General features: G+C 40.0%; 5 protein-coding genes and 2 pseudogenes across 5 annotated transcripts; 4 read left to right on the forward strand and 3 right to left on the reverse strand.

Annotated features, from left to right (window-relative positions):
- Positions 1-17,064: 17,064 nt before the first annotated feature.
- LOC132662550 (olfactory receptor 5G9) lies at positions 17,065-43,751 on the forward strand. The gene is given in 2 exon segments (XM_078434066.2): positions 17,065-17,984; positions 42,792-43,751. A coding segment is annotated over 1 exon segment (945 nt). The 5' UTR covers positions 17,065-17,984; positions 42,792-42,806.
- On the reverse strand, positions 18,371-31,375 carry LOC132660698 (olfactory receptor 5G3-like; annotated as a pseudogene).
- A 14,542-nt stretch (positions 43,752-58,293) lies between the features above and the next one.
- Positions 58,294-59,236, forward strand: LOC132662549 (olfactory receptor 5G9-like; annotated as a pseudogene).
- Positions 59,237-83,423: 24,187 nt separating this feature from the next.
- LOC132662548 (olfactory receptor 9G19-like) lies at positions 83,424-84,359 on the forward strand. Its single transcript, XM_060608004.1, has one exon. The coding sequence runs from the start codon at positions 83,424-83,426 to the stop codon at positions 84,357-84,359; it is 936 nt and encodes a 311-aa protein (XP_060463987.1).
- Positions 84,360-90,217: 5,858 nt separating this feature from the next.
- Positions 90,218-91,171, forward strand: LOC132662547 (olfactory receptor 9G4). Its single transcript, XM_060608003.2, has one exon. The coding sequence runs from the start codon at positions 90,233-90,235 to the stop codon at positions 91,169-91,171; it is 939 nt and encodes a 312-aa protein (XP_060463986.1). The 5' UTR covers positions 90,218-90,232.
- A 6,185-nt stretch (positions 91,172-97,356) lies between these two features.
- Positions 97,357-98,292, reverse strand: LOC132662546 (olfactory receptor 9G19-like). The gene has a single exon (XM_060608001.2). The coding sequence runs from the start codon at positions 98,290-98,292 to the stop codon at positions 97,357-97,359; it is 936 nt and encodes a 311-aa protein (XP_060463984.2).
- Positions 98,293-110,700: 12,408 nt separating this feature from the next.
- OR9G1 (olfactory receptor family 9 subfamily G member 1) lies at positions 110,701-111,618 on the reverse strand. Its single transcript, XM_060608000.2, has one exon. It carries the CDS (start codon positions 111,616-111,618, stop codon positions 110,701-110,703), a length of 918 nt encoding a protein of 305 aa, XP_060463983.2.
- Positions 111,619-119,577: the final 7,959 nt, after the last annotated feature.

Raw genomic sequence — 119,577 nt, forward strand, 5'->3', positions numbered from 1 at the left:
AGGTCTCTCCAATGTACTAAGTAAGTAGTTTATTTGCAAAAGACAAATGTCCTATCCAAAATAAAATGTAAACTCCAGCCTTTGGATAATTTGAGCTTGAATATTTCAATGTTACCAACAAAATTTCCCAATTAAGCACAACGACCAAAGTCACAAAATGTTGCTACCTAATAATGAAAAACCGTAAATGATCTTACTGTTGCTCATGACAAGCATTATAAACATTCTTAATAATTGCTGCTCAGAATCCAACTGTCATACTTGTGCTTTCTGTTCGGTATGAGGACCAAAAAATGCCTAACTAGCTGGAATTATTAAAGCCTGTAATTTGGAACTCTACTCAAGGAGTTGGAAAAAGTTGCACATGAGCAATTTGGGTCCCTTTCTCATGGGGACAAATGCAAACATTGACTTACACTAAAGAATTAGTGTTCCGACACATGATTTAATGGGGGCGTGACCAGGCAGAGCTGAGGAAGGAAGGAGGGAGGCTGCTCTAAGCCACGGTGGGGGGCTTCTAGCCAGAGGGGTGCAGTCACCAGAGTCCCAAACTAGGGTTCTTAAAAGTTACACAGCTACTAACCAACCATGTATGTGATCATGAGCTTGCCTCTTCTTAGAGAGAATCTCCTTTATTGATAAAGGATGAATGTATTTGAGGTTTTAAAAATACAATGTATGTTAAAATGATCAGAACGAGGCCTGGCACCGGTCAGCTCTCAGGAGTCACTGTATTAGCTTCCTGACTGTTCTCTTGCTTCCTCTCCTCTTCTATTAGCACCTTTGAACTTGATGTCCTACCTACCGGGAATCTCCCAGATGTTTGCACTAAAGGTACCTATTCATCATTCCAGTCACCTTCTATCCACTCCAATTTAGGCACAGAATCCATGTGCCTTCCCCACCCCACCCCCCGCCCCGCCCCACCACCATTGCCTAGATTCCCTAACCAGTAACCTGTTTTCTTTCCTTCATAATCTTTACACCATCTGAAATTATCTTATTTACTGGTCATCTCATCTCACTGGAAAATAAGTTTTAATACAGAAGGCTGGAAGAGTGCTTCCCAAAGCAATGAGTGCATTTAAGTATGTCTTTGTCATTTACAAAGTGGAAGGAGAATGGGAAAATGACACCGGGTCCTTGAGAGCAGATTTTTGACAGACTTGTCCACTGTTCTATCTCGCGCCCAGAGCTGGTGCTGGATAAATACTTTTCTTGAAGGACTGCTGTTTTCCTCTTGAAGCCACCCACCACATCACACAGTGGTCCTGCAGAGGGTGCGTGGTCGGGGTCTGGCTGGAATTTCCAAGGTCAAAGCCTCCAGCGGTATCCAGTGGAGTAATATTTGGAGAAGGATGTCTGATGCCCACTTCAGAGATAACTGAATCCAATCCAACACATAACTGTGGACAGCCGGTACTGTAGTTACCAGGTGCTGCGGTCACATGGAATATGGGCATGCCATTGTTCTGCCCCCAAGGAGTTGACAATTTCATAAAGAAGACGAGACTAATATAAAAGATAAAATTAAGATGGTCCAGGGCTGTCAAAAATGGTGGGAGCAAGGTGGGTGCCACTGGGCCCCTATGCAGGAGCTGCCCCAGTCAGGATGCAGGAGGGGGAGTCATATGGGATGATGGGGGGGTTGGGGAGTTGGGAAAGGGAGGATGGGTAACAGCAGCATGAGGAAAGTGGCTGGGGAAGTCGCAGAGTGGGGGGTGAGGTGAGAGATTTGGGAGAAAAAGTGGGGCGTTGGTGGGAGAGGGGCAATGGGGAACCGACAAGGAGGGGTTCAGGGGTATGGGTCTCGCTTGAGAGGCGCCTCAATTGAGAAAAGGAGTTGGAAAAGCTGGAGGCAAATGATGCAGCGGCAGTGAATCCGCTTCCTTCTTACTGCGCATCTACGACTCACGATTCACGACCTTCCCATTTGAGGGCATGTCTTTCTACCCGGAGTGCAGACGTGTACTTGGGTGAGTTCCTGCTGGAGAATGGCTTCCCCACCAGCCCTACTACCTGGCCCAGAACCTGTTGTGTCTATGGATGAGCTGGAAGGAAAGGCGTCCCCTCCGACCTCCCCACATGCCCTTTGCCATAGATTATTGGGAAGTTCAGGCAATAATAATTATAATACTAACGTTTATTTAGCACTTACTGTGTTTCAGTCATTTACACATACCCTCACCAATAAATTGATACTATTATCTTCATTTTATAGGAGGGGAAACGAAATCACAGAGAAGTTAAGCAACTTGCCCAAGGTCACACGGTTGGGGGTAGTGGAGGCAGAACTTGAACCCAGGAGTCTATCTTTGTAGCCAAGTGCAGCTTAGGCCCTGGCCCAAAGAAGGCATCCCACTGCTCTGCCAGGACAAATGTCTTTGGGATTCCTCCTTCATCCTCATGTTCTTTTTCTGTTTTACCTCTTGGAGGTGGTGTTTGTTCGTTTTCATGGTCCTTGGCTAAGAACCCACCAGAGGAGGCGTGGCCCCTGTTTTAGGGGGTTCTGCACCAACCTTTCTGCAGGCTCGGCCTACAGGCAGATGGCTCCTGAGAAGAATCCCAGGAGATAGTATAGAACCAGGGGAACCAGCACCCAAGGAATTCTCCTGCTCTACTTTTTATTCATTTACTTTCTATTTATTTATTTATAAAATTTTCAAATGCATAAGGGACTACTATAATGAACCTTCATGTAACAATCGTTCGTCCTCCAAAATTATTTTTTAAGTTTGTTTATTTTGAGAGAGGGAGACAGAGGGAGTGAGGGAGACAGAGGGAGTGAGGGAGAGAGAGAGAGAGAGAGAGAGAGAGAGAGAGAGGAGAAGAGAGAGAGGGACACACAGAATCTGAAGCAGGCTCCAGACTCTGAGCTGTCAGTACACAGCCTGATGTGAGGCTTAAACTCATGAGCCGTGAGATCATGACCTGAGCCAAAGTTGGACGCTTAACTGACTGAGCCACCCAGGCACCCCATGCTCTCACCGATTGTTAATGGAAATCTGAAGTGTTACTTCAACCTAGAAAGAATCTGACAGTATCTTTTTAAAACAAAGAAAATATCTTTAGTTCAGAATTTCAGACTTGCAAATTGATCTATGGAAATAAAAGTTCCAGTCTAATACGCCATATAGTTAAAGATATTTATTGCAGCGTTGTTTAGGAAGACCGAGAAAGTGAATATTTCTCAATAGGGCTGTATTGTCGTAATTCCAAAATCTGTATCTATGGCTACATAACAAATTTCTACAAATTTAAGGGCTTAAGAACACAATTATTTTATTACACTTTTAGGGGTCAGAAATGTGGACACTGCTTAACTGTATCCTCTGAGATGCTACAATAAGGGTGTCAACCGGGACTGGGAACTCATCTGGAGACTCAGCTAGGGATGGATCACATCTAAGCTCCCCAATGTTATTGGCAGATGTCATCTCCTTGCAGTAGTAAGACTGAGATTCCTGCCTTCCTCTTGGCCATCAGCCAGAGGTTGCTTCCAGCTTTTAAAGGCTATCCACAGTCTTTTCTGTGTGGCCTTCTCCACAATTCCTCTCATAACATGGCAGTGACTTCTTCAAAGCCAAGAAGCCATATACAGTTAATCAGTATATATAACATATTACATATACCATATGAAACAACATATATTTTTATGCCCAAATCACACTGCTACTTTAAGAGTCAGTCTCTCCCTGAAGTTTTACCAGTTTAGCACATGTTTACTGCCAACTTCTACCCCTGGAGGTAATTCCTTTTTCCACTGAATACCCACAGGGCTTTCTTTGTAGCAATAAATATTTTATACTATTTACCACTTCCTATCTAAATTATTTACTTACCTCTAAGATGCTCACTATCTTTTATAAGGTAGCTAAACTACATTGCATTTCTATGACCTTTCAACATCTGATATAGAGCCTCAGACACAGTAGGTATTCTATAAATATTAATGAATACATGGTGATAAAATATAATAATATGGACAGCTTTCTAACTGGAATACATGATCTCATTGACCTTTAACAAAATAATCCCCATTTTCAAATTATGAAAAACCAGTAATATCTATTTTCATGTTATGTGACTCAGAGAAGTTTTGAACAGGTTTATTCAAGCCACGTAACTAAGTGATGGAACCGGGGTTTTAATTTCAATTCCAGAGACTGCACTCTTAGTTTAGATGTACACACATTTCATATTAAGCAGCCTGGACTATGAGAAGAGGAACAAAGTCCATGCAAATACCCTAAAACAGCTAGTGGGTGAAAACTTATGAACCTCATGGACTCTCAGGAGATCATTTGGGGTCATTAGCTGTTTTAAACAATCTTTTCACCAGTTCATAATGTTCTTCCATAAGGCCCAGCATGACCATCTTGGGCAAGTGGCTTCAGTTGCTGAAAAGCAGGGGGTCCATCCCTTAGGAGGAGTCCCCACTTTGACTCAACCCTGAAGGTTAAGAAATTCAAATTATAAATTTAAATTTTACAAGTTACATGAATTTCTTTTTTTGTTTAATTTTTTTAACGTTTATTTATTATTAAGAGACAGAGCATGAACAGGGGAGGGGCAGAAAGAGAGGGAGACACAGAATCAGAAGCAGGCTCCAGGCTCTGAGCTATCAGCACAGAGCCCAACATGGGGTTCGAACTCACAAACCGTGAGACCATGACCCGAGCCGAATTAGGATGCTTAACCGACTGAGCCACCCAGGCACTCCAATAAGTTACATGAATTTCAAAGTTACTTGAACATTCCATGTCTCAGTTTTTCTCTCTATTATAATGTTACTAAATAGTAAAATAATGTTAATAATAGTCCCTAGTAGTTCCTAAATCATAGGCTGTTGTGAGGATAGAATTAGTTCAATAGACATGAAATACCCGGTACGGTGTCTAACACGTAGTTCACACTCAGTAAACGTTAGCGATTATATTGATCATTCATTCACTCAAAGCACATTTGTTGACAATATATGTTGTAAAAGCTATGCTAGCTGCTAGAATTGCACAAATGTATATGTCGGTCTCCTCTGTGGAGCATCTCAACACAAACAGATGAGAAGATTCTTTGAATTGCAAAATGCAATCCTAGTTACTGCAACAGAAGTTTTGAAATACTATGAGAGTCCAGAAGAGAGAGACTAACATTGGAAGAAGGAAATAAGTCTTCCCAGAGAAGGGAGCAATGCAACTGCACTTTACTTTGATAAGCCATGGAAACACAAAGGCCAAAGAGAATCAGGGAGGGATGCAAAGCAGTTGAAAAATTAAAAATAGTCATATCTTAGAAAGATCATGCCGAGTAACATTAAAAGTAAGAATGAGATTTATAACATTATACATTTTTTGTAATACAAAGCATGCATGACAACTTCCATTTTGCAAAAATACAAAACAAACAAAACCAACCAACCAACCAAACAACCAAACAAACAAAAACACAAAATGGTCATGCAATATACTGAATGGGAGGGCACAATTTAAAAACATGTTAAAGGGAGTTAAGATGGTAGGGGAACAGGGGAACCTAAAGCTTGCCTCCTCCCTCAAACACAGCTAGATAAACATCAAATCATTCTCTACACCCAATAAATCCATCTGAGGACCGAGAGAACAAAACTGTATATCTACAAGAGGATAAACGACCGCCTTGTGGAAAGTAGTAGCTGCAGAGATTTGATTTGGAGGAGATAAGAAACGCAGGTGCTGTGGAGGGGAAGGGACATGCTTATGGAGACTACTGCAAATTATTATAAGCAGCAGAATGCAAAATCTGGTTTTAGAAGTCTGCACCATTGCTTGGTTCATGCCTTGCCAGTTTAGTAGTGCTCTGGTGGGGAAGAAGAGTAGAGACACAGGAGTGGGTCCTATGGTCTGATGATCCCCAGGATCCCATGGGGAGAAACATTTGCCCTGCTTGGAGCGCATTTGGGAGTTGTGGCATTGCCTCTCTGGGGACAGAATTGGCATCAACATGCCGCACTGTTCCGAAGCATAGGAATGGGGACAACAGCTGCATGGTTATGCACTTTCCTGGGGCAACTGAGCAAATGGCAAAAGGGCGGGGAACCTTGCCACAGAGGATCAGTGTAGGTCTGTGCTGTGCAAATCCCTAAATTTAGGTTTTGAAATCCAGCCTCATGCCTGAGATTACAAAAACAAAACCAAAACCAAAAACAAACAGGAATATTATGCTTCCTGGCAGGTGGACAGCTCAGATGTAGACAGGGTGAAGACACGAATGTGAAGAAAGCTGGGGACACAGGAGGGGTGATTGTTTGTTTTCTGTGAGGGCTTCCTGAAGAGTGGAGGGTGTGAACTCTGCTCCAGGGATGAGAGAGTTGGGCAATGCCATTCCCCTCTCCCCACAAGCATGAGCACTGACCAACCTCAGTGAGTTGAAGAGTGCCACCAAGTGGAGACAGGAGCTACTTACACCAAGCCCCAAACCCTCTGCGCCCTGCAGGTGCATCTCCACTAGGGCAAGTTGGCCTGAGATTCAACACAACAGGGCAGCATAAACCCCCAGAAGACCAGCATAGAACCCTTGCATGCACCGCATATACTGATCATCGAGTGTCAAAAGCTTCAGCTCAACAGAAAATAGGATCTAGCTTCCATTTTCATTTTTTTAAATTCTTTTATTAATTTTTATTTTTTATCTAGCTTCTAGGGATGCAACAAAGCCATTCCCAAGAGGGAAGTGTACTTCAATATAGGCCTACATCAAGAATCAAGAAAAGTCTCAAATACACAACCACACCTTATACCTAAAAGAGCTAAAATAAGAACAGTGAAGGCAGCAGAAGGGAAATAATTAAGATTAGAGCATAAATAGAGGATATACAAACAAACAAACAAAAACTGTAGAAGAGATCAATGAAAGTAAGATCTGGTTCTTTGAAAGAATTAATACAATTGATAGACCCCCCCCCCATCCATACTTATCAAAAAGAAAAAAGAAAGGACCCAAATTAAAAAAAAATCACAAATGAAAGAGGAGAGATCACAACCAACACTGCAGAAAAACAATTATAAGAGAATACTATGAAAAAATTGTATTTCAACAAACTGGGCAATCTTGAAGAAATGGAAAAGTTCCCAGAAACATACAAATAATCAAAACTGAAACAGGAAGAAATATAAAATTTGATCAGACCTCTAATCAGCAAAGAAATTGAATCAGTAATCAAGAATCTGTCAAAAACACAAGGCCAGGGCCAGACGCCTTCCCAGGATTTGCTACCAGACATTTAAAGAAGAGTTAATAACTAATTTTCTCAAATTGTTCCAAAAAAAAAAAAGAAATTAAAGGAAAACTTCCAAATTCTTAAAAGAATTGTCACTACGATCAAGTGGGGGTTATTCCTCGGCTATAGGGCTGGTTCAATATTTACAAATCAATCAGTGTCATGTGCCACATTAATAAAAGAAAGAATAAGAGCCATACGATCCTGTCAATAGATACAGAAAAAGCATTTGACAAAATACAGCATCTGTTCTTGATAAAAACCCTCAACAAAGTAGGGACAGAAGAAACATACCTCACCATCATAAAGGCCATATATGAAAGGCCCACAGCGAATAGCATCCTCAATGGGAAAAAAATGAAAAACTTTTCCCCTATGGTCAGGAACAAGACAGGGATGTCTACTCCCACTATTACTATTTAACACAGCACTGGAAGTCTTAGCCTAATCAATCAGACAACAAAAAGAAATAAAACACATCCAAATTGACAAAGAAGAAGTCAAACTTTCATTATTTGCAGACAACATGACACTTTATGTAGAAAACCCAAAAGACCACCAAAAAATTTCTAGAACTAATACATGAATTAAGCAAAGTTGCAGGATATAAAATCAACATTTAGAAATTGGTTCCATTGCTATCCACCAATAATGAAGAAGCAGAAAAAGAAATCAATGAATTAACCCAATTTACAATTGCACCAAAACAGTAAGATACTTAAAAATAAACCTAACCAAAGAGGTAAAAGATATGTAGTCTGAAAACTATAGAACACTTATAAAAGAAACCGATGAGGATGTGAAGAAATGGGAAAAAAATTCCATGCTCACAAATTGGAAGAACAAACATTGCTAAAATATCTAGGGTACCCAAAGTAATCTACACATTTAACGCAATCCCTATCAAAATACCAGCAGCATTTTGTGCAGAGCTAGAAGAAACAATTCTAAAATTTTTATGGAACCACAAAAGACCCCAAATAGCCAAAGCAATCCTGAAAAAGAAAAGCAAAGCTGGAGTCATCACAATTCTGGACTTCAATCTGTATTACAAAGCTGTAGTCATGAGGACAGTATGGTACTGGCACAAAAACAGACACATACATCAATGGAACAGAATAGAAAATCCATAAATGGACCTATAACTATATAGTCAACCAATCTTTGACAAAGCAGGAAAGAAATGGAATGGAAAAAGCCAGCCTCTTCAACAAATGATGTTGGGAAAACTGGATAGTGACATGCAAAAGAATGGAACTGGACCACTTTCTTACACCATACACAAAACTAAATTCAAAATGGATGAAAGACCTAGTTGTAAGATAGGACCATCAAAATCCTAGAGAACAGAGGTAGCAACCACTCTGACCTTGACCAGAGCAACTTCTACTAGACATATCACTGAAGGCAAGGGAAACAAAGGCAAAAATGAACTATTGGGACTTAAGCAAGATAAAAAGCTTCTGCACGGCGAAGGAAACAATCAACAAAACCAAAAGGCGGCCTATGGAATGGGAGAAGATATTTGCAAATGACATACTTAATAAAAGGTTAATATCCAAAATGTATAAAGAACTTAGCAAATTCAACACCCAAGAAACAAATAATCCAGTGAAGAAAGGGGCAGAAGGCGTGAATAGACACTTTTCCAAAGGAGACATCCAGATGGCTACAGGACACATGAAAATATGCTCAATATCATCCATCGTCATGGAACTGCAAATCAAATCCATGATGAGATACAGCCTCACATCTGTCAGAATGGCTAATATGAACAACACAAGAAACAACCAGGGTTGGCAGAGACACGGAGAAAGGGGAACCCTCTTGCACTGTTGGTGGGAATGCAAAGTGGTATAGCCACTCTAGAAAACAGGGCGGAGGTTCCTCAAAACATTAAAAATAGAACTACCTTATGATCCAGCAATTGTACTACTAGGTATTTATCCAAAGGATACTAAAATACAGATTCAGAGGAGCACCTGCATCCTGATGTTTATAGCTTTATTATCAACTAAAGCCAAACTATGGAGAGAGCTCAAATATCCATTAACTAATGAGTGGATAAAGAAGAAGGGGTATATATATACAATGGAATATTACTCGGCCATCAACAGGGATGCAATCTTGCAGTTTGCAATAACATGGATGGAGCTAGAGAGTATAATACTCAGCAGAATAAGTCAGTCAGAGAAAGACAGCACATAATTTCATTCATGTGTGGAATTTAAGAAAAAAACACACAGATGAGCATTAGAGAGGGAAAAAGAGACAGGGAAACAAACCTTAAAAGCCTCTTAATGATAGAGAACAAACTGAGGTTTGCTGGAAGGAGTTGGCTAGGGGATGGGCTAGATGGGTGATAGAAATTAAGGGGGGGGGGCTTATAATAATGAGCCCTTTGTGTTGTATGTAAGTGATGAATCATTGAATTCTACTCCGGAAACCAATATTGCACTGTACGTTAACTAACCAGAATTTAAACAAAAATTTGAAAAGAAATGTTCCATAGTATAAGGCAATTTTGTATTTTAGTTAAGTGGTCCTAAAACAAACAAACAAAAATTAATGCTCTTTAAAAAAAAGCATGCATAAAATTTAAAGAGACAGAAAACACATCATGAACACCCAATGGTGATTTTGCATCATCAGCGAGGGGTGGGGTTGGGGGAGCAAAGACCAAACAAAATATGCAGAAATTTGCCAGCGAACATTGCATCTGAAATTCTGGAAGGGTCAGATCACTGTTGGTAAAAAAAAAAAAAAAAAAAAAAAAAAAAAAAAAAAAAAAAAAAAGCATCACGTTATTTGATATGAATTCTCAAAGGTAAAGTTATGAGCAGTGTGCACACGTGCACAACACGCACGGACACACAAGTTTAAATGTCCGAATGGGACGTCAGGAAAACAGGAGCTTCAAGCCTGAACTAGCCTACCTGGCCCACTTACGCAATTATAAACTGGTGCCCCTTCCCCTGGACAAACTCAGTAGTAACCAAGCACACAGATCACAGCAAGCAGAGTGGAAGCTGGATGTCGGCACCACGAATGCCCTCAAGCAGGGCACTCTTGCTCAGGATGCAGCTACACAACCCTACTAGAAGGTCCTGCAGATCAAGCCTCCAGAAAAATCCTGAGCAGCCCTAACCCACACACACCACGGAGAAGCAAAGGCACAGAAGGTACAGATAGTCAGAGCGCCCCCTTCTGGCATATCCAGGAGCACTGAGCCTCAGAGGGGGAAAGTTGCCAATATCAGCCTCCCAAGTCAGAGCATTTCCTGCACTTGGGAAAGACTGTCTCTTGCAATGGGAGATAACATCCCATCATCTTCAAATGGAATGTCTACGGTGCTGCTCTAGGAATTCCCATGACTTTTTTAACTTCAAATCATTTTCCCCCTGGCCAAGACAATGTAACCCATACTCTGCCTTTCTTCCTCTGGCCTAGGATCTTTATGGAGAAGCTACACCCGCATTCTAAACTGGAAAGCATGGGTGGATGTTAACATGTGGCAAAGGGAGAAGAGGTAATGGGAAGAAATGGAAGATGAGATATGGAGGGATTAAAGGAATAAGCAGCCTGAAGTGGTAAAGAACAAATCCTAATCAAAGTGGTTTCTTAATACAAAAGATTAAAAATCTGAAAAGGACTTTTACATCCATTTTACATCCATAAGTTAATGGGATCTTTGCAACAATCCTGAAGAATCAATATTAAAATCATGAGTAGTGCTGGAGGGGGAAGAAGGGACATCACGAAGGGCGAGATGGGAGGGATTAAATCTCAAGGTGGGGAGGCCATGGCCAGCTCCTTACCAGAGGAGAAAGCATTTTTAACCATAGAAGGACATAGCAGGCAATCAGACATTGCTAATAGGGTTGTAACTTTGCAGACAAATGGATCTGGATTCCAGCCAGCTAGAGATTTGGAAAGTCCATAGTCATTCTGAGCTTATTTTCTTATTTACAAAAGGGGATATAATAATACCCACATCATAGGGTTACTTGGAGGGATAAATGTTTACAAAGTGCCTATAACCATTCAATAAATAGAAGCTACTATTCATTCATGTACTCAATTAATATTACTGAATGCTTTTTTGAGTCCATCACTGATCCAAGCCCAGGGTATAATGTTTGGCAAGAGACAGACACGGTAATTGTCCTCATGAAACATACAGTCTTGTGGGGTACACAGGCAACAGTAGAATAATTGCCAAAATAGGTATTAATCATAAATTACTCTAAGTCACTCTATCCTACTACATTTTCACTGTCTCTCATGTCTCATGTCCTTCCTTCTTTAGCTTACCTTCCATGGTCAATCACCATTGCAATCCTCTGGGAACACACTTTCAACACCTTTGTCCCTCTCTTGCTTTGTCATATTCACTTGGTTAAAGCATAGCTCTAATCCGACCCGCTGGACCCTCTGCACTGTCACCCATTCAACTGACAGAAACACAGGCTACCATGTTGGCTGGTCCCACTCTATCCTCTCACCGTCCCAAAGCCCCTGCTGCTATCTGGCAACCACACTGCGTGTCCTCAGTCCATCCGCTCTCTTAGCCAACTGTTTCATCCCATCTCTTCTCTCCTCCAACCTCTAACATGACGGCCCCATCCTTCCTCATAGCTAGAGAATCTGGTTATGTCACAGAGAAAATCAAAAAGAACTTCTGCAATTTTTCTTGACCAAATCTTACCCGCCTGCCTGATTCTCTGTCCATCTACTCCTACCATCCCTCCCACGCTCACGCTCCTATTTAAAGCTAACCTCTCTATTTGCACACCAAATCCCATCTCTTCTTGCCTAGTCATGAACATCGTTGTTGGCATTTTCTCCTTCCTTTTTTACAGCTTCAGCTTCCCCCTTCCTCCTGGACCATTCCCATCAGCATCCAAATGTGCTGCTCTTTCTCCCAATATTAATATAACACACACACACCCAAAATCCTTACTGGTCCATCCCTTTTCTTCTCTTTACAGCAAAACTCACCGAAAGAGTTGTCTAAACTCACTGTGTCTAAATTTTTTTCTTCCCATTCCCACTTAAATCTACTCCAAACAAGTTTTTGTCACAACCGCTTTTCTCAAGATCACCAGTGACTTCATGTGACTAATTGCAATGCTCAGTCCTCAGTCCTGATCTTACCTCACCTTTTATTAGCACTTAACACAGTTGGTGATTCTCTTATACCCCAAACACTTTCTTCACTTGGCCTCCAGTTGCCTGGTTTTTCTCTGACCTCCCTAGCTGTTCAACCTGCTTCACTGGTTCCTCCATATGTCCTTGACCTCTAAGTGAAAGAGAGTCCTAGGGATCAGTCCTTGAATCTCTATTTTTATCCATAGGCATTCGTGGTGGCTTTAATACCATTTAATACCATCGATGCCCATGACTTCCAAACTTATATGTCTAACCCAGATCTCTCCCCTTTTGAGTAATTGTACTCAACAATTACTCTACACCTCTACTGGAGTATCTAATGGATGTTTCAAATTTAACATAAATATTGCAAATCCCCAGATAGTCCCCCTAAAACCTGTCCCTCCTGCACCATTTCTGATCTCATTTAACAGTGGATCCATGTTTCCAGTGTCTCAGATAAAACACACTGGGGTCATCCTTAAGTCTTATCTTTCCCCACATTCAAAGTGTCAGAACCTCCTCTCAGATACAGTCTCTTCTTTTGCCTATATCTTCAAGATATATCCTGAATTCTATTGCTTCCCACCATTTCCTCTGCTATGACCCTGATTTCAGCCAAGCTACAATCACTTCTCCTTCTGTATCTTTGTAATAATCGCCTAACTTATCTCCCTGCTTCTGTATGTATCCTCCTGCAAGCTATTCCCCACACAGGAGCCAGAGGAGCATGCTAAAACAAGTCAGATCTTGTCTCCCTCTCTCTGCTCAAGACCCTCCAATGGGTCCTAAGCCAAGCTCCTTACCACATGCTCCAGGGCTACAAGGCTGACCCTATCACCTCTTTAACCCCAGCACCAACCACCCCATGTCCCTCACTCCATTCCAGCCATCCTGGCCTCTTGCAACTTTTCCAAAATGCCAAACTTGCCTCTGCCCCTGGATCCTTACCCTGGCTGTATTCCCTCTGCCTGCAATTCTCCCAGATATTGGTCGTCCTCACTCCCTCACTTCCTCCAGGTCTTTACTCAAATGTTGGCTTCTCACTGAGGCTTGTCCTGTATACCTCACCTAAAATTCACCCTCATATACACACATTCCCTTACTCCTGTCCTCACCTTTTATTTTCCTCTTTCAGAGGAGGAAAATTACTATAATTTACTATGTATATTTGTTTTGAATTAAACTATGAGCTTGATGAAGACAGAGATGCTTGCCTGTTTCCCTTATTACCATCTATCTGGAGCCTAGAACAGTATTTAGTGCACAGTAACTTTGAAGGAATGAATGAATGAATGAATATGGAACCTGAGTTTCCAGTAACTTTAGTAATTTCTCCCAATTACAAATGTGACAACTAGTAAGTGTCACAGCTACAACGCAAGCCTCTTCTCAGGACGCCCATGTTTTCAAGATGGTGACCTTCCCAAACCAGGATAGAAAACTCTCCATCCCTGTTTGGAAGAGGCTGCCCAAGATTCCCATTCTTCCTGAATTCTCGTAAAACATTTATAATCCTATGAAATAAGTTTTCCCGGTGCTCCTGCTAGGACTTATTATTCATTTAATTAATGTCGATCCAAACAGACAGAAGAAGAGTTGCTGCCCTATGAATAAAGAAGCACATAAACAGCTCCCTAAGTTCCAAGTTGCAATTAGCAATTCCAGGGAGCAAAGTGACTTTATATACACCAAGACAGCGATTACCAACCCTGCTATAAGTACTACACCCACAGAGAAGACCAGGCCTTATCTCAATTCACAAGGCCACCACGAAACGAAAATCCATTCGTGGAAATTGAACTTGATATAGCTCTCCCCTTCAGGGCACCATTATCTAGAAATTCAGTGTCCTGACTGGCCTGGGAATTTTATATTAAGCTGATAGAATTTCCACATTTGCTGAGCGCTAAACTGTATGCAAGGCAGTCTATTCTGTTGAGAGACGGGTATAAGATAAAAATAAGAAAATAATACCATTTTGAAATGTATTATGTGTTGAACTAAGAGCTTGATAATCAGTATATCATTTAATCCTTGCAGCAATTCTGCAACATGGTATAATGTCCACGTTATGACTAGGAGCTAAGTCAGCTCATCTTCCTCCAGGCCATAGACAAATAAATACCACAGTGGAAATTCCAATCCAAGTCCCTCTGACTCCATGTGTCCTTACCTAGTATGCCAGACCAGCTTTAGCTAAGATGGTTAAGAAGTTAAGAGGGGGTAAAGTTCAGACTCACCCCTTGTTCCCAGAAGCTGAGATTTCCAACAGAAAAACATCTACCTCTGATTTTTTGTGTGTGCTGATCACTGTAATGATACCTGTCAGGGAAAACATGTATCCTCTATGTATAAGACATTTGAATTATGTTTGAATTATAGGAAAGGTTAGAAGACTGATATGAGGTAAAGGCAATCCCAAGGGGAAGAGACCTAACCTGAAAAAAGAGAAAATCTTGAATTGACTAAAGCAACGATCTTCATATGTACAAGATCGAAGGTACATACACATCCCAACTCTGCAAAAGAGATCAATAACTATACCCTAACAGGAGGACCCTCAAACTAAACTCCCACACATGCCATCTGTTTGGAATTGTTAAAGGAATAAGGAGAGCATCAGCCCCTGAAGTTCTCTCCCTTTGACCTGAAGGCGTCCATCTTTTTATCTTAAGATCTGAACTTCCAGATAGGCAATGGGTTAACAACTTGCATCTAAAAGCTAAAAGCCCCTAGGAAAATTACAATCTATAAATCACACCTCACTCTGTATTGATTTACTCCCTTGGCTTCCTTCTGACCCAGCTGAGAGCTAGCATCTGATGCACAGAGTATTGATGGGGAGGAAGGAGGGGGAAGGAAGAGGAAGAAGTAATTGTAGAACCTGAAATAGACCCCAAAGGGGCAGGTCTGAGTGAAGTCCTGAGGCTGAGATGTCTGTGAGAGCTTAGACAGAGGAAAGGATGAGACCAATGCTAGGAAGAAGGAATCATTACAAGGCACCGAAACCCAATTCAAACCGGCCTAAGCAAATTAGGGAATCGACTGGAGCATGTCTCGGGTCTAAACTGTGAAGTAGCTAAATGTGCAGGCTTTGCCACCACTTTGTCTGAGGTAAGATCTCTGCTCAAACCCTTACTCACCATAGGACCTTGAGCGTGTTACCTAACTTCTCTGGGCCTTACTTCACTCATGTGGGTGAGGCCACGATGATAAATTCATGCCTACTTCATTGATTCGTTGTGGGGATTGGGTAAATCAACACATGTGTTATGGGTTGAATTATGCCGCCCAAAAAAGATACATTGGTTAGGCTGCCGGAGTCAAATACCGTGGACTGGGCAGCTAGAACAACAGAAATTCGTTTTCTGGCAGATTGCGGGGTGGAAGTTCCAGATCAAGGTCCAGCAGGGTCAGTTTCTGGTGTGAGTTCTCTTCCTGGCTTGCAGGGGACCAACTTCTCACGTGGCAGAGAGAGAGCTAGAGAGTTCTCTTGTGTCTCTTCTTATAAGGACAGTAATACTATCAAACCAATGGCCAACTCTATGATCTTATTTACCCATAACTACTTCCCTATATGCCCTTTCTCCTGAGGGTTAAAGATTCAACATATAAATTGGGGGGCCTAATTCAGCCTGTAGCCAAGAGCATGGCCCTGCCAACACCTTGAATCTGACTCTTCAGCCTCCAGAACTATGAGACAACACATTTGTGTTGTTTTCAACTGCCCAGTTCATAGCGCTGTGTTATGGCAGCCTGAGAAAATGTTGACAACTCGTGAAATGGTGACACCAGTGCCTGGTACCTAGTATCTAAGACATGTCAGCTGTTACTATTACAACTCAGATGCTATTCAATCCAGGTCCTTAACCAATATCATCAGGATCTTCTTTCTCTTCATCTCTCAGCTTTGCTTTCCTCTGGACTCAGCCTCAAGAGCCCTCGTGTGGATTCACCCTCCTGGGCTCCCTGAGAACTCCAGTCTTCTGTGCCACCAGCCTAGGGGCTTGGCAAAAAGACACGCCTCTTCTGAGTCATTCTGGCAAAAGTCCTGGGACGGAATCTATTCGCCTGGAGGCGGTCACATGCCCATCCCTGAGCCAATCACGGTAGCCAGAGGGTGCGGTGCTTTGGCCAGACTTACCCACCCTGCAGCCATGGCTGGAGTCAGCCCTGCTTGAACCGCGTGGACCCAGAATGGAGACAGTGGTTTGGAAATGGAAACTCAGGCTGCTACTGCCAGAAGGGGTACCGGGATGTGGAGGAGGCCGAAATGACGGATAATCATCGCGTGGGATTGATTTCAGCAACCTCAAGTGTATCAACATCCCTGAAGTTTTCATTCTGTTCGTGGTGCTATACTAGTAAGAATTACTGGCGATGAACCACGGAAACAAGGGCTCATTAACTTAAACAGAAATGAATTTTCTGGGGTCTCTGCTAGTTCAGAAAGCTGGAGAATCAGCCTTGCACCCGAGTGAGCAATGCTAACCCCGGCCAAGGGCTTCCCTGTGTTCCGCCAGACAGAGGCCAAGGAGCTTGGATGTCTTGTCCCTCTTCTGGCTTCTGTGCAAGAGGTGGGACCCTTCCACCGACCCCCTTAGGATTCCCTCCACCAACCGAACGAGTAGACCGTCTGGATGTTGAGCCGACAAAGAGAAAGGTTCACTAGTTTCCTGCTCAATGGCAGCACGGGAGGGGTCATGACTCAAACAGGGCCCTCGAGTCTTCCAGAACCCGCGATCCAGGTGGGGAGGGACTGCTTCAGAACCAACCCACACCCAGGTCAGAGGGCAGGGCCAAGCCCACCCAGGGAGATACTTTGCGGGAACCAGAGAAAGTTCCACTGGAGAAGTGGCAGCGAGGCAACCAGGGGGATTTCGACGGGAGCCCAAGTGCAGGAGTCAGGGTAGAAAAAGAGGATTCGGGAAGAAGCAACGGCAGGAGTAAAGACCTGGACAAAAGTAAAACCAAGCAAATGGAACAGGGGAGCCTTTCCTGGTTCAGGAAATTTGTTTTGTAGCAGCATCTCAGTGCCTCAAAGATGATCTTTCAAAACAGCTGTTCCCCAACAACTACTTAGGGCTTGAAATAAAGGAAAACATTCCCACGCCAATTCCGCACTCAAAATAGAAGCTGAAGAGACACAGAAATCCGAGGCCACTATGACAGCCTGAGTCGAAGCTTTTTATGGAACAAAGCGCTCCGTGGGCCCCGAAGGCCTCCCTCCTCCTCCTCACAACACTGTGAGGTTGTTCCCCTGAGCGCCCACTGTCACTTGTTCCCCTGAGTGCCCACTGTCACTTGTTCCCCTGAGCGCCCACTGCCACTTGTTCCCCTGAGCGCCCACTGTCACTTGTTCCCCTGAGTGCCTTCCGTCAAGGCGGCCTGGAGGGAGCAAGGGCGAGCAGCCGTCTGGGGCCAGCGCCAGCCTCCAGTTCCTCTGCACCCTGCCAGCGTGCTCTTCCCAGGAAGGATGCGGTCCCCAAATAATGAAAGTCATCTCCGGCTTTTACTGAGCGCTTGCCAGGGCTAGAGCTGTGCCGAGAGCCTCGCTCAGGTGACAGCCTCTTTGGTAGGTGCTGCTCTCATCCCCATTTTACAGAGAAGGAAACTGAGGCGGAGAGCTATGGAGTCATGTGCCCACGATCACTTGGAGAGACCTGTCATCCTGCCTCTCACCGCACCGGAGAATGCTAACTGAAATCTCCGCGGCATGGGACACTTGTCAAAGGCTGAGGGAGGGGAGGGGCCCGGGAGGGGGAGGGGCGAGCTGAAGGTTGAATACTTGCAAGGTGCCAGATTCTGGGCTGAGTACTCTACACAGTGTAGAAAATACAAGCAAAACCTATGTAGTCGATATACTACAATGGGAATGATTTAATGCCACGGAACCGTGCATTTATATATGGTTAAAATGGTACATTCTATGTTATATATATTTTACCACAACAAAAACATCTATCGGGTAATATTATGTGGCAGGCTGTGCTCTGCCCGGGAGCCAGCGGCCCTGGGAGGCAGGCGGCATTTCCCATCCCCAGGGGGCAATGAAGAAGTGGAAATTCCCAGAGGTTCCCAGAAGAATGGAGGAGGCCCCTTGGTCAGGGTCCCCCAGCTGGGGCCCGCTTGCAGTTCTATTCTAGTCTGCTGTAGATAGTGGTATTAGCAGTGATATTGCGAGTTCTGTTAGTGTTACTTAGTATCATTCATTACTGATAGCATTATTAGAAGTGATATTAGTCCTAATGCTCTCAGTACTCACTACAGTGCCCCCCCTTAACCACTGCCTGGCTTCCCATGGTTTCAGTTATCCGTGGTCAGCCGTGATCGTGCAATAGATGATCCCTCTGACACATCATCCAAAGGTCAGTAGTACCTAACGCTGGGTCAGAACGTCTACACCAGTCACCTCCCTTCATCTCATCACGTAGGCATTTTATCATCCAATATCATCGCAAGAAGAAGGATGAGTACTGTAAAAGGAAGATATTTTTAGAGACCCTATTCTCATAGCAATATGCAGATGTTATTTTAATTGTGTTATTTTATTATTTGATTATTGTTCATCTCTTACTGTGCCTTGTTTACAAATCAAACCTTATCATACACGAGTATGTGCAGGAAAAACAGAGTATATACAGGATGAAGTATTATCTGAGGTCTCAGGCATCCAGTGGAGATCCTAGAACGTATCCCCTGCTGATAAGGGGGGACTGCTGCACTCAGCATAGATTTAGAAGCAGCCAGTGTGGTTTTGAGTCACAACTGTACCATCTATTAGCTGTGTGATCATGGGCAAGTTAATTGACTTCTCTGTGCCTGCCTGCTCATTCTTAAAAGAGGGGTAATAAGAGTGCCTCTTTCACAGGATCGTCATGTGGACTGAAATGAGATAGTTGGTCAAAAGTGCTTACAGCAGTGCCTGTAAAATAGCAGGTATGCAATAAAATATGATTGCTACTACTAAGTTCTGCCGGAGGGAAATTATCGCAAGGGGCTGTGCAACTGGCCTGAGGCCACATAACTAATGAAAGAGGAGAGTCTCACGCCTTTTCTGGCCACAGTGGAAGAAGGAGGATGTTCACGGGGACAACATGGTATTTCTCGCAGCCATCAGAAGACCATGACAGAGGGGATTTCTGGAAGAGATCTTAGATCAATGAAGGAAGGCTCAGATATCTTGCTGAGTAAGGAGCTCTCTGATAAATCTATAAAATTTAAATCTATATAGACAGTGTGTCCACAAAATGCATACACGGGAAAGACGAAAACCTACAGCCAAGTTCCCAGGATTCTCAGATCCCTGAAGTTCACCCCCCATCCAGGGGAGCCCTGTGATAACTCCTACCCTGGATGACCCAGCCCAAACCCCACACCCGGTTTGATTTAGAAAGAAATCTACCAGACAGGATAGGGCAGCAGTTCTCACTTCTGTTTGTGATTCATTGAGTCTGTTGTGCCATACAAGAATGTAACTTTGTAACAGCCTTCCCCAGAGATTTGGATTCAGGGAGACACCCTATTCTGAGAAGCAGGGGTTTATAGGACTCGCCCAAGGTCACTCAGGTAAAATGAGATCAGTGCGGAACTGGCCCTGAGAAATGACCCCACCTAAGGGGTCCTGACCCCATCCCATGGTCTCTCCACCTTCACACAGCCTAAAGATACTTTCAAATGAATTAAACTTTGAAAACTTTTCAAAACAGCTCTGCAAAGAAAAAAATTCTGCAGCGGAAAAGAAAACTAGAAGGGAATCCACCAAGATCTTAGTAGTGGGGGCTCTGAGAAAACGGGATGTAACCTTTTTGTTCCCTTTTACTTACTTTTAAATATTCTTCCAACTTTTGTACAGTAAATATGTATTCCATATGAGATCTTTGAAAGTAAATCTTCATTCAATATGTATATGTTCATATTTTGGTTTCCTGGGCAAATATTTCATTTAGAATATTAAGCCACTTAATTTATATTTATCCTTGCTTTTTACTTTTAAAAAATGAGGGATGGGTTGGGGAACTGAAATGAATTTACTTGAAAGTGAAGCATAACAAAGGTGGGATGGAAAACTCTAGGATTTGATTAGCAACTCCGTGAAGAAGTACAGATGCAGACCTACAAGTTTTAGACTTCTGTATTGAACTTGAAGAGAAAAAGAAATTAATAGTGCAGCCTTGGATGATTTAATAAAGCATGTGTTTTCAGATCTTTGGTGCTTTTATAAGAGTGCCATTAGGAAGAAGGTCAGGAAGACAGAAAAATGCCTGCATCCTGGGAGTGTGATAACAAAAGAATAATGAGCGAGCCCTACATCTGTCTAGCACTTACCAGTCCTCAAAGCCCATTTGTAATAATTAGCAATTGGAAAGAACCCAAATGGCCAACAATAGGGGAATGGCTAAATAAACAGTGGTCGATTAACTCAGATGGAATACTTCATAAAGAGAGACAATGGTGAACTCCCAGACTCCGCTGATTCTGGAAATGTCTGTGTGACCTCATGCTACCTAAGAAAAAAATGAAGCACAAAGTGGTGCCTTGGGACTCCAACAAGGCATTTTCAAAACCAATCACATTAGCTTCTCAGGCAAGATGGAGAAATGAGGGCTTCATTGTTGGAGAAAAGAACAAATGTCCAATTCCAGCTCCATCAGAAACTGGCTGAGTAGCCAGAGAGAGCTTAAAGGCGATCCCCTATTTGTGTAGATAATGCATTTCTGTCTCTAAAATGTTTTAAAAGCCTGCGTTGGGAAATTAACTTGCATGTCATGAAGAGGATTGTCTTCTCCAAAATGAAAAAAATATGTAAAATCTCAAATACATCTTGCCTTCTTGAGACAATCTTTCTGGCTTTTTTTCCAGCAATGCATATCATCTTTAATCCCACTCTTCTTTCCAGCTGAACCTGATAGCTGAAGGCTGAAGGTGAAAGTTCACTATTTTTGGCATCCCCAACCAATTTCATTTTAGTGTCAGTATGCATTGAGTACTAAATACTAAATTTATCGGGACGCCTGGGTGGCTCAGTCGGTTAAGCGTCCGACTTCAGCTCAGGTCACGATTTCACCCTCCATGAGTTCGAGCCCCACGTGGGGCTCGGTGCTCACAGCTCAGAGCCTGGAGTCTGCTTCGGATTCTGTGTCTTCCTCTCTCTCTGCCCCTCCCCACTCACACTCTGTCTCTATCAAAATATGACTAAAGGTTAAAAAAAGTTAAATACGAAGTTTATTATCAACAGCGTTAGAACCTAATTTTTTCAGGTTCCACACAAACCAGCAAACCATGAGTCAGGCATGAGGGTCTTGGCCTTGTCTATCTGGCATTTTTGCCTCTGAGATTCAGTGAAGAACAAATTCAAATAATGCAAGATCTTTTAGTACAATGCCTGACGCATAATTTGTCCTCAGTAGATGGTTACTAAATTTTATTTTGGATGATAGTTTGAAGATTAATGGCAAATAATGGTGCAGACAGAATACTATCTTAAAAATAGAACAGTGTTAGCCTAGAAGAAGGTCCCTGCTAACACACACCAGGGCTCCTGGCTTTGCTCACCATAAGATTTTTATCCCTGCATCAAGCGGTGATGTAAAGGTCAGACCATCAAATCTGTGAATGGCGAAAAGCCAAGAAGGGGAGCAAATATCTTGGATGATGGGACAAAAATCTAGACTAATTTTGCCAAGTTCTAAGGTATGGTTTATACATACCAAGGTGAAAGTTGATGATGGCAATGGAAGACCTTTCACTTACATTCAAAAAGACTAATTGCCCAAAAACAGGTTGGAGAAAAGAGAACTTACTCTGGCACGTGCAGAAAGGGTTTAGGGACTCTGACTAGCAGGAAGTCCGTTGTGAGTTACAATCTGACTCCACAGAGAGCTAATATGTACCTAGAGTGAGGGGCAAGGATGCTTTGAGAGTTTTGAGTTTAATTCTCTTAAACTTACTTTAAAAAGGAAATCAACAGAATAGGATTGTGTTTGGAAGAAAGTGACCAAGATAACCAATGACAGAGCTCATGGCTATATCATTTGCAGAATACTTGAAGTTTGTGGTAAAAAGAAAAAAATCTCGTGTGGGATATAATAACCTACTTCAAATACTACCAACTATGGAAGAAGAATTCACATTTACTCTATGGTCCATCGGGGTAGGATCAAAGATGAAGTGAAATGGCTCAATAGATCAGAACTTTCCAGAAATGAATCACATAGGCAGATAGTAAGTTTGCCTGCAATAGTGGTCTTTGAATGTAGACAGGAGAATCGCCAGCTGGAAAAGAAGTAGGAATTCCAGAAGGACACGGTGAGGGGAGGCAGGTGCCTTTAAAAAAATAACTTCTGGGGCACCTGAGTGGCTCATTCGTTTAAGCACCCAGTTTCAGCCCAGGTCACGATCTCATGGTTCATGAGTTCGAGCCCTGCATTGGGCTCTCTGCTGACAGCTCAGAGCCTGGAGCCTGCTTTGGATTCTGTGTCTCCCTCTCTCTCTGCCACACTCCCCACTTGCACTCTCTCTCTCTCTCAAAAATAAATAAACATTAAAAAAAAATAAATCTTGTTCTAATCTTGTGTCTAATGATGATTTGAATTTAAGTATGTGGAAATAAGTGTGTGTGTGTGTGTGTGTGTGTGTGTGTGTGTAAGGCTAAAACTGGAAGCAAATATAGAAAGATAAGAACAATTGACAGTTTAATGTGCATTAGGTTCCTGTTTCATTTATCCGTGCTCCATTCTTACGCCTTAAAAGAACTGTGTGTGTCTGCGTGTGTGTGATATGTGTGTGTGTCTGCGTGTGTGCAAATAATAACCTAGACCAAAGAAAATATAAATTAGAGAAGGTCAGTTCGAGAGCAAAAAGCAAAGAACTACATTAGGATGCAGGTCACTTAGGTTCTTTGCAGTCACTAATTAAATAATGAATTTGGCACTGAGCTTCCTGGTTGCCAAAGCAAAAAGGGGAAATGGAATCAGTCACGTGATTCTCAATGTTCACGAGAAGAAAACGTATCAGATCTTCAGGGCAAACAAAACTTCTCCCGGCAGTAAGCCCTGAAGGAAAAAGCTCCTGAGGGGGCACTGATTAATGTCAAATGCGGTATCCTTAACAAAATCCCTTCAGCAAACAGACTAATGTGAGCTTTAGTGCTTTTTTTGTCTGTTCCTAGAAGACCAAGAGTATGACTTAAGGGTACAATGCAGTAGAAACAATTCTCTGTGCACTTGGAAAACATAGTTTGAAGTTTTTTTTTACGATGGAGATAACCTAAAAATTAGCAGTATCTAAAATGTATTTAATATACAGGATGGATGGGGCGTGTGGGTAGCTCAGGTGGTTAAGCATCAGACTCATGATCTCAGCTCAGGTCTTGATCTCAGGGTCATGAGTTCAAGCCCTGTGCTGGACATGAAGCCTACTAAAAAATGATAGATGACTAGCTTTCAGGCAGTCCTTTATATGCATTACTTCTCTAAACCATTTAGAAGTTTGAACTTATTCTTTGTGATAAGGGGCTAATCCTCTTTAAGTTTATAAGCAACCCCCCCTTTTTAAAAATTATTTTCCTTTAATGCACAGCATATTACACAGGGCCCCTGTCTTCTGCTGGGGATGTTTACTGTTTCCATACTCTCACCTACAGCAGGAGACATCATGGAACAGGGACCAGAAAAAACAAATGAGGGAAATGGAACCAAATGAAAGTAGTAGGAAAGGGAGGGAAGTTTCTACCACAAATGTATTTATTTTTTAAATTTTTTAAGGTCTATTTTTGAGAGAGAAACAGAGAGTGAGCAGGGGAGGGGCAGAGAGAGAGGAAGACACAGAATCTGAAGCAGGCTCCAGGCTCTGAGCTGTCAGCACAGAGCCCGACGCGGGGCTCGAACCCACAGACCGCAAGATCATGACCTGAGCTGAAGTCGGCAGCTTAACCAACTGAGTGACCCAGAAGCCCCTACAACAAACAAATTGATTGAGATTTGCGCTTAGGATGAGAGGGTTTCCTCTGGGAAGTACGTCTAATCTATGAATCCAGTCCTTTGAATCTTGCAACAGACCCCTGACAAGCAGAAATCTTAGGAAAGTCCTCAGTCCTTGCTCATTTCCTGGGACTGGCGCTTAACCCCACGGCCACCTGGTCTGTGCCTCCTGTACCAGTTTCTTATCCACACAGGATGCTCAAGCCAGCTTCTCTTCCCCACCCAGGCCCTTGTCTGTGTCTGTCCACCTGTTCTCTCCACCGACCTCTCCTCTGTTCCATTCCTGATCTAACTCATATGTCACCAACACCATGAGGACTTTCCTGACCCGTCTCAAGCCAGAAATCACGTCGTTTCTCTCTCTTTCTCTCTCCCTCCCTCCGTCTCTCTCTCCAGTGCTTCCCAGAACACTCTCTGTCCCCCTCTGCCACTTGCCACCATCCGCCTTGCGTGGCAGTCGTTTGTATGTCTGCAGAGAAAGCTGTCTTCATGCGTCCATAGCAGGCACTGACTGCATGTGGGCCTCGCTCACGATAGCTACTCAGTGCACGTTTGAAAAAGGAGGTTAAGTTCTGTCTGAGGAATGGCCGGGGACGTTCCTGTTTGCCGTCCAAGAGGTAAACTTAAAAACAAAACAAATCACAAAAGGCAAAGTACAGAATACTATAATGGTGCCACATCATTCACTGAGGAGGGAAAAAATGAAATTTTGTACACATACATACAATCGCACATAAATAGAAAAGTTCCGGAAGAATAGAGGTTCTATATGGCCTATACGTCCATGGGGTCAGGTAGCGAAGCAACGTAACAGGGCAGTTCCTGTTAGGAATTCCAGGAGGAAAGGAGAGAGAAAAACGGTCCGAAAAAATATTCGTGGAAATAGTGTGCAAACTCCCCAGGGCATGTCAAAAGGAGAAGCACAAAGGTACTCACACCTAAACACATCGTACTCAGATGACCAAACGCCAGAGACAGAGAAAGTCTTGAAATCAACAGAAGTGATTTACCTCATCACTTACAAAGGAAAAACAATTTGATTAATGATGGGTTTCCCATCAGGAACAATGGAGGCCAAAAGGTAGCGGAAAGACATATTCAAGATACTAAAAGAAAAGAACAACAAACCTGTGACCAGTAATTATGTAATCCTGTAAACAGCTTCCATTATTGAAGGAGAAATAAAGACATTTCCAGAAAAATAAAGACTGAGAGAACTCATTGCTAGCAGATCCTTCTTACAAGAAATATTAAAGGTTGTCCTTTGGGTGAAAAGAAAGGACACCATACTGTGAATTAGCATCTGCAAATAATAATAATAATAATAATAATAATAATAATAATAATAAAACAAAGAGCATGAAAAACTGTAACTACGTGGACAAATATAAAAAAATAGTCTACATATATTTTTCTCTTTTCTTTTAATTTCTTTAAAAGGCATAAAATTATGTAAATAAATAATTACGTTAACAACTAATAATGAATCCAACACTGAGATGTTGGATTGTAACACATCTAAATGTCATATATATGACGATTATAGCACAAAGGAGGAGAAGTATAGGGAGTTACATGGAAGAAAATGTATTACATTTTACCCAAATTAAGTTAGTATTAATCTTGAATTAGCCACTAAGAAAGTAACTTTAAAAACATAGCTAAAAAAAATCAACCAACAACTTCCAGTTAGGAAACAGATTATTGACAGGCCAGTAAAACAGCAAAATACAACTATCTGCTAGCTATAAGATGCCTTTGAAATACAGGCACATACTGTTTTAGAAGAGAAGGATGAAAAAGAGACACAATGAGGACACTAATACAACAAAATCTTCTGAGATGATATTAATGTCACAAGACATAAATCAGAGTATTACCAGTTTTCCCATAGGGTGGTAAGAGCCCAGCATTAAAGGCAGTGATATCTGCGTCCAGCCCTGCCAAGCTTCAGACATTGGGCAAACAGGTGATAGTAAGAGCTTCAGCAAAGCAAACACTCTATGTGAATCATCTCTTATCCGTGCCAAGCCCTATAAGAACAATATTATTATTATTATTACTATTATCCCCCCTTTTTCCACCGTATAACAGCCTGGTACACAATAGATACAAAATTCACTATAGTAACAGTAATATTATTATTCGTATTTGTTTAAGAAATTCTTACCATGTGCAAAGCACTGTCCTAGGCTCTAAGGATATAGTGATAACTAAGACTAACGTCCCTAGTCTCATAGAGTTTATGTCTAGTGGAATGGAAACAGCCAGAGTAAAACGTGACTACAATAATTAATCAGATAGCGATAAGTAGAATGCAAAGTAGAACAACACAGGGGCGCGTGGGTGGCTCAGTCGGGTGAGCATCCGACTTGGGCTCAGGTCATGATCTCCTGGTTTGTGAGTTGGAGCCCCGTGTCGGGTTCTGTGCTGGCAGCTCAGATCCTGGTGCCTGCTTTGGATTCTATGTCTCTCCATCTCTCGGCCCCTCCCCTGCTCATGCTCTGTCTCTCTGTCTCTCAATAATAAATAAACGTTAAAAAAAATTAAAAAAAATAACTTTAAAGTAGAACAATATAATAGAATGGTTGGGTGAGTATCATTCAGATTGAGGAAATCATACTTAAGCTAAACTTGAAATTATAATTAAAGATATGAAGATCAGAAGAATACTATTGTGGGTAGAGGTTGCAGTGCAAAGACCCTGGGGCAGGAACAAGTTTAGTATATTAAGAGAAGGTCACTGTGGCTGAAGATGTGGTATGAGCACCAGGAGGAGTAGTATGATATGTGATTGGAGAGGTTAAGTGTGCAAAGCTCTGTAAACCAGAATAAGAGGTTATGTATTATTCTACGTGATAGGAGATGTTTGAAGGGTTTCATGTCAGTTAGTGATATAAAGTGATGTACATTGAAAAAAAATTTTTTTTAATGTTTATTTATTTTTGAGAGAGATAGAGAGAGTGAAGGCAGGGGAGGGGAAGAGAGAGAGAAGGAGACACAGAATCTGAAGCAGGCTGCAGGCTCTGAGCTGTCAGCACAGAGCCCGATACAGGGCTCAAACTCTCGAACGATGAGATCATGACCTGAGCTGAAGTCTGGCGCTTACCTGACTGAGCCACCCAGGCACCCCATGATGCACATTTTTAAATAACATTGTCTGTCGTCTCAGAGAGGAGAACAGAGTGCAGGGAAGCAAGAACAGATGCAAGGAGATCATTCGGGACTCATTGCAGCAGTCCAGGAAAGAGGAGGGCAGGGTTGGTGAAGGGAAGTGGACAAATTTGAATGGATTTGGAGGTAGAGCTCATTTGGTGATGGGCTGGATTAGGATGGGGGAAGGGAGGGAGAGGAATCAAGGATGAGACTCAAGTTTGGAGCTTGAACAACTGGGTGGATGGCAGTGTTGTCTACCAAGAAGAGGAAGACGGGAATAACAGAACCGCTCAGGGTAATGACAGAGAGGCGGGGTGGAGGGGTGGAATCAGGGGTCCTACTTTAGCTATGGTGCATTTGAGAGACCTAACAGGCTTCTTTAACTATTTACATCCAGGCAACAATATAAGCATGAGCAAGACAGCGTTCCCATCTTCCAGGAATTCACAAGCCTACTGGGGAGAAGAATGGATACATTAGAATTAAGAGAACTGCAGGTGCTTTTTGGAAAAGATAACACAAAAGCCTGGGGGAAAGAGGGATAGGACCTACCAGGGCCACAGGGCATGGACATGTGGGGAGGTCCTACAGAGTAACAAGTTCTGAGTTCAAATCGTAAGCATGGATGAACTTGAACAAGCAGACTGGAGTGTGGATAGACTGCAGCAGAGGGAGGGAACTTACATTTGAGTTTTTCTAGAAGTGAACCGCGCTCAAGGAAGGCTGAGCAAACAGGTGCTATTAGGGTTTAGTGTGTGTTAGGGGAGGATGATGGAAGACCCTGGAAGAGTAGGTTGGAACTGAATCAGGAAAGATTTGGAAGGCAGACTGGAGCCATGGCTTTCTCTTGGGGCCTTGACTGGATGGGGAGATAGAGAGACTTTTAAGCAGAAAAGTGACCTGCTTAGAGATATGCATTAAGGCCACACTGGTGACGGTGTTTGAAAAGTGAGGGTGATGATGGATGGCAGAGATGGGGACGGGCAGGAAGAAACAGAGCAGGAGCCCAGTTCCAAGACTATCTTATAGTTCAGGCGATGGTACTACATAGGAGACCATCATGGTCAGGCCACTGAGGATTCCTACAGATCCAGCCACAAAGAAAAACGTAAACTGTATTAAGAAGGTGTCTGTGCATGCAAGAGAAAGCCGAGGGGGAATATCACAGAGAAAATGATTGATGATACTTGGACCACAGAAGGGCAAGCAAAAAGTCAATGTCATATGGGTCATGCTGCTTAGAAGAGCCATGACATAAGGCCCTGTAACCAGCGGCACACAGACCTGTTGGGACACAATGAGTGCCTACAACAGGGGCTTACCGATGGCCAAATACCGTCATATGCCATGGGAGCCAGGAGGAAACATTCAGCTACTACAAAAAGACCAAAGAGCCACAGCTGTGCAGCAGAAGCTGTGAAAAAGACGCCTTTTTTTTCTCTGCGAAGGTATCACAGAGCACCTTGGGGGCAATGGGGGAAGAGGAACAAATATCCACAAAGGACAAGCAGCTGAGAAAAAAGTAAGTAGGGGTGTAGTCTAGGATCAATGCGTATGAGAGTGAGTATCCCCAAGTTACCCCTCAGTGTGATGAAATAGGCAGAAGCATGACAAAGAAGACAAATCGGCTGATGAAGAGAGTTTGTGAGACCCAATAGAAGAAATTCAGCCTCTTCACAAGAATATATATATATATACATATATATATATATATACATATATATATATGTATATATATATATTCATAAAATTATGTTGTATGCCTTGGACATACAATGTGATATGTCAGTTGTATACCAACAAAATGATAAAAAAGTGAATTATTCAGGAAGTATGTAGCCGTAGCACTCTTTAATACTACCTTCGTATTTGGAGTAGATGATTTACAAAGGCCTTTCACATCCACGATCCTCTCTGCTCATATAGTAGCTTACTGAGATTTTGTCACTATAATTCTATGATTGCGCGTGTGAAATGCAGAATGCATTGCAATTCTTTATTAAAGAGCATCAGTTATGCTATTGTGATTTATTGGTTTTTGTGTCATAGGCAGGGTGTGAATTCTATTCGTATGGTTGTTCAGCCTGGCACACATGAGGCATCAGTGCCCATGAGCTCGTAACTTGGGTCACACTTTTATTTTCTTCGGGTACAATATTCTTTCAACTATACTTCTGTGTTTCATTTTCTGGACTGTAGCAACAAATCTAAGAAATGACGGGATAAACCATGTTTTGGTGCAACTCTGAGACTCACTGAGAGCCACACTCTGTCTTTCTTTGAAGGGTTTCCTTGAAATGCATTTATTTTAGTCCCCTGACTTTGAAAGATGTCAGTCGTTTCTAAGGCCCTAAAATATTTTGGCTTGTCTTGCTTGCTTTTCACTATGCTTTAGCCCAGTTTTTGTGTCTGTGTTGGGTAATGACGTGGTCAAAATGCTATTTAATAAAGAGGAAATGGGAGTCAAAGAACACTACAGTCAATAATTAAGCAATTTTTTACATATGTCTCTTATGCACCTGCATTTTACTGGGTACTATTCACGTTGACAGAGGCAAAGTCCACGTGGAGATTACAGGCTAGTATAGTGGCAAGAAAAGCAAAAAGATTAAAAAACATTTCCAGGGCGCCTGGGTGGCTCAGTCGGTTGAGCGTCCGACTTCGGCTCAGGTCATGATCTCGCGGTTCGTGGGTTCGAGCCCCACGTTGGGCTCTGTGATGACAGCTCGGAGCCTGGAATCTGCTTTGGATTCTGTGTACCCACCTCTCTCTGCCCCTCCCCCACTCATGCTCTGTCTTGCTCTGTCTCTCAAAAATAAATGAATGTTTAAAAAAATTAAAAACAAAAATAAATAAAAAACGTTTCCATATCCATCCATGATGATTTCTGTGGCAAACGTAAGGAAGGAATTAAGAGAGGGTGTAAAGGAGCATATTTTAGCAAGGGTAGTAAAAGAAAGCCTCTTTAAATAGAATAGAGGTTGGGAAAGATGAAAAAATTTGTTTTTATACATGGCTTTCCATGGAGTCTAGAGGTCACTCTTTGGATCATAAAAGGAGAAAGGGCCCCACACAGTAGTAACAGAGGCTTCTGGGTATTCTAGCACACAAGGAGAGTTTGCAAGCTCATTGATCCTGACCCTCAGGATACCTTTTTCATTCCTTTATATGATGTAGGATTTGGGAATGTAATGCTTTTTCGGGGAGAAGTGATCTATTTATTTATTTTTTAAAGTTTCTTTATTTTGAGAGATAGACAGTGTTTGAGTGCGAGCAGGGGAGGCACAGAGAGAGAGGGAGAGAGAGAATCCCAAGCAGACTCCCTGCTGTCACTGTGGAGACCATCGCAGGGCTCAGTCTCAGAAATGCTGAGGTCGTGATCTGAGTGGAAATCAAGAGTCAGATGCTTAACCGACTGAGCCACGCAGGTGCCTTGGGAAAAGTGATTTATTATAGGCTTTGAGTGCCGACAAAAGTGATCACTTTGGAGAATAGATTAAAATAGGTATCTTTCACCAGGGGACTCTTTGCTGCATAGATTTGTAAGATCTTCTGGGCACTTTATGCTGGATTGATGATGGTCTATTTCACCCCAGTCACCCCAGACCTTCCTGTGCCATGAAAACAGGACCATACAAAAATCTGAGCAGATTGTCATGGTACCTCATGGTAGTACAATCTGATTGCTTTTTTGGGGGGGAGGGGAGAGCACACCGCTCAGGCCACAGTCCCCTTCAGTGGTGTGTGCACCATCCAGAAACTTCCTCCGTGGAACTTCTTCAGTCATTCTTGGGGTCTTATGTGGCTGTTCCATTTTCCGTTTCCTCATCCTAGGGCAGTGTTGCAGGTCAGTCTTTACTTCCTTTGAGTCTCTGCTCAAATGTCATGTCATCAAACAGGCCATCGGGACCTCTTTACGTAAAATAATTCTCTGCTCCTCCCATATCTCAACCGCTTACCTTTTCTGCATTATTTTTTTTCAAGGTACTTAAAAGCACCTGAATATTATTTACCTACTTGTTTGCTTATTGTGTGTCTCTCCCTGTAGACGATGATATTCATGAGAGAAGGATGCTCATGGCCATCACTTTATGCCTGACGCCCCAGCCTGGCACATAGTAGGTGCTCAGTGTATGGTTGTTGATCGAATGACAAATATATGGTCAATACTATATTCTTTTATTCAGTGAATATTATATGTTGACAGACATAGGTTCAGCGATCAACTCTGGTTGTGTTTCTTTCCACGGATTATGGCTTATATGCAAATGACAAAATGCATCAGAATTGAATAACACACACATGCACATAAATAAATGTATGACTTTACATGGAGCATGCATGCAATAGTAATAAGAATAAGAATAAGAACTTATTCTATTTATATTTACAGTAGTACCTGATATCATTTTAGAGGTATAATATCTCAATTACAGATAGAAGTCTTGGAAGCATTATAACTGACTTCCCACAGCAAGTTATAGGCGTACAACCTCAAGTTAAACTATTTCTCTTGGATATTGAGTTGTAAGGAGAATGACACAATGCCAGATAAACGGCTGGAGGACATTCACGTCAACCATGGTCCCCTGAGTAGACCTACGGTCTCTGCTACCAGGACACCCAGAGCTGTCCAGGTTTTTGTCCAGGTGATGTTCAGATCTACCTGATATACTTCTGGTGAATTTCCTAAGTCTCTTGCTTGCAGCTGAAACTCTGATATATTATTTAATTTTTCTTTGACAACAAAGTATTCAATAGTTATTATTCTTTTCTGTAATAATTTCTTCAATCAAATCTAAGCTTAGCATGAGTGATTTAGCATACCTCAGGAGAAGGGATTGGATAGATTAAGTTGGTGTTTTATTTCTATTTAAATATTAGTTGAGGCACTCAGTCATGCTTAAATGATTCTGTTTTGAGAACCAGCATAATTCCACTTGTGGAATAGTCCTGATAACAAATACCATTGATTGAACTTCCACAGTGTAAGAGGATGCATACTATGTGCTTTCCAGAATTGTCACCTCTGATGTCTCTGTTATTATAGATATGCACTCAAGTAAAATACGGCTGTTTCCATTATTTTAAAGATGAACTTGCTCTGGTAGTCAGTTTCTACTGCTGCATAACAAATGGCCACAAAGCTGGTAAGTCCTAACCACACAAATGTACCGCCTCTCATTTTCCCTGGGCCTCGTTTCCGGGTCCATGGTGGTCTGATTCTCTGATCAGGGTCTCACAAAGCTGAAATCAACATGTTGGCAGGGCCTGGCTCCTTTCTGGAGGCTGTGGGGAAGACTTGTTTCCAAGCTCACTGATGTGTTTGAGAAAATTCAGTCCTTGTGGTTGTAGGACTGTGGTGCCTGGTTCCCCAGGGGCTGTCGGCCAGGAGCCTCTCTCAGCTCCTTAGGACTGCCTGCCTTCCTTCTGCGGTCCCTCCAGCTTCAGACCAGCAGTGACTCATCTAGCCCTTCCCACATTTCCAGCCTCTCTGACTCTTCTGCTCTCAGCTGGAGAAAGCTTGGGACCCACCGGCTCATCTAGGGTCATGTCTCTTTGAAGGCTAACTGTGTCTCATAGTGTAACATAATCATATGAGTGGTATTTCATCATATGCAGAGACTCCAGGGATCAGGACAAAGATTATGGATCTTTAGAGGATCATTTTGGAAATTCTGCCACCCACAACGATATTCTCAAAATAAAAGCCTATCCCGAAGAACGGTATTCTGCAAGGGGAAGAACTGACATTGAAGCTTGTCCTTGTTGATTTGTGGTGTGTGTGTGTGTGTGTGTGTATGTATTTTTTCCCCTGGGCCCTCCGTTGTGTTATTTTTTTTTGTTTTTATGCTAATATAATTTGAAAGCACACATTAGTACAGAATATTCTTTAATAATAAGACTCTTTGATACATTTGCTGAGGATCCATGCTATGTGTTTTGCAAATATTTCATTGAATACAGTTTCCATTTGTGGTATGAGTTACTTGCTTCATCTTATAGCTGGAGAATTGGAGGCTTCAGGGAGCCTGAACCACACGCTTCAGATCAAGGCATCTTCTAAATGATGCAGGTACTGCTGGACCGCATTCTGAATCCCCCAAGCTCCGGTCTTGTCACACAGTCAGAGGAAGGCCATTATTGGCACAAGGCTTACCATTCTTTATCCCCCTCAGTATTTCTCTGGGTTCGTGTTTGCTTATTCCAGACAAAAATAACAACAGCATGATGTGGAGAGTTATTATTTAGGAAGACAATCCTGGTAAGTTCTGTAAAATGATATAACTAAAAATAATTTGATGTAAAACCGCCAAAGCAATCGCTTGTGCTTCTCCATGCAGTGCACTTTGGGAAAACAGTGTTTGCATTGATTCCGAGGAACACCTGGCATTAATTTTCGTGTGTTTTCATTTTGAAATCAGTATTTCAAATTACTCTTTGAGTAAATTAGCTTGACTACAAGGTTCTTCCGGTGGAAAGAGCATCCTCCTTTTCTCAACAACTCAGAAAATAGAGGTATATGCTTAGTAGGACTTTTGATGATGTCAGTTCAAGCCATTAAGATATGACCCTTGACCCATTAGAGTGTTTATTAGTGAAGGGGAATCATGCATGAACAAAGAACGATATATGGTGGCATTTCTTTCTTTTTTCTTTAAATTCAAGTTAGATAGCATATAGTTTTGTCTTGGCTTCAGGAGTAGAACCCAGTGATTCATCTCTTACATATGACACAAAGTGACAGAAGAGAGGCAAAAGATACTGTTAACATTCAAAAAGAGTGAGTATTTTTGTCTGAAATGGATCAAGGAAGGCTTCCTGGATGAGGTTATAATTAAGCAATACCTTGCAGAACAGATGGGATTTTGACTTCCAGTATTTAGGTATGTGAGAAGGGAAAGTCAGGAGGGTTGTAAGAAAGTGGGTGCCTGTGGGTCTGTGTGGGAACCGTAAATCAGTGAGTCTGTTGGAATCTTATAATGCTCCTATAATGAGAAAGGAAGCTGTCAATGTAGGTCCTGCAACACTGAAGAAGCTATGTTAAAGTGAATCCAGACTTAAATCATGCTGAGATATTGCTGTGACTCTGAAGTTTATATGGAAATGCAAAGGGCCCAGAATATCTCATTTAATCTTGAAAAACACAAGCCATGGGCGCCTGGGTGGCTCAGTCGGTTAAACGTCCGACTTCAACTCAGGTCACGATCTCGCCGTCGGTGAGTTCAAGCCCCGCGTCGGGCTCTGGGCTGATGGCTCAGAGACTGAAGCCTGCTTCTGATTCTGTGTCTCCTCTCTCTCTCTGCTCTTCCCCCGTTCATGCTCTGTCTCTCTCCGTCTCAAAATTAAATAAACATTAAAAAAAAAAAAAGAAAAAAACAAGCCAGGTGGAAGGTCTCCCTCTACTTAACAAAACTATAGTAATTAAGGCAGGATCAAGAATAGACTAATGGCCCAGTGGAACAGAGTGGAGTGTCCAAGTATATTAATGAATGCATGCTAATACCTTTATTGTTAAAGAATATACAGATCTAATATATGGATGCTTCGTTTATGACAAGGGTGACACAGTAAAGTATTGGGGAAAGAAAAGATTGAGAAAAAATGGCGTTTAATCCATTGGATGTCCAGATGGGAAGAAAAGTGGAATTTTACCCCCATCTCACAACACACGTTAAGATTAATTACAGAATATTTGGAGATTGAAATGTGAAAGGCAAAGAATTAGGGGATGTAGAAGATATTGGAGAATATCTTCATGATGTATAGTAGAAAATTAAAAAAAAAAGTAGGCTGCAAAAATGCTAAACATGAAGAAAAATATTGATTTCCTGAACTATATTAAAATGAAGACTTAGGTTTTACTCTTAAGAGCATAAACCTGGAAGCCACAGCAAGGGAAATTGTTACTTATAAGGCATATAGGTGACATATCTGAAGAACATGAATAACTATATAACTTTTTTTTAAGTTTATTTAATTTTGAGAGATAGAGACAGAGCATGAGGAGGGGAGGGGCAGAGAGAGAGGGAGACACAGGATCCGAAGCAGGCTCCAGGCTCCGAGCTGTCAGCACAGAGCCGGAAGCCGTGCTCGAACCCACAGACCGTGAGATCATGACCTGAGCTGAAGTTGGACGCTTAACCGACTGAGCCACCCAGCGCCCCTCTTTATTCATTTTCAACTTTATTTATTTTGAGAGAGAGAGCAAGTGAGGGAGGGGCAGAGAGAGAAAGGAAGAGAGAGAGAGAGAGAGAGAGAGAGAGCATGAGCAGAGGAGGAGCAGAGAGGGAGCCACAGGATCCGAAGCAGGCTCCAGGCTCTGAGCTGTCAGCACAGAGCCCCACGCGGGGCTCAGACTCATGAACTGTGAGATCATGACCTGAGCTGAAGGTGGATGCTTAACCGACTGAGCCACCCAGGTGCCCCAATAACTATTGTAATTTTTAAAGAAAGACAATCCAGTGATGAAATGCAGGCAAGACATTTCAAAAGCCAGTTCATAAAAGTGGTTATGGAAATGGCTTGGAAAGCTTGCAGAATTGTTGCATCTCTCTAGAAATGGCAGCTAAAGGCACAATGAGATACCATTATACACACACCATCATAAAATGGCTAATAGCCACTTTCATACACTGCTAATGGAAGTGTAGGCAGTGGGTTTTGGAAGACTTCTTTGATTATCGGTCCTCAGGAACATATACGCGCCCAATAACAAAGAAATTTCCCTCCCAGGTATATCCCCAAGAGAAATGCATGCTCATGAACACCAAAACACACGGCATTCACTGGATGCCCATTGGAGAAAAAAAAAATCACAAAGCTAAAAACTGGGAAAAATTCAAATGTCCAACAACAAAGCAATTGATAAATCATTTGTGGAATACTAACAGAATGGAATGCGGGCATCCATAAATACATGAACTAGAGATTTATTCAACAAAAGATGAATTTCACAAATATAAAATGGATGGGGAGGTTCTATTTCCTGACTTGGGTGGTGGCTTGCATGCCTGTGCTCACATTGCAATAATTCAGTGAGCAGTACGCATAAGGCTTTTGCACTTTTCTGTGTGTTATTCATCAATATAAGTTGAAAAAATGTAGTATCAGGCTTGCATTTTTCGGTGAAATCGATCTCAATTTCTCATTGCATATGGTGGAGATACTTCACACATTATGATTCTCAGTGAGTTCCCTATGAGTATCAGGAAAGGAAGATGGAATATCACAGTGCCAAGTAAGCTGTCCTGGGGGCTGATCTTCAACGGTAACAATCTCTAGCTGAACAGTTGCAGAAATTCCGTGGTGCTTCTTATGGGGGAAAACTCAGCAGTTGTTACAACACCGTACTGAAGTTTACTCATTAAATGTTTGTTGTTGATGTTGTTGTTGTTGTTGTTGTTGTTGAAGAAGGAGGTAAGAAATTAAGACTTGACTCAAGTCAAGCACAGAGAGCAAATAAGGGGATCCCAGTGGATTTTTTAGAGCTTAAGGATAGTAATAACATTTTAATTTAATTCCCTCTTAACAAAATTCCCAAGGTATGGTATGTATTGGGACATAAGTTTTTCCAGAACAACAACAACAACAAAGTGAGGTAACTAATTCTGGAAACTTCCAACCAAGTGAAAAGACAATGTGCTTTGGAGTGGAATCTTACCAGTTCCTTGGGAAGGAAACTTAAGAATAAAGCCAAGTGATTCCAAGAAAGTCTGCCCTCTTCTCTGTGTGGAGGCGCAGATGAAGGTGGGAAGAAAGAACACAGGCTGAAAAAGAGTACAATTTATGCTCCGTTTTAATTTCAATCCTCGGAAGAAGAAAGGAGCTCCTTGGAATGTAAGTTTAAAGCATTCTTAAAAATCCATCTCTGTCCCTCCGTTTACTCTTCAAGAAGCTCAAAATAAAAAGACTGATGGGAAAACAAAAAGGACTGACATCTAAGATGTGTTTCTTCAGTACATAGAAAAATACCCACTTTCAGACCATAATTGGTTAGAATGTTGCAGCAAACCTAACATGCAATAATGTGAAATTTGCTAAGATGCACGAAGAGATTATAGTCAAGTGAAATCCCTCTTCAGATTCACTGGCTGCCCAGAACAGGGAGAGAGAGGCAGGGCCACCCTCTCTAGGTGTGGTGCCATCTGTGTGGAATGCGCGTTATAAGCATCACGCTCCAAGCAGGGGGTACAAATGGGAGCACAGGTGCAGATGTCTGAGAGCGCTTGTACTTGAGCAAACCTGGACTCTTTACAGGATTTCCTGGGACCTCCTTACTCTCCTTGTAATCAACAGCTCTTTCACTGATAAATTTGCATATGCGTTTTGTCTGATTCTGCAGCCCTCAAACAACATGTAGGACTGGGTTGAGACTTTGAGACATCCGAGTTTCCCTCTTGGAAGAGTGACATCTTTGAAAGGGTGGATACTCTGTATTCAGATAGGGCAGTGTCTTAATCGCAGATAACTCTTTGGAGATACCTGCCCTTCAGGTATCACCTTCTACATTTGGCAGCCTTGATTGTTTGCTCTTTACATTTTTTTTTTAATTTTTATTTATTTTTGAGAGGGAGAGACACAGAGTTTGAGGAGGGGAGGGAATTCCAAGCAGGCTTCAGGCTCTGAGCTGTCAGCACAGAGCCCGAGGAGGGGCTTGAACTCACGAACTGTGAAATCATAACCTGAGCTGCAGTTGGATGCCTAACTGCCTAACTGAATGAGCAACTGAGCCACCCAGGCGCCCCTGATTGTTTGCTCTTTAAAATGGAGATAGCAAAATGTTTCTTACCCAAGCTTGGGTGGAAGTCAAATTGGCTGTCATTTGCAGAGCACCTGGGGCTGAATCTGTAAGTCTTGCATACTCTGAAAATGCTTGTCCCTTGTCCCCTCTCCATTGTCACCTTAAAGGTGTTGTCCCACACAGCCAATCACGGATTTAGAACCGCAGGGTGGAAATTGATTGTATCTTTGCCACCATCTTTGTGGTCCTGGGTCAGACATCTTGGAGCCTCAGTTTTCTTATTTATAAAGGGTGAGGTTGGGGCTAGAGTTCTCTCCGCTTCTCAGAATTTCAGAAATCTCGAACTTCAAATGCATGGCCTGTATTTTTGTTACTCACTTTCTCGCACCTAGGCTTTGTATATTTCTTGCCTGTTTTTCTCCCAATCGATTGTAGCTATTTTTTTTTCTTCTCACTTTTTCTTTTTAAATGTTGAAATACTTTAAGGAATTGCTTTAGATTACTTTTTTTGGGGGGGGGGTTTGCTTTAGATTATTATTTATTTATTTATGTCGAGGGGGGAGAGGCAGAGAGAGAAGAAGAAAGAGAATCCAAAGAAAGGTCCACTCTGAGCCCCAAAGCAGGGTTCAATCCCACGAACCATGAGATCATGACCTGAGCCAATCAGGAGTCGCATAGTTAACCGGATGAGCCACAGAGGCGCCCCTAGATTGTTTTTAATTACAAAAGTAATGCAAGTGTATTGCCTCCTTGTAATAAAATATTAAACTTGCAGATAAATCTAGGGACCCCTTTGATTTCCTACCTACATACCAGTTCACTGTTCCTCTCTTTTCAGAGGTAATGAGTACTCCTTTGCTGCATTGTCTTTCCAGACTCTTTTGCTTTTTCAATCTTTTCAAGTTTATTTATTTTTCTTGAGAGAGAGAGAGAGTAGGAGGCTCAGAGAGAGAGGGAGTTTTGCACTGGCAGTGGGGCTCAATCCCACAACCATGAGATCATGACCTGAGCCAAAATCAAGAGCTGGACCCTCCACCAACTAACCCACCCAGGCACCCCTTATATATTTATTTAATTTTAATTTTGATTTATTTTTTTTTTTTTAGAGAGGGAGAGAGCATATGCCCTTGAGAAAGGGAGGGGCAGAGGAGGAGAGAGAGAGAGAGAGAGAGAGAGAGAAAATCCCAAGCAGGCTCTATGCCCACCTCCCCTCTGGTAATCTATTATTTAATTTTTAAATGTCTCTACAATATTCCCCAGAATGAAATACCAAAGTTTATTTACTGTTATGCTTTTTGGAGAATATTTATGTGGATTCCGTTTTTTTATCATTTGAAGCAATAGTAAAGTGGACATCATTGTTTTTCCATTCTGTGTTTCTTCAGGGTAGATAAAAGTAATGGAATTTCTGAATCATCAGGTAATCACTTTTCAAAAAAAAAAAAATTCAAGAGATAGTAAAAAATTGCCTTCTGGAGGCCCCACCCCTGCAAAAGCCAGTGATCTCCAGTGATCACCAGTTTCTCTCCCTGCTTTCTCAGTATATTTTCTCACTTCTTAATATCTTGTCAACTTGAAGGGTGAAATAGTATATGATTATTGTTTCAATTTGGTTTCTGTGATTACTGGGGATATTAAAGGGATATTAAACATCTTTTCATATTTATTGGGACTGGGAGTGACCTCTCTGTATCTTTTGCCAATGACTACAATGAATACTTGCTATCTTAGTGGATACTTTGTGGTAGCTCTTTGTGTGATCTGACTTTAGTCTTCTGTAACATATGTTTCAGTAGTTCTCCAGTCTGTATGTCTTAATTTTACCTAGAGTGTATGTTGGCATTTGTTTACTTAAAATTATTATGCCGTGAAGCTTTCAACCTTTTCTTTAGGTGATTTTCATGTTCTGTTTAAGAAGTCCATCCCTACAACAAATCATAATGCTATTCTTTAGTGTTTTACTGTTGTGTGTGTGTTTTTTTTTTATTATTTTTTTAACGTTTATTTATTTTTGAGACAGAGAGAGACAGAGCATGAGCAGGGGAGGGGCAGAGAGAGAGGGAGACACAGAATCTGAAATGGGCTCCAGGCTCTGAGCTGTCAGCACAGAGCCCGACGCGGGGCTCGAACTCACGGACCGTGAGATCATGACCTGAGCCGAAATCGGACGCTTAACCGACTGAGCCACCCAGGTGCCCCGACTGTTGTATGTTTATAATAGAATTTTTCTTTTCAGTTTAATGATGTGGGTGGAATTTGAATATGATCTATTTTTTGAAATGGCCATCCAAATATTGTAATTAATCTTTACTTTCCTGATTGAAAGAAAGTGTTTATTCATACTAAATTGGCATATACGTCTTGGTCTGCCTACGGTTTTTCTGTCTCCTGCCTATTTTAGTAATCATACCTTACTGGTTAAGCATGATGGCTTTATTTATGTGTTGATATCTGGAATAGCACATCCCGTTTCTTTGATTTTCTTTTTTGAAATGTCCTTTGCTCCTTTGAACGTTTTTCTCCTCCATGAATTTAAACATCTGATTTTTTTCATTAAAAATTATATTTTAATTTAACTTTTCCAATTGGTTGGAACTGCATGAAATTTACCAAATAACCTGGCAGGTGTCCTAGCCTCATCAGCCTTAAACAGCCAGGATCAGGTTTGTAGTCTGATCCAACCAGCTTTTGACCCACTGCAATGAGGGAGACCAGAACCATGGATGTCTCATTAAACACACAAACAAACAAACAAAAAAAAACTAGAGCTATTATAGGATTTTGAGAAGTGGGGAGTTTTGGTGAAATTTCAATCAAGGAAAATTGCAATGAGCTCAAAGCAAAGCAAGGCTGTGTGGAAAGGGGCCAACATCACAGCATCAGAACAGTCTGACCCACAAAGGTAGCACAGGGTCCTGTTTCCATGGAAACTACAAAGGTAAACTAGGTGTAGAGTGTTGTATCCAGACATCCCTCATGTGGAGTTTTGTACTCGTGTTGGGGACTGGGACTGCTTTGCTCTGTCAGACTGACTTAGATATTCCAGACCAGAGTGGGGTGTTTCGTCTTGCTGATGTGATTTCAGACAAAAATCGTAGACAGTCTGTTTTTTCAGAAAGTAAAGTTTATCACTGAGCAATAAAGTATTTGTCACTACCTCCCCACCCCCCCACCCACCCAAATGTTGTTAGGACACTTTCCAGCTGCAGCATATCTGTGGGAGAAATATCATTTTCTGTTCCCTTCATAGTTGATATATTTGTGTGTGCTATTCTAACCTGAAGAATGGCCACTCAGAGTCTTACTGTCCCTGTTAAAGCTAATTTTTACTATCTCAGGAGGAAATGAATCTTAATAAACACATAAAAATACAGTAAATGTGTTTTTTTGACTGATCTAGGCAGTTCTTCCCTTGTACAGTAAAGTTAAATAATTTATATTTTTCTTCATATGGATCTTGAATGGTTTTTGTTAGGCTTATTTACAGTTATTTTATCAATTTGTATTGACGAATATAAGTTTTTCCATTATAATTCATAGGTAATTATTATTGACTTTTTTACACCAATCTTCTGCTACTTTGAATTCTTTCATTTTTTTCTAAAAAAATTATCTTTATTGGTTGACTATTTTACACTTTCTATGTGGATGACTATTTTGCTTGCAAATAGTGACAGTATTTTCTTATCTCTGTTTTCTAGAATTCTTACACCTTCTTTCTTTTTTTATAGTTTAGTATTTTGGATGTACCCTTCACTATACTGTTAAATAGCACACATTGTGAAAATATATAGTTTCTGGTTATAGTATTAATATTCGCAGTGCTTACCTTACACACATATATTCTCTGGAAGCTAGAGGAAGATCCTTTTTACCAAGTCAAGTAATTCCTTTTTTTTCCAGTTTGGAAAGTTTTTCTTTGTTTTCTTTTTTTTTTCTTTTCTTTCATTTTCTTTCCTTTTTTTCCTTTCCTTTCCTTTCCTTTCCTTTCCTTTCTTTTTCTTTTCTTTCCTTTCCTTTTCTTTCATTTTCTTTCTTTTCTTTTCCTTTCCTTTCTCTTCTTTTCTTTCTCCTTACTTCCTCCCTCCCATCCTTCCATCCTTCCTCCCTCCCTTCCTCCTTCCTCTTTCTTTCTTTCTTTCTTTCTTTCTTTCTTTCTTCTCTCTCTTTCTTTCTTGCCACATTTTATCAGCTTCTTTAAAGAATTCTTTCGAAATAATTATAATGCATTGTCTTTTAATATGTAAGTGTGGTGAGTAATTTTACAGATTTTCTAATGGTGACCCAATTCTTAGTTCTAATTTTTTCTTTAAAATGTTTAAACCATATTGCTGTTAAGAGTAAGAACCTTACTATGTTTGCTTGGTAGCTTTTAGTTTAGTCTCTTTTTATACCAATGCTCCCAAATTGGACCTGTAGTTTCTCTTCTTGTGTATAATGTTATGCTTTTAAATAATTTAAAGTTGTATGCATTATTAACGTTCTGTTTTTCTCACTCTAGAGAACAACACAACCAATGGCTGATGGGAACGATACAAGAATCACAGAATTTATATTCATAGGTTTGAAATATCATCCTCGGATGCAAGTCTTCCTTTTCTTGCTATTTCTACTTTTTTACCTTGTTACCATCACAGGAAACTTGGGTATGATTATTCTCATCCAGATAGATCCCCGCCTTCACATGCCCATGTACTTTTTTCTCAGTCACCTGTCTTTTGTGGACATCTGCTTTTCATCAGTAGTGGGTCCCAAGATGCTCACTGACTTCTTCACTGAGAGGAAGGCCATCTCCTTCCTGGGCTGTGCCTTGCAGCAATGGTTCTTTGGGTTCTTTGTGGCCATTGAGTGCCTTCTCCTGGCGTCCATGGCTTATGACCGCTATGTGGCCATCTGTAACCCATTATTGTATTCTGTCGCCATGTCACAGAGACTCTGTGTACAGTTGGTGGTTGGACCCTATACTATTGGCTTCCTGAGCACCATGACTCACACAACGGCTGCTTTCTGACTTCCCTTTTGTCGCTCCAACATTATCAATCATTTCTTTTGTGACATGTCCCCCCTTCTTTCTCTGGTATGTGCTGACACCCGGATCAATAAACTGTTGGTTTTCATTGTGGCTGGAGCTGTACTGGTTGTCAGTAGCCTAACCATTATAATCTCCTATTTTTACATCCTTACTGCCATCCTGAGGATCCGCTCTGGCGATGGGAGGCTCAAAGCCTTTTCCACCTGCTCCTCCCATCTCACTGCAGTGTCCATCTTATATGGGACTCTCTTCTTTATCTATGTGCGGCCAGGTGCAATCTTTTCTCTGGACATCAATAAAGTGGTGTCGGTGTTCTACACAGCAGTGATCCCCATGTTGAATCCTCTCATCTACAGCTTGAGAAATAAAGAAGTGAAAGCTGCCATGTGCAGAACGATCGTCAGGGGGAAGTTTTGCATAAGAAGTTAAATTCCTGTCTGGAATACAAAATAGATAAAGGGCAAAGCTTCTAGACATGGTTAGTCTACCTGGTCATCATCCAAAGATGCTAAACAAACGTGCAGACTTTGGAGTATGGCATCCTTGAAACGTTCAATATGACTTTTATTTTAAAAACTGTTTTTAAAGCTCCATTTCAATCGTGTGCCTGTGGATGATAAGAATCCCCAGTCACTCAGAGTCAGAGTAATTCTGCTTCCTCAAATAATTTCATCATTAGGAATAGGATAAAAATCTAGTAAGTGTTGGAATCATCTAGCTATTAATAGTGTGGCACTAGTTAAACCAATATACATGTCCAGGCCAGGTGAGATTCATTGGAATGATATGCATGCTCCCTATCTCTAAATACAGAATTGAAAATAGCAAACAGGGCAGGTTACTTAGGTACAAATGATTTCTTTAACTAAAGGGACTCCTCCTATCTCATTCCTTTAAATATCTTTTATGCCTATTTTTGTATTCTTGTCTTCTAAGAATACAACGTCATGATCACTGCAGAAAAGAAACCCAAATATGGACAAGTGAAAGGTGAACAACATTGACAGCACAATTCTTGCACTCTTATTCATCCACCAAGTGACAAATGACAAGAGAGATGCCTCTTTACATATTTGATTTTGATGTTCCAACTACTACTTTAATACTGGATATTTAGTTATTTCTATTTCTTTCAGACAAAAATAAATAGGCACTGTTTATTCTAGAAATTATAAATAAAATGCAAACATGTGAATGAGAGAACAAGAAAATTCTAAAAAAGTCAGAGGCAATAGGTGTTGAGAAGTCAGAGCTAAACTGAAATTCAGAAAATATATATCCTATTTTCATGTTAGTCTTTTTTGGTTGTTCCAATAAAAAAAAATACGACAGAATGAAGTTTAAAAAGATTTTAACACCTTTCTGTGCCTCAGAAAACATTTGAGCAATTCAAGAAGTATTATAATTATTTCAGGGAAGAGGTATTATTAATTATTATGATTTTTAAAAAGTGCCCTTTTGGTGCAAGCTAGAGTTTGCAGGTATTTGAGCCCTAATGGCTGAGCATGAACTAAAAAAATAAAATTTATCTCTAGACCGTAGAAGACAGAGGGGGAAAAAGCAAAATGAATCATGACTCAGTAAGGATACAGAGAGAACTAGAGTGTAAATTTAATCCCAAGTCTGTGCCCTAATAAATTTCATGATGGAGCATGCTGGATAAACTAATCCTTTCTTTGGCAGTATTGATGGAATGTTAGTGTCACAACCATCCCTTCCCGGGATTAGGAACCCGCGTTGAATATTGCAATTATTCTTGTTTTAAATTTATTTTTATGTTTATATATCTTTTTAATTCTCCAGTTAGCACACAGTGTAGCCTTGGCTTCAGGAGTAGAACCCAGTGATGACACCCACTGTTCATCCCAAAGAGTGCCCTTCTTAATGCCCATCACCCCTTTAACCCATCCTCCACCCTCCTACCCTCATCAACCCGCAGTTTATTCTCTGTATTTAAGAGTCTCTTATGGTTTGCCTCCCTCTCGGTTTTTATCTTATTTTTCCTTCCCTTCCTCTATGTTCGTCTATTTTGTTTCTTAAATCCCACATATGAGTGAAGTCATACCTTTATCTTTCTCTGACTGACTGACTGACTTCACTTAGCATAGTACACTCTAGTTCCATCCATGTAGTTGCAAATGGCGAGATTTCATTATTTTTGATCACCGAGTAGTATTCCATTGTGTGTGTGTGTGTGTGTGTGTGTGTGTGTATGTGTATATATATATATATATATATACCACCTCTTTTTTATCTATTCATCTGTTGATGGACATTTGGGCTCTTTCCATACTTTGGCTATTGTTGATAGCCCTGTTATAAACATTGGGGTGCATGTGCCCCTTCAAGTCAGCATTTTTGTATCATTTAGATAGATTCCTAGCAGTGAAATTGAATTGCTGGGTCATAGGATAGTTCCATTTTTAATTTTTTGAGGAACCACCACACTATAGTTCTATGCACTAAGTGCATAGCCCTTAGCAATGAGGTCTTAGAGTGGTTTGTGTTCAGAGGGAGTGAGCAGGTTATGGAGGGAACTGAAGGCCAAGACAATGAAATGATATATAGGCTAGGGACAATCATGGTTTTGGTGAGGCAGCTGTCTCAGACAGCAGGAATGAGTCACGGGCAAGTAACCTAGAGAAGCAGAATTAGTGCCAATGTGATGCTCTGAAAAGGATTCAGATTTTAGCACAGAAATTTCTTCCATGTAACTCACATTATTGATTGATTTTTGAAACAGTTAATTAGATAAAGGCTGGGATCAACAGTCTCAGATGTGTATGTTTGTGCCGCTGCTGATATAAGTGAGTTCCCTTTCTCTTGCTGAAAGGAAAATTATCAGTGTTTTAGTCTGTGCCTTTACAGCACAGATCTTGTAACAAAGGAAGGTTCTTGAGCATTCCCTTGTTTTTTTCCCACTCCCATTGAGGTGTTTTTGGTTTTGTTTTTCAGTAGAATCTCCAATTTCTAAGTTTAATGCTATGGGGTACAAATACAAATCTGATCTGTTTTCTCTATAATATTGGACTAGGAAAAGTAAGCAACATTAAAAACAAACAAAACAAAACTACAACAAAATCCCCTCAAACCTTTTTCACCCGAGTTATTGGGATCAAGGTAGCTTTGCTTCAGCCTGGGGTCCATGGGGACTTTTGTGAGTCCCATGTTCCCTCTGGCATGAATGATGGGGCAATTAACACCTCTGAAGCAATCTTGGAGAAGGATAGTGGACATAAGGGTCAGGCCAGGGAATTCATTCATGGTCATTCAGTGGCCACTCTGCATCTCAACATTAATCGATTCAAATCACAACCCAGCACCCCCCTCCCATAACACAGCTCTTGCAGCCTTGGGGAGCCGTAGTGATAAGAAATAGTGTGGGTATGGGGCACCTGGGTGGCTCAGTCGGTTAAGCCTCCAACTTTGGCTCAGGTCATGATCTCCTGGTACATGAGTTTGAGCCACACATTAGGCTCTGTGTTGACAGCTCAGAGCCTGAAGCCTGCTTTGGATTTTGTGTCTCCCTCGCTCTCTGACCCTCCCCCCACTCACCCTCTGTCTCTCTTCCTCAAAAATAAATAAACATAAAAAAAGTTAAAAAAAAAAAAAGAAAAAGTGTGGGTCACAGAGTCTTAGATTTTGTTCACGTGGTGATGTCGGGAGACAACATCAGACAAGTTCCATCACGTTTTGTGTATCACTCAAATAACGAAAGTTTTAAAAATAATTTAAGCAAAAGTTTTCAGCCAGGAAAGGGGATGCAGAATGGCTTATTAGTCCCTGTACAATCGAAAATATCTCTTGGTGAAGAACCTAACCTTCTGAACAGAATGGGTGCGATCAGGTCTTCTTTAGGTGCTTACAAATTCCCTGAAATCCATCGGAATCATCTGTGTAGACATTTTACTTTTGCCAAGGCTCTTGATATCTAAGAAACGGACCAATAGAACACACTTAGATGGAAGTGAGCCATCATCTGAACTCAGGATGGTGGGTCAGTAACCGCAATCTCCTTAAATCTCACTTGAGCAATTTCAGTGCCAAATATAACGGGGCTGAAGGCAAACCTCGGGATGCTGTGGGAAGAGCACACCCATTGGTAACCTAGCAGAGTTCCCACTGAGTGTGTTGAGAGGTTATGCGCCCTCCCAGAGATTCCAGAAACCCCTTTCTCCATGGTTGTACCACTGTTTTTCAATGATGAAGCAAAAATAATTTTTTTAATTGAGAAGATGTTTCAATTTACTTAAGTTAATATGTAATTTAATGTATAAATTCTATCAAAGAGTCTTAGAACTAATAAGAATATAAAAATGTGCCTAAATGATAAAAAACATTGTTTATTGTTGTTGCCTAGTAAAGGCAATAAAAACAGATTTGAGGGGGAGGAGCTTTAACTATTAGAATATTTGGAAAGCAGAACACAAAGATAAAAATCATATAATTCCACTAGTCACATATGAAAACTGTGTCTTTTATTTTTTTATTTTTTTTTAACCTTTATTTATTTTTGAGACAGAGAGAGACAGAGCATGAACAGGGGAGGAGCAGAGAGAGAGGGAGACACAGAATCCGAAACAGGCTCCAGGCTCTGAGCTGTCAGCCCAGAGCCCGACGCGGGGCTCGAACTCACAGACCGTGAGAGCATGACCTGAGCCGAAGTTGGAGGCTCAACTGACTGAGCCACCCAGGCGCCCCAAATTGTGTCTCTTTTGATACATTTATTTCAGGCATTTTCCTACTTATATATATTTGTATAGTGTATATAGAATTGAGACACATATAAATGGGTATAGTATATTTTAAAGAAACAGTGAAATCTTGAAAAACACGTGTTTTTGTAATATGATTTTGCCTATAGAGATAATCTATGTTAAACCTTTGGCTTACATTCTTCCAGTAATTTTCTGTGTGTATGTGTGTGTGTGTGTGTGTGTGTGTGTGTGTGTGTAATTTTATAAAAATTACATATTAAATGTTATCTTAGCCTGTTTTAAATGAAATGATAAATCATAAATATTTTTAAATCAACTATTTTCTATTCCATATACTTCTCAAGAGGATTTTTCACTGCCAAAATGGTTTATAAACATTAACAACCTCTTCCACACGTTCCTGCCCCTTACCAATGTGAGAGACAATCTAGGTAAAGAAAACCCCATTTTTTAACATGCTTAGGATTGTGTATGGGTATGAGAGGGAAGAGGGAGGAGAAGAGGGAGGAAAAGAGGGAGGAGAGAGAGAGAATTTAGATGGGAATGGCCCAGTTATAGTCACACTTCACAAGTAAGATTGCATAGTGCAAAATGCAAAATAAGAAGTAATGTCTAATAATGCAGACAATGTAAACAAGTATTTCTTAATATACTCATTTAGGAAATGGAGGTAACATTATGTAGGGTACTATGTTATTATAAAATTAAGAAATATGACACAGATAAGGGCTCCGAAGTTTGTGACTGATATTTCTAATATTTTTGCTTAGTCTAGCAAATTTTTTTTTAATTTTTTTTTAACGTTTTTATTTATTTTTGAGACAGAGAGAGACAGAGCATGAACAGGGGAGGGTCAGAGAGAGGGAGACACAGAATCTGAAACAGGATCCAGGCTCTGAGCTGTCAGCACAGAGCCCGAAGCGGGGCTCGAACTCACGGACCGAGAGATCGTGACCTGAGCCGAAGTTCGCTGCTTAACCGACTGAGCCACCCAGGTGCCCCTAAATTTTTATATGATCATCTGTATAGATGTTAGAAAGGCATAGAGAACCATTGCTCCTAATCAAATTTTATGAAAATAGTAGCTTAAAAAAAGATAAACGCTTCCTTCTCGGATATCCTGAGGAAATACTACTTTTTCACCAGAGTTTAGCACAATATCTGACACGAGTGATTCAGTAGAAGTTTCTTAAATCCATCTGAGGTCATTTTGAAAGGAATGTGCTGAAATGTCATTATTTTTAAGGCTGATATTAGCATTTATCCAATTTCCTGTTAATAAAGATTCCCTCAAACTGACCTTATATCTTGATTTCTTAAAAACCTAGTTTTCAATATTTAGGATTATTTTAGAACAAGAGGGTGAAGATTTGTTTCGCGTCATGTGCTTTAGGAACACGGCATGAACAATTTCACGTTAGTTACGAAATATATTTCATTTTCTTTCTCAGTTTTCAGTCGCCTATTGGCATGGTCTCTGCGGCTATAGGATGTGTTCAAATACAAGGCAGACAGCTTTCCTTAATGAGATAATATTTTAAGAATTCCTCCTCAAGGTGGAGCTAACCTTGGCCACTAGATGGCAGCATGAGCTCATCAACCACAATTACTTTGTCCACAAAAATTTCCTTTAGTAATTGAAAGCGTTATTAAGAGGCTTGGAAAAAGCTTTCAAAAGCCTGAAAAATAATTTTGAAGGGCTGTGAAATTATATACACATTTTGTGTGTTTGGGCCATAACACACAGCTCAGAGAGCTTACTCTGTCACCAAATGTTCTTACAACTCCTACATCTTCATAGCAATAATAAATAAAGTCTTTGTAACATTAGCTGCAAATACTTTTCCTAGTCCTTTGCAACTTTGAAAATAAATAAAATTGCATGTTTTCATTTTTATTAAGACTTCCATCTTTGAATATTGAGCACAGATTAGAATATTTGGCAAACATTTAATAAATATTTAACAAAATAAAATATAATAAATAAAATAATAAAATAAAATGATAAAAAATAAAAAATAATAATAATAAATAATAATAATAATAAATAATAAAATAATAAAATAAAATAAAAAATAAATATTTTTGAGGTTTTGTGGGTTTTCATATTTGTATTTTAATCTAATTATTCAGGAATTTAAAAATATTTGAACAAGAACCCCCTTCTTGTTAATAATAGTGGTGATTATAAAATGCTATTGTTAATAATATGTTAATAATAGTGGTGATTATAAAATGCTATTGTTAGTTGGGCTACTGAAACCCTCTTTAAGAACAGGTGATGTTGTAGGCTTTGTAAAGATAATTTTATTTTATTTATTTATTTATTTTAATTTATTTTCTTTTTTATTTATTTTTGGGACAGAGAGAGACAGAGCATGAACGGGGGAGGGGCAGTGAGAGAGGGAGACACAGAATCGGAAACAGGCTCCAGGCTCCGAGCCATCAGCCCAGAGCCTGACGCGGGGCTGGAACTCACGGACCGTGAGATCGTGACCTGGCTGAAGTCGGACGCTTAACCGACTGCGCCACCCAGGCGCCCCAAAGATAATTTTATTTTAAGACAACTCTGTAAGGTAGAAGTTGTTCTCATTCAAGAGATAACGAAAAGTGAGGGTCATAGATGTGGAGTGGCTTGCCTAAGGCTGCACGGAGGAAATAGAGTCAAATTAGGTCCACTTGGTTCTCAAGCTCTCCTTTTACTGAACTGCCTCTTTTACTTTATCAGAAAATCTAGAGCTTAGGGGCGCCTGGGTGGCTCAGTCGCTTGAGTGTCCGACTTCGACTCAGGTCATGATCTGGTGGCTCCTGAGTTCCAGCCCCGCGTCGGGCTCTGTGCTGATGGCTTGGAGCCTGGAGCCTGCTTCCGATTCCGTGTCTCCCTCCCTCTCTGCCCCTCCCCCGCTCATGCTTTGTCTCCGTCTCTCTCTCTCCAAAATAAATCAAGATTCAAAAAAAAATTAAAAAGAAAAAGAAAAAAGAAAATCTAGAGCTTAATGATGGCACTTGTGTTCAGTTGTCGGTTCTGGTGCCAGTGTCACCTGGTCCACCACTTCCGTAGAAAGTCTGTTATTTAGTACGTCTGGTATTTTATGCCCTACTTATCATTTTCGGCATTTTTCTTGATACGTTTACTAGTGAAATGTTTTAGATGAATGCAGAATTGTTTTTGGAAATAAAAATGTAAATAAAAATCCTTTTGCAAATCCAATAAGTTCTCAACGGGAAATGTCTATATGAATTGCCAACTGGAGTAGCAGTTGATGTCTGTTCCCTGACATACCTTAACCAATAAACAAGCAAGATAAAATCAAGATTGTGCTTTCATTTATAAGGACATAAGAGAGTAAGTTGAATTACTTGACAACCAAGTTTTGGTCCCCTCTGCACTCCTCGCCCCATGTTATAGAATCTTGCAAACAGTAAACATGGATCAGGAAGGGTATCCAAAATATAACTGCTGGGACAAGGGTACTGATATGTGGAAGACAATACTGGTTGAAACAAGGTTCTGCCATGGGCTGTCCTCGCATTATCCTTCTAGTGGCTGGATGGCAGCGAAGTCTGGATCTGGAGTATAGGGGTTTCGTGCTCAGGGTGGTGGGCACTCGAAAGGCTGAGAGAAGCTGCTGGAAGCCGAGCTATCCCAGCCTGAGTGGCGGGGCCCGGGCTGTGGACGGACTGGTGACAGCAGGGCGGTCCGCCGACAGTGAAGCTTCTTGTCCTCCCGCTTTTAGGTAATTTGACCTTAAAAGTACCTGGGGTGTTGTCTGTTGGGGAATTGCCCTCGGCAGGCCCCCTGGGAAAAGAACCATTAGGGAAGAATCTAAGGTTCTGCAAGGAATTGTGCGGCCTTACGTTTAGCCCTTGCCGTCCCCTATGGAGACTCCTCCACTTGCAGGAAGGATGGCCTCATGCATTTGCCAGCAAAGAGGGCCTGTAAAGGAGAGACATATGGATTTGAGACATATGGATATGGATTTGCCCCACTCGGGCAACTAAGGAGTGTATCTCTGGGCACAGGTGACTTCAACCCCTAGGCCCACCTGGCCCCCCGGAGGCATTCCAGATGGTGACTGAACCTAGTCGGTTCAGGTACAGAATGGTTCCTCATTTCCTAGGTGCCTTGTCTCTCTGAGAATGTGTGAGGCATGGGTTTCTAAGGCCCTATCGGCCCCTTCCTGGCACCTCGGACTGAGGGAAACACATTGTTCTTCTGGCCTCTTGTGGTTAGGAGGTCATGTCCCTGTAACTGTTCCACTTGAGGTATTGAGAAAGGGAGGGCCTTTCATGAGAACAGCAAAGCAAATGCTTTACAGACTATAGATAATTATAGATAAACGCAGATGCATAATGGAATAAGGTAAGAAATTAATCTATAATCAAAGGGTATGCGGGAACATTACGAGAAAATCGCCATGCTATTTCTTAAAGGTTGACTACACATAGGGACATTTTAGAATTAGGTAATGTTAGAAACACATAGATGACGAATGCTACAAGGAAATCACAAGCAAATATCGTGCCGCGTTTGCTACAATAAATCGGCCAGATCAACACACTGCTGTTGTCTATGTCCAGTTTTATTTCAGTTTTTTACTTTTAGCTTTTTATTTTAGTTTTGTTTTATTCTCACCGACGCCGTTCATCCTTCGGGAATCCCTGGACCTGCTGGAGCTGGACCCCGGCAAGAAGCAGCTATTTTCCAAAGACTATGGATGTATTTTGATATTTAACAGCTGGCACAGGCAAGCAATGCTACCCTGGACACTGCAAATGTCTGTTGCATTGACTGGGTTATCGTCCCTGTCTTCCACGATCATGGGCTTGTAAGAGATAGCGTCACACAAAACCACCATAATAAAAGTAGCACCCATAAATCCCGTAGGTGGGGTCATTGTGGGTTTTGAAATTTAGTGGCCGAGATCGCTTTAGACTGCAGATGTCAGAAGGAAGGCTCGCTATGGTGGAGGTTATGTTTCAGCTAAAAATTGCATGAATTTGAAATAGTGTTCAATACCAATCTGATATTAAAACAAAAAAGCACAAAATAATATTTTTATTAATTTATCCTTATTGTCAGATAAAAATAGGCAATTCTTTTGCAGCATAGGGCGAATGCTCTGTGGTAAAGCTTAACATAGTGTATTTGTACCTTTCCTTTCTTTGTTCATTTTTCCTTGCCTAATATTAATCATTTAGGTTAAGAAGGAAACAGCTTTTAAGAGCACACAAATATACATTAGAAATCAACCTAACTTTTGGCCTTTTCTTTGGTAAATGGGTTGGCCTTATGAATTTGAAATTCCAACTTTAGTCAATAGTGGTTATATCCATATAGCTAAAAATGAATTATCTTAGGTCTTTTTGACTTCAGAAACTAATTTTAATAGGGATTTAATTGACATACAATATTATACTAGTTTTAGGTGTCCAGAACAATAATTTGTTCTCTGTGTGCATTGCAGGATGGTTACCACAAGCTTTTTACATCCATCAGCACAGAGTTACAATTTATTTTTTTACAAGGAGAACATTTAAGGGCTACACTCTTAGCAACTTTCAAATATACATACAGTATTTTTGATGGTAGTCTTCCTGCTGTCACTACATCCCCAGGATTTATTTATCTTATAACTCATTTTGTTCACCTTTCCAACCCCTGCCTCCGGCAATCATCAAACCACCGATCGATCACTTCTCTGTATCTTTGAGTTTTTGTTTTTGTTTTTGTTTCGTTTTGCTTTGTTTTAGATTCCGCGTGTAAGTGAAGTCATACAGTATGTGTCTTTCTTTGTCAGACTTATTTCAGGAAGTAAGTTTTAATTTATTTTAATTTATTTTAATTTAATTATTTTATTTTATTTTATTTTATTTTATTTTATTTTATTTTAGAGAGAAAGAACACAGGCAGGGAGGTAAAGCGAGAGTGAGAGAAAAATCTAAAGCAGGCCCCACACCCAGCACAGAGTCCGACTCAGGGCTTAATCTCGTGACTGTGAAATCACAACATGAGCTGAAATCAAGAGCTGGGTGCTCAACTGACTGAGCCACCCAGGCACCCCAGGAAGTAAAGTTTAAAAGGAATCTTAGGAATATACACCCTCAGGATTCAAAACAGTCTTATATAAAGGACTTAAAAATAATTATGTGATAAACAACATGGGAAGAATTAAAATACTAATTTCCATTTAGCTTAATAAGTACAATTTCAAAAAAAATTAGAAAATAGAAACATGATTACAAAACCTGCATTAACCAGTTCTTCAAAGAAAAAGATTCAACCAACCATCAGGAAGACAGTAAGCAGGGCCAAAGTCACTCCCCAAATTCTAACTAATGACCAATGCTTGTTGTAGACACTCTACCTAAGAAAACACGCATATAAAAAGCCTTAGCATATATATAGCCTTCAACCTATGAACTCACACTGCCATACAATAAAAATGGATTATTATCCAGACAACTCAAAGGAACCACATAATTTTGAAGTGAAGTAGCAAAGGAATCAGAAAAATATTCGAAAAATATTTGGAATTTCTGAAGGATCTCAGATGTGTTTGTTTCTGTGAAGAACACACAGAAAACCATGAAAGAGGTCCACTCCTAGGTATTTACACAAAGGGTACAAAAATACTGGTTCATAAGGGATACATGTTTATAGCGGCATTTTATATATAATGGAATATTACTCAGCCATCAAAAAGAATGAAATCTCACCATTTGCATGATGTGGATGGATCTAGAGTGTATCATGCTAAGTGAAATAAGTCAGTCAGAGAAAGACAAATACCACATGATTTCACTCATGTGGAATTAAAAAAAAAACAAAAACAGATGAACACAGAGGGAAAAAAAGAGGCAAACCAAGAAACAGACTCTTAACTACAGAGAACAAATTGAGAGTTGTTGGAGGGGAGGTTGGGGGAATGGATTAAATGAGAGATGGGTATTAAGGAGGGCACTTGCGGTGAGCACTGTTTGTTATATGCAAGTGATGAATCTCTAAATTCTACTCCTGAAACTAATGTTACACTCTATGTTAACTAACTGGAATTTAAATAAAGTCTTGAAACTAAAAAAAAAAAAAAGAAATTGAAGGACAAATCTAAACGGTTTTCAGGGGAGAAATGGAATGGTCTTTCATATGTAGAGTCGACCAGAAGTTATTATCAAAGATTCAGGTCTCATGGAAAAATTTACATTAAAGGATTCAGGAGCATGCTAAGAAATTCAAAACAAATCAAACAAAACCTCTTAGAGTAAGGAGGCTGTGTCACACACGGAAGTGCTTACGCTTTCCCTCACTCGGGCTGCAACCGGTATTGACTCTGTTTGGTCAGGCTGATGCTGTTTGTATTGCAAACACAATGCTGAAAAATTTTGTTTTATTGCTTTTTATTCATTTCTGGGCAGTAAGAAATGTATTTCCCTTGCCATATGCTAACAGTTCAGATATAACATCTTTCCATAAAGTTTACTGATCCATTGATACATTCTCAGAAATTCTCTTCCAGCTCTTCCTTCCGATGGTTCCACTCTTCGTTTGTTTTGAACGAAGTCCCAGGAAAACGAATTTACTTAGCAACCTATGGTCAATGCTGTGTCTGAGAAAAGTTCATTTTCTACATGCTTTGCCCTTGACCCCAAGATACCAACGTGAAAGAGAGATGGGAAGGGAGAGCTAGGGTCCTCCCGTGTCCCACCCTCTCTGTGCTACTCCAGTTTCCCAAGAGTTCCATAGACCTCCCTTGCTTAGCCTGGATATAGAGAGAGTGAAGAGACTATATCCAGTTAAAAACAAATATAATGACATGATCAGAAAACAGATCTCATCGGATTTACTTAGGATATGAAGCGAAACTTTGATTGTACTGTCCCTTAGTGGTCCATTCCCAAGATATGGCAGACTTTGGGGACACAGCAGCTTCCATAGCAGGGATGATGCAACTGGTTCAGGGAACTTTTCTCGACTTGAAGACTCTGAACACATTTTACAGTGAGTGAGGATTCCACAGTTTCTTCTTGGAAGAAAAGAAACAGTAAACCCAAACGACTGTTGAAAATTCTGACCTGTTGTGCACGTGAAGGTGGCCAGATTAAGGGGAGGGGTGGAACCCGACCAGCTTGGCTTAGTTTTGCTGTAGCTCTTTGTGCCATCTTTAAAGAAGAAAGAGCCCGTTAGAATGTAAGTTGACAGCCCCTCAATCGACCCGACTTTTAACAAGGCAAAGAGAACACAAATTATTTTAAATGGACTTACAATAAATTCTATATTGGACTCACGGCCAGGATGAACACGATCCTCATCTTTGTTGGATGATGGAGAAGACCTAAGAAGAGATCATTTGTGTAGAGATAAACTTAGGTTTTGCAACTGGATCAAAATATACTCACGTAAGTAGAACATGGGACAGAGATGCTTTAGCAGCGGAAGAAAGGGGAAAAAAAGTAGCACAGAATTCAACTCACATCCCTGTCCACACCCTTGCTAAGGGAAGGTTATCATAGGTTGTGTTGACATTATATTATCCTGGTGCTCTGAACATGAGGGCTGGTTGTGTTCCCCGCTCTGTGTGGTTTGATCTTTAAGGAGCACTGCATTCTATTCTAAACACCACATACAGCAGGGAAACAGAAATTAAAATGTGCATGGAAGGCTTGGGTCAGTTTAGAAACTATAGCTAACAAGGGATTGTCCTAGAGTTTTGGGCAACTGTCAAATGGAAGAGTGAGATGTAGTACGAAGGACCCTGAAGAAGTTCCTAGACTCTTGAAGAGTCCTCAGCAAGAGGTGAGTGTGGGGTGGGCAGTCTGCCTGACAATCCTCCCTTTCTCTTTAATTCCCTGAAGCAAAGGATATAATGTAAGCTGCATTATTGGCCTCAGGGAGGCCTCACCAAAGTCGAATGATACATTTCAGATTGGAAAACCGGGGGAAAAGCGTCTAACGTAAGTTTGGTGTTGGGCTCCTATCATTCTGGGCTAAGAAAACTTTTCAAAAGAAAGTATAAGTAGTTTTCTGATCCCTGATGTACACCTTCCCCCTGTTCTAAGTGGATGCGAATTCTGAGAGAGAAAGACACAGCTTTAGTCGCATTGAACACACAAAGGCAACTCAGGTTCAAAGAGATCAGCTGACTTAACCCAGTGCACCCTTATGGGGGGTGACAAAGGAAATGTGGAGGGTATATGGGTAGGATGATTTAGGCTCTTTTCCAGATTTCTTCCCTGTGCATTTCCATGCAGGTGATACTCAAGCTCAATAGTCTACTATCCTACGGGCTTCCCATTAGTGGCCTTTGGTTGTAACCTCAACATCAGGAGTAGGCAGCCAAACAGGCATCATCCTGTACTCATAGTGGAATGAGTTTTGCATCTCTTTGAAAAGAGTAGAATTGTGGACACGCAATTTCTGCAGTGTGACGAAGGAAAGAGCACAGTCTGTTTGGGCACGCACGCGTGCAAAGCCCACCCCTGCCGGTCACTAGCATCGTGAACGTGGGTTGAGCTTCAATTTTCCTCTTAAGTGAATTGACATAATCATAGTCAGCTTGCAGGCTTATTAAATGAAGTATGTAAGGCAAAAATACGAACACTTATTATACCCTTGTCAAGGTGCCCAATGAGACTCTCATAAGTAGTTTGCAAGCTCAATACTTTGCAAGCTTTCTCTCATGTTATCCTCACAGCAATTTACAAGGTAGGTGTTACTATTATTATTCCTGTTTCACAGATGAGGAAAAGCAACTTTCCCAGGGTCAGAGGGACCCTGCCTTTAGGCTTGGGTTCTGATTCCAAAGTGCGTATATCCCAAAAATGAGTGGCTGCTCACTTTCTCCACCTTGCCTCACTTCCACTCTCCTGCATCATTACCCCAGGTGTGCGCTCACCTGGGGAACTCAAGCAAAGTTCGCTGAAGTGAGAGTTCTTGGACATGTCTTCTGGAAGCTCTCTGCCATCAGTCATGGGATCTTGAGAAAGCTGCTTCTATTTTCCAGGTTTCTGGTTTCTCATCTCTGTATTGATGGATTTCTGCAGACTCTTAGAAGATGAAGGCTTCAGATCCGATCTTTTCCACTGGTCTATACTTCACTTTTGTTTCCTTGGCCACAACATGCAACTAAGTCATATCACCCGTGATGCTCTCCCAGCCACTGGTATATTTTTTCTGTGTCCCGTTTTTGAAGATATGTTCAGCAAATCTGTTGTGACTCCTCTGCTCTTCTTCTAGGGGAAACGGGAACCAGTCAATGGCTGGTGACAACTACACAAGGGTCACAGAGTTCATTTTGGCAGGTTTGAGTGACAACCCCCAATTGCAGGCCTCCCTCTTCCTGCTCTTCCTGAGTTTCTACGTCATCAATCTAACAGGAAACTTGGGTATGATTATTCTGATTCGGATTGATTCCCGCCTTCACACACCCATGTACTTTCTCCTCAGCCACTTGTCCTTTGTGGACATGTGCTTCTCCTCTGTTGTGAGCCCCAAGATGCTCACGGACATCTTTGCGAAGAGGAAGGCCATCTCCTTCTTGGGCTGTGCTTTGCAGCAGTGGTTTTTTGGGTTCTTTGTGGCAGCAGAGTGTTTTCTCTTGGCGTCCATGGCCTATGACCGCTATGTGGCCATCTGCAACCCGTTATTGTATTCTGTTGCCATGTCCCAGAGACTCTGTATCTAGCTGGTGGTTGGTCCCTATGTCATCGGCTTCATGAACACCATGACCCATACAACAAATGCATTTCGTCTTCCTTTTTGTGGCCCCAATGTCATTAATCATTTCTTCTGTGATATGTCCCCCCTCCTTTCCCTTGTATGTGCTGACACAAGGCTTACTAAGTTGGTAGTTTTTGTCGTGGCTGGAGCTGTTGGGAGTCTTCAGCGGTCTGACTATCCTGATCTCCTACATTTACATCCTTGTCGCCATCATGAAGATCCACTCTGTGGATGGGAGGCGCAAAGCCTTTTCTACCTGCTCTTCTCACCTGACGGCCGTCTCCATCCTGTATGGTACTCTTTTCTTTATTTATGTACGACCTAGAGCAAGTCTGTCTCTGGATCTCAATAAAGTGGTGTCAGTGTTTTACACTGCAGTGATCCCCATGTTGAACCCATTTATCTACAGCTTGAGGAACAAGGAAGTCAAAGATGCCATCCACAGGACTGCTGCTAAGAGGAAGTTTTGTATGGCCTAAATTCTTATGTCGTCAGGAAATTGGGAGACAGTTCTAAAAAGACAGACTAGTTGTGTGGATTCCTAAGATTCCAGGCCATTTGTAAGTGTTGGGGGCTGGTTGGCATTCATTTACCCACTCATCTATCCACTTACTCATTCAATATGAGTCAATATGGATTGATTAAGCCCTGTATGTGATTTTTTTTCTCTGTAATATACCAATATTATAGTTCACATCTACAGCCCATTTAATTTTGCTTCTCTCAGACACCTCAGAATCCAATTATTTTCAAAACCCCTTTATTATTTAATTTCAATTATTGTGTTTTGTTTTGTTTTTTATTCTGCTGATATATTTTCTCTCCCTACTGACTCCTTGATATGTGCAGTCCTTTGGGTTTTGCACTCCTACGTAGCTCCCATCAAAGGAATCTATTTAAAAAGGATGTAGAATTTTATGCTTAACCTCCTAATACACTAGTTTTTTTTTGGAGTGACCTTGACACGAAGAACTACATATATCTCAGGGCCTAGAGATGGAATTGTGTTCAACTCTGACAGGTGGGTGGTTCACAGGGGCCATTTATAGTAACAGAGACTTCTGCTTCACTCTAATGCACTGAACACCAAAATAAGCTTCTGACAGAAGGTGCTAAGACTACATTTTTTTAGAACTCAATTTTCTGGAAGGTGTTGAGAGTATTATTACCTAAACTTCTGCAGGTTGGGATATGATCGTGCATATGATGCTGCCAAGAATGTACAGAGAAATGCCATAGGTGAAGTTGGGCTCTCAGTCTAGATCTATCTGTTTCTCTTAAGGTCAGTAGGTTTGTAGCATCACAAGGGGGTTCATAGAGGCAGCTCAATTTGATGGTTATGGATTAAGGGCAAGATAAGTGCTGGGAAGATGTCGGGTCTGAGCACTGTGATGTACCATCGCTGCATATGGAGAATGGGTACCCATGCCAGGGCCTTTATGTCCTCTCACAGACCCAACAAGGTGATTCGATTCTATCTTATCTTTTCTTGACATAGCTTTATCTCTGGACTTTGAAATGAAGACACAAAACGCAGAGAGCTTCACCGAGGAAATGGATCAGCATTCCTAGATGGCCTTATAACCTCAGGGCTAAATCCTTGTAGAAATGTCCTCAGAATTTTAAGAAACTCCTACATCCAACTATTTGCCTAAAATGAATTTAGTGCAGTCGATTAAGAAGCTTTTAATGAGAGCCATGGTCTGTCTCCTGGTTATATAGATAGATAACTGTTCTAAACTTTTGCGTACTTTTCCACATACAAAGTGTGATGGGTTATTTTCTGGCGATTATTGTTTAATGTGCAATCTCTGAAAATAGACAATTGATCAGTGAGCTCCCACACAATCATATCACGCTTTATAGCCATGGGGCTTTAGAGATCATTTACCCTAGCCAGATTACTGGCTCAGAGAAAAATGTCTTTTATTATCTTATGTGATACAAAAGCCCAAAATATGACTTGCTATCAAATTTATTTATGGTAGATTTATTTAAAATTCAAGAACTTTGTTTTACAGCGAGTTTCCCAGATGGGATCAAATTTCTCCAAGAGTCTTCACTGGAGATAGTAGAGAAGCAACATGATATAATAACAACAACAACGATAAAAAAAAAAGAGTTAGAATTGGAAAATGTCAGGCATTCACTTATCCAACAAATAATTATTGAATTTCTTCTGTGTGCTAGGCACTGAGCCTGGTGTTGCATACAATGGTGAAAAAAACAAACATCATTCCTGCATCTACACAGTGGATAGGATAGCAGATCTAAGATGGTCTTCTGTTTATTACCTTTTGTGACATCTCAGTCAAGTCCATAATGAGGTACACAGAGGTAATGATAATATCCACCTTATTGTAAATGATCAGGAGGATTAAATAATGCAGGTGGAATCACTTCATAAACTATGAGCATATTTTGTTGCCCCCCCCCCCCAATAAAGCTATTCGGTGAAAACAGCAGAACTCTGGAACCAGCATGTTACTGGAAGTGTGCCAGACCCCCCAGTATTGGTTCCTTTGCAGGATCTTAGGATGTAGTACTGGGAGGGGACACAGAGGCAGATGGGACAGTTACCTCAATTCTAATCCTAGAGCCATCACTTGAGTTTTGTGATTTTTCTGGGATGTCTTTTAATTTCACCAAAGATCTAGGGATAATACTGCCTAACTTACTGAGGATTTGTAACAAGTGTCTTGAAGGAAGCTAAAGCTTATGGGGTATACGTAGGAGGCAACTTGCCTATTTTTTGTCATTGCCCCTTCACACTCTTGCTGTGTCATCTCAGACCTTCCTCCCGCTCATTAACATTGCAGGCAGCTCTAGTAGGTTTTCCTTGGAAGTAAGAAAGACGAGATTTCCTTTATTCCCCAAGTATTAGAAAATGAAGTGCGCTGTCATGTCAGACGACATGCCCTTTCCCAGATTACAACATCCTCTCTCCCCCGTCTCAGGTGCTAAAGTCTTGCTGTGGTCAAAGGGGACCAACCCAAGTCACTACTGGTGGCCTTTTCTCCCCACACTGCAGCTGCTGTGCGGCCAGTCCAGGACCAAAGCCAGGACGTAGAGAGGAAGAGAAAGAGGGCAGAAGGAGTTGGCTGGAACAGCTGGAATCTGGTGACAGATGCATGATTGCTGGCTCTGTCTTTCGGGGGATTCCTTTGTGGGTGCTTCAGAGTGAGAGCGCCCCTCGACCCCACCAACCCGGACCCCTGAATTCCATCTGTTAGTCCTTTGGGAAGCCACCTCCCCCTCTGGCTGGACATTTATGCCTCCTCCAGCAGCTCCCTGGTTTCTGGTCTTGAGTCCAGGGTGATCTCACCCTGCCAGGAGGATGACTTTCCTTTTTAAGAGCCTTCCCTCTTCCTTGTGGCCCACGTCTGGCTCCAGGAAACACAGGCACACCCGGGCCCTCCAAACTCTGGAAGAGAAGGCTCTGTCACTTGGCCTGGAAAAGGCATAAGGGTGCACATTGACGATTCTCTTTGAAGGGATCCTCTCCAAACTGTCCTTACCTCTTCCCCCGACTGCCTGACTCTCCTCCAAGCTTAGGGACAGTAGAGGAAAGTGACCCAATCTGGTAATGCTGGAGGACCCAGGATCTAGGGTGAATGTTCCCACCCCTTGAGCAAGAAGATGTCCACACACTCTGCTTTAAATTTTTTTTTAAATTTGTTAAATGTTTGTTTATTGTTTTGAGAGAGACAGAGTATGAGTGGGGGAGGGACAGAGAGAGAGAGAGAGAGAGAGAGAGAGAGGGAAACATAGAATCTAAAGCAGGTTCCAGGCTCTGAGCTGTCAGCACAGAGCCTGATGTGGAGCTCAAACTCCTGAACCGCGAGATCATGACCTGAGCCAAAGTCAGCCACGTAGCCAACTGAGGCACCCAGGCGCCCCAACTCTGGTTTAAAACTCAGCAAGTTCAGGAGTTCCTGGGTGGCTCAGCCTGTTAAGTATCCAAATCTTGATTTCGGCTCAAATCATGATCTCATGGTTCCTGAGTTCAGGCCCTGCATCAGGCTCTGCACTGACGGCTTGGAACCTGCTTGGGATTCTCCTCCTCTCTCTCTGTCCCTCGCTGCTCATGTGCTCTCTCTCTTTCTCAAAATAAATACGTAAATAAACATAAAAAACAAAAAAACAAAAAACTCAGCAAGTTCAGCTACCTTAGCTTGTCCTTCATTCCAGGGCCTCTGCTAAAACTCTGAGACAACATTTAGCATCCTGGCACAATTTAAATCAGATAATAAAAATTAGGTGCATAGTTTTGTGTCTTGCTATAACAAATGCTCAATAAACACAGCGTATATTACTATTGTGACATTGACTGAGGTAGTTTTTCACCTGTGACAATCCCTAAGTATTACTGCGTGTAAAAAAACTTCTCTTTTATTACTAGGCATCCCATCAACACTACTTAAAAAAACGTATCTTAAATTTTTTTTCTTTAGTTTACTGTGTGATTTCCCATTAACTGAGAAAATGTGCACAATCACAATTATGGTTTATATTTGCACAGTACTGAGTTAAAAAATAAAGCCTTTATTTTTACTTTGTTTAATTAATGAAACTCTTAGAAGCCTCATGCTGCGCTCATACATGGCCATCCTAGAAACTTACATCCCCATGTATAATTTTCCTTCCCCCCTCCCCCCCCCCATTATGGATGGCTTCTTGGGACACATTCACATACTCCCACTAGGCCTTAAACAGGATGCAGTCAGCCAAGTGAGATAGTCACTGCTTAACCATCATAGGGATTATGTCTACTGATATCAGAAAGCCAGTGAATTGTGGGGAGTGCAGTGACTTATAGACAGGACTCCACCGTAGCTGGTGCCTTAGTTTACAATTATATCCTCCTTATGATAGCTCACCCTCTTTGTGCTTTGGCCCCATGTGTGCTTGGGATAGAGAGAGCAGAAGACACCATTGGCATCTATGGGCTTTCCCAAGGTAGCATGCCCCAGACATCCCAAATTGTGGGAGTAATTAATCGATATAGAAAAAGTCATAGTAAAATAAATTGGGAAGACTGTAACGTTATATGCTTCACATCCCCTCCCCGTGGTGATTTTAAAGATGTTCGTAGAAATCTGACATTAAATGAGCCTGTTTATATTCGATTAAGTCAGCGTTTCCCAAAGGCATTTGACAATGTGGCCCTTTGTGAAGAATTCTTGGTTAACATTCAGTAGAAATACTGTCCCGGGATGTACTGTCTTGTAGGGAAAGAAAGGACAGGATCGGGATGCCGATATTTCCTTTCACCTGAGATAGAATTAATTGAGCTTGGAGAAGAGACAGAGCTTTGCCAATACCCTCTAGCTATGCCTTCCAAATATTTCTTAGTTTTTTGGGGAAAGGAATGAGAAGTACATGAAGAAGGGATATTTTGGGGGTTCAATCTTTGCTTTGAAAAATGACTCAGAGCACGACTGGGAAAAAAGCATAACACCAGTAAAACATGTTAAAACATAGGGGGATAATGGTGCATTTTATAACCTTAAAGTGGGTGTAAAAAATGATGGATTTGCCTACCTATCATGAAACTTCCATAGGTCAAAGAGTCAAAAGTCCATTTTAAAAGGAGGGAAATATTTGTAGGAAATAAATACCTGGTACTTTTCTTATTATTTTTGTAAAGACCTCATAGATGTATGGGAAAGGGTTCTGAATGGAATATCAGAAGAAGGGGAAATCTTAATGAGAGTTTGGAAAGCATCTCAGCATGAAGACTATAAAATGGACATTGCAGGAGTACCTGGGTGGCTCAGTTGGTTAAGTGTCTGACTTCGGCTCAGATCATGCTCTCATGGTTTGTGGGTTCGAGCCCTGCATTGGGCTCTGTACTGACAGCTCAGAGCCTGGAGCTTGCTTTGGATTCTGTGTCTCCCTCTCTCTCTCTGCCCCTCCCCCACTCGTTCTCTGTCTCTCACTCTCAAATATAAATAAAATTTTAAAAAATTTAAGAAAATAAAAAAACGGACGTCAGAAAAGATTTTAACTATTGAATTAAAGGTTTTGTTTTTATAAATGGCAAGAGGAATTTCAAAATATTGATCAAGTTAACTCTAAAATATAATATAATATAATATAATATAATATAATATAATATAATATATATAATATATATTATATATCATATATAATTATATATATAATTAAATATATAATTAAATATATAATTATATAATATAATATATATATTATATTATATAATATAATTTGAAACGACAGATACAGAATTGCTGGCTCTTTCTCTTGAGGGATTCTTTTGTGGGTTCCTCAGAGTAACCCAGTAATTCCAGTTCAGATAATTCATCCTAAGGAAATAATCCCAAATTCAGGGTTGTGGTGGCACCTTTTACTCAGAGATGTGTTTGTTATGTATGTATACAACCTAAGTATCCCCTGGTTTCTTTGGCTAGTAGCTAAAAAGGGCATATGCCCTTTCAGGCCGGATTGTGATGGACTGAAACTCCCATCTTTATTGGTCACAAGAAATGTAGAGTGATTCCAGCGTGTCTTCTCCACGTGGCTCAGAGAGTCCCCAGGGGGAAGGAACATGGCCACTGCTGCTTTCCTGCCTTCAGAGCTGCCTCAGGCTGCCTTGGCTCCTCCCACACCTCCCGATTCCCATTGCTCCAAGGCTCTTCTGCTTCCTGCTAGTGGCCACCCTTCCAAGACAGCACTGTTTCCTCCCAAACTTGCACACAGACCCACTTTATTCTAGGTTACCCTCAGCACAGTTGAGGCCAGGCTGCAACTACGAATGAGACTTTATTAAAAAGTGGAAGTAGCCGGTGTGATTCTAAGAATGACTTGGGCTACAACTTGGCTGCCCTGAGTCTTCACGTGGCTTGCTTTGTGGACTCCGGGCAAGGCAATCCCATGAGACAAAGGAGTCCTTCCACAGACCGTTGGTCTAAGATTTGGCCACTAGTCTGGAACAATGCCACATGTAAGCCCTCAGAGTTGGGTCTTGGCTGAGTGTATCCAAACTGAGTTCAGTTCTTCATCTACAGGTGTTTCCTGTAGAGTCTCAACCCAGAATTTCTTATGAGAATCTAATTTAAGGAGAGCACGCTGAATCAACCACAATTCAGAGAGGTACTATAACTTAAATTCACACTCAGAAAAGAATAATTTATCCCCAAAGAATCATGTCTTTCAAACATGACCCATAGTTAAAATATCCATGTACATACACACACACACACACACACATATATGTATAGTTTAACTACATGTCCCATAGTTAATATATATGTGTGTGTGTGTGTGTGTGTGTGTGTGTAGTTTAACTACCTGCAATACATTTTGATTACTCAATTTCCAGGGACTGGCATATGGGTCATTTCCAGCCTGGCACCTGTTTGTAACTTGCAAGCTAAGAATGGGTTTTATGTTTTGAAATGATCAGTTAGATCAAAAGCAGAGTAATATTTCATGGCCCTGGAAATTATTTGGAATTCCAGTTTCAACATCCATAAATGAAGTTCTGTTGGAATGCGGCCATCTTTTGACGTCAGTTTTTCAATGGCAACACCATTGGCATTTTAAGGACTGGATTATTCTTTGTGGTGGGCATTGTTCTTTGCACTGCAGGATGGTTGGTCTCATCCTAGCCTTTACCCATTAGATGCCTGTACCATCCCCACCCCAGTCATTGAATCAGAAATGTATCCAGATATTCTCTGTGGGGCAAAAATGTGTAAGACAGAACCACTGGTTTGTGGCTTGCCCACGGCTGCTTCGGGGCTACAGGAACAGAGCTAAGTAGTTGTCACAGAGACCGTCTGCCCTGAAAGCCTAAAATATTTACATATTATATATTTGTTTTTAAATGTTTATTTATTTTTGAGAGAGAGAGACAGAGTGTGAGTGGGGGAGGTACAGAGAGAGGGAGACAGAATCCATAGCAGGCTCTAGGCTCTGAGCTGTCAGCACAGAGGCTGATGCAGAGCTTGAACTCACGCACTGTGAGATCGTGACCTGAACTGAAGTCAGAGGTTTAACCTACTGAGCCACCCAGGGGCCCTTACATATTATATAGCTTTTTACAGAAAAGTTTGGTGACTTCTGCTTTACTTCTATTCTATTCTATTCTATTCTATTCTATTCTAAATTTCTTTAAATAATGCTGGCCATGACTTACTAAACTGATTTCACTGCCCACTAATAAGACTCAACTTGTGGTTTGAGAAACCCTATTCCTTTTTTTTAAAGTTTATTTATTTATTTATTTTGAGAGAGAAAGAAAGAGAGAGAGAGAGTCAGTGCTAGTGTGTGCAAGCAGGGAAGGGCAGAGAGAGAGGGAGAGAACATCCCAAGCAGGTTCTGCATTGCCAGTGCAAAGCCCAATGTGGGGCTCAACCCCACTAACTGTGAGATCATGACCTGAGCCAAAATGAAGCATCAGATGTTCAACCAACTGAGCCACCCAGGTGTCCCTGAGAAACCCTATTCCTAAGCAGCTCTGAAAGGAACTATATTGATTATTAGATAAGAGCATATGCCTACACCCAAGCTTGGGTTCATATTTTGACCACGTTGCTTAATACTTGTGTGAACTTGGTCAAGTTACTTAATCCTTCTGAGCTTCTAGAACCACATACATAAAGTGGGGATGATAATAATAATAGTTACACAGTTAATTTTTGTAGAATGATTAGAATGGTGCCTTGGTAAACAATGAGCATTAGTTGTTTGCTACTCTCATTGGTGTTTGCATTGTTCAGGGTCTTCCAGAGAAACAGAACCAACAGGATGGGTAGACAGATGGAATGAGTCCCTACAGAGTAGGGACTTAGTTACATTGTTGAGTGAATGACTGTAAACCGTCCAATATTTTATGTTATCATATTCATCCTTTTCTCAGCAGAAAATCTTTGCTTTGTCTTTGCATGTCTAAAATGCTGACTGACATTCAGAGCAGCGCTATTTACCAGAGCCCAAAGCTGGAAACAACTCAGCCATTGAAGGATGAGTGGGTTCTGAAATGTGGTCTATCCGTACAAATGGGATATTATCCAGCCTTGAAAGCGAGTAAGATTTTTCTACATGGTACAACACAGACGACCTTAAAGACATCACATTAACTGAAATAAAAAGATATGACATGTTTTAAAAGCACTACATAGGGAAGAAAGGCAAAAAAAGAGAGAAAATAAATAAATTATCTAACTTAGTAGCAGTTATATTTGTGTGGTGAGGCTGGCCAAATATGATTTTTAAAAAAATTCCATGATTATTAAAAAAAAACTACTAAAAAACCACAAAAAAACAAAACAAAACACGCGAACAAAAAAACCTCTATGGGCCACCTGGGTGACTCAGTTGGTTGAGTGTCTTGACTTTGGCTCAGGTCATGATCTTGTGATTCGTGAGTTCTAGCCCCTTGTCGGGTTCTGTGCGGACAGCTCAGAGGCTGAAGCCTGCTTCAGATTCAGGGTCTCCCACTCTCTCTGCCCCTTTTCCCTGCTCCCGTTCTCTCTCACAAATAAATAAACCTTAACAAAACAAAACAAAACAAAACAAAACAAAACAAAACAGCTTCAGAGTGTCTTCAGAATGTCCACTTAATTCTTTACTGTCCTTTTCAAGGACAGTAGCTCTCCTCTTGTTTTATTTTTAATTAAGGCTGGGATTTGAGAAGAAACCTGTTTAACCTATTTATTATTCATTTTTGGCCAGTAACACTGTTTTAAGCATTGTCTGGCCAATGTCTAGACTTCAAGGATTTAATTTACTATTTGCTGATGTAAAAGATCCATCACCATTCCTGCCCCATATCTTGATTTGCCAAATTTTATACCTGAGGGCCCTGTGCCATGAATTTTTCCACCTGAAGAGTTGCTTCTAAAGGTTTTTAGGAGGCTGTGGTCCTCTGGACCCTTTGGTCTGAAAGAATGTGCAGGAGGCAGAGGGAAGGAGGAGAAAAGGGGAATCAGGCTGGGGAAGTTACATGCTAACAGTTTTTATATAAGTTTGTTTTGTAAAATTGAGATCCAGCTAATACTATGGCAGATATGTAAGTAGCTATGTGGGAAGTTTGAGAGCATAAGGATCATTGACAACATTGATAACGGACTATTAATCTTGTCCCTGTAAGATGAAGAAAATATTGAGCTGAGAAGATCACTGGATATGAAGTCAAAGAGTGGAGTTTTCGACTCTACCACTAACTTTCACTGTGATCCCCAGAAGCTAACTTGCTTCTAGGAGGGCTTCATTTTCTTCATTTATAAAGTAGAATTATAGCCATTTATTAACATTGAAATAAAGGTTATTTATTGAAGTCAAATAGTAGAGAGATTTGTTGGCATTTATTATAACTATTAATCAAAATAACCAGAAAGATAGAGTCTGTATCCTTTGGGAATTTCCAACCAAATAAAACATGGCTAATATATAAATGACTACAATTTATAACAACATAAGAAGCAAATGGCTTAATGGAGGCTCAAAGGAAAGAAGGAAGGAAGAAAGGAAGGAGGAGATAAAGGAGGAAGAGAAAGAAGGAAGCTTCATACTGGATTAAGGGTGTGAATGGTTTCATGGAGAGGGAGATCCTTGAGATTGGCAGTGAAAGTAGGAGTTGGATGTCTAGTCATGGTGAGGATACCAGGTGGTGAGCATGGTACAAGGAAGGGCACAACGATGTGACAGAAAGGATCTGATTTAGCTGAAATTATAGGAACTGTGAAGGAAAGTGTTGGGGAAATGGATAGAACAGATAGAGTCAAATTATGGCCTCATCAGTTTGGGGAGTTGGGGCATTATTCTTTCTGTTGCAAGAGGGCAACACTTATAATGGGTAGGGCTACCCAACTGGAGAGGGGGCTTAGTGGAGGATGGTCAAGAATGAGGAGTGACTGCGGGTTAGGGATCTAGTAGAATCTAGTGGAATGGCCTGGGTAAGAGGAGAGTGATGGCCACATAATGAGAACCACTATCTCTGTTAAGCTCTTACTACCTTCCAGGAACATTATGTGCCTTATTTCATTTCATTCTCCACTGCAGGCACTGCTGTTTAACCTACTATTACATTGGAAGGAACTGAAACAAGAGTTGTCATTTTTTTTTTTAATGGTATATAGTGTATTTATTTTTAAAAGATCCACCTGTAAATGGATCCCCAGAGTTCAAACCTGTGTTATTAAAGGGTCACCTGTATTTTAGGTTCTGTTATAATATAGAAATGTATTATATATAAATATATAAAATATAATGCATTAATATTACAGTATATAACATATTATACAACATATGTAATCTTTGATTTTCTTACTGTACACAGTATTTTACAGTCCATCGAATTTTCTTTTTTAAAATATTTATTTATTTATTTATTTACTTCTGAGACAGAGAGAGAGACAGAGAGGGGAGGGGAGGGGCAGAGAGAGAGAGAGAGAGAGGGAGAGAGAATCTCAAGCAGGTTCCATGCTGTCAGTGCAGAGCCTGGTGCAGGGCTTGAACTCAAGAGTCATTAGATCATGACTTGGGCTAAAACCAAGAATTAGATGCTTAACCAACCGAGTTATCCATGTGTCCCTATCAAATGTTAGCTTGCAGAGTTTATTACATAACTTAGAAATGTCTATATGTTTCCTCACCCTAACCTATGAAAGTTGACTATTGTGATTATTAGCTTCTTTTATCTACATTCACAAAGTTTACTTTTACTTGACTGGTGTAAGCCTTAAATATAGCTTTTTCAGTGTTTCCTTTTTCTTCTAGTTAGAAGTTCCCACATTTTGCTCTTTAGTCAAAATACATTGTTTTCTTTTTGTTCAATAGCCTAATTTATTCTCCACCCCCGCCCACCCCCCCCATCTCCCTCCTTCCCCTCCTGTCTCTCTCTTTCTCTTCATATCTAAATTGTTGCCACAGTATCACTTTATATAATTAGATGCCCCAACTGTAAATAAAACAGTTTGAAATAACACGTTCAAGATCAAGGGCTGGTGTTCAAACCAAGAGGTGTCCGCATGCAAGACAGACATTCTTCAACAGAGCGAAGATGGGAATTACAGCCTTTCCTACAGCTTCTGATTTTTATAATTAATTTAACCTCCTGGGTTTGCCAGATTTTGCTAAATTTGGAGTAAACTTTTATTTTGTTTTGTAGGTCAGAGGACATCACTGCAGCAAGACAGGATAGCAATCAAGAAAATGATAATGCCGGAAAGTGGCCCTCCGCCCTGCACCGACTTACAAAGGAATTGCCCACCCCCAGGGTCAGCCCTTCTTTGCTGCCTCTCCTGTGACAGGCCCTGGGACCTGACTTTCAGAGTTGAACAGCAATCATCACTTGGGAAGTTTTCTTATTTAAAATTGCCTTGATTAATTATCTCCTCTGAAACTTGTTTAGGAGTGAAATAAATACTTTCTTTCAAGTTCGGTAATTGCCGATCTCTGAGCGCCCAATCAATCCTAATAATGCCCAAGGCATCTTGTTAGAAAGTCACAAAATTGGGTCTTGAAGCCTCAGTCTCACACTGGCAAGAAGAGTTTGTTAGCATTTTGCTGCAATGGTTTCTCTGAAGAGCTAATTACTGATTGCTCAGGCTTCAAATGCACTATCATAAAGTTTTTTCAAGTCACAGAGACGTTAGAAGTGAAAACAACCTTAGACATAACCTGGGCTGAGCCCTTTCTTTGTCAAGTGAGGAAATTGATTTCCTTAAGGTCGTGGGGTTAGAGGCACAACTCTGTCAAGAACCTGATCTTTCTGATATTTAGAGCAATTATTCTTTGTGGAGCAGCATTATTCTTGTTCCTGAAAAAGGAAGGAAAGGAAGAAGGAAGTCAGGGCAGAAGGAAGATAATGAAGGAAGAAAACTCAAATAGCTGTCACACCGGGAGGGAGTAGTAAACATTTTATGATTAACTCATGGCTATTTCCAAAGGATCTTCCATTAAAAAAAAAAAAGACCATTATGTTCTTTTGGAATTTTAGAAACTCATGATAGAGCAATAAAAGAATTTTTTGAAAGAGAGGCAGCACTTCCTGGTACTTCCTGATGAAGCTAACAAAGGGAAGGAAATAGTTTTGAACTCTCAGGGAAATAATGATGCTTGCCTTTGCCTGTACTTTGTTCTCTTTTCTACCCATTTTTTGAAAAATTGGATCTTTCTTGTGAGAGATATTTGATTGATATAACTCTCTTGAATAGATATAGTTATGGAAATATATTTTATGTGTTTTCTTATATATGCAAACATTGCACACACACACACACACACACACACACACACACAATACAGCAAATATATGACAGAGCCAACATGATACTAGCCTGGGGAGGGCAAAGTCCTAGAACCATGAGATGAGAAGTTTAAATGGATATTATAGTGCTGAGGTTCTAGACAAAAGTGAGAGAGTTGCAGTAAAAAGGCACATGGAATTATGCAAAAGAGCCATAAGGGACCCTGGTCGTATAGTATATGCATTCATCCACTCAAAATAGAATAGAGACATAAATGTAAGACCCGGAACTGTAAAAACTCCTAGAAGAAATAAAGTAGGGAAAATGTTCCTTGACACTGGTCTTAGGAATAATTGTTTGGATATGACATCAAAAGCACAGAAAACAAAACAAAAAATGAACAAGTGAGACTATATCAAAATAAAACGCTCCTGCTCAGCAGCTTAAACAATAAACACACTGAAAAGGCAACCTATTTGTTGGGAAAAAATATTTGCCAACCACATATCTGATGAGGTTAACAATGAAAATATGTAAGGAACTCGAACAACTCAATGGCAAACCAAACCAGACAACAACAACAAAAATTTAAAAATAGGCAAAGAACATTCATAGATATTTTCCCAAAGAATACATACAAATTACCAATAGGTATATAAAAAGATATGCAACACCACTAATCATCAGGGAAATACAAATCAAAGAGGTGCTCTCACCACACATCTGTTATGATGGTTATTATCAAAAAGAAAAGATAACAAGTGTTGGCAAAGATGTGGAGAGGAGAGGACTCTTGTGCACTTTAGGTGAGAATGTAAATGGTTATACGAATTATGGAAAGTGGTATGAATTACTCTAAAAATAGAACTACCATACAATCCAGCAATCCCATTTCTGGGTTTGTTCATAGAAAATGAATCCAGTTCTTCTCCTCCTTCTTTTTGTTTCTCTTCCTCTTCCTCCTCCTCCTCCACTCCTCTTCTTCTTCTTCTTCTTCTTCTTCTTCTTCTTCTTCTTCTTCTTCTTCTCCTTCCTTCTTTCTTCTTCTTCTTCTTCTCCTTCTCCTTCTCCTTCTCCTTCTCCTCCTTCTCCTTCTTCTCCTTCTCCTTCTCCTTCTCCTTCTCCTTCTCCTTCTCCTTCTCCTCCTCCTCCTTCTTTTTCTTCTTCTTCTTCTTCTTCTTCTTCTTCTTCTTCTTCTTCTTCTTCCTCCTCCTCCTTCTTTTTAAATAGATGAAAGTTTATTGAATACCCTGCAAGGGACTAGTGGGCAGGAGAGACTGTGACAAGGCAGTGGTGAGGGGCCACAGTCATGGGCAGAGTGAGGAGGTGTGGGAAAGTATGAAATTCTTCATGTTTTGGTGACTGTGCCTGGTTGTAAGTAGCCCATTGGTTAGTTAGGTCTTATGGCTATTTCAAGGTGGCTCACTTAATGAGCCTATTTGCCTTCAGCTTGGTGGTCCCAGTGGGCCCTTTTGCCTTACTCAGGTTTCCATTGCTCAAGCCTGTTGCCTAAAAGTGACCTCCACATTCCCCCTGACAGCTCGACAATTGAGAAATCTTTGGCATTTGGGTGGAAGTAGCTTCAGTAGCTTCTTCCTGCTGAATGGGGGGGGGGGGTGCAGAAATGTCCCTACCTATGAGTTAACATTGGTAAATTAGGGAATTTATAGATAGGAGTTATGAAAGGCAGAGACAGCTGAATCCAGGGTAGACAACATGTCTTAATCTCCCTGAGTAGAAAGGATCATCTATTAGCTAAAAGATATGGCAGTGAAAGAGTTTCAGTACCAGGTGGAGAGACATCAGAAAAGACAACAAAATAAGATTATTATTATTATTGTTATTATTATTATTTAATTATAACATATATTATGAAATACATAATATATAATATTATTATAATATAATTATAATATAATGAGCAAAGGAAGCCCACACTGCAGCATTATTCACATTATCCAAGACTTGAAAATAATCTAAATGTCCATCAATGAATGAACACATGAGGAAATAGTGATCATATACATTTAGTTTTAAAAATGAAACAGATACCATCATCCATAGCATGGTTGAATCTGGAGGATATTATGCTAAGTGAAATAAGCCAGACACAGAAAGACAAATAGTGCATAATTTTACATATATGTGGGATCTGACTTATATACGAAATCTAAAAAATGTCAAGTTCTAAGAGAGTATAACATGGTTAAAGGGGCAGGGATGTTGGGGAAAATGGAGAGATATTGGTCAAAGAGTGCAATGCTTGAGTTACGTAGGATAAGTGAGTTCCAGAAATAGGATGTACAGGATGGTGACTATGGTCAGTAATACTGTATTGTATACAGGAAATTTGCAAAGAGGGTAGTTCTCAGATGCTATCACTAAACACACAAAAATGATAACTGTGTTAGGAGATGGATATGTTACTTAGCTTGATTGTAGTTATCGTTTCACTGTGTGTGTATACCAAACATCATGTTGTACATCTTATATATACATAATTTTTTATTAAAAATCAAATTTAAAAGGTGTGTGGAGTTTTATTTTCGCATTTTACAAATCATAAAAAAATGTTAGTACCTTTCCATATATATTTGGCAATGGTTACACTATTTATTATTCGGTTTTATGCTTTTGTATTGAAAAAATAATATATGTTCATGGTAAATATTCCAGTAAAGCATATGAATGAATCCACAATAAGAAGTGATCGCAACCTAGACCTGCAGTTTCCTTCTTTAAATGGATCGATATTAATAGTTCTGGGTTGTTTTCCACAAAGTTTTTATCTTTGTAGGGACACACATGTATATATCTTTGCATACACTGGCAAATGGAAAGATACGGTATACATTGTTCTGTGCATTGCTTTTTTTAATCTAAGAAACATCTCAGAGGTTATTATGTTTCAGTGTATTAAAGAATCAGTTAACTAACTTCATGAATATTTATCAAGTACTCATGTGCCAGGTGCTCCGTAGAGGGCTACGCCAGGGCAAGAATATAGTACATTAGTGAGTAAAAACAGATGTAGACCCAGCTTTCTTGGAGTTTATGGTTTAGGAAAAAGACAGGGAAACACATAGTCACAAATTCATGTAAATTTTATAGCATAACAAGTGCTCTAAAATAGAGACTCTTGGTCATGGATGCTTTGAAAGGTATAGATTCTATAAAAGTTTTGGAGCAGCAGAGCCTAACTAACGGAAGGTGCTTCTTGTTGAACAGATGTATGCATACGCTGAAAGGTGCTATTGCTTTTATCCAGCACAAGGTATCAAAATTCTCCCTGCTAAGCTGAAGTTGGAATGCATTTTTTGGCTGTCCACATATGGGTAAATATTTGTATAAAAAGGAAAAATTTTAAATATTCATTAAAAGTGTCATTAATTACATTTCCTATATTTTAAGTCCTGGGAAAATAATTTTTAATTCTTTTTTATTTCTATGATATAGGTAATATATCTAGGATGCCTCTTGCTAAACAAGAACCCAACATTGAGGGGTGCCTAGGTGGCTCAGTTGGTTAAGCATCCGACTTCGGTTCAGGTCATGATCGCACAGTTCATGGGTTTGAGCCCCGTGTCAAGCTCTGTGCTGACAGCTCGAGGCTGCTTCAGACTCTGTGTCTCCCTCTTTCTGCCCCTCCCCTGCTCACTCTCTCTCAAAAATAAATAAACATTAAAAAAATTTAAAAAGAATCCAACACTGAAGTAGAGAGAGGAAAAATGAAAATCCCTCAATCTTCCACTTCATATTTAACCCTCTTCAAATTCAAGATTCTTGTTATGAGATAGCAAGTACCTTCTCCTAACTTTTAAAATAGACTGCTGTTTTAGAGCAGTTATAAACTTACAGCAAAATCGAGTGGGAACTCCAGGAGATAACTGCTTTTTGACACACATTTTTCCCTTTACATTTGCCTGAAAAAGTTGTATTAAAATATCTTCTTGTTGGGGCCCTGGTAAAAAACCAACTGGGTTGGGGCCCAGTTGGTTAAGCCTCTGACTCTTGATTTTGGATCAGGTCATGATCTCATGGTTGGTGAGTTTGAGCCCTGCATCAGGCTCTGCACCGACAGTGTGGAGCCTGGTTGGTATTCTCTCTCTCCCTTCTCTCTCTCTCTCGTCCCCTACCCTGCTTGCTGTCTCTCTCAAAAAAATAAATGAATAAACTGAATTAAAAAAAATAAAATATCGGCTTGCGTTTACATTTCCCACAATTAAATTATCTTCCTCGGAGGTAGGGACTACATTTTTATTTGCCTTTGATTTTTAACATTTGCAAAGCTGATGTAGTTGCCACATTTTAAAAACTTATTTGTTTCATTTTTTTTTTTACTGAAGTATAGTTGACACAGAGTATTATATTTATTCAATTTTGAAATGAGTGACACGACTCTTTTAGTAGGGATAGGCTAGGTTATATTATATTCCATGTCCTTGGGACACATCATCTTTGCACTAATTGGTGACTTCAAGAAGCCAGGTTCCTTCCCTCTTTTGGTGTCACCATCACCAAAACAGGATAAATGTTGTGTATGGGGTTTTATGGACAGAAATAAGAACAGTGTACCTCACTGTTGTTCACATCCCGCTGTTCCGAATATAGTCATGTGATCCTGGATCAACTGCACAATAGGCTGAGGGATGTGGTCTTCAGGGAGAATCTTGAACATTTTGAAGCTCATCTGTGTTCTTCTTAATGAACAATGATGCTGAAATTAGAAATTTTGCTCTAGCAGAGGCAGATAAATCCATTCAGGTGGGGGGGGAAAAAAAGGAAGAAAGAAAGAAGATAGAAGGTTAAGTAGTAGGACTTCTAAAGCATACAAAGTGCACTGTGACAAGTTCCCATTATACTGATTCTGCCATTACCTATCTTCATGGTCTTGGGCAAATCATGGAAGTTGCGATAATCACACGAAAGAATTGCTTTCCTCTGCAGTTGTGACAACCTGAACTAAAAGCACCACAAGGACCAGGAGTCGTTTTACTTTGTTCATGGTTGTATCTCTAATGATTAGCACATACTTAGATAAATGGTCCATAGGCACTTCTCAGTAAATATTTGGTCTATGGCTAAATGGGATGTAAATTATTTCTGACTCTGTTTCCAATGTGGTCTAAAATCAAATCTGTGAAAATTAAAAAGTGAAAGTTGGCTCAAAGTAATTTTATTCAATTATTCACCTCTGGACACTGAGGTGTTCCTTCTACCATGAGACTGGAATGGAAGAAGTAGGTTCTGGAAAAGGGCATTATCAGGGCACATAAATTTAGAAATGTGGCTGTGGACACATATGTGGTTCAGGGAACATTCAATGGACAAGAGAGACACAGATTCCTTAAAAGATAGGGTTTTATCACTCGTCACTCTCCTTCTCCAGCTTCCTGCCCTGAGAAAGGAAGCCATTTTATAAGTACATTGTGCAGAATAAGAGTTAACCATACACAAATACTGACGGTCCTTATGATTTGATGAAAGAAGATACCAAGCAAATGTCCATGAAATACACGAACATGGGAAAAAAAAAACTAACATTTTCTAATATATTGTAATAAAGAATTTGATGGAATGGATCTTGAAAAACAAAGACTGTGAAATGCTATACAGAATTTTGACTGTGTACGAATTCATACATGAAACCAATAAAAAATCAAATATTGAGAGGTGCATAATATTTCCAGCACTCCATTGCGGTTATTCATGGCTCATTCAAAAAGGGTGTTAGTTTCACAAAACACTCTGGAGAACTTTGTGGAATTTTTCAAAGGTTTCTCTTAATCTGTGTATCTCAATTCTCTTCAAAGCTCTATTGGATCGTCATCTATTTTGCTTTTCCTTTATTTAATTGCTAGATTGCTACACATCATGGCTCAATAGATGCATCCACAATTAAAATATGGCAATTTTCTCCTGTGATTGGTTTTCATTATGGCTGCAATGTATCCTCTGAGAATAGCATGACGAAGTAAACCAAACTCTGACCTTCAAGTACAATGATCTTTCAGTTGGGTAGGTTAGCTATTATGAAGCAGAGGTATGTTTGAGTGTTTGGTATTTCCTCAGTGGTTATTTCTTCGAATATTTTTTGTGTTAGGACTTCTGTTGCTTAACATAACCATGCAATGATTGGGATTTGGATCATAAATACATGTCATAGAATATCTGTGTATATATTTCGTTTCTCTCTTCATCCAGGCTCAACACCTCTTGCATTTGGGAATATCATAGCAGAGCTTCTTTTTTCTAGTGGGTGGTTGATGGTATTGTCAATTTGTCTCCTCGTTTTGTCATTATACTCTCCTCAGGGTGCTACAGGGTGAAACTTAACAAAAAACTAGTTATCAATTTCACGTTACCAGAAAATCTACAATTTCTAAAATTTTAGCGCCTTATCTCCCCAAGAAAGATGTAAAACTCACTGAAATGTTCAAAACAGAGAAATTAAATAGAAACAATATTAATATTAATTCAAAATTTATATACTGATTATTATGTATGCTAAACAAGGTTCTTAATACTTGGCATGCATTGACTGACCAAATGAGTCACAGGCTTAAATGAAGTTGCTGTTCTTTTTCTGTTTTTTAAAAACACTTTTATTTCTTAAAGAACTGTTGTCTCATACTTTTTTCATTTTTCTCCACTGCGCGGTATTTAGGATATTTCTCCGCTGCTCTACACAGGTTTTTCTCTCTTTGACTTGTTCCAAGTTTGAGTGACATAATATCCAGAAAATGTTGAGCCCTGTGCCTGGTATCTTGCAAACACTTAGAATTGTAACTATTCTCTAATTAAGAGTTGAAGATTCAGGACAGGTGTCCCTGAGGACAGGTCCCTGATGGAACAGTGAGTTACTGATGTTCCACACTGTAGTTTGTCAGAGTACCTAGTACAAAATGCAGGGACTGACTAATTGTGTTGATGGGAGGGGGGGAGGTGGGGAATGTCAAATGTTAACTTTTGACTCGAAGCATGTGGTTTGAGTAGAAGCATGCAAGAACATTCTAGGCACAAGGAACTGCAGGCTTGAATCCAAGCAGAGGTGGTAATGGTGCAGGCTTTTTCAGGCAGCAGCATGAGTTCTGAGGGTCAGCGTCATCAAGGGCATGGCAACAGTGAGTAGCAGAAATGGCTGAAGAGGAAGGATGTAACTTATGACCCTTTGTGTCTTGCATCGGAACTTGACACATTATTAAGTTGCCCTATTGGTCTGAGGTTCTTGAAATGGACAGGTGATTTACAATAGGGTCACAAACAACAACAGTAACATTTTTTTTTTTCTGATTTAGTTTCTACTTATACAAGTGCTAATGACCCTGCTCTAACCTGGTCAGTCACATTTTTGGGGGGGGTACCTCCCCCATCATGCAAGAGTCTTTTACTAAAGTTGAAGAACTCATTCAGTGAGAATGTCCTATTCCTTCTTTCTATCCTTCCAAAAAATGGTCTCTGGCCCCTCCTTCTTGACACAGTTGGGCCAAGAAGCTGTGTCTTTTTGCAATCTCTGTATGGTTTCTAGCAATGCTAGGTGCTCTTTGATGTTTTCTGTCTCTCCCTTTACATTAGTGCCCTCTCCAATCTGTGCTAATTTGGGGACATTTTATTATTATGCCTCCACAACACTAGTCATAGTGTATAACGTCATATATTTATTTGACATCCCTCCCCCAAACTGCAGTAATTTCCACAAGAACAGGCATTGTATGTCTCTCTATTTTAATTTTTGCTTGGTTTTTTAAAAATTTCGATTGATATTTATTAAAACCTTTATATATGTTATCTCACTTCATCCTCACAACAGTTATATGGGGAAGACAAATTATTTCCATTGTATCGATAAGAAAACTGAGGTTTGGTGAGTTTAAGTGCCCTGCTCCTGGTCATACAATTAGTGAGCTGTAGACCTGGGGTTCACACTTAGGCAATATCTGTCCTGGGTTTGCTTTTTAACCCTTATAAGTTCACTTAAGTCCTTACCTTGCCTCATAGTTGTATCTCTTTCAACATCTAATTCAGTGTTGGATACCCAAGAGTTGCTCAGTGGATATATTTCAAATGGATGAAAATAATTATGGTCTCGTGTAGAGATAAAATTTGCTGTAACCATGAGGCTTTGCTTCTGTCTCTCAATTTCAATTTCTCAAATGCTCTCAATTTCATTGTTTGCAAACTGGCACATTTTATTAAGTGGTACTCAATGTGGTTCAGAGCTAAAATTCAAAGGCCTTTTCCTTATTGTCATTATCACCATTAACATCATTACGGACTACAAGTTATTCTTGAGCATCTATTATGTGCAGACAATTCTATTGGTTATTCCTCTCTGCCAAATTCTGTTTGATCTCAAATGCATCAATGAAACTCACAAAAGAAATGGACTTTCCAGGTCAATTGGGCCAAATATATTTGTGATAAATGATCTCTCCCTTCTTTATTCCAGAAATAAAACTGAGCACTGTAATTATTCACTTGGAACCAGAAAAGCGTATGAAGATTGGCTTTTCGTGGCATAGCCCCAAGGGAAGATCAGGCTTATATTTTGTCCTCCCATTGTTACCATTGAAAAGAGGATTCCTGTGGAATGAATAGAAGGCACTTTTTTTTTTTTCCCTAAGATAATGTGAGAAATTCTGACTTGAGTTGAACTTCAAACAAAATCATTATTTATTTTCAGGAAGTAAGTATTGTGTTTAACTAGAGGAAAACGGTCAGGAAATCACTATATGGACCAACCCTCCCCACCCCACCCCCCCTTTCTTGATATAATCAAACCAAAGCGTAATTTGACTTTGTGAAATACAACAAGGTTTTCTTCCTTATTAAATATATTTGATGAGAAAAGCTGAAACGTTTCCAAATGTCTTATCTTTAGTTCCTGTCTTTTTCAGTGGAACAGACAATTAGATGTGTACGTGATGGATGTTTTTATTCTCAGGTACCCTCTGTAGCTAGATGTAGTTGTGTGTAGCCTGCCTCCTTATATCTTGCAGGAAACTTATTAGGCCTTAAAGTAGATCAAAGTACAGGAATTAACTTCAGCCAAAGTTTTCATGACCTGAAAATGTTTCCTTTCCTACATTAGGCAGTGCATGGGATAGGAGTTCCTTAAGAGAAGTACAAGTTTATCTATCTCTCTCTACCTATCGTCTACCTATCATCTATCTATCTATCACTCTATCTCTCTTTCTATCTATCTACTCTATCTCTACCTATTTGTATGTAATCTATCTGTATCTATTTCTCTGTGTATCTATCTGTACCTTTATCTGTATCTATTTATATGTTTTTTCACTTACTTTAATATCTGAGATCTTTGTACAGAAATATAGATATAGATATGATGGAAGGTACATTTGGCCTGGAGGGGACTGAGAATTAAGAGATCAGTTCCTTGTGGATGACCACTCTCAGACACATCTACCTCTTAGAAAGATCTCCCTATTACAGGGAGGTGTTTGAGAGCTGGGGAGGGGGAGATGTTTTGTTTCTGCCCATCCCTTGGCTCTAACAAGGCATATAACCAGCTTTAAGTCTACGAATGAACACAGGTAAATGTCAGAAGAGCTCTTTATTGTGTGTCTCCCTATATAATAACACTATTCAATATATTATGCATTCTATTTCACTCACTCTCTTCACAAGGATTCTTGGAAGAAATCATTTCAAAGTTGGTAACAAGAATGGTGATGTTTTGCCCAAACTCTTGGTTGATTTACCTGTCTTTTGGATGCTACTAATTTTATAGATGGGCTGCTAAAAAGTTTCGAGTCAAGTTTGTTGTCCCTACAGAACAGTGGGTAGGACTTTGTGCAATAGGTTCCATCCTTGCCTCTATGTTATGTCCTGGTCTTGTTTTTCCTTTGCCTTTTCTTATTTTATTATCTCATTTACCTGTGTCTTATATATCACCCTAAACGCCTTCGACCCTTTTTTTTTCTCAATTTGTAAAAGTGGGGATGTACATATTCACATATGGTTATATTCATATATATGTTTATTTTACATTTTAATAACTGGAGAGGCAAACAGGAGAGTTGGGAAAGAAAAGCCTCTTGCAATTTTCATTCCCAATAAAATTCTGCAGTCGAGCCCAGCAATTTACCGGCTTGTATAAAAGCCACATATTGAAGAAGGGGAGGTTTCTTCATGAGAACAAATGAAACTCTAAGGAATCATAGCATAGGTGCAATTAGACATCCTTGGGAGGTGAAGCAAATTTTTCTGAAGGACAGATTACTGAGGTGAAGAAATTGTGAAATCATAGAGAATGCAACACATGATTTTAACGTCCAGCTTTTAAAGTGCTTAAGCACATCTGTGATCTCTTAACGGCCCCCTGAACTAAGGAGGTTAGGTGAGACAATAGAGTTTTGCAGCTTATCAGTTTATTTAACATTGTCAGCAGCAAGATCAGAACTCAGGTCTCTTGGTTCTTGGTCTTAAGCCGTTTTCAGGAACATACTTTGTGAAAATGACAGCCTTGAATTCTAAGGCAATTAAAGTGTCACTTATTCCAAGCTTCTTTTGCTTATTATGAAGAATTCCTACTTTGACAATAATTATAGCATATGTATGTATGCATGTGTTTATTTACGTATTTTAAAGTTAAAAAGTGTAGATTCTTACCATCAAATAGATACAATTCCAAGAGAACAATTCTTTATTTTTCTAGCTCAGTTGTAAGTCCGTCACCTAGCATCTGAACAAAATTAAGTTTTTTAATTTTTTCCCTCAAGCATAAGAGATTTCTATTTATTGCTTTCAAGGAAATTATAGTAAATACATTTCCAAGGATATTCCAAAATATGCTTAGACTAATGATCGTATGCTCCTTCATGTAATTCTCTAGCAAGGACAAAAGGAGGCAATGACCAGAAGAGAAACCAGATCACTCCTTCGAGCTGCCTTTTTCATATCTTTCACGGGGTGCTCAATCACCCCAAGTGCAAAGAGAAAAAAGAAACAGCTCAATTGGAGTTGGAGGAGAAAGTCATTGAAAAATCCATGGTGACAGGGAATAAAAGGCACAGCGTGGTGAATATAGTAAATGGTATTTTAATAGCATTCTATAATGACATATGGTAGCTACATTTGTGGCAAGCCTAGCATAAGCTATCAATTTGTTGAATCACGATGTTGCACACCTGAAATTAAGGTAACATTGTGTGTCAACTTTACTCAAAGAAAAAAATACGGTGTCACTCACTACGTGAGGAGCATAGTAACCGAACTCCCGAGTCAGCATACCACTGATTTCTCTGTTACCTAAAAAGAGTGATATCCACTGTAGCATAAACATATCTCAGAGTGAACAACGTATATGCATCAGCTGGGTTTTTCCGTGATCTCAAATGGCAAATGATAGAAGTCGATATACTGAAATGCTGACATAGTTATTCATCTTTCCACAGAAAAGGAACATAGACACCCCACATCGATGGATGAGAAAAATTTCACCAGAGTGAAAGAGTTTATACTTCTAGGGTTCACAGCAGACTTGTGGTTACAGAGAGTACTCTTTGTCATTTTCCTCACCATCTATGTCATCAGTCTGTCCGGGAACATCACCCTGATTTCTCTGATCGGTGCTGATTCTCAACTCCACACACCCATGTATTTCTTCATTGGAAATCTTTCCTTCCTGGATCTCTGGTACTCTTCTGTCTATGCCCCCCAAATCCTCATGACCTGCGCTGCGGAAGACAAAAGCATCTCCTTTGCTGGCTGCCTTGCTCAGTTCTTCTTCTCGGCTGGGCTGGCATACAGTGAGTGTTACCTGTTGGCCGCCATGGCTTATGACCGCTACACGGCCATCTCCAATCCTCTGCTTTATTTCCAGGCGATGTCTTCGAGGTTATGTACTGGTCTTGTTGCAGTTTCATACTTTGGTGGCTTTCTCAACTCAACCCTCATTACCAGTGAGACATTTACCCTGAGCTTCTGTGGGAACAATGTCATTGACGATTACTTTTGTGATCTACCTCCCCTTGTAAAGCTGGCCTGTGACGTGAAGGAGAGCTACCAGGCTGTGCTCTATTTCATACTGGCCTCCAATGTCATTACTCCCACTGTGCTCATCCTCGCCTCTTACCTCTTCATTGCTGCTGCCATCTCAAAGATGCGCTCCACCCAAGGCCGCCTCAAGGCCGTCTCCACTTGTGGCTCTCACCTGACGGCTGTCACTTTGTACTATGGCTCTATTCTCTTCATTTACTCCCGACCAAGTACCAGCTATGCCCTAGAAAGGGATAAAGTGGTTTCAGTCTTCTATACTGTGGTCATACCAATGTTGAATCCCTTGATTTATAGCTTAAGAAATAAAGATGTTAAAGATGCCCTGAAGAAAATGTTAGATAGGGCAACATTTTCTTAAATGAAAATCTTGGGGAAACACGGCTATATCTTTTTTCTAGGTTATCCCCATGTTACTGTTACTAGCTTAGACTCTCAGGAATGATGAAAAGAAGCCAAAAATAAAATTATTGGATAATGCAGAAACACTAGACTGCAATTGTCTTTTTATGTTGGTGCTAATGTATGTGGATATGTGCTTACAATAGATGAGGCTGGGGCATTTGGAAAAACTGCTATGCCTGCCGGCTGGGGACAGAGTCCAAAATTCCTGGGATTCTGAGAAGATTGAAGGAGAAGAGTTTTGTTTTGTTTTGTTTTCTAAATTTTCACTTGGCAGTTCATAAGTTACCTGTAAGTATATTTTAATCTCTAAGTGGGAATAATAAAATTGGTTATAGAATCAGCGTGATGATTAGATGGATTGAATGACTTACTTCAAATCATGTAGTTCATAGGGGAGGAAACGGGAATGCAAACCCAGAACTTCTGACTCCAAAGGTTCTTGCCCCATTTGTTGGGAGAACAGAGTTGGGAAGTTGTAAATAAAAATTATATTGTAAAATAGCTTTAGAAATAAGTTTAACTTTTCTTTTCTCATTTCTTTCTTTCCTTCCTTCCTTCCTTCCTTCCTTCCTTCCTTCCTTCCTTCCTCTTGCCATGATACAAAGATGTTCTTGGTGATATACACAGGAAAGGACAAATATCTTAGAGTCACAGTGAGCTTCCACTGAAAGAGTATTTTCCTCAACAATTAGAAGAACTGAGGGCAAAAGAATAGCAGTTGTACAGAGACAAAAGTGGAGATATAGATGGAAATAGATAAATAAAGAGATAGAGAGACAGATTTCAAAGAGGTTTATATCCGCGAGAAGATTTATAGTGAAAATCTACTAGGGGAAACAATAATCGACAGCCATTAAGGTTCTGCGATTGTTTCTGTTTATTTGCTGGTTCAATGTGATGAATGAATTAGTGAGAAATTAGAGAACATGTAAACATGACTTCTCACATTCCTAATTTTAAGCCTAATTTTAACTTTACATATAAAATGTGAATTTGTACCACAGAAAAAAGCCCTACTGTTGCTAACCAAGTATATTCATTTGCTAGTGTTGCCAGAATGGGTGGCTAAAACAACAGAAATGTATTTTCTCACAGTTCTGGATGCTAAAAGGCCAAGATCAAGGTGCCATTGAGGTTGATTTGTTCTGAGACCCCTTTCCTTTGCTTGCAGGTGGCCACCCTCTTGCTTTCTCCTCACACGGTCTTTTCTGCGTACAAGAAGCCCTCTTTGCGTGTCCAAATGTCCATGTTTTCTTTTTGTGAAAACATGGATCAGTTTGGAGTAAGAGTCACCCTAAACATCTCATTTTAACTTAATCACTTCTATAGAGGCTCTGTCTCCAAATACACATTCTGAGTTACTATTAGTCAACATGTGAACTTGAGAGGGTTGCCATTTGACCCATAATATCAGGGCTTAACAGGGGGTTCCTGGTGAATCAGACAGGGAAATGTAGCCTGGAAGCCTAGTGTAGACAAGGAAGCATAGTAGATCTTCTGGCAGTAAATATATATGTATATATATATGTGTGTGTGTGTGTGTGTGTGTGTGTGTGTGTGCAAATGATACACTCTAAACATTTTTAATTAGAACATTTTGGGGAGTTTCTATTATCAGACATGTTTATGATTATATTGTGACTTCATGGCAAAAGAGTGAAATTTTAATACAATATTTTTCGTCATATCCTAATTACTATATCATCCTCATATTCTAAGCAAACTCTAATTGATTCTTTAGAGACTGGGATAGATATTGCTAGGCTGTTCTGTGGCAGAGGTCTCAAAGGGCTGTTGAGAAAATACATATATCGGCTCCAACAAAGCGTGCCAAAATATCAGAGGACAGAGAAAAGCCTGTAACTTCCAGCATCTGTCCTTCCTGACCAAAGGGTAAGCAACTGGGACCAGGGGCAGTTAAGTGGTTTGGCCTCTCATTGGCCTCAGCTCGATTAGAAGGGGGATACAGAGTTTGGCATGGCTCTTAAAGGATTATGGTTATGCCAAATACCACACACACACACACACACACACACACACACCCCTAAATACCATTCAGATTCCACTAATGGCATGCCTAACCTTCAGCTAGAATTTGAAGGTCAGTCTGGTAATTATGCCGAGTCGTTGCATATTCACTTACACAGTGAGGTGGGCAGAGGAGAAGATTGTTGACATGCTTTTGGACTCTAGTGGTCATGGCACTCTGTGCTGTGCAAGCTAATAGTGTGTAATATTTTCACTTCCTGTTCCTCATTTTCAGGTGCTAGAGGGACACATTCTTTCCCCAAATATTTAGTGTTCCAGTGAAGGGAGGAGGGAACCGGAGAATACACGTCTTGAGAAATCATTCTGTATAGGCTGCTTTGGCATGATTGGCTCGGACTTCTTCTGTGTCTTTTATTTCACATTCATACTTCCATTGCAATTTATTTCAAATTCAAGATAGATTTTGGCGAATCTTGATGGTTATGAGTGTGATGGTTATGAGTCTTTCTTTAATTATCTTCTTGCTGAGTGATACAGTACTCCGAGTCAGAAAAGTTCAGTTGAGGGTAAATTTGTCCTGAGTAGTTTGTACTAGGTTAGAAGTAGACAATATTTTGAGGAAAACAGCTTCAAGATATAAATATAATTAGTCATTTATTCATTCTAGAAATATTTATTAACTTTCAATTAGTTGCTGGAGACAGTTCTATAAGCTGGATGCAGCAATAAACAAAGTAGAAAACTCATCTTACTGACCTGTGTCTTGCATGCTGGTGGGGAAAATTGGACTCTAAACAATATTCAGGAGTTAGAAGATGACACTAGGTCTTGTGGAAAATAGAGCAGAGTCTGCGCTCACACCCTCATCTCCTTCAAGTCCCATTCAAATGTCATTTTCTGACAAAGGCGCATCCTCATCCCTCTATTTTAAATCCCACACCCTCTAACCAGCAACGTCCATTGTCTTGTTTTGTTCAGACTCTGCTCTATTTTCCCCAAGACGATTTGTGTTGGTGTAAAGGCCAAAATCCTTAATATGCCTTCCACTAGGCTTTGTGAGCTGATAACTTTTCTGGCTCGCCCACTGGTTCCACTTTCCACTCTGTCTTTACTTAACCTCTCAGCTCTTTGGGCTCACCAGTCGCTCTCTCATGTGAGGGCTCTGATATATGGAACTGCTCTCCTCTCTCTCCTTAGCCCTACAAGGGGCTGGCACTGGGGTCACTTCTCAGGTCTCAATTTCAATATCTCTGCTTCTGTGAAGACTTTGGTCAGTAGACCAAAAAAATTATTTTTTTTTAGTAGAAGGGTAGTAACAGGTGCTGTCGGATATTTTCATTTGTATCCCAAATTATATTGTATTAAAAATGAGCTTAATAAGGCACAGATATTTTTCACTGCATAGACACATGATAACATGGCAGATGAAGTTCAGAGTAACTATTGAGACTGTGGCCATCAGCCACAGCTTTTTACATTTCAATATAGTAGCCATAGGTCACTGCCAAGAAAGCTATTAAGCTTGAGCCAATTCAGAAAAAAGATTAGCGTACCAATGAACACCAACGTAGCACTATAAACGTGAAGCTTCTGGGATATGAGATGTGAGATTATTAAAGATAAGTCAATTATGTGAGTAATTTAGTTTGGTTGATGTCCTAAATAAATGAAGACAAGTGATGAGAGAGGGTTGTAAGAGTAAGTTAAGCTCACTGATGGAGGCAATATAGGACTAAAATATTTCTCTGTGCTAATGAGATAAGATCCGTTATATAGTAATAGATGGAGAAATGAATGATCTTCAGGATTCCAAACTTTATCTACCACAGTGTCGCTGATTAAGTCGTGTCCTCTCTGAACATTGTCAGCTACGTTTGAAAGATCAGAACGCCTAACATTTAAAGAGTGAGATACCTCCCTTTCTAACAAGCAGGAACAGTAGATCTTGGGGTAGAAAGTTTGCATTTGCAGTTTATAGAGTTATAAACCACTTCGGGCTTAGCTCAAAGGAAAATGTTCTGAACATGGAGGTAAATCACAATCGTTTTTCAGTTTTAGTTTTCTCCTACTACCGTGTTATCTAAGTGATGGTCAGCTGGCTACTGGGGCATTAGCCCCAATTCTGTATGGTATTTTTTTTCTGCAAAATTTTTATTTAAATTCACCTTAGCTAACATATAGTGTAGTATTTGTTTCAGGTGCAGAATATAGTGAGTCATCACTTACATATAACACCCAGTGCTCATCACAAGTGCCCTGCTTAATGCCCATCACCCATCTAGCCCACCCCCCCCCCACCTCTAGCAACCCTCAGTTTGCTGTCTATAGCATGTTTTAAATTAGAGTACTCCTTCTTTAAAAACTTTTTATTTATTTTTGAGAGAGAGAGAGAGAGAGAGAGTCAGAGCATGAGCTGGGGAGGGATAGAGAGAGAGAGAGAGGAAGACACAGCATCCGAAGCAGGTTCGAGGCTCTGAGCTGTCAGTGCAGATCCCAACATGGGGCTTGAACCCACAAACTGTGAGATCATGATCTGAGCTGAAGTTGGAAGCTCAACCACCTGAGCCACCCAGGGGCCCCAGACTCCTCCTTTTTAACTTCTCCCTCAGAGCTTCAAAACAACTTGGAAGAATTCATGGCTTCTCAATAAATCTTTCACACCAAAAATTGTTTTTTTCCTAATGTTCAGCATTCACTTATATCCAAAAATACCTCAGGTATTTATATAAATCTCAAATCAATAAAACAAAGTGGGGGAAAACATTCTGGAAAAAAGGACTCTCAAAGATATTTTTATTAAATCAAGAAATTCAGTTTGCCAGAGGATTATAACGTTGCCTTGGCTAGGAAAGCAAAAAAAAAAAAAAAATTACTTGCAACAGACATAAATGGCTTAACAGCTGAGGGCACATACTCTTGATAAAGAAAATTCTGGGTTCAAATACCAGCTCTGCTATTGACCAGTTCTATAACTTTGGAATTATTTCTTAAACTCCATGAGAATCACAATAGTACCTACTTTCGAAAGTTGTGGAAAGGATTATGTGGATTGAGATTAGGATTTAAAATATTAACTGGGGGCGCCTGGGTGGCGCAGTCGGTTAAGCGTCCGACTTCAGCCAGGTCACGATCTCGCAGTCCGTGAGTTCGAGCCCCGCGTCAGGCTCTGGGCTGATGGCTCGGAGCCTGGAGCCTGTTTCCGATTCTGTGTCTCCCTCTCTCTCTGCCCCTCCCCCGTTCATGCTCTGTCTCTCTCTGTCCCAAAAATAAAAATAAAAAAACGTTGAAAAAAAAAAAAAATAAAAAATAAAATATTAACTGACACTGAGTAATATGTACGTATGCATATATATACATACATATACATATATGTATATATACAGTATGTTGGTATTTGTATAACCATCAGCACAATGACTGACACGTAAATTCTCAATAATATTTGAAGGATACTGAAATTTTTTGAGCACGCACTATGTACGCACTATGTACTTAACATTGGGTTGGGTATTTTCACGCATGTTTCCTTCAATCAATCCAATAACCTGTTGGGGGCTTTATTTTTCTTGTCTGTTTGGTAAGACTAAGGGACTTGCCCTGCATTCAACAATTACTAAGTGAAAGCCCTAATTTCACAATCAGATTCTAACACCAGTTCCCGGGGTCTTCCCAAGTGACAGACTGAAGTTCTATCATTCTAGGCAATCACAAATAAAAGTCCATAGATGTCCTAGTAATTACTGACTTAACTTATACCTTTGTTTATTTATTTCAATAGAAAAACCACAAAGTGATTTTTTTCCTCCTCAAAATCTTTACCAGGCTTTCTCCTCTGTGGACATGGAAGTAGGAAATCGCACCTTTCTGACTGAATTCATCTTGGTGGGTTTCTCAGCAGACCCACGGTGGCAGCTGATTCTATTTGGAATTTTTCTGATACTCTATTTGATGACTTTGTCGGGGAACATGACCCTGGTCATCCTGATCCGGGTTGATTCCCGCCTGCACACGCCCATGTACTTTTTCATCGGCAATCTGTCCTTCTTGGATTTTTGGTACACTTCTGTGTACACTCCCAAAATCTTGGCTAATTGTGTCTCAGAAGATAAACGCATTTCCTTGGCTGGATGTGGCGCCCAGTTGTTTTTCTCCTGTGTTGTAGCCTACACTGAGTGTTATCTCCTAGCAGCCATGGCCTATGACCGGCATGCTGCAATCTGCAACCCACTACTTTATTCAAGTACTATGTCCAATTCTCTCTGTACTGGACTCGTTGCTGGCTCCTACTTAGGAGGACTTTTAAACGCCATAGCCCATACCGCCAACACTTTCCGCCTGAGCTTCTGTGGTAAAAACATCATAGACCACTTCTTCTGTGATGCACCACCATTGGTAAAAATGTCTTGTACAGATACCCACGTCTATGAAAAAGTCCTCTTGGGTGTGGTGGGCTTCACAGTCCTCTCCAGCATCCTTGCTATCTTGGTTTCCTATTTCAACATCCTCCTGGCGATCCTGAGGATCCACTCAGCCTCAGGAAGGCGCAAGGCCTTCTCCACCTGTGCCTCACATCTCATCTCAGTCATGTTCTTCTACGGATCCTTGCTCTTCATGTATTCAAGGCCAAGTTCTACCTACTCCCTGGAAAGAGACAAAGTAGCTGCTCTGTTCTACACTGTGGTCAACCCATTGCTCAACCCTCTCATCTACAGCCTGAGAAACAAAGATGTCAAAGAGGCCTTCTGGAAGGCAGCACAAACCATAAGGCCACAGAGATGAAGGTTATCTTTTTGCAGATTGTTCTTGTTGCATAATTTTCCAACTCACTGACTTATATTTATATATATGTTTCTAAGCATTGCAATTTTATGTAAATACAACAAATTATACTTAAAGCAATGTCACACTGAGGAAACTACTCTTTAAGTGTTTGCTATTATTTTGTGTGATTAAACTATTTCACATCTATTAAGATTGGGTTGATTGATGTTTCACAATATTGTGTTTTTGCTTCTTCTTAATTCTAGATTTACATAAAACTTCTCCTCTTGATTATCTTTGGGGTAACCTTGGAAAGACAAGAGAAATTGAAATAGTTTTTGTGCATGCAGTTTGACTTTGAACTTTGGCAAGCAAATTTCTTTTTTAATTTTTTTAATGCTTATTTATTGTTGAGAGAGAGAGAGAGAGAGATTGAGAATGAGATGGAACATGAGCAGGGTAGGTGCAGAGAGTGAGAGACACAGAATCTGAAGCAGGCTCCAGGCTCTGAGCTGTCAGCACAGAGCCCGACGCGGAGCTCGAACGCATGAACTGTGAGATTATGACCTGACCCAAAGTCAGATGTGCAAGCAAATTGTATTCTGTGGGGAAAAGATCTAGAATGGTTAAACCTCTGGAAATTTACTGAAGATTTTACAAATATTTATTTTTAGTAAGGCATTCTCTCACTATTTCTTCATAAAGCTCTAAGTGAGTAGACAGAAAATATCCTTCTAAACCTTGTGTCTTCTACATCAATTTAATATTGGGCAGTATGTTTAAAAGTTGCTTAGGACAAGCAAACAAACAAACAGCCAAAATATTTTTTCTACATGTTTGGAGAGATATGTGTCTCTGGAATTGTGGTGTATCGCCCCAAAAGAGTGGTCTCTCCATGGAGAATAGGATGAGTACTCTGCTTTCCACTCCTTCATTTCTACCACTGCACACTCCCCATGACGGAAAAGATGAACACCAAGTGGAACAAACCAAACAAATAAATAAACCTACAAAAGCCCCACTGTCTTCTAGACACAATTTTTCTCCCCCCGACCCACCACAAGATTTTAAGCATGACAAAACTTACAGCTGAATATTCAGAACATAGAAGAATTAGCTGATTTTTTAAAATACTCTTTACAACCACAGTGAAAATTAAGGATTATTAACTACATTTGACAAATGAATAGCCTGTGACTCACAAGTTAGTACTTTATTATTGAAAGACTATAGCTACTGTTGTAGTGAGCATATTTATTTATTTATTTATTTATTTGTTTGTTTGTTTTTAAGTGCATTTATTTAAATCCAAGTTAGTTCACATACAGTGTAGTCTTGGTTTCAAGAGTACAACCCAGTGATTCATCATTTACATATACCACCCAGTGCTCATCCCAACAAGCATCCTCATTAGTGCCCATCATCCATTTAGCCCATTCTGTCACTGATCTCCCCTCCAGCAACACTGAGTTTATTCTATGTATTTAAGAATCTCTTATGGTTTGCCTCCCTCTCTATTTTTATCTTATTTTTTCCTTCTCTTCCCGTAGCTTCCTCTATTTGGTTTATAAATTCTACATATGAATGAAATCATACGATGTTTGTCTACTGACTTATTTCATTTAGCATAATACATTCTAGCTCCATCCGAGTTGTTGCAAATAGCAAGAATTCATTCTTTTTGATAGCTGAGTAATATTCCATGGCATATATACACCACATCTTCTTTATCCATTCATCAGTTGGTGGACATTTGGGCTCTTTCCATACTTTGGCTATTGTTGATAGTACTGCTATAAACATTGGGGTGCATGTGCCCCTTCAAATCAGCATTTTTGTATTCTTTGGATAAATATTTAATAGTGTAATTATTACCCTATAGTCATAGGGTAGTTATATTTTTAATTATTGAAGAACCTCCATACTATTTTCAAGAGTGGCTGTACCAGTTTGCATTCCCATCAACAGTAAAAATGTTCCCCTTTCTCCACATCCTCACCAACATCTGTTGTTTCATGAGTTGTTCATTTTAGCCATTCTGACAGGTGTGAGGTGGTATCTCATTGTGGTTTTGATTTGTGTTTCTCTGATGATAAGTGATATCGAGCATCTTTTCATGTGTCTGTTAACCATCTGGATGTCTTCTTTGGAAAACTGTCTCTTCATATCTTCTTCCCATTTCTTCACTGGATTATTTGTTTTTTGGGTGTTGAGTTTGATAAGTTCTTTATAGAATTTGGACTATAGACTATAACTTTGGGTTATAGACTAACCCCTTATCTGATGTGTCATGTGCAAATATCTTCTCCCATTCCATTGTTGCCCTTTAGTTTTGTTGATTGTTTCCTTTGATGAGGTCCCAATAGTTCATTTTTGCTTTTGTTTCACTTACCTCCAGAGACAAAACTTGTAAGAAGTTGCTGTGGCCGAGTTCAAAGAGGTGCTTCCTGTTTTCTCCTCTAGGATTTTGATTGGTTTCTTGTCTCATATTTAGGTCTTTCATCCATATTTAATTTATTTCTGTGTATGGTGTAAGAAAGTGGTCCAGTTTCATTCTTCTGCATGTCACTGTCCAGTTTTACTTCACTATTTGCTGAAGAGACTGTCTTTTTCCATTGAATATTCTTTCCTGCTTCTTGAAGATTAGTTGGCCACATATATGTGTGTCCATTTCTGGGTTCTTTCTTCTGTTCCATTGATCTATATGTCTGGTTTTGTGCCAGTGCCGTACTGTCTTTGTGACTACACTTTTGTAATATAACTTGAAATCCAGAATTGTGATGCCTCCATCTTTGATTTTCTTTTTCAACATTACTTTGGCTGTTTGGGGTCTTTTCTGGTACCATACAAATTTCAGAATTGTTTGTTCTAGCTCTGTGAGGAATTCTGGTGTTACTTTGATAGGGATTGCATTGGATTTGTAGATTGGTTCGGGTAGTGTAGGCATTTTAACAATATTTACCCTTCCAATCCATGAACATGGAATGTTTTTCCATTTCTTTGTAACTTCTTCAATTTCTTTCATAAATTTCTATGGTTTTCAGCATACAGATCTTTTACCTCTTTCATTAGGGTTATTGCTAGGTATGTTATGTGGTTTTTTTTTTTTTTTTTTTGGTGCCAATGTAAATGTACTAAGTGCTCCAAAACACAAAGGGTATCAGAATGGATTAAAAAACAAAACAAAACAAAACAAAACAAACAAGATCCAGCAATAAGCTGCTTACAAGAGACTAATTTTAGACTTAAACACACCTGCAGATTGAAATTAAGGGGATGGATGACCATCTATCACGCTTGTTAATGGATGTCAAAAGAAAGATGTAGTAGCAATACTTATATCAGACAAACTAGATTTTAAAACAAAGATGGTAACAAGAGATAAAGGAGGCTATTATATCATAGATAAGGTCTCTATCCATCTAGAAGATCTAACAATTGTAAATATTTATACCCCTAACTTGAAAGAATACATATATATAAATCAATGAATAACAAACACAAAAAACTGGTTGATAATAATACAATAACAGTAGGGGCCTTTTACCTCACTTACAACAATGGACATATCCTCTAAGCAGAAAATCACAAGGTACAATGGTTTTGCATGACACACTGGACCAGGTGGACTTAACAGATATTCAGAACATTTCATCCTGAGTACTCATTCTTCTTGAGTGCACCTGAAACATTATCCACAATAGATCACATACTGGGTCACAAATAAGCCCTCAACAGGTACAAAAATACTGAGATCATACAATGCATATTTTCAGATCACAATGCTATGAAACCTGAAATCAATTACAAGAAAGAAGTTGGAAAACCCTCAAATACATGGAGGTTAAGGAACATCCTATTAAAAAACGAATTGGTTAACTAAGAAATTAAAGAATAAATTAAAAAAAAATACTTAGAAGCCAATGAAAGTCCTAGATAGTCCAAATACTTTGGGATACAGCAAAGGAAGCCCTAAGAGTAAATTGCAGTTCAGGCCTATCTCAAGAAGCAAGAAAAGTCCCAAATAAACAACATAACCTTACACCTAAAGGAGCTAGAAAAGGAGAAGCAAATAAAGCCTAATGTCATCAGAAGTGAAATAATAAAGATTAGAGCTGAAATAAATGATGTAGAAACAACCAACCAACCAACCAAACAAACAAACAAAAAAACCCAGAACAGATCAATGAAACTAAATGCTGGTTCTTTGATAGAATAAACAAAATTGATAAACTCTTAGCCAGACTTGTCAAAAAGAAAAGAGAAAGACCCAAATAGATAAAATCATGAGTTAAAGAAGAGGAATCACAACCAATACCACAGAAATACAATTATAAGAGAATATTATGAAAAAATATATGCCAACAAACTGGACAATCTGAAAGAAATGGACAAATTCCTAGAAACTCATGCACTACCAAAAACAGAAAGAAATAGAAAATTTGGACAGACCTACAGACCTATAACTAGTAAAGAAATTGAATCAGTTATCAAAAATCTAACAAAGAGTCCTGGGCCAGGTGGCTTCCCAGGGGAATTCTACCAGACATTTAAAGAAGAGTTAATACCTATTCTTCTCAAAATATTCCAAAAAATAGAAATGAAAACTTCCAACTCATTCTATGAAGCCAGCATTAATTACCTTGATTCCAAATCCAGACAAAGACCCGTTAAAAAGAAGAATTATAGGCCAATATCCCTGATGAACATGGATGCAAACATTCCCAAAAAGATACTAGCAAATCAGATTCAATGCTACATTAAAATAATTATTCACCATGATCAAGTGGGATTGAATCTGGAAGGGATCTGCCCCTTCCCTGGCTGCAGGGCTGGTTCAATATTCACAAATCAATCAATGTGATACACCACATTAATAAAAGAAAGGATAAGAACCATATCTAAATAGATGCAGAAAAAGCATTTGACAAAATACAGCATCCTTTCTTTATAAAAACTCTCATGAAAGTAGGTATAGAAGCAACATATATCAACATCATAAGGCCGTATATGAAAGACCCATAGCTAATATCGCCCTGAATGGGGAAAGAACTGAGAGCTTTCCCCTAAGGTCGGAACATGACAGGGATGTCCACTCTCACCACTGTTGTTAATCATAGTACGGGCAATCCTAGCCTCAGAAATCAGACTACAAAAAGAAGTAAAAGGCATACAAATTGGCAAGGAAGAAGTCAAACTTTCACTCTTCTCAGATGACATGATACTCCATGTGGAAAACCCAAAAGATTCCACTAAAAAACAATTAGAACTCATACATGAATTCAACAAAGTCACGGGATATAAAATCAAAATACAGAAATCAGTTGCATTTCCACACACCAATAATGAAGCAGCAGAAAGAGAAATGAGGGAATTGATCCCATTTACATTGTAATGGGCACATTTATAAAATGCATTTAAATTAAAATTTTAGGACAAATATGTGTATTCACTTCAGCATTTGTATTATCTCTGACACTTTTGATCTTTCTTTTCCTCTGCATTCATCAAATAATGCCTCACTGCCTTCTCTTTTCATCACAGTATTCTTACTATTTTTTTAATTCTTCTATTACAGAAACTCTGGATAGCATAAGTCTCCAGAATTTCTTCACATTCCCATAAAGCACAGTGTGCAGGGGAAAAAAATAGGTAATCTTAGGAGAGATACTAAAGTAAAGCTTCATCTTTTGTGATATTATAAGCAACATATGCATTTCTATTTTGCATTAAAACCCAATGCTGCTTTTTAAAACACTATGTTAATATTAGATTGAACCAATATTTTATAATATATAGTCTGATCACTAGAGTAAATCAAACTAATATAAATAAAACTTTTTCACTGGATTTCTTTGAGTAGAAAAAAAAAGGTGGTTTTTGTTTTGTTTTGTTTTGTTTTTAAATTTTTTTTAATGTTTATTTTTGAGAGAAAGAGAGAGACAGAGCACAAGCGAGGAACGAACAGAGAGAGAGGGGGACGCAGAATCCCAAGTAGGCTCCAGGCTTGTGGGGCTGGAACCCACGAATGGTGAGATCATTACTTCAGCCAAAGTGGGACACTTAATCGACTGAGCCACCCAGGTGCCCCTTGTTTGATTTGGTTTAGTTTGGCTTGGTTTTTGTTTTTTAAAGCCAGTTTCTCAAGCTTCCCCTGAAGCAATGCATTTTCCCTGAGCACTGATTGAGAAATATATGTCAATTCAGACTTCCGAATGTGTTAACCGAAAGAGTTTTTTCAGTGCCTCTTTCACATCCTTATTCCTCAGACTATAGATCATGGGGTTCAACATAGGGAAGAGCACAGTATAAAATGTGGACACCATTTTGTCCCTCTCAAGGGAATAGCTGGAACTTGGGCGAGAATAGATGTAGAGAATGGAGCCATAGTACAAGGTGACAGAGACCAGGTGGGAGGAGCAGGTGGAGAAGGCCTTGCGGCGGCCCCGGGCGGAGCGAATTCTTAAGATGGCAGCGATGATGAACAGGTAGGAGGCGAGGATGAGCATCGTGGGGGTGATGACATTGGAGGCCAGGAGGAAGTAGAGCACAGCCTGGTAGCTCTCTTTAACATCACACGCCAACTTCACCAGAGGTGGGACATCACAGAAAAAGTCGTCAATGACATTGTCACCACAAAAATCCAATGTGAATGTGTTGCTGGTGAGTATTATTGCATTGACAAAACCTCCAGTGTAGGAATATGTAACCAAACAGATGCACAATGTCCCTGACACGGACTGAGCATAAAGCAGAGGGTTAGAAATGGCCGCGTAGCGGTCATAAGCCATGGCAGCCAACAGGTAACACTCACTGTATGCCAACCCAGCAGAGAAGAAGAACTGACATACACAGCCAGCAAAGGAGATGCTTTTGTCTTCAGAGATGCAGGTCATGAGGATCTTTGGGGTGTAGACAGAGGAATACCAGAGATCCAGAAAAGATAGATTCCCAATGAAAAAATACATGGGTGTGTGCAGCTGGGAGTCTTTACAGATCAACACTATGAGGGTGGTATTTCCTACCACAGTCAGAGAGTACACACCAAGGAATACCGCAAACAGGACCAGCTGCATCGTTGGGTCTGTGGTGAAACCCACCAGAATGAACTCAGTCACCGTATGATTGCTTCTTTCCATGACTTAAGGAGATACCATCTACAAATGAAAGAGTGAAGAGTTTAACACCCTCAGCCGATACTACAGGAGATCCTTCTCTGTGATAGGACTGCGAGATGTGGTCAAGGTTATGGATTTTAGGGTAAGGGATATCAGAACAGGAATCTTGCCTGGCTAGGGCAGGTGATGGGAGTTTTTGAGTCTCAAAATACTCATTTCAATGAGATGCATTTAACAATAGGAAAGCTTGAGTGATCTTGGGGGCTTATTCATTTTTTTAAGAAAATAGTTCTTGAGCCCCAGGTTCCATCTGAGCATTGGGATATAGCAATGAGGACAATAGGGCTGACCCTTATTCTTTGGAGACTTTATTTAGAAGGGAAGCATGCGTAATAAATAAGTGTAGAAATATTTTCAGTTAATTTTAGAAATATTAAGAATATAAAACTGGATGGTGGAGTGGAAATGAATTGGGAGAGGAGCTGATTAAACTTAGACAGTGAAAGGAAACATTCCTTTCAAGTTGTTCAAAGTCCATGAGAGATGGGAAAGTCCCCGGGGTTTGGAAGGTGGTGACATTTGAAAAACGGCACAATATACGACCCCAAAATATGGCATTTTGGCATATTTTTCTTTTTCATTAATGTTGTAGCATGTATCATTACTTTGTTTTTATTGACAAATAATATTCCTTTATATAGATATACCGTATTATTTTACCCATTCATCAACTGATGTATATTTTACTATCAGTAATTTTTGCCAATTATGAATAATGCTGCTATGAACCTTCCTGTAGAAGTTTTGTACAGACATGTGTTCATTTATAATTGCTGAGTCACATGGTGTATCTATATTTAACATCTTGAGAAACTACAAAACTGTATCTCAGATTAGCCCTGCCATTTTTCAATCACATCGGCAAAGTACATGCATTCCAATTTTTCCTTATTCTAGTACAAATTATTGTTTTTTTTGATTTTAGCAATCCTATCGGGTGTGAAGTGGTATAATTGTGGTTTTGATTTACATTTTTTTTTTAATGCTTAATTTATTTTTGAGAGAGAGAGACACACACACATACAGTAGGAGCCAGGGAGGGTCAGAGAGAGAGGGAGACACAGAACCTAAAGCAGGCTCCAGCAGAGAGCCTGACATGGGGCTCAAACTCGTGAACCACGAGGTCATGACCTGAGCTGAAGTTGGATGCTCAACCCACTGAGACACCCAGGCACCCTTGATTTACATTTTCTTAATGACTAATGATGTTAAGCATCTTGTCAAGTGCTTATTGGCTATCTGTTTATCTTCTTTGGAGAAAAATATTCAAATCTTTGCTCATCTATTAATTAGTTGTGGTTTTTTTTGTCTTTTCTTTGTTGAATTGTAATACATCTTATATTCTGGATACAAGTCTTTGATCAGATATACGATATGCAAATATATTTTCTAATTCTCTGTTATCTTTTTATTTTTTTCATGGTCTCCTTTGATGTACAATAGTTTTTAAATTTCATAAAGTCCGATTTATCTTTTTTCTTCTTCTTTGTTCTTGGTGTCTTATTTAAGAAACCATTGCCTAACCCAAGTTCATAACAGTTTGCTCTGTTTTATCCTAAGTGTTTTAGTTTTAGTTCTTACATTTAGGTCAATGACCCATTTTGAGTTAATTTTTGTATATGGTGTGAGATAGGGGTCCAACTTCATTCTTTTGAGTATGCATATCTAGTCCCAACAGCATTTGTTGAAAAGACAATTTTTTCCCCACTGAATTGTCTTGGTACCCTTGTCAAAAATCTGTTCATCATTATATGTTTCCTATTGTCCTTGTAACAAATTACTTTACGCTTAATGGGTTTAAACAACAAAAATATATTATCTTGCAGTTTTGTAGGTTAGAAAGAAATCCAACATGGGTCCAAGTGGGCTGAAATCAAGAGGTAGGCAGGGCTGTATTGTTTTCTGGAGGCTGTAAGGGAGGATCCATTTCCTTGTCTCTTCCAGCTTCTAGAAGTTGCCCACATTCCTTGATTCATGGTTTCCCTTCTCCATCTTCAAAGTCAGCACCATTGTATCTGTATGGCCAGTTTTCCATAGTTACATCTTTTGGCTCTCAACTCTTGTCTCTTTGTACTTTTAAGGACTCTTGTGATCACATTCAGCCTAGGTGATTATCCAGGACTATCTATTTTTTTAATCAATTAATTAGTTTATAACAAGATTTAATGTACATTTATTCTTAACATATAGAACATACAAAGATTTTTTACTGACTAAATGATATTCATTAAGCCAAAGGAAAAGGAAGAATTTACATGAAGTTTTTTTCTCTACTTTTTTTTTAACTACATTATCTTGAAATATGGATGTGGATTCTTAACACTGAAAAATCTTTGAAGCTGTGTTTTTTCCTTTTAGTTGCTTTTTTTTTCCTTTTTTGCTTGTCCTGGTAACAGTTTTATAAATCAATCACTATGCAACCATTTCTACATCTTGAGATTCATGAAGCAAGTTGTGGTCAGCTGCTCTCTTGAAATACAGCATGACTTCATACATACAGAAACTTGTACATTACCCTCTTTTCTTGTTTTTATTTTTGTTTTTGTATTTTTTTCTTGTGTGTGTGTGGGCAGGGGGGGACATATGGCCCTAATGAAAAAGAAACTAAAAATTCCATACTTAAAAAAAATGAAGGTATGTTTAACGAACAACTTGTATACACATCAGAGCCAATAAGCAGTAACAAAAATTTTTTTAATGATTATAGGAATTGTGAAGAACTGTCATGTAAAAGGTCAATGGGTAACAGACATGACAACAGTGGTGAGATAATCAGGATAATCTACTTTAAAGTCAGGTGATTTGCAACTTTAATTTCCACTTCCATGTAATCTAACATATTCATGGATTCCAGGGATTAGACCATGGGCATTCTGGGGAGACTTTCCCCTACCTACCAAAACCAGAGTGTAAAGATTTATTTCTGGGTTCTCCATTCTATTCTACCGATCTTTATGTCCATCTTTCTGCCGGTACCTCGCTGTCTTAATTACTGTAACCTTACAGTAAGTTTTGAAATTGCTCTTAGCTTTTCTCTTTAAAGTAATTCTTGGGGCCCCTGGGTAGCTCAATCGGTTAAGCATCTGACTCTTGATTTCAGCTCAGTTCATGATCTCATGGTCTATGAGACTGAGCCTCAGGTTGGGTCTGTGCTGTCAGCACAGAGCTTGCTGAAGATTCTCTCTCCTTCTGTCTGTGCCCCTCCCCCGCGCACGCTGTCTCTCTCAAAGTAAGTAAATAAACCTTTAAAAAAATAAAATAAAATAATTTTTATCTTCCTTCGGCCGCCCCATATACTTTAGTTCTCTTCCACAGTTGCTTCTCTTTGTTCAAACTTGCATATAAAAAAAATTAGGTTTTCTCACTTGAGATCTTCATTTCCTTATGAGCGCCACGTCCTGTAATATTTATATTAAATATATTGTATGCTTTTGTTCTGTCAATCTGTCTTATGCCAATTTAATTCTCAAGCCCAGCCCAAAACCCTAAAGTAAAATTTTGCCTCTTCTACACAGTTTTCTTCCACAATCACAGAAAGAGGAGCCTTTGGCACATTTATCATAAGTCCCAGTGAGACAAACAAATTGAGAATCAGAGAGAAATTTCAGAGTGGAGATCAATAGATTAATCCATCTGGTTATGTCAGGTAGCAAAATATGTGATACATCCTAAGTCTTTTAGGTCTAAAAGCCTGGGACTTAACATTATTCTCTAGATTTTATAACTAGCCATGTACAATGTTTAAAAAGACACATCCCAGCTTGATATCGTTTGTAGTAATAATTCTCAATTTTATCACATTCAGAAACTTCCACTTTAAAACAAACATTTAAAATAATTTCTTTTTATGGTCTTAAAATGAAATTTATAATTAATATAACCTATGTACAACGTATGTGTGTATATGTATATAAAATATGCCAATTCGAAGGTAAAGTGATAAAAAAAGAAAAGTAGCTCATAATGTAACTCTGATAACAATTATAGGATTTATTCCAAAATAATGTGAATTTCAATATGTAAATTCTGGAACACTTGGTGAAATAGAATCATCACATATGTATTAGTGATTCAGATATCAAGAGTGACATTTCCATTAGTGGTAAGATTTTTCTGACAAGGTGAATAATTCTTGATAAAGTTCCAAACAAAATTAATGGCAATCTTCCCTCAATTTTGAATTCTTAGGTGGGTTGACTTATAGTAAAACCTTGCAAAATATAGTGTATACTTGTAAAGTGGGGTAGATGTCAAACTGACGTAATTATAAAGATCTTTTTTCAAAGCACAAATGTCCATGAAGACACCAGATGTAAAGAGTGGAACAGTTGTTTTGGTTGGAAGTTCCCCATACATGCAAAATATTTTCATCCTTGTCTGCCGCTTATTATATAGGGCCTGTGATCTTTGTGACAGTCAAGAATCCAACCACACATTTCAAAAATGTGCCTTAAAGGATGTTATCACTCTGGGAAGAAACTCCACTCCACAGCTTTGTATTTTACTTTGTAGACTTTTGTACCTTTTTTTTTTTTTTAATGCTTATTTATTTATTTTTGAGAGACAGAGAATGCAACCAGGGGAAGGACAGAGAGAGAGACACACACACAGAATCTGAAGCAGGCTCCAGGCTCAGAGTTGTCAGCACAGAGCCCGATGTGGGGCTTGAACTCGCAAACCGTGAGATCATGACCTGAGCCGAAGTCAGAGGCTCAACCGACTGAGCCACCCAGGTGCCCCACTTTGTGACTTTTGTAGGATTCCTCTGGGAAAATGTGAAGAAATGGAAAATAACTGGAGAATATCTGAGTGGTAAATTTCCACTTTTCATGGGCCTACAGGGTTACTGGGGCCACACAGAGATAAGAGCCCATTAAGATATAAATTTCATGAGAGCAGGGATTATTGTCTGTTTCATTCATTATTATATGCTTATAACTAGAATAATATCTGATATATAATAGACACACAATAAATATTGAATGAATGAATGAATGAATGAGCAGCCCTGAGTTGGAAAAAGAAACAAACCAAAAGAATTGCTTTTCTGGGTGGCTTCTAAGAAATCTCGGTGATGTTATTCTCACTCTTTATCGCTGGAGTCTGCCTGCCGTTGCAATGTTGTGAATCCTCCAGGAGTTGCAATGTGTTGCCAAATGTTACACATTTAAGGACAGGAGCTGTAAACAGATCTACTCTGCATGCTGATGCCAGTGCAAAAACAAGTAGGGCACACGTTTCCTTGGGTAGAGAGACCGGCCTGAAGAGTTGAGTTCTTTTTTTTTTTTTTAATTTTTTTTTTCAACGTTTTTTATTTATTTTTGGGACAGAGAGAGACAGAGCATGAACAGGGGAGGGGCAGAGAGAGAGGGAGACACAGAATCGGAAACAGGCTCCAGGCTCCGAGCCATCAGCCCAGAGCCCGACGCGGGGCTCGAACTCACAGACCGCGAGATCGTGACCTGGCTGAAGTCGGACGCTTAACCGACTGCGCCACCCAGGCGCCCCAAGAGTTGAGTTCTATTTTCCCGATCAGATCACAGTCATCTGGCTAATTAATTGCTAACCAGCTAACATGTTATTCTTCCTAACTAAAGTTATGCTTTCCTATTATACGGTAAAGCACGTATTTCCGCCTGTAATTACTCGAATATAAAGTGTGTGTTTAGAGAGATCTCCTTGAATTCTTCTCAAAAAATGCCATCTGATGCTATGCTTTGTTAAAGCATTTCAAGCGGGAAGAAATATGAACTTTTTTGGATGCCCTTGGCCTTCAAGAATCTCTAATAATCTCTGCTACTTCATTCTGTTGCCCCAGTAGCTGTGTAGATACTAAGAATGTTTTTCTTTCCCTTGTCCTTTCTATAAATGCTGATCACCCTTTTTTTTTTTTTTTTTGGTCTCATACTAAGATATGCTTTTTCTTCCTGTGAAGTCAGCAGTTTCAGAAGCTACGATAGGAAGGTGGTGAAGATACTTCAAAAGAGGCTTTTTCTTTAGCATTTATGATATCTTAGTATGCACATGACCATTGCCCTGGTTGTGAGGAACAAGAGAAAATTTCCATCTACCTCTAACATCTGGATCAGACAACTTACCTAAAATTATCAGCGACACCGTCATTTCCACGGGATTCAAATTGGCTGGCCTCAGGCACTTTTATTTCGCTTTCCGAATCCCCAGAGTTGTAGACTCCTGTAACCTCTCAGGATTTCATAAGCTTGAGAAATAACGAACAAGACAATTAAACAAAATTGTGTGTTGACAAATTGGGTATTATTTAATATTGGAGAATTCATTTTTTGAGACTGGGATTCCCTGGTGAAAATGTAATCAGTCATAACTTGCATTCTCATTTTCTCTTGACTTGAGTAGAAGATAAACTAAGCCTATATGTGGACATATATTACATATAAAATATATATTAATATATATACATCTGCATATTAAAGCACCTATGCTCAACAATACTGATATTTTTGTTAAGTGTTGAATACCTTTCTTTTGTCCTTCCAAATCCATTCTCCATCTTTTTAAACTCCTCTTTTGCTCTAGGATACTCAGCCATATTAACTGTATCGGTGGGCTTCTTTGTTGTCTGTCTACTTCATGGATTTAGCCAGCGGTTATCATTGGTGGGGAACAGAGTGAGGTCCGAGTGGTTTTCTCCAGTCTTCGTTCTTGCAAAGATGTCACAGTGGGCTGCATCCCTAGACCTGGATCATAACTCCTGCCAGGTGACCCGTTTCAAAGCCCTCCCTCCATTACTCAAGACTTTTCTGACTTCATGCAAAAATAAAAAAGGTGATAGATGACTCTCAGAAGTTACTGGTTTTAGAGTTAGTACACTATTCTTTGGGAGTTCCTTATACCATGTGCATTTCTTTGTAATAATCCCTTTGTAAACCCTCCCCAAATTAATCAGTTTATGTGTCCATCTGTTACTTGCCAGACACTGGTCCTAAAAGTGGTACCGGGAGATAATACAATTGGGATTGGGTTGTTCATGTATTTGAAGGTGGGACAGATAAACCCATCGTGGTGGGAAACGGGACAGTGGTAATCTATTGCATTTAGTAGCATCAAACTTACTTCAGTGATCACCAGTGGCATCGTGGAAAAAAGGACAGGCAGAGGGCAAGGCATTTTTTCTGTGGCACAGAGGCATGCAAATAGACATCATAAATATCACGTGGTGCTTTGGCTTCTGCTGCAGTTTAAACCTAGACTATCTAACTAAAACACAAACAGGTAGCCGGAAAGCCATAGTGCAGTGAATAACTCTCAGAGACAAGATGGCAGGAATTTCCAAATACACCACAAACTCTAGGCGGTAACCACGTATTTTGCTCAGACATTCGTGGCAATGTCTCAAGGATTAGGTGGTTCTTCAGATGTGAAGCATATGGGAAACCAACCAAGGTGAAATTTGTCTTGCCAATAAAAGTATTTTGTTTTTACTCGGATAAAAACTATTTCGGGATGTTCTAATGGGGAAATACAACTTACATAATTCTCTGACCTAAGCTGGTTTACAGCCACTGAAAACATTGACTAATGGTGAGGCACGGTTACTCTGAGGAAAGCCCCTGAAACTGAGCCAAGGTTTACACCATACATCTTCTTCCAAGGCTTCTTGTGAATGGCTTGCAGCCATTTACGATGGTAATCCCACATTAGGAAAACAGAAGTACCCAGATCTTGTGTGGGATGTTAGATATGGCTCTGAACTGACACTAATCTGCAGAGATGGAAAACACCTGAGGTACATACTTGCCAGGGACGGTAATTCAGACGACGTCAAAGATAACTTTGGCCTGAATGCATCTTTCAGTAGGTCCAGGGGAACTCGGTATACAGCTGATCGTTATTTACCCAGACCCAGAAATAATACTGTTACAGATATACAAAGTGAAACAGAATCCTCATTTTAGTTACATTCGCTGGCTCTTGGAATGAAGGTTATTAAATCAAGATTCAAGGGTCAAGTAGAAGCTGAAATTGCTCTGCTAAGTCAGTAAACAAAATTTCAACCTGAGGGGAAGTACAGAGATTAGTGTTTCCATCAAAGACTTGGAAGATACATGGGGGTGGGGATCCCAATTCATTACTCTTAAATCTCTCTCTCTCTCTCTTTTTTTTTTTTTTTTTTTTTTTGGTCTGGGGGGAAAGGGATTGAGAATCTGCAAGGTGGAGATCATGAATAAGCACGTTACAGATAGACATTTGGAGATAAGATGCAGAAAACAGTAATATTCCCCTTGCGAAATAAAATGGAGGGAGTCAGTTTGCATTAAAAACAATTTGGAATCCTTGGCCGCCTCAGTGGCCCAGTCGGTTAAGCGTCCGACTGACTGCAGCTCAGGTCTCAAGATTTGTGGGTTCGAGCCCCGCCTCAAGCTCTGTGCTGACATCTCAGAGCCTGGAGCCTGCTTCAGACGCCGTGTCTCCTTTCTCTGCCTCTCCTGCACTCATGCTCTGTCTCTCAAAAATAAATAAACATTAAGGAAAAAAATTGTATCCTCACAAATCTGTACTACTGAACAGGCTCACCCTGGCATGAAGCAGATGTCGCCTTTGAGGGATAAACAGTGTGTTTCGACATCACTGAGTTTGTGGGAGAGCCTGAGAGGCTGGTTGGTTTCATTGTACCTGCAGGTGATAGATTTTGTTGGAAGACGTCGTAAACCCCTTGCGTTCACACATATGTACATGATTCTACCCACACGTGCATGTATTGATTGGGAGGCTGCCACGAAGCAGGTGGCTGCCGTGACATGCTCTGTGAACGTTAGTCCACTTCTTTCTCCACACACTCCAGTTTCTGCTACACAAGCCCTTGCACAAATGGCCAGAGCAGCTGGAATGGCTTAACAAGATGGCTTCTTCACCAAGACTGATTTGGCTACTTCCTCTGTTAGGTATCCCAAATGCCAACAGCAGAGATCACAACTGTGCCTCTGATATATATGACGTCATTTTCTGGGAGGATTGTGAATCACTTGGGTAGCAGGGTGATTCGGTTAGACTGCGTCTTCCTAATCCAAAAGTATAAAGTTAATGGCTTTCTTTCCAGGAATAATCACATTTTGGGAGATTTATTGGCTTTATCCACCCATTTCCTGCCAGTTTTTTTTTTTCTTGCCAGCACCTGTAGATGTAGCCTTTTTCATGAACATGATATGTCACCAAACATTGCCTCTACCAAGAAAAAAACATTAAATGGCAAAGGAATAGTAACAATTTCCTCCAATCCACAGAAATAGTTGGCTTTGCTTTCTGCCCCAACATTCGGAAGCAATTGTCCTGATCAAATCTTTAAAAGGCTAGATGAAAGCTCAGTCGTGGTTGGTAAGGTGTCCTCGCCTGTTTTAAAACAGCGGCCAGTAGATGGCTTCATTTTTCCCTTATCAAGAATGTACATCTCTACGAACCAAGGGGATGAGGTTGGCACGGTGCCTGTGGTGGCCGGGAAAATGAGCCTTTCAAACTCCAAGTATAGCAAGTAGAAGGTCCTGGCTGAAATACCTTCCCTCATTTGTATCAAGGTCATGCTCCCCACAGACTGCTCCCTGCTGATGACCGAACACAGCAGGGATACCAAGGTAAGACTGTCTTTCTTAGGCACTGGATGCCTTTGATGGCTAATTTTGGCTCAAGTACCTCCTAGTAACCTTAATGAGCTTATCACAGATGGATCTAGGTCTAGGATGCCTTTTCCTCTCTTTCCTTGCCTCTCTTCTTCACTTGTGTTCAGATTTGCCTTGTTATTTACTGGTACTTCTCGCTTCTGTCTCCTTGCCATTTTCCCTTACACAGGCACACCTATTTCCCCTAATAAAATCCTGGGACTCTTAATTCTATCTCAGTGTTTGCTTCTCGGAGGGCCCTGACTACCACTACTTCTTTTACTGTGGCATAAAATAGCACACAAGAATTTAATTTCCCTACTCATAACCTTATACGCAGTATATTTGGAATCAGCGTCCACAAGGGTGGAATACCCCAAAGGAACACCGAAATGCCCCAGAGGATTTAGTGTTATATTTCATAGTATCCCCTGGGCCTTATCTTTCAAAGGAAAAGTACTGCAACCAAATAAAAAGAAGATGACCAAAGGCTCAGACCTAATAGGAAGAAAATACAGACAGCTTATCCGCTCTCATCCAGCTGAGGTGTTGAGAGTGAATGAACCAGAGTAATGCAAGAAGTGAGGTAGAAAGTTGACTCTTACAAAATATTGGATTTATTAAAATGTGTTTATCTAAATAATACATCTTAGAAAGCACTTTCTTTTAAACTTCAAACTTCACTTGTGATTTGAGTAATGAGACTCCCTTAGGAATACATAGTGTAATTATAAGTTACTATGGGAGATTTTGAATGTTTCACAGTCATGAACTGCAGATGAATCATTCCCTCTGTGATTAAAAACCTTCCTGCCAAACTTAAAAATATTCGAAAACGTTTCCTGAAACACCAATGCCTCATATTTAATTACATGTGTATTATGTGTATAATTACATGTGTATTTGTATGTCTCTCTAAGATTATTCCTAGCTATGCTTTACCTTCTTACTAGGGCCTTACTGGTGTCATTTAGGCTTGATTCTGGAGTTGAGATACTTTTCTGTACACATTATGACTCTACAATTAGGCCAATGAAAATTAACGGTATCTGGGTATACCAATTACATTGGTAATTATTTGGAGAAGAGGACTTGATTGCTTCTCCTAAAAGGATTAAAATAGGAGTTCTTGATAAGGAGTTTGAGCATTTTTATCGTAGTTAAAAATCGGGATTTGTGACATTAGGATGTCTTTGTTTTGTTTTGAGAGAGAGAGAGAGAGAGAGAGAACACACACATGCATGTGAACCTAAGTGGGGCAGGGACAGAGAAAGAGGGAGAGGAGGAAACTTAAGCAGACTCCACGCTCAGCACGGAGCCTGACACCGGGCCCAATTCCTGAGATCATGATCCTAAGATCATGACCTGAGCCAAAATCACGAGTCAGAATTTGAACTGACTGAGCCACCCAGGTGCCCCAACATTAGGATGTTTTAAGAAGGCTGATTACTTCAGTTTTACTTTTTTGAACTAATGTTCTCTGGAATGATGTATTTTCTAGCTTGCCTTGATCAACATGAAACAACTGACTTTCTGTCACTGTAATACACTGATCAGATCTGTCTTAATATGGTTTATAGGAATTTTACTATTTTTTGTGAGAAATAGAGATCTTTTAGACAATGAGAGTCTGAGTTGGCATACATAGCTTTCCATTTTAGAACACTGTCCAAGTCAAACATGTTGGATCAGTCTTTTCTACTCTGCATGGAGCTCTTACATTTTGGGGGACTACTTGCCAGAATTTCACTTTCTTGCATTTTTATCTTTACCACTGCTTATCCCAGTAGAAACAAGAATATATTCGTGTTTCAGCGACATGAGTTATATTTACACCACCTCACTTTTAAAAAATCAAAATTAGATGCAACTCATCATATTTACCCTTTTGCTTTATCACTACCTGTGTGTATCACCCGTACAAGTCTTTAAGTAGTGGGTAGTCATAGACTTTTATTTCTCAAATCGGTTCATCTTACTGTAGTTATTATTCTTTTTCATAATAATTGTGTCTTGATGCTCAGGATGTCACAATTTGGGTGTAGAAGTCCTTGCAACTTCACCCTTGTAAAATAAAAGAGGAACTCTGGTAGGTATACAGAAATTTACAAAAATCGTATCTATGGAAACTTGACTGGTTTTTCCTTAACTGAGGGACACATGTAAGAAACATAGATTGGGGAGGCCTTGCTTGCTGAATTTTGTTGTGCCAAGTTATTTCATGGGTGACTCCAGATCGTTGCACTAATGCTTGGGGGCAAAAAGTACATATATAAATGCTTAAGAAATTCTGTTAAGGGAATAGAAAGTGATAATTTTAACTAATTCATTGTCATAGAAAGATACTAAAAATTAACTTAGCACATTTGTTCCTGTTTTTAGAAAATAAATATTTAGATACTATTCTATATATATCAATCAGCCATAAATAGTCTCATGCTAACGGAGAGAGCTGTTTTCTCACATTATGAAAGTAGAGGAGAGTTTTTGTTTTTAAGATTTTTATTTGTTTTTAATCTAGAGTAACATGAAATTCAATACAAGTTCTTATATTTTATGTTTAAATTCTGTCTCCTAAATTCCCCTAATTTTCTCTAATTGTCATGTATCAAGGTGCAAATTCTTTAACTTGCATTGTGAGAATTCTTCATCATGATGGAACACAATGGCAGCTCTTCTTGAAATATAATACCTGATCAACAATTGTCTTTGCATCTCCTCTGAAAGAGAGAGTCTTGATTTATTTAATGAGTTTATCCAGAGCCTCTTTCACATCCTTATTTCTCAGGCTATAGATCATGGGGTTCAACACGGGGAATACCACAGTGTAAAACGTAGAAACTATTTTGTCCCTGTCCAAAGAATAGCTAGACTGGGGACGAGAATAGATGTAGAGAATGGAGCCATAGTACAAGGTGACAGAGATCAGGTGGGAGGAACAGGTGGAGAAAGCTTTGAGGCGGCCCTGGGTGGAACGGATCCTCAAGATGGTGGCAACGATGAACAGGTAGGAAGCGAGGATGAGCACTGTGGGGGTGATGACATTGGAGGCCAGAAGGAAGTAGAGCACAGTCTGGTAGCCATCTTTTTTGCCACAAGCCAACTTCACCAGGGGAAGCAAATCACAAAAAAAGTCATCAATGACATTGCCACTACAGAAGTTCAAGGCAAAAGTTCTTTTGGTGATAATAGAAGAGTTAGTAAAGCCACCAAGGTATGAAGATACTACCAAAGATGCACATAGCTTTACGGACATAGCCTGAGAATAAAGCAATGGCTTTGAGATGGCCATGTAGCGGTCATAAGCCATGGCAGCCAACAGGTAACACTCACTGTATGCCAGCCCAGCAGAGAAGAAGAACTGACATACACAGCCAGCAAAGGAGATGCTTTTGTCTTCAGAGATGCAGGTCATGAGGATCTTTGGGGTGTAGACAGTGGAATACCAAAGATCCAGAAAAGATAGATTCCCAATGAAAAAATACATGGGTGTGTGCAGCTGGGAGTCTTTACAGATCAACACTATGAGGGTGGTATTTCCTACCACAGTCAGAGAGTACACACCAAGGAATACCGCAAACAGGACCAGCTGCATCGTTGGGTCTGTGGTGAAACCCACCAGGATGAACTCCGTCGCTGTGTGATTGCTTCTCTCCATGGCTCACCTAAGAGGAGAGAAAAATAGATTTCAGCTTGCATTATTGTGCTGAATAAATGGAAACTATACCGAATAAATAAATTATATATACTAGAGTTTAATTTTTAATTTTCATTTTTTTTTTTTTAAATCTCCTGACCATTTCTCTTCCCTGGACTCCAGACTCACAGATCCAAATCCCTACTTAACATCTTTTACAGGAGTTATACTGGAAGTTTCAAAAAAATACTGAATTCCAGCAGTCCTTCCTCAGTCTGTTTTGCTCTCAGACTTCTCCACTGCTGTGGAGACGTAATGTAAATGGCGTTATCCCTTTTTAGGGAAAATCAATTACTACTCTCGACTCTTCTCTTCCTTTTACACTGTAACCAACTAATCAGCAACATCTTGATTCTACCTTCACAATGTATCCAGAACCTGAAGAGTGTTTCCAAGCTCCAGTGGTTGCTAGGCTAAAACCACTCTGATCCCTCGTGGGTGTTACCACAGAGCTTCTAATGGTTGCCCTGCTTCCTCCCTCCTTCCATCCTTACCCCACTTGGCTCTCTGAAAGAGGCAGGCAGAGTGATCCTGCTAAAACACCAGTGAGACCATGTTACTCTTCTGCTTCAAACACTCTGGTGATTTCTCAGCTTATTCAGAGTAAAGCCAAAATCCTTACAAAGGTGGACTGGCTTATTGCCTCTCTGCTTCTGACTCCTACTGTCAGCTCCAACCATGCCACCTCCTTTTAATTCTTAGAATAAATAGGGATACTCTGAGGCTTTGGAACTGCTTCTCTGCATGGCTAGGATGCTCTTCCTCAGTCTGTCTTTATAGCAAACATTTTTCAAGTGTTAATCACCACTGAAATTACCACCGTTCAGATGTTCCTGATCACCATATTCCAAGCTACTCCCCTGGCATTTCTTGTATCCCTTTTGTGCTTTATTATTCTCCCTAGCACTGCTCATTATCTAATGTTATGTACGGCTTTTCTCTTCTCTATAATGTTTTTAAAAAAGAAATAAGGAGCCAAAGAAAGGGTCGTTGGCCCCCTGGGAAGCAAATCAAGATTTAATTACCGTTTCAACATACCCTAGGGATGTGACCTTTAAATTTAAAAAATATATACATTCTTGAGAGAGAGAGAGAGAGACAGAGACAGAGGGAGAGACAGAGCATGAGAGGGGGGTCAGGGCAGAGATACTTAGAATGTGAAGCAGGCTCCAAACTGTCCCCACAGAGCCTGACATAAGGCTCAAACTCATGAACCATGAGATCATGGCCTGAGCAGAAATCAGAGGCTTACCCAACTGAGCCATTCAAGTGCCCAGGAATGTGATCTTTTCTTTTAATAGTCATTCTGAAATTCCCCAGATCAGCACTAGTGAAATCATCTGCATAATAAAAGCCCTGTTTTTCCCTTTTCCCCAAAAAAGGTGTTCTGGCCTAAAACAATCCTTTCTTTCTTTTGCTAATAACTTCCTTGCCCCACCCTCCTTCCTACAAAAATGTTCCTTTCTGGGCAGCTCCTGGGAGCCTCCATGTACTTGCTGGCTGGGCTGCTACTTGATTCGTGAATCACTTGATAAAGCCAATTAGACCTTCAACTTTACTCAACCGAATTTTGTTTCTCAACAATATACCCTTTCCTGCCTGTTTTTGATGGAAAAAAAAATATACCAATTCAATGTTTATCTCATATTCACGTGTAGGTTATTAGGAAATTTTATGGGCTGTTTTAAACGTGACACTTAATGCAAATGGAGAACAGTTGTACAGCTGGGCAAAATCTTTGAAAATACAGATCCATGAGACCTAGAAGAGAGTTTCATGTGGGAAATGCTTGAAAACTCCTGGACTCAATCTTCAACTTTCGACTTATTTTCTTTCTTTTTTCTTTCTTTCTTTCTTTCTTTCTTTCTTTCTTTCTTTCTTTCTTTCTTTCTTCAACTTTCAACTTATTTTCTTTCTTTCTTTCTTTCTTCTTTTTTTCTTCTTTCTTTCTTTCTTTCTTTCTTCTTTCTTTCTTCTTTCTTTCTTTCTTTCTTTCTTTCTTTCTTTCTTTCTTTAAGTTTATTTATTTATTTTGAGAAACAGAGAGAGAGAGGGAGAGAGAAAAATCCCATGCAGGCTCAGCACTGTTAGCACAGAGACTGATGCGGGGATGAAACTCAAGAACTGTGAGATTACGACCTAGGCTGGGGTCAGATGCCTAAGTGACTGAGCCACCGGGGTGCCCCTCAGCTTAGTATCTTCTAGTTTGATCGTTCTCTGGTTGTCATCATTATTTCAAAATCTGATTGTTTCTAAACCTAATGGTGAACAATATTCAATATTTTATTTGGAGTCAAGCACTGTTGTTAGTGCTGCAAGTACATTACTTTACACATTCTCATAACATCCATCAGAGGTATATTGACAGATTAATAGCAGTAATTTACAGACGACCAAGTTCGGTGTAAATAAATAGCTAGTAAGTATACAATTAGTAAGTGGTGTTGTCTTACTCCAGAGACTGCTAAGCCATCTCCTTTCATATTTGATATTAGTTAACAGTTGCTTGTGGGATCCATGGGTCTCTCTTTTTTTTGGTTATAACACCTTAACTCCAAACCAATAGGACAATGCTGACAGATTCAGATGCTGTCACAGGTTAAGGACCTTGGACATGTTGGGTCAGGTAAATGCTTCTAAGTAATACCCAAATCACCTGGCAGAGTCCTTTATCTCATATTTACAGGCAATCCTGATTATGAGCATAGAAACGATCTACTTACCTTGTCCAGAATGAAGACACTTAAACTCACAGGCCTGAAACTCAGTCACAGCCAACAAAGGACCATGTTGTGGATCCAAGTATCTTATATTTGCTCAGGATCCCCAGTGTATTTGATTCCTCAAACACCTCAGGGGTGTAGGCTTTGAAAGTGACTAAAAGGCAATTAACCAAAAAGTGTATTAACTTTGGTAGTAGATTCTTTTTTTTTTTTTTAATTTTTTAAGGTTCATTTATTTTTGAGAGAGAGAGAGACAGAGCACAAGAAGGGGAGGGGCAGAGAGACGGGGAGACACAGAATCTGAAGCATGCTTCAGCCTTTGAGCTGTCAGCACAGAGCCTGTTGTGGAGCTCGAACTCGGGAACTGTGAGTTCGTGACCTGGGCTGAAGTTGGACGCTTAACTGAGCCACCCAGGCGCCCCTTCATGTAGTAAATTTTTATTTAGTGCAAAAAAAAAAAGGGAATGGTTTTAAAAGTAATCATAATTATTGTGATATTTTGAGAAACTACTCTTTGTAAAACACCTTCACGGGAACTTTATTTGATTGCCAAACAACTTTATGAGGTAGGTATTACAGTTCCTATTACAGACAAGAAAATAGATCCAGAATACTTAACCAACTTCCCCAAGGCAAACTTGGAAGTCAGTGCAGTCAGGATTTAACTCAAGGCAGCATGATTATAAAATTCATAGGCTTTCCCCTAAACCAATGAGTACTTTGGAGAAACATAATCTTTGAGTATCTATTCAGCTATGACCATAAAGCTTTAGAAGAGGACTTTATTATCCTGAGTGTTTATACAGATGGATTTTGCAACAAATATCTCCAGTCTCATTTTTCATCAACTTGTTACTCAATTTTTAAATGACAAGAAAGGTGTCATCTTGTATTGTCCCTAAAGGCAACATGTCAAGTTTTTCCATTATCATCCTAACAATATTTGCTGAATATTTAGGATGGCCCAGGCACTCCACTGAGTGTTTTATTGTATTTTTTAAATTTGTTTTAGCTTATCTACTTATTTTGAGAGAGAGAGAGAGATAAAGAGAGAGAGAGAGAAAGTCAGGGAGGGGAAGAGAGAGAGGGAGAGAGAGAATTCTAAGCAGGCATTGCACTGTCAGTGCAGAGCCCTATGGGCAGCTCACACTCATGAAGTATGAGATCATGACCTGAGCTAAAACCAAGAGTCTGATGCTTTACCAACAGAGCTTCCCAGGTGCCTCTCCACTGAGTGTTTTAAAAGTCATGTCATTTAACCTTCATGATGATCTTGTGAAGTAGGAGTGATTACTATTCCCATTTTACAGATGAGCTATTTGAGACAGAGGAATGATTGTACATACTTTGTTCAAGGTTACAAAATTTGAGGCTTAGAGAGGCAAGATTCAAGTTCTCTCACCGCATATCATCCGTCCCCAAATCTACATAGCTATACAGCATTTACTATGTTCTAGATGCTCTGTCAGGCACTATGGACAAGAGAGAGAACTAAGGGATGGACCTGATTTCAAGAAAGGTGTAGTTTATTGGGAGAATCCCAGTCTTTGAAAACAAAGAATCGCCATAGGTTCTAATTGGATGATCTATCATCACTGATAGTGGGAGGCAGGCCAGACTGGAGAGCTGGCGAGGGGCAATGAGGGAAGTGTTATGTGTATGTGCTGTGGCAGGTTTTACACATGAGGGAGGAACATATTTCTTGGCTGAAGATGCATGGAGACTTACCATGTGTGAGGGAGGGATTTCTGGTAAAGAAAAAGAAACTACAATCATCAAGGTATAGAGGCAGGACGTGGAATGGAGAGTGGAAAGTTGTCCAAAGTTTGTCAAATCTGTCCAGAGTATAGAGTGTCTTTTTGTTGGAATGATGTTAGATGAGATTGCACAAGGCTAATGCCACATTCAGAACATTCTTGAAGACAATGGCTTAACCTGGACCAACGTTAAAATGCTTAAAATGTTAGAGGCTATGGAAAAACTTGGTGGTGTTCAGGAGGCAACTAGCACTGCCTGAATCAAAATGTGCCCAGCAAGTACAAATAATGAATGCAGAGATACTCCACTCCACCCAAAATTCAAGATCAGAAAAATGAAGAGAGGGTGGCCCTCCTAAAAATGAAAGTGATGAGGGGCACCTGGGTGGCTCAGTCGGTTAAGTGTCTGATTTTGGCTCAGGTCTTGATCTCCTGGTTTGTGAGTTCAAGCCCTGCGTCGGGCTCTGTGCTGACAGCTCAGAGCCTGGAGCCTGCTTCAGATTCTCTCTCTCTCTCTCTCTCTCTCCCTCTCTCTCTGCCCCTCTTCCACTCACTTGCACACACACACTCTCTCTGAAAAATAAATAAACATTTAAAAAATTTTAAAAAATGAAAGTGATGACTGGAGATTATAAAGCAAATCAGTGGGCATGGCTGAGTCAACAGTCAGTGCCTCTGACTCCATGTTCTGTGTTCTTTCTACTACAGTAAATTCCTGCTAAACATTCCCCCACCGTGACAAAATCCGTCCTCCTTTTAGGCATTTTTTCTGTTAGTCATATCATGAAGAGAAGGGGCAAATAACTCTTGACTTCCCAAACTTCATGCCCTAACCCACCCAGTCCTCCGATAAAGATGATTGGTAACCTAGTGAGATGGGGTGTGGGTGGAATGGAGACAGTTTCATAGTGCAGTGGGACATCGGTACCCCAAGGGACACATTTTGGCTAGGGATGTCTATGTTTCTCCCCACAAACTCTGCACACTCACATATATGCATACTCTTCATTTCTTCATTTGCAGTTCAAAGGATGTTCAATCGTGAGATATTTACACTTGCTGTTCATTCTGCTTAGAACATTCTTTGCCTCCTTTAGTTGTGCAAAATATATCATCTTCTTAGAAAGGTCTTTCTTGATCACCTTCTTCAAACTTGTGCCCTGTGCACACCGCTCCCCCCTCCCCCCCCCCCCGCCCCGCCCCAGCACTTTCTATCCCTTACCCTGCTTTATTCTTCAGAGCGATTACCATTTGGGTTACCATATAATCGACTATGTTATTTCCTGTCTGTCTCTTTCCACTAGGATGTGAATACAAGAAGGGCTTGTTCTGTTGCTTGTTTTTTTTCACTGCTGGATGCCACTGCTTAAAACAACATCTACCACAGAGAAGGCATGAATAATATTAGCTGAATGGATGAGTAGACAGACTCCTCTAATTCTCAGAAGCATGTCAATTAAATCCACATTCTGGTTTGCCTTAATGATGGCATTTAAGCCTTCGAGGACTTCTTTGTCATTCCACATGACCTGTAATCATAGAAATCTCTGAGCATTCTGTGCTAGTCACAGGCATGCAAAGAAAAATCAAGGACAAATAGTCAAAGACTACACAGTCTGACCACCGAAATACACACATTAATGGCACTTCAAAATAGAGTGTATTCGTGAGAGGGAGGGTTGTTTCCATTTAAGCAGCAAATACTTTCATGTTGAAGAGCTACAAGGAGGCATGTCTTTGAAATGAAAGGTGGCCACGATTTGGACGGTAGTCCAAGCAGAGACAGCACTGGGCCTTTGGGCTGATGACAGGGATTCAAGTTTGATCTTACTGCTTACAGTTGTTGGAAGACCTTGCACAAGTTACTGGATTATGCCAAACCTTGTAAAACAAGACTTTTAGATAGGGCTGTTGTAAAGACTGAAGAATATAATATTTTTAAGCTGGTATTGGAAGGCCGGGCACATGAAAGATGCTTATGATGTCAGTGGCCCTCCAATTCAGAGAACTTAACTATCAACTGCTATAGGGCTTGGCTGTAGTCTCTCTTAGACAAATTTTAGTAAGTCAGCTCTTATTAGAATGCCATTATTAGAACTTACTAGAACTGTTATTAGGCCAGCAGTCCTCCTTTACAGAGCTGTGAAGATGAAATGAACTAATATATATTTGTGCAGAGGCATTTTGCAGGAGAGCATATTTGGGGAAGCAATATGGGCTCTTGAGCGTGAAATACAGGGTCACACAGACTTGAGCTGAGTTCTAATTCCAATCCTTTATAACCTGGTCACCTTTGAACCCTTAGTTAATCCTCCTGAGAATCAATTTCCTCATGTGTAGTGTAACACACTTTTTATCTGAAATAATGCATTTCTATAAGATTATGCAGCTATTTCTGAAACACAATGTATTTTTAAGGAAATTAGAAGGTATTTGACATCCAATAATGGCTATTAGGGGTTGAGCATTAAATATTACATTGGTTATTGATGTCATATGATTATGAAGTAGCAGAATTGTCAATATTATGCAAAAGAGTAAAGAGAATACAATTGGTGGCAATATAGCCCCTCATTACCTTTGCTGTTTTCCTCTGCTAGTCAAGCCTACTCTCCTCGGGCACGAGCCTCTCTTGGTGACTCTGGCTGTCCTCCCTGTTCTGCTGACTTCTTTATTTCTCTGTCTTACGCACCATTGCTTTAATAATAATTATGGATGTGTTGGGTCATTGGTATCTTTGGGAACCTGAACTCTGTGGGTCTTGAAAGTACTCAAACCTACAACACACACATGTACAACAAAAGAGTGCACATATTTCCATTGTGTTTCCCTGGAGACTAAACATGGACTGTAGGTCACAGGTTCAAGTTTTACTTTAAGAAAGGACTTCTCTGCTGGCCAGTCTTATGCAGAGGCTACGGCAAGCTGCCAGTAAGCATAAGCTGTTATCTAACATTCTTTTTAAATGGATCTTCTGTCTTTCCATCCCTTGGGAAAAACATAAATTTTAGAAGAAATTACACTTCTCATGATTTGCTTTGAACCTGAGTCTAGGGGGTTCTCTTATTCTGCCTCTAGGGCTCTTGAGGGCCTCACAAAAACTTACTTCTTTGGGAAACAGTCTCAAAGTTATTTTTTTTTCCACTTTTGTGTCAATTATATAGTTTTATTTTTCCATTTCTTCCTTTATTGCAAATTTCCCTTTATCACCACAAATAAGAGAAAAAGCTGTCTTATTTATTTATTCTTTTCCTCTAGCTGTTTCAGAAATTGCTATAAAATGAAGATAGGGCACGAAAATGAGGCTTTGGACTTCCTACCATATATAACAGGATGTAAACAGCTATTGAACTGTTGTGGGAAAAAAATAAATTTCTATGACAGCAGTAATCACTGAACCGCACAACTTATCAAAATGCATGGCAAGACCCTATTCCAAC

The sequence above is a fragment of the Panthera onca genome, chromosome D1 (genome assembly GCF_046562875.1).
Source record: "Panthera onca isolate mPanOnc1 chromosome D1, mPanOnc1 haplotype 2, whole genome shotgun sequence".
In the NCBI taxonomy this organism is placed as follows: Eukaryota; Metazoa; Chordata; class Mammalia; order Carnivora; family Felidae; genus Panthera; species Panthera onca.

Excerpts from the sequence above, each read along its gene's own strand:
- LOC132662548 (XM_060608004.1), top strand. The coding sequence starts at position 83,424 with ATGGATGAGAAAAATTTCACCAGAGTGAAAGAGTTTATACTTCTAGGG.
- LOC132662547 (XM_060608003.2), top strand. The coding sequence starts at position 90,233 with ATGGAAGTAGGAAATCGCACCTTTCTGACTGAATTCATCTTGGTGGGT.
- LOC132662546 (XM_060608001.2), bottom strand. The coding sequence starts at position 98,292 with ATGGAAAGAAGCAATCATACGGTGACTGAGTTCATTCTGGTGGGTTTC.
- OR9G1 (XM_060608000.2), bottom strand. The coding sequence starts at position 111,618 with ATGGAGAGAAGCAATCACACAGCGACGGAGTTCATCCTGGTGGGTTTC.